The sequence below is a fragment of the Bidens hawaiensis genome, unplaced genomic scaffold (assembly GCF_021521415.1).
Source record: "Bidens hawaiensis isolate Kalapana, Puna unplaced genomic scaffold, B.hawaiensis_p1.1 tig00010348_1, whole genome shotgun sequence".
NCBI classification, from domain to species: domain Eukaryota; kingdom Viridiplantae; phylum Streptophyta; class Magnoliopsida; order Asterales; family Asteraceae; genus Bidens; species Bidens hawaiensis.
This window is the reverse complement of record NW_027491786.1, coordinates 1-144,179: the sequence shown is the minus strand read 5'-3', so window position 1 is coordinate 144,179 and position 144,179 is coordinate 1. Positions and strand designations below refer to the sequence as shown.

The window sequence follows — 144,179 nt, the reverse complement described above, 5'->3', positions numbered from 1 at the left end:
TCAAAAATCTGTTCTTGAGTCAGAGGTTCAGAAAAGGATGGACTAGTATCAACATGAGTCTCAGCAGGTTCCGACTCATGTTCTGGTTGTTGGCTTGTCGGTGTAGTTTCAGTAACACGCATACCGGGTCTTAGATCTTTCTTTCTTCGCTTTTGTGGAATAAGATCGATTGTTGGTTCTTCAGGAATCTCTTCTTCTTGTGTCGCAGTAACTGATTGAGGAGGTTTCAATGCAGTCGACTAGAGCTGATCTTTTAATTTCTCAAAATATTTTAATTGATCCGCAGTAGGTACAGTATCTTATTCTTTAATGTGTGTCAAAAGGGTGTTTCTTTCTACAGAACTCACAACTAAGCTTTATATTTAAATCGGAACTCCTAATGAATCCACACACAACCGGCAAGTGTACCGATCACAAGTAGTATAGAACTAAAAAGTCCGAGTATCGGACACAAGGACACGTGAAAACGCCTATGATCACTAAACCCTAGACAAGACCTTCCTAAGAATAATATTTTTTTAATTGATTTTTAATAAATTAAACTACATGAACTAAATTACTTTAACTAAATTAATTAACTTAACTTAACTTAACGAAACATTTAGCGACTGTGACTGATATTGGAGAAAACGTCTACCTTGGTAAGAATCAAATTGATGGTCTAACAATCTAATGGATTGAATGATCTCACAACACCGGTATCTAAAGATGACACAACTAAGGTTCGCTCAAGAAAGCTAGATCACCTCTCGGTCTAACTAACAAACCCTAACTTACACTTAATTGATTTTAAGAACAAACCCGGGAAACGAATGCTAAGGTGTTCTAATGCCGAGTCTCCTCTCGGATTCACCGACACATGACCCTAGTGGAAACGAATACTACCCAACCAAGGATAGAGGAACAATTTGGTTTAACTCAAACTAGACAAAATAATCAGTCACGAACCCAAACCCGACAAGAACCGAACCCGCTCTCGCGCAATCCTAATTCCAAAAAGTAAAAGCTATGAGACATGTTCATATAAATCTGATTACAAAAGGTTTGAATGATTAAAAACCAAAAAACGAACTCACAAACGTTAAAATAGTCAAAACTGACAACCGAAGGATAAAAGATAGAACTGTAAGCTTGTCCTCCTTGGTTTCTCCTCCAGAACAGGTGTGGTGGCTGGAAATATTATTTTCAATTCGTTCATAGGGTATTAGCCCTTTATATATATGTTTAAACACCTCATTTATAATATAAAATTGGTTAAAACAAGCCCACAAGGCCCACTAGAAGACAAAATAGATGGGGTAGCTGATTCCTGAACATTCTTGGCAGCCTTTGGGACATGTGGGATGTGGCATAGCGCGGGCATGGATGCCTCACATGGTGGCGCAGCGCGGGCAGGTCCTGGGGTGCTCGTTTCTTCGTTTTCTGACTCGTTTATCTTCAAACGCGCATACCAGCTTCATCCGAATTCCGTTTGAGCTGATTATTTCTTCATTAAACTCGTTTTTTCTCTCTCTTCAACATGGGACCTATCATATACACAAACATTTAATTTCATGCAAGAACAAGTTATATTCGTTAACGGTTTACGCATAAAACAACACAAAAACCGGATAAAACGCTATGTGTTTTGCAAGACATCAAATATCCCCACACTTGAACCTTTTTCGTCCCTGAAAAATATTTATTCAATTAAATCATAATCAAAAAACTGATCTTAAAAACATATAGATTATTTTAAAGTTCAGAGAAACGCAAAAACCGCAATTGCCGATATTGTTATCCATTTAAACCCATGCCTTGATCTTTACCGGGACAAATAAGATCCAACAATTTATATTACTCGGTGATTTACACAATTAAGACCCGCTTATTTTCAGCTTTTACCGGACCAGACCACCCCAACTTGACTTAAACCTCAAAATCAGCAGATTTAAAATTTTTGTTGCTCTCTTTTTTTCATGAACAGTTAAGACGATTAAGGGTATTGTTTATCCCCCTAAGCTTAAGCAACAATGTCTACCAAGCAGCCATTAGATACGATTAAGGTATAATTAATTAATTAGCTAGTGTTCCCCACAACATGGCATACCCCCGTTATCAAGCAATACCCCGAACCATCACCATAGGTGAACATGCATAATTTCATCTGTAGGGTTTACATGTAGCATGTCCCTTGTGGTCCGTTTCTTAATGGTAATGAATCGCTAGCAAGGGGACCCCACATGGCTAAAGCGTGGATGATCAAGTCAGTAGTGTATTTATATTTTAGTACGTAGTGCTCATGTTAATTGACTTATGTGGCTCGAAACTGCGGGTTTACTCTTTTTTAGCTTTATCTTAAATATTCACAATTCCACTTAGGAATTGTAAATAACCAGATGAATAGACTACGTACAGACCCATGGTATCCGGACCCGAAGCATCCCATCAATACAAGAATTAAGGTTATAAAATCATATGCCAATGAAGTGTATAACACGAAAACTAAGAACTTTAAGATTTATATCACTGGCTACATAGCATACTCTAACGTTAAACCTACCCAAGCATCATATGATAACGTATTCAACTTTAAAATTCATAATATTTTTAACATTCATATTTCATACCAAAAATTAAGGGTTGAGTATGGCCCGACTTTTCATTACTTATCTTCCACGGACAAAACGCTTTACCCACAAAAGATTTCCGTTTACCATTTTATCAAATAGCCCTTTCATTCTCAAGGCTGAGCCTACCGACACATCCCAAGTTAAGTGCGTTTTCTTTTATATTATTTCATATTATTATTAGTTTGAAAAATCAATTTCCGATTTTACTATCATCTTCCATTATTTGCAAAAATATTCATTAAATTTTTGGGACATTGTCTTTTAAGTTTTCAATCAAATTATTTTTTCAATTTTTTTTTCTTTTTGCCGAAAACATCAATTTCCCATCCCCACACTTAAATTTCACATTGTCCTCAATGTGAGACAAGGAAAAGACAAAACTACACATAAAAAAAATAAAGTGGAACAGACTCCCCTCGTATATGTGATCATGCAAGTGTGCGGTGAATCATGTTCCTCACCCTCCTATTCGAACGCAAGCTTAAAACTCCAATGCTCTCTATTAAGCTATCACTAACGAACGAAAGCGGCAATCCTTAAGCAAATTACATCCCCACACTTGTTTAAATCCAGCTCATCAACCATCATCAACAAACCAAGGAATAACCTATAAGTAAGAGAAGAAACAACCTAGAAACGGCATCAAAAAGTCCTAATGAATCCACACAAAACCGGCAAGTGTACCGATCACAAGTAGTATAGAACTAAGAAGTCTGAGTATCGAACACAAGGACACGTGAAAACGCCTATGATCACTAAACCCTAGACAAGACCTTCCTAAGACTAATATTTTTAAATTGATTTTTAATAATTAAACTACTTGATCTAAATTACTTTCACTAAATTGATTAACATAACTTAACGAAACACTTAAAGACTGTGACTGACAATGGAGAAAACGTCTACCTTGGTAAGAATCAAATTGATGGTCTAACAAGCTAATGGATTGAATGATCTCACGACACAGGTGTCTAAAGATGACACACCTAAGGTTCGCTCAAGAAAGCTAGATTACCTCTCGGTCTCACTAACTAACCCTAACTTATACTTGATTGATTTTAACAAAACCGTGAAAACAATGCTAAGGTGTTCTAATGCCAACTCTCCTCTTGGACTCACCGACACACGAACCTAATGGAAACGAATACTACGCAACCGAGGATAGAGGAACAATTTGGTTTAACTCAAACTAGACCAAATAATCACTCACGAACCCAAACCCGACAAGAACCAAACCTGCTCTCGCGCAAGCCTAATTCCAACAAGTAAAAGCTATGAGACGACTCTACTTCCTATCACCTCTCGGTCTCTAAGAAGGTGTTTACTCGCTGTGTCAATTAAAAATCTCAACAAAACCCTAAGGTTGTTCCTACCACAAACACACTCTAAACACAAAGTAAAGAATTGAACATGCAACTTTCAATCAAAACCAATTCAATTAATCGAAGCACAAGGTTATGAGATAAAACCAATAATATCACAGCCACTAAACACAACCTAATTCATCATTAAACGAAACTTTCGATAGCAATTCAAGTCATATTATTCAAACAATCCATTTAACTCATTAAAACCAAACAATAATCATCTAACCTAGGTAGAACAAAGAGGTTTAGCCAATCAACAACAAAAGGTTTGGATGATTAAAAACCAAAAAAATGAACTCACAAACGTTAAAATAGTCAAAAATCGACAACCGAAAGATAAAAGATAGAACCGTAAGCTTGTCCTCCTTGGTTTCTCCTTTAGATCAGGTATGGTGGCTGGAAATATTATTTTCAATTCGTTCATCGGGTATTAGCCTTTTTTATATATGTTTAAACACCTCCTTTATAATATAAAATAGGATAAAACAAGCCCACATGGCCCACTAGAAGACAAAATAGATGGGGTAGCTGATTCCTCATCATTCTTGGCAGCCTTTGCGACATGTGGGACGTCGCATAGCGTGGGCATGGATGCCTCACATGGTGGCATAGAACGGCCAGGTCCTGGGTGCTCGTTTCTTCGATAATAGACTCGTTTATCTTCAAACGCGCATATCGGCTTCATCCGAATCCATTTTGAGCTGATTCTTTCTTCATTAAACTCGTTTTTTCGCTCTCTTCAACATGAGACCTATCATATACACAAATATTTAATTTCATGAAAGAACAATTATTATGTGTTTTGCAAAAAAACACAAAAACCGGATAAAACGTAATGTGTTTTACAATTATCATCTGAATCCCTTTTGAGCTAATTCTTTCTTCATTAAACTCGGTTTACGCACAAAACAACACAAAAACCGGATAAACGTTATGTGTTTTGCAACACATCATTCTTGGTGCTCTATCTCCATGTGTTGTATTGGAGAACTTTCTGGCTCATCGTTATCGCAGATGGTTTCAAATGAAGCAGTGAACCTCCGAGCAAGTGTCACATGCTCATCGGCAATCGAGGCACTGGCAGGGGCAACTTCAGTCTCAGCAAACCTTCCAAACTTGACCAGTTCGATAAGGCCTTTGTATACAACTTTCGACCTTTTTCTTGGTTGCTTCATTAACCCAAAGGTGTTGGGACCCATGGCTTTCAAATCGAGCGTCTCTACAGATTTGACAAGATTAGGGTAGTGTGAGTGAAAGATCATCTGTAGATACATTAGGTACATCAAAAACATCTCTTTCTTCTTCCCCTTGAGATTGCTCATCATCTCATCGGAAATGAACTTATAGTAATTATATTTCCAGTCCATGATCAGAGCAACCACAGCCGACATCTGAATGTGGCTAATCTCGTCTAAGCCCCCTATATGTCCTAAAACACACATGAAGAATGTGTGAATCAGGAACCTACAGTATGGACGAAAACGTTTCTTGATAGCCGGAGGGTAAGATACTTCGTACCCCATTCTCAGTGCAACTTCAACAATGGCATCAGTTGAATACTCAGTTGGATAGTCGGGTTGGTCGTTGAATAAGAGAACTTCACGAATGATGGCCTCATAAATGACGACATACCTCTTTTAAATCTTGGAGTCAATTGTTACGACTCCCCCGACACCCCGTTGATTAATGGAGGCGTTGTTCCAGAACTCTGTCACTATCTTTTTTCAAATAACAGGAGTTTCTCGTATAGCGTGAGAAATCCTGCACGTGTTGAGCCCCACAATCATGGATTTGAATTCCTTGTGCACCAAGGGTGGATTATATAAGCATCCGACAATATTATGGGTATCCACAAACTTCAATGGTGCTTGATCAGCCATGACTACAAAAAGCTATTCAAGTTAATAAATCATTCCCTTAAATCAGCAATCACTCAATGTAATAAGGATGAATATATAATTTATGAAAGAACAGGGACCAAGAATGTTAATTTTTAAGAATTATAGGTCACCCAGTGTAAATTAATGTCAATTTAGATTTGTTTTCGGTCCAAATTTTAGTTTTTTATCAAAATGATGGGTTTTCGGTCAAGAGAAGAGTTCTTTGTCCAGATCCTGTTCTTGGTCACTCAAAATGAGTTCTCGGTCAACAAGTCAACCGAGAACCCTGGGAATTTCAAGTGAACACAGGATTCCTATGTTTGACCACAGGTTTTCAATCAAATGACCTGAGAAAACCCTTTGGGTTTTTCCTCGAAGTCCGGGTCATCTTCTCCGAAACAACAAGACCCATCATTGATGTATAAACCTGCAACTTCAAAGAACTCTCAATATATCAAAACACAACCCACAAACATTACAATCTTTATCCTAACAAAATTTATAACATGATTAAAAATCGGTTAGTTCCATTTAGAGAGCATCCACAGTGAACCGAAAGCAGAAGAACCCTTTTTCAAGCTTTTATTTACCTATTAACATAACATATTCTAGAAGCCTTATCCCATTGAAGCTAAACGCGCGTCCCGAAGCTCTCGGTTCGTGTACGGTTTCCTCGTCTGCTTTAATTATTAACTTGACCATAAAATATATAACGGGTTTCGTAATTTTATATCGCAAGTCACAAATATTGGCCTTACAATTACCCCTTGACTTATGATACCAAAAACTTTGTTAAATCGTGTCTCGCATCTTCACGAATCAAACCAATAAAGTCGATGCCTCTTCAATCACCCCCCAAAGGTATGATCCACCGGGGACAATGATCAAATGAACAAAGCTTGTTATTTCAGTACCGAAAATGTTGGGTTTGGCACCAGCACAATATTGTAGGCAAAACTTTGATAAATACAAGTACCAAAACCGTCCTGTCTCATACCAAAACAACAAATACTTGATAGCGAATTATTACCGACGGTACCTTGACACAATACCATGTCAAATATGTAAAGCCACCGAAGGTCCGAAACATAGACTTTGGTGACTTTCGTATACAAGAATTAAACCTCGTATCAACCGATTCACACTCTTTAAACATTTCGAACTAGTTAAATCAACATTGAATAGTAATAATAATAATAATATTAGCGTTACAGTATTCTTAGGGTTAACATAAAACCGTAGGGTAGTAGAAGGTGAAACAAATAAAGAAGAAGGCGTATCCAATTTGTTCAAAAGTTCTTCAACTTCTCTAACGTCTCGAAAATAGCATAGAAATAGCATGCTTTGAACATGGTTCAACAATGACGAAAACCCGAACGTATTTGACTTTCTTCGGTTGGTCAACCCCGAAATAAATAATTATTTCTCGGCTCAATAACGTCTTGCAATGATTTGAGTGTTTAACTTCGGGCCCAAACTCAACCAAGAAGTAAACTGCCCAAATAAAACAAAATAGCCCACTTGTATGGCCCACAATGGAAAACCTAGCAGCACAACCATCAATCTTTAAAAAGAGAGGCCTAGCCCAAACCCATTTCCATTTAACAATTTTATATTAGGGCACAAAACATTACAACCTTTGGGTGACAACAAAGGCCGTCACCCTCCATTCCGGTCGCCGGAAGAACGATTCCAGTGACCTGCCGCCCACATGTTTTTTAACTCTACCTCTGGCCATGACTCCATTCCAACATCATCCCCATCCGTCGCCATCTCCATCTTGAAAAAAACACCAGCCACCAAGAGATCCGGTAACCGTCGTCGCCGCCATCTCTGTCGTTCTATTTCCGGTCACCCTCCACTTCCAGTTTTACTTCGCCGTGAGCTAGTTCCAGTCCACGGCTACCATCATCGCGGTGGGGAAAAGGGGTGCTGCCAAAAAAACGGACTCCGGCTAGCTTCGCCGGAAAAACATCCCATCGCCACCGTCAACTTCTTTCTTTCTTTATTTCTTACGGCCAACAATCATCGTTTCTGCCATCTTCTTCTTTCGTTTTTTTTCACCACCGCCACTGCTCAACACAGCTGCCGGAAAAATGATTCACCGAAAAAAAAAGCCACAACCACTACCGCAATAACAAAGTTCCCGAAACGCCAGGATCGGGCACTTGTAGATCCCGAACATCTGGATCTAAAAGGGGAATGTTTCAAACACACTTATTTCCCACTTTATTTCTAACTTTGTTTCTAGATCTAGAAACTTTATTTTCAAACTTCAACTGATTTTAACGTCTCGGTTCGGGTAATAGCGAAAATAGAACCCGAATATCAAGGGCAAATGTGTGTTTTGAAGAATCATGCTCGTGTTCTTTACGTGTTTAATTGTTTTCTGTTGAATCATCTTTTGTTAATTTCCGCTTAACAACGAGATCATTGATATCACATTGAAAGATCCGTTCCAAGGACTTACAATCAAGCTGTTGTTCCTAGGTTTTGTGGATACAGCAACAAATGCGCGACTACGGTTTGAATTTTCTAACTACTCCTATATTTGTAGATAATACTACTGCTATTTCCATAACTAAAATCCGGTAAGTCACTCAAAAACAAAACATATTGACATATGGTATCTCTTCATCCGTGATTGTTGCGAGAAGAAGTTGATCACCGTAGACAAAATTCACAATGATGAACAAAAGGCTGATCTTTTTACTAAATGATAAAAGCAGATTTTTGTATTTGTTGGGGCTTAACAGTATAAAGACTATGAGCGGTGGGAAAGTGAGTGATACCGAGGTTATGGATTAACCTTTGAGTAACCGTTCACCAGGCCAAATTGTTTTTGTAAATTTTTCTTTCAGTGGTTTTTTATTTTAGGGGGAGAAATGGGTTTTGAAAAATACAAAAATATTGTGAATTCGGTATGTATAGAGAAAAACTAAAAACATTAAAATAAATCAAAAAAACATTTTTTTACACTCTTTCAATTAAAATTATGTCAGTTACTAAAATTTAAATGACATATAATTGTATATGATTGGTCGTGATATTTATTTTTAGATATTCGAGATAGCCATTTACCTGAAAAGACAAAAACATTTATAAAATTCTTAAAAGCCAAAAACATTTGAAAAATCATAGAAGCCAAAAACATTGAAAAATGTGAAAAATACCAAAACAATAGAAAGTTGCTCCTCAAAATTAGTTTTGAAGCATAAAAGGAAGATGATAGTACTTTGATTGTCTTGTTCCAAATTCGGTAAATTGAAGAATAAAAATCTATTGCTTAATATTCGGTGTGTGGGTAGGCTTTTGAACAAACAAGTAAGGGAATAAGTTATATAAACTTAAAATGCCATGTTGAAAGATGGGTTAGTATTCTAGAAAAAGTTTTGGGAATGAAGGCAGAAATGAAATAGCCTGTCATACTCAAGCCTTATATTTCAGTATATCACCAAAAATAATGTGTTTTAAGCGTCTAGTACACGGTCTACATTTCAACGGTGTATGGTTTTATGGCCTTAAATCCTGTATTGATAGGATGCATTAGGTTTTTGAATCCATGAGGTCTTTATGCAGTTTTCATCTGGGTATTGAAATATTACTTTAAAACATGCTCAAGTGAGCGAACCCTTGATAAGTCATTAAATTTGATCGCTATGTACGAAAGTACAAAATTCACTATTGACTTAATCAAAAATGTTAGTCATACAATTGTTCTTCCCTTGCGTGTGTCTTAATACCAATAAGAAACGGACCCAGGGGACTACAATGTATGTAAGCCTACAGATGAAATCGTGCATATTTATCCTTGGTAAGAGAAGCTTGGTGTGTTGCTTGATAACGGGGTTATGCCGTATTATGGAAAACTGTTGCTATGATAGCCAAAAGTTAAAAATTTTAAAATGTTTTGATATGCTGGTTCTAAGGTTTAAGTCAAGTTGGGGTGACATGGTAAAAATCAAAATAAGCCTAAATCAAGATTAGAAACTGATCATGTTCTGATATTATGTTCCTAATTGAACCTTAACCATATCACTAATTCCTCTGAATCTTTTGTTACAAAAGTTTAAGTGGACAACAATATCCATAATCGGCTTAACATCAGACATAATAAAACTGAAAACCATGAAGGAAGAACGGATTGATCAATATGATTCCTTGCTCAACTCACAAAAATATGTTTCTTTTTGTTGGTTATTCGTTCTTAGTTTGATATATTTTGTCTTGTTTTCATCTTTTAGTTACTAAACCAAAAAGAGTTTATATATCTGATTTATTTTTCGACTTTGGTGAAAGGTGATTCGGGTCTGAATATTCAAGAATCGGAATCGAGAGGTTGTTTCTGACAAAATTATTCAAAATCTGGGATTTAAATGGTTAACTGAATTGATCAAGGTCATTAATTTCGACTTGATTAAGTTCAAGATTATGTGAAATTGGTTGTTTAAAAGAAAGATTGTTTCAAAACTTCCAATGGATTCATCAAGGTCATTAATTTGGACTTGATTGGGATCGTATGTGTGAAATTTGTCAGATTTGAACTGTTTGAAAATTTCAAACATACAAGTAATTAACTTATACGACGTATAAGTCTATTTGAAATATACGGCGTATAAGACAAGAACTTATACGGACTTATATAGGTTCCTATATGTATAGGATGTTATACGCCAGAGCTTATAATTTTTCAAACATATCCGCTTGCTTAAGACATACACGCCGATTCATCTGTGTCTGTATATATCTATTTCTGTAGTTTGCGTATAACTGTTTCTTGATTCTTGTGGTCGATTTGCTCACTACAAGAAATCATCAAGGTATAAATCTGAGTTTGATTGTCAGATATGTGTTGGTTGTTTGGAGATGAACAGTACTAGTTACGATTTTATTATAATTGAACAAAGTTTTGATCTTTAGTCCTGGGGTTTTTATTCGTATAGGCTAATCAATGATATTCTAAACCTGTTGAATCTAAAATTCATGATTATCGTTGGTTAATTGTCTAGTTTGAGTCTGACCTATGATTGAACATATAAGGTTTTTGACCTTATACGGCGTATAAGTCATTATGACTTATACGGCGTATAAGCTTTATAACCTTATACGTTGATTTTTAGTCTTATACGGATAAGAGTCCTTATACGTTTATGTGGCCTATATGTTAAATTGTGTTATATGTGTGATGGTCTTATGCGCTGAATGAACTTGCACGTTGCTATGACTTATCCGTTACTAAGCTTACAGGCTTGTTCTTAGACATATACGAATAAGAGCAATTATACGTGTGGATTGTGTTATACGTTATGATACTTATACGTGCATACACTTAGTTTTTTTTTAAATTGTTATAAAACTTACTAACATGTTATCTGGTGTATTTATTTGTGTATGTGCAGATGGTAAAAGTAAAGGATTTTGACGCTAATCAAAACATTTGTGCTTTTCTAGACGGGTCTGATGAGAAGATGGAACCACTTTGAGTCATATTTCCATATTTTGAGAGGTCGAGAATCTTTAAAGCAATCACTGCGAATACTGTGATAATCAAGGAGTTGATTGCTGAATTCTAGAATAATGCAAAGCTTGAAGAAGAATGGATAAAGTCGGTGGTCAAAGACGAAGAGATTATCATTTCTGAGCAAGTCATAAGAGATGTTTTGGAATTATACTGATCCTACTTCGTTGGATGAACGAATGGTGAAGGGTTGTTTGTTGAAAATGGATTGTAAGTAGGTTCCCTTGTCGGATCGCACGAGATATATCGGTCTACTCAGGTGCGGAATCCCTGCGTAGATCGTTACGAGCGTAGAAAGCAAACCAAACAAACACACACGAATAAACCGAAACACGTTATATATTAATAACTGAACTCACGTGATATGAATCACTGATACAGACTCTCGTCCTCACGTTACAATGAACTCAAACCAGCTTAGATCAACTCGATTAACTACACGAACAACTTCAACACTAAGCCGTAACCTAGTATAAATACACGACAACTTCGCCTGATATGTTCAGGCGAAGTTGTCCATAACTTCGCTTGTTCAACAAGTTCGCCTAGGCGAACTTGTTAACAACTTCGCTTAAACAAAAACATAAATAACATTACAGACTCGATTACAGACACTAGACTATGAACTACTGACATTTATGCACCAACAATAATCAATCTTTAACATTTAGGGTTTATGATTAATATGCTTAATGATGCAATTAAATCAATAGAATAGGCTAGAGAAAGTGTTTAGTTACCTAGCTAACACCTTGAACCTCCAAATAAGCTTGCAAGATTATTGTATGTGTGTGTGTTGTGTTTCGGTCGATCAAAGAGAGGGGGGAGGGATGCCGTCGCAAGGGGAGAGGGAGAGAGGGAAAGGGTTAGGGTTTGTGTTAATAAGTTGTTTATATAATAATTAATTATTTCACATGTTACAACTTGCACCCTCAACTTCTATTTAGTTTAATTCTAGCACAAACTAATATTTTTCATCCATAATATGATGTTATACATGCAAGCACCAAATTACATATAAACATAACACATATTTATACCAAGTACTTGTTTATAATATTTATTGTTTGTTCACCAACGGTTTGAGTCGACTTGTGTGTGTTTCGGTGAAACTCCGAAAGACTACTTGTGTAATGATTTTCATATTTAATTGAAACTCTAATTACATGCAATGAGGATTGCGTTAACTGGAATGACATAGTTCGTGTGATCTTGAGTTCGAATTAACGGAGTTCGAGTTAACGGAGTTAACCTGAAATTGACGAGTGTCACAAAGTTTCCTTCTTGTTCGAACCCCCTGTCTAACATTAGTCGATACAATCACATCTTGTTGTAGATTTGTGACATTCTCTTCATCATTCATTTCACTTGAACTTGGAGTAGACGATTGAACCAAAGATTCAATCACGTCATCATGTGCTTCACTATCATCATCAAACGAAGGAGTAGCCGGAATAGCAACAGATTTTTGTTCGTAACCAGGGACTTCATGATGAGGTTCATCATTGAATAACGGGACTTCAGGTGATGTAGAATCTTCAAAATAACTAGCATCTAAGTTTCGTGGAAACAATAACGAAACAACTTCATATGATAGAACTTCTTTAGAAATATTGTAGCATTTCCACAAGTTATCGTAATCAAACATCCATGCATCACCAGGTTTTTGAGTCGGGATGTTATATCTTTGACAATCAATGTTGTACTTGCACGATTCGGTTTATGCTAGGAAGAAACCCACATCTCAAAGGACTAGCATATCCCACGAAGAATCTCTCGACTTATTTTGCACCAAACCTGCTATCAGGGTGTAGAACCGTACATTATGACCCAAACGGTTCAAGCCACTTCTGGATCTCCGTTTTGGTCTTTTTAGCTCGTTTTTCGCCCTTTTCGATCACGATCAACTTCCATTGCCTACGAAATATAAAAGTATTAGTAGTATACAAATCTCGACTAAAACCGAACAGAAACTATTAAAATATTAAGTAAATTATACACGGGAACACATAAATGTTTAGCATTATATCAGGATTCTTTTGAAGTAGAAAGTTGGTATTACCTACAAGTGATTATTTTCTTTATAGTTTTTTAATAAACAGATTATGGTAGTGATAATAATATTGTTGTAACAAAAATAATTATCAAAGGTAAAACAAAGTTGCATACATTTTCCTTTTACCTAATTACAGAGACTTCATAACCGTCTCATAAAACATGTCTTGTCTCAAAAAAAAATGTATTCTTTGCTCATTTTTTACGAACTTTTCCGAAGATAAAACACACGTTTGACACTATAATTATTAAAAGATTAATGTAAAAAAAAGGTTTTAAACTACATATTACCAACATACAAAGGCACACACATACTCAAGAGCACATCATAAAAACATATTACATATAGAGTAGAAACAACTGACCTTGAGTATAGTAACAAGACGCTCTCATATGAATGCTACTTCAAAGAAATAGCACGCAACTCAAGTTGCAAGAATAATTCTTCGTTTGTAATATGCGAAATTATATTATTTCTGTATTTATGTGCAAAACTGCAGATAACACCTTCGTTTAATTTAGATAGTTAAACTTACAAATAAGTATAACATGTAGTAATATTGAGTTGAAAGTGAAGTTTCAAATACCAACAATATTGTTATCTAAAAAATATAATATTAAATAAAACCATATAAATCCAAAAGTCAAACAAACAGATGTGAAAAAAAACATTACAAATTAAATAAGCATCTAAATTAAAGTAAGAATTGATCTGCAAATAAATTAGGAGATAAAACAATTTACAAATCCTTAAAATAAATTATATCCAATCTGCATAAAATAAATTATTTGACCACGAAGCCCAAAGTTTACTGGAATGCCCCACTGAAGTACTTAAGTAAATTAAAACCAATCAGCATGAAATTCAATTTTAAAAATAACTGTTTGATCATTAAAGTCAAACTCCACTAGAATACCCTACTGAGGTGTTTAGCCCAAAACATTAAAGATACCATATTCAATAATCTGATACTTTAACTTTGAAAGTAAACAATATCTAATTCACTTAAGCTTGAAGCCTCTGATTAAAATTAAACAAAAATTTGTAGATCACAACTTTGGAGTTTATCAGTAAAGCATCTAACATAAAATCAAGACTATTCTGGATGTGGTCAAGTATATAGAAACAAAGATTAATAGTTGTAAAACATAGTACTGGTAGCAATCATATCTTTTAACATCGATGAATAGCAGCGATGGCTTTCTTCTAGATCAATTAGAGTTCCATTGTAACAAACCGCTCCAATCATATACAAAATAATAATAATAATAATAATAATAAATGTACATGATTTAGAAGGGTGTGAAGTTTTAGCAACTTATCCGGTCATGATTTTGTTATCAGGGTCATAAACCTCAAATGATCTTCAATAACTAACAAAGGGATAGTGAAAAATAACCCTAATCAGAACACTAACGGAAATAACCTTTTGAAATTGAATACAATAATAATAATAATAATAATATACATTATAAAACCTTTAAAAATTAACGAAAAAACCTAATTAATAAAGAACTATGAATCTTTAATAGTTAACAAAGGTCGATCTTAAATATAGATAAAAAGCCAATCAATATTAATTATAAATATAGATTAGAGGCAATGATACAATTGATTAGGGGCAATGATACAACATACTTATTGAATTCGATTTGAAATTAGCATAATAAAAAAGTGATTCCTACAAAAAAAAAAGGATTCAAAATTAGTGTGCAATTAATGTGTTGTTGAAGCGATGAAATCGCACCATGGAATCGTTGATTGAAAGGTAAGGTTTTACAATTGTGAAGATAGATAAAGACTTTTAATCCACCATGACCTCTTCTCAGTCTTCTCCATGTTTCAATCCACACCAGCGATAAGGTGGGTGTGAGCAAGGTCTCGCAGGCAGAGGAAAGAGAAAAATGTTAAGATGAGTTGTTATGAACCGTGGGATATCCAGGTAACATTAGAATCCCCATACCTGTCAAAGTGGTTCAATTGCATAAAAAGACTTCATATACAAAGCAATCTGGTGTCTTAAGAGGGGCGGGGAGTGACCAGAGCGCGACACATAGGATATTAAAGGTTTCGTTCGTATTACGAGGTTATTTTATATTACTCGTTTCATATATATATATATATATATATATATATATATATATATATTTGATTTTAATTTTATGTATTATAAGGAAGTTATAATTATACACTTAGGATTTGATGATGAAAATTATTTCACAAATAAATTAGATGTTATAACCCAGTTTAAAAGTTATATGGGTTTGGTAAAACCTATAACCCGCTTCTTTTTTTTAATATATAATTGTTTCTTAATTATAAATCATATCTTTAAAAAAATATTAATTTTTAGTATATCCCTATTTTATAGGATTTTCATATCAAATATTTGCTGGATTAATTTTTAATTTAGTGAGATGTTATAACCCGTTTAAAGACTGTCTGGGTTTGGTAAGACCCATACCCGTAATTTGGGTCAAATGCATGAGAAGCCTCCATTTAAAAATCAAGCAATCTTGTGGCTTCCATAAAAGGTGTAGCGACCAAATCGTGACATGTAGGATTTTTGAGCTTTCGTTTATAAATACTATAGGTTATTACTACCTCAAAATTGGTGACTTTCTCACTCAACCTCGTGTTGACAACCTATATTATTTTGTACGCATATGCATGTTACCATCTGCCTTAAAGCTAAGATGAAGAATCATTTAGAGAAACCCTAAGTTACTTTAATAAAAAGACTAATGTGTTTGATTTTAGTATTTGAGATGTTTTGTTTATTTAGAATTGTTTTGTATTTTGTTTAAACATGGTGTACTTGATTGATATTTTGAATTAAATAAATTAGATATTGCTATATTTAAATTGTATGATAGTACCTTGTGAGTTGTGAGCAATCATTTCGCGCCCCAGTATTTTTGCCGTAGGTTGGGGTGTGACAGATTGGTATCAGAGCCGAAGATTATAACATAGGTAGTGAGAAATGTCCTAGTAACATGTTTAGGACCCTATACATGTCTACTTGACTGCCTTATGTGTTCAGATTTTAATTGTTTACATCATATTTCTTTATTTATTTACTTTATTACTTTAATCTTGTACACGCACACACAAGCTCCGAGGTTGTGCCTCATTCTAAAAAAAGATTTTCTTTAGTTAATTCGTAGATTGCTTTTATTATGGGAAATTCCTTAAGGATTCCCTTATTTTTGTTTTTACTCCTTAAAGCAAGGAAATATGACAAGTGCTTGGAAAAAAAGATTCCGAGAATCAAAGGTACGACGTTATTCCTTACCTGAAGGATAACCCGACCACAATTATCGATCTTATAGGCCAAAATGGAACAAATGTCATACAGCAAGAACTTTGTAAGGCCCCGATCCCGGTGCCCTACTTCGTACGTTGGATTTACTCACAAACACAGTTCTAAATATCAGAGTTGATTAAACTTTACGCGGAATATAAAACTTCAACCAGAATATATTACATAGCTTTCAAATCTTGTCATAACAAACATTCAAAGTAGTTTAAACCTAAAACATAGTCTTTAAAATAACATAACATTTCCTTGAGATGTCAGTATCCTCAATTCCATGCCATGTGTCCCCTATCAAGCGAGTTGTCTCATCCTACTCACCTGCGTGCGTACTAAAAGTCAGCTACGCTGAGTGAGTTCTAGTTAAACAGGTAACGTACAATACTTTCACATATTCATACATACGCATCCGAAGATACATATTATATAACCAGCTTACCTTTCTTTCATACATACACTATCATATACTTTCTTTCTTTCTTTCTTTTATTTTCTTTCATACTTTATATTAAACCCTACTTTACATTATTCTATTATGCCTCGAGAATTATAAGGTCTCGGTTCCCTTTCTACCTCGAGAATTATTTGGGCTCAGTTCCCTTTCTGCCTCGAGAATTATTAGGGCTCGGTTCCCTTTCTGTCTCAAGAATTATTAGGGCTCGGTTCCCTTTCTGCCTTTTGAATTATTAGGGCCCGGTTCCCTTTCTTCTATACAAACATACCACACATGTCTATGCATTCATAATCATAACTTGCATACATGCATTTATATATCATTCATACTTTATATACATATCATTCATATATTTAAACTATCACCTGACGGTACATTCAATATCCGAAGATCGTTCACGCACCGTCAAGCATTCATTCATACATAATCATATAAGGCATACACTTACTACTTAAGGTAAGTGTATTAACTAATCACATCGAGTATGCACACAGCCCCGAAAACATAACAAGTAATGTGGCTAGAAACTCACCTGAATGCGCTTACGTTCACCGTTTACGGTTATTCCTTTCTTTAGCTGTTCACAACTAACTGTAAAACAATTGCACGTATCAATTAACTATCTCTACCCATATCGCGTTTCTAGTTTAACTATAACCCTCAACGAACGGGGGTCCGGGGGCAGCGCCCCTTGCAGCGGGGTTCTAGGTGGGCAACCCCTAGCGGGGTCCAAGGGGCAGAGCCCTTGGCTGGGGTTAAGCTTGGGTCAGCTTGGAAAAATTTTATTTTCATTAACTGTTTTAACACATTTTCCATTAGGATTTTAAATTATTATTTTTATTCTCTAACTCATTCGCTATAACGAATTAAGCCTGATTCGTTAACTTAATTCGTTATCTTTCACGATCTGATTCGCTAGCTTGATTTGTTATTCTGGTTCTTCATCTTATCATAGCGAATGGTGAGTAACGAATCACTTAATTCGTTATCTTAACATGGTCTGGTTCGTTATCCTAGTTCGTTAGCCTAATTCGTTATCTTGACGTGACTTGATTCGTTATCTTGACATAATGAACTGGGTGAGCTAATTCGTTATCTTGATCCATTCATAATAACGAACTAGCATTTGTTCTTATCCAAACTTTGACTAAGGGGTCAAAGTCAAAATTGATAAGAACAGACGCAGTCAACCCTATTAGATCTACAATTAATCCCTCAAATCGTGACGAAACAGCATGATTTTGGTATCATTGAACTCGGATTCACCTCGCCTACAAACCCCAATCCATTAATCACCCAAGTATTGTGTTCTACACTATGCGATTTGAACATATATACATACGGCTCATTTACCCCCCGATTAATCTATCAAACTTTAACGGATTTTACTGGGAATCGTTTCGTTTGATTAGTTTTATCATACCTACAGATCTAGGGATTCTAAACAAGACGAACACGTGTTTCTCTATAAAACATACCTTTAACGAATCAATCTACGAACACGACCTAGTATTGATATTGGTTTGGTTTGTCACCACGTTCTAGCACCAACAAGCTCGGGTTTTCACCTTCAGATCTTGGCTCGGGAAATAGGATGGTGTTTGTGTGTGTTTTTTGATGGTGTAGGTTTATGGTGTAGAGATGGATAAAAAATGGAAAGGTTTAGGGTTTAAGGGGTATTTATACTCTCTTAAGCCCATGGACCTAAGGCCCATTCCATCTCTCATCCCATCTTTTAAAGTCCAAGCCCACCTTCTATTAGTTATTTATCTAAACCGATAAACGACACACTATAAAATAAACGAAATTTATTTTTTTAACTCTTTCAAAAGCAGGATGTTACAAACTTTAAGCAGTTCATGTAATCGGCTAAACGGTACATTCCTTAGTTACAAAACCGAATTCACGGTGATACGTGGCTAAAATCAGAAATTCCAAATATTGTATTTTATTATTTTAAAATTTTTAGTTGGGTGATAAATCCATGAAAAACCCATGGGCTCTCCAACTATCCATTTCCCAACCCATTTTGATTTATATGTTTATGTTGGAGCGTAATCATCCGTGGTGGTTCACGATATGCTCCAACTACACATATTTAAATTCGTTAGTTCGTTTTTTAGTTGGATAAGTTAAATTCCATGGAACGCTAATAGGCCAACCAACATAATTGCTTTGATAATTCGTTAATTAGTTGGGCCATTTAAAATGTCATGGAATGCTCATGGGAGGCCTAACTCACAAATTGATATTATGTTATTTAGTTGGGACAACAAAATGCCATGGAAAGCTCAACTCACAAATTTATGTATGCTAACAAGTTGGGATAATAAAATATCATGGAAGGCTCATGGAAAGCCCAACTCATCAAAGAGAATTCGTTTATTCATTTATTTATTTGATTTTATTTATTCACATTACTCCAATTAATCGAAATATTTAATTATCATGATCTGACACAACCCGCCAGTTACCGAGACACAATTATCATTTTGTTAAGTCCATTCTCATCTGTTTTATTTTGTTTTATTCTCAAACTATCAAACCCGTTTCAATTTTCACCCTCAACCTATAGTTTTTTACATTTTAGTACTTTATGTTTTAGTTAATCTCATATTACTTCTCGTGTTTCACAACTTATCTTCCATTTTATAAACTCTTATTGTTGAAATTCTATCGTTGAAATTTTATTATTAAAATTGAATTTTCCATCATTTAAGTTTAATTTTCCCTATTAAATTAAATATTTTATTTCTTAATCTAACTTTCGTTATTAAATTGAATTTTCATTCTTAGTTAAATTCCCACGGTGATTCGTGGATAATCTAATCACTCATTTCATTTATTGACATTTTCACGATTATTGTTGAAAACCTGCGGTGGTTCGTGGGTATCTCAAAGATCTATTTTCATTTTTATTAAAATTTCATTATGTGGTTAAAATTACACGATGGTTCGTGGATAGTTCAACTCCCTACTTCAATATTTGATACATCTTGAGAATTTTGAATGTTTCAATAATGACTTCGTTAGTTGTTGGAATAGAAATGGTGATTCATGCATTTCTAACTCAACGTTTTATTTTATTTTATTAGATTATTTCACAACCCACTTTCATTTTCATTAACAATTTAATATTCGTTATTTATTTAAACTTCATGATAAATTATGGATAATTTAATATACTTATTTCATATTGTTTGTAACGATTTTGTGGAGATAGAAAGATTCCTCGTAGTTCGTGGATACTCCAATGACCCACTTTATATTATATATAATTTTAAAGATTTATTTGGAATATGACTATCTTGGTGATACGAGGATATCCGCTTCCCCGATTTAATCTCTTAACAATTTGTCCGAATACGTAAATTTCTGCATTTCCATTAATTTTTCAATTACTGTTTACCATTTATTTTAATTTGGATTTATCTCATCGAAAATTTACAATTGCAATGCTACAATTTTATATCAATTTCTCTTTATATTTCATAAGTTCTTCATCTAATCAAACTCGGTTCATCAAAATTCTTGTTAACCTTGTTCAAATCTATACTCTTTGTCTTAAGAATTTCATTTATAGTGTTTGCAATATTTAAAGATTTTACATGTTGTTACTCATTTTAAGGTTTGTTGTTAGTTCAAACTATTAATTTAATCATTTACTTAATTCTTGTTGATATTTTTCGTACATTTATGAAAATCTTGTTTTTTTATTTTATGCTATTTGTAAAGTTAACGAAAGTTCGTTAGTTATCTTATATTCCAATACTCGTTTATCCCGCTCAATTCTATCTCAATGTCTAGGATTTCATTTCCTTTCAATTTTAAGATTTATACATTCTTATCAAAAGTTATTTAAAAAAAGATTATATTTCAATGTTTTCATTAATCAAACTTAAAAGTTAATCTTTTTTTATTTCAAATATTTCATACATTTATGATCTCCTAATTTTGTGTCTAAGACTAATTAAAACTTCTACTTTCTCACAACGTAATGTCCTTAAAATGTTTTTGTAACCCACACAATGAGACGTATTATGTGTATCATCCGACGATCTAAGTAATTATGGATGCATACATAATTATCCAAATCCTCGCATGGAAATCATAATACGTACAGTTTTGTGTCATAGTTTAGAACCGAAAGTAGTTTTGGGTAATGGTACAAATGTAAAGATGATAAGGACATGGTGGATACGCTGCTGGTACATCCTATATATAAGTGCTCTTATCGGATATCTATTTGAAGCGTTTTTCCGACTACTGACGTTCCATGTTATGTTAAAATTTAAATTTTATTTAAAAAGTATTTTCTTAAAATTAATATATTGTTTTTGTTTTAATTTTTGGAAATTTCGGGACGAAATTTCCAAAAGTATGAAAAACTGTAACATTTTCGGATTTTTCATATTTGTATTCGCATTCGTTTACCTGATTCATAAATGTACTTCGGATCTTTCGTATTATAAAAAAAGTGTATTTATTGGTATTTAACTTGATTTAACTTAATTTATGTTTTCTTAACTTTCAAACTCACAAAACAATGCTTAGATACATTTAAAATCGCTTAAAATGGCTAAAAATTGTGTTTACAGAATTACATAGACTAATTTTGCCAATTTTTTATATTTTCGACTAAATTAACGGAACTTCAGCTCCAAGATATATCAATTAATGTTTCAAAATATCCTAATTCGTTTTCTTGTTGTCTAATCTGAATTTGGTTAGTTATTATACCTAATTTTCTCATCAATAGCTTATTTCGTTTCCTAATCGAGTTGATTACTTCATAAATGCATTACAACACTCAATACTTACTCAAAACACATCTCTAAACCCTAATAACTACTGATTTCCAGTCATCCTCCCCATATCCCACGAAATTTTCATTCCCTTTCATCAATTTTTTTAAGATTTAATCGATTTCATTCAAGACTAGTTGACTTTGGTGTTCAAGACCTCGTTGACCACGAATTTCTCTTAGTTCCAATCCTCGTTTGGGTAAGTTTTCTTCTTCAATATTGTAGGTTTTTATCTTCTTTACAAAATCCCTCAAATCAATTTCTGAGATTGAGGGGATTTACTGTGTTAATGGACTCCGACCCGTTTAAGGGCAAAATAGTCAACAACATTGAATAATCGATTTCTAACACTTCTGGTCGGAACTAACTTTCGGACCAGAAGACCTTTATGTTTTTTTTTAGATTTAGAGTGTATAGACCAAAACCTGAATTCAAAATCGCAGTTCGGATTCTGGTTAGTACCATCTCGCTTATTTACTGAAAATATCATAACCGGAGTTCTATACATCCATTTGGTTTAATTCCAGTGGCTATGTTCAAGGTTTTGATGCTATTTTATTTTTTTATAAGTCACAGGTCTGTTTGGATTAGAACACCCATCGCTTTAACTTTGCCCGTTCATTCTATCTCTCGGTTTACTCGCTTAATCGTCAAGGTGAGAAGTCATTCCCCATATTTTAGTGATTGTAAAAGTTTTGGGGACATATGCAACCTAGTAGTATTTACATATTTTATTATATACGCTTTAGCAAACTGTGTACAATATGTGTTTATCAATTGAATGACTAATTGGTACTTGTTATTTGTTTTATTTAATCACATTCGGAGAGGTCCATCATAATCACATTATAGTATGATCATACGACTGTCAGAGTAGCCATATCCCGTGTTTGTGAGACATGGTAAACTGACACCCTTATTCACATTTATTTTGTCATATTAGCCATAGCTCGTGTTAGTGAAGCATGGTCAACTGGCACCCTTTATTTGTTTATGGTTTTATTGATTTATAACCACAATATCAGTTTTGGTCATTTATTTATATATTATTACTATCTCAAAATTGGTGACTTTCTCACTCAACCTCGTATTGACAACCTATATTATTTTGTACGCATATGCAGGTTACCATCTGGTTTAAAGTTAAGGTGAAGAATCATTTAGAGATACCCTAAGTTACTTTAATAAAAAAGACTAATGTGTTTGATTTTAGTATTTGAGATGTTTTGTTTATTTATAATTGTTTTGTATTTTGTTTAAATATGGTGTACTTGATTGATATTTTGAATTAATTAAATAAACTAGATATTGGATATTTAAATTGTATGATAGTACCTTGTGAGCTGTGAGCAATCAGTTCGCATCCCAAAATTTCCGGCGTAGGTTGGGTGTGACACGTGCTCCTTTTCATGCACCGAGTAAATCTATTGTAGGTCGTGCCAAGTGGGTCTTTTAAGAAAACGTGCACCGTGTTGTTGTATTACGCCTATATTAAAATTATTAAATAACAAATTTAAAATAAAAGCAATATAATTTTTTTTTTAAAATGTAATATATACCTTGGCAAAAATACTCCAAGGTGTCTCATGTCGTTTTCCCTCATTCTTAAGTACTCGTCGTTGATGTCGGTCGTGGTTACGTAGGCGAGCACGCCTAACGCTGACATACACTTCTTGATACTGATGAATCATAATAGTCCTCCTGGATCCCGTTTTTTCTTAACGTAATCATTCTCGCGCTCCAAATCTTGGACAATGCGTAAAAATAAACTTTTAGACATCTAAAAGCGGCGTCTAAAAGTCTTCGGGTTTCTTGTATATCGGCGAGTCATTGAAGTAATCTTTTATCAAATGATCGTTCGCGACCTCACAATCTCATTCAATATATTCTCTTCTCAAAACTGGGCAAGGAGGAGAATTAATAGATTGCATATACTTTGTCGCGAGCGTAACTGCACTCGTAACTGCCTCTTTCTTCACCTTGTCATCGGCTGTGTACTCATTATTTTGCAAATATCGGTTGATAAAATTAAATGAAAAAAAAAAGACAAGTTTCATTAACATGCCTTGGGATATAATGCTAGTCCTGGAGGAAGTTTTGATAGCATCCAATACTTTTACATCAACTCCATGGCCATACGGGTATGACATCATCCACATTCAGTAGATTTCTCTTACTGCAAAAATTATGTTACCACTTTGTAGTTTTCACCTATTTATAAACAAAACTGAAATTGGATTTTAATAATCCTAACTTAATGCAGTTGACGTATAATAATCCCAACTTAGAAAATAGTTGTCGCTGGTCCCAACTTTCAAACTATTTGTTTTCATTGGAGCTCCGTTAAAAAAAACTTAACGGCGTTAAGTTTTTTCCAAATTTCAAATTGATGTTTTAGGGCTTTTGATCGGAATGAGAATACGAGTCGATTGATTTAAAACTTAACTCGAAACGGTTCTCCAAACAGCTTGATTTTTGTTAATTAAAAGTTCAAACACCGGAATTGAAGCATCCTTTAGTCGTTTGGACCACTGTTTTAAGGTAAGTTTTACATCAATCGACTCGTATCCTCATTACGATCAAAAGCCCTAAAAAATCAGTTTGAAATTTGGAAAAAACTTACGTCGTTAAGATTTTTAACGGAGGTACAATGAAAACAAATTGTGCTAAAGTTGGGACCGGTGACAACTATTTTATAAGTTGGGATTATTATAAGCCAACTACAGTATTATTAAAATCCAATTTGCCTAAACAAAATGAGTCAATTCGGGTCATTATTTCCTAACGGGTCAAATGATTTAAGCTACAGTAGAAACTCTATAAAATAATACACTTGAGACCATCAAAATTTATTAATTAAAAGAGTTATTAATTAATCGATAAATTAATAATTATTAATTTATATATTAATTAATATTGTATTAATTTATGGCAGAATACTTAGTTTACAAACACCTTTCAAGCTTCCATTTAATTATTGTATACAATGCATGTATATCAAATGAACGGCCCAATTTGAAAGAAACCTTCAATCTCCCACCTTATTATGCTTCTTGTGTTCAATGTATCACTTTATGACATTAAAAATATTTTCTATATAAATACAATCACATTGAACAATTTCTTGTTGAGCTATGAGAAAACAACACCAGAAGTTCTTACCATGCTAAGGAAAATTAGAGACGAGATTCAAGGTGAAATTGATTTCAACAAAAAACAAAAGACAATTGAGTCATTTTTCAAGAAACATTCATAAATCATTCATGTAATATGCTATATATAAGGAATTATTAATTTATATTTTATATGGGGTCTAAAGAAATTATCAAAAATGTATTATCTTATAATTTTAGCGAATTATTAATTTAGCACCCTATCCCCGAGTAGGGACCGGCAAAAAATATTATCTTAGAGAGTTTATTAATAATCAAGTATTAATTTATCGAGTTTCTACTGTATAAATCAACCATAACAGATAAGATGTCAAACGGATCATAAGCCATGCAATTATCCAAACTGGAGCAATCAAAATTATACTGCTCTCTAGCTTACTGTTCGTTAATTAAAAAAAGTTATGATATGTACATTAATAAAACATCTAAGAGTTAAACAACCAAAACCATTTATTACCTTTTTTTCTCTTTGTTGGCTGTTCTATTAGGGGCGCGATAGAATCAAGTTGTCTAAAAGATGGTCTATTAGGTGATACAATTTTGTCATGTGTAGATCCATCATCCTGTTGATGTGGATCGATTAGAAGAAGTGTGCTCCATAAAGTTAACACCTAACTATGTTTCACTATAGGAGCATACGAATGTGAGGATATTAGAAGGCAAGTAACAATATATGATAGGTAAGATCTAAAGTCTGTATACGAAAAACTTATAATGATTATATTGTGATACCTTGAACCATTTTCATATTTGATCAATAGTTATCTTGTGAACAGGTTCCGGTTTCTGAAGCAAATGTGAATGAAATCTTATCACCGCAATTCTAAGAACTTTCATGTTCATAAAGTGTTCAGAAATTCTTAAAAAATCTCATCAAATTTTATTGACTTCGCATCTAAAGTAAATAAACTATTCTTCATGAGTAAATATGTTTATTTTTCTTAATTAAATAACCATCTTAATTGAAGAAACCCTCTGTAACATTACATTCAACATTCCTTGTTACACATACAAAAATGAAACTTGCAGTCTGTCATCAATTCAAGATAAATTATCTTATTAGTAAATTTTGGATTCAACTTCTATTATTAAACTATTTGTACAAGAATATAAATTATCTTATTAGTAAATTTTGTATTCTACTCATAAGTTTCGTTAGGATCACTTCCAATGACACTATATATTATTAAAACCTGCCTTTATTTGACACAAACAAGCATAAAATTTTAATATATGAAACATTCAGGATAACTTATTACCTGATGTTTATACCTGGTGGTGGTAAATGGGTTGGGTTGGGTTGAACGAGTCATGGGTCAAAATAAGTTTGGGTCAGAACGGGTCAATTAAAAAAATGGTTGTTTTGGTTTGGGTCGGGCCGATTTTAAGTTTTTTTTAACGAGAATAACGGCGGAAACATTTTAGTTTTTTTAGATTATTTGTTTTTTATTTATATTTTAAGTTATGATTTTTTTATTATTTTTTAAGAAGTTTTCTATTAAGATAAAAAACTCTCAAAAAAATATTTAAAAATAATAAAAAAAATTATAACTCAAAATATAAATCATAAACAAAAAAAGTAAGACCACTAAAATGTTTCCTACGTTGTCCTCGTTCTTTAATAAAATAAATAAATAAAAACTACCGAGAAGCGAGTTTTCATGAGCGAAATTACATGTCTACCGAGTGTTCTATGAAGTACGTGAGCGAAATTACATGTCTAACAAGGGTTTCTCTCTCTCTCTCTGGTTTTTTTTATAATATAAAAGAAATAATAACAGAAAAGAGGAATAATAGCACCTTATTGATCGATAGATATTCGGTTTTTAAATACCAAGACATTCAGTTTGTGATAATTTAAACACTCGTTATCAATATATTTCTTAATAGTAAATCCATCCTTGCTAACTCTTACAGGAATCGAAGTCTACATTCGTTCACTTAATTAGTGATTGAGCACAAACACGATAAATACATAATAAGGTCGCTAATGGTATACACTCTCTTTTTTTTCAGCCCCTTTCATTGTAACACTTACAATCGTCACAAACTACATAAAACAATTAAGCCGATCATTTTTTTACACCGAGCTATGTTTATAAAATACAAAACTTCCAAATAATGTATGTATGATATCATATAGAAATTACACAACTAATTTAAGTAATGCATTTACAAGTTTTTTTTTTTACTTTTTCAGTTTTAAAGACTTGATTTCAATATATCTAATAAAAACATTTATCTCATTTTACTCGTTAGAAAAATGTAGTGGAATTTCTTAAATCATTCATGGACATCAACACATACATCATACATGCATATGCATATTTGTATTTGGATGCCATCACATCATATAAAGTTTTGTTTGCTACCTCTTTGTGGTCCCATGTGTAGTGGACACAATATCAAGGTTTGCCATTCTAGAATTTGAACCATGTTGATATCCGAAAATGCAACGTCATAACCGGTTGTTTCTTTTCAATTCCATACCTTGGAACACCTATTTTATATTATGGTAACCTTGTTTTGGTCAAGAAAAGCTACAAACATATAGACATTCTTATCCACATTACTCAACCAAGTTACATATAGCTTTTAAATTTTAGTAAACTATGTGATCGATCGCTTGTTTCAACGTCGATTATAGTAATAGACGCCGACGATCATCGCTAAGGTCGCCGTCAGTTTTGTTTAATTTTGAAGGCTTTAGCTTAATCTGGGTTGCTCTCGTAACAGCAGCAATAACAACAACAATTAATTATTATATGAAGTCTTTAAATATCGACTAATGTTATTAGTTATTAATTCACTTTCTTGTGAATTTTGAATATAATAGGAAGCCGAACACAAATCAGCATGCAAGGTTATAAGTGCCCAACATAAAATGAGACAACATGCTTATGTTTAATGGGCTGTGTGCAAGGGTACGAAAAAGAGGAATAAAACATGGGACGAGAGATTGTTAGGAGGTTAATTTTGGACGGCAGCAAGGTCACACACCAGGAAAGAAAAAACCATATTCATTCACCCTTCCATCCATATTGATATTCATGGCCTACAAAACATCATGTGAAGACCAGATTATCACCATGAGCGGCTAGTCTCCTTCGAATCATACCCGGGATGTAGAGTATTGTACTTGTTTAGTTTTCTCATGTTTTAAGAACTAAATATTTACAATTATTGATTGTCGATCTATGAACATTGATGTTTAGTATTATTGCACTCAGTCGGTTTAGGTTTATTTCGATTAGATCGATTAGTTTGCCAGTTGATGTGATACGTGTTTATAGAGGTAGGGTAGCGAAAAACTCCAAATACCCATTAAAGAATATCTGCAGGTCATCCAGGATTCCCTCAGAAGTCACCCGCAGGACGTCCTCATCACCCGCATAACTCAGTTTAGAGGGAAGATAGCGAAAAGCTCTAAGGATCATGAAATAAGATCTGCGGGTCATCTAGGATTTCCGCAGAAGTCATCCGCGGAATGTCTCCATCACCCGCAGAAAGACATGCATCACAAAAGTATAAAACGAATGAGAATCCTCAAACGCGGAATGACAACATGCTGACATCAGCAAAGCAGTTGTAACTAACTTTCTTCTAGAAGGTTTATACAAATATTCTCTCATGAAGGGTACATGATACAACAGCCAATCAAAGAAGGATAGCCGGAAAGGTTGTTATAACCGTGCACATGGCCAGCTTTCCTATCCTATCAAATGCGGACATGTGTCCAGTTTGTTTCAAACAATATCTTCTAGAAGAGGACAGCTGTACCTATAATACTCCTCTAACCACCGGCTATAAATACCCACTTTATCATCATGAGGTATTCATTCACACTTTACATATTACATCAATCACTTAAGTACTTTCTCTCTTTAAGAACGATACTTATTCTCACGCCAGAGGGTGGTTACGGGAAGACCCCACTCTTGTCCTTCCCGTAGCGAGCTCATGTTGTTCTGTTTGGCAGGTTACCTTCATCGAAATAGTTGAGTCTGCACTCGTGTTAACGTATCTCATGTTGTGTAGTCCTACCTGGTGGAATCATCGGTCTAACCTAATCGGGTTTAGATCTGTGCTTCTTCATTGGCGCCATCCGTGTTTTTGGTAGAACTCTAAGTTTTTGGTCATTTTGTTAATATGAGTCAATCTCAACTATTTCCTATGGAAACTCCGGTGGTAGCAAGGCGTTCTGCTGGACCTGCTGCACTTGCTGGATCTACTCCTGGTTATTTGGGACGCGTGACAGCTGAAACTCACCGGATTTGTCAATTTCCAGATCTGGAAGACATATCTGGAAGTTCTCCTCCAGTGAGGCATCTTCGTCAAAATCTCAAATCTGGAAAAATTCAGACGCCTGAAGAATGGTTGCATTTACAGTAAGAGAAGATTGCGGCTGAGTATGAACACGTGCAAAGTGAAGAAACAGTTTGCGCGTGGACTTTAATGTATGAAGATGTTTTGTCAACAGTTTGTCGGAGTCAGATCCAGGAAAGTATCAGAACGGAAGTATACTCTGATGAGGAGGAAGAAGATAGAGGTCGTGACATAGGTCGTCCGTTAATGCGGGGTGCCTCTCGCAGAACCGAGTATGACCAGAGTCATGCTTCTAAAAATTGGAGGGATCCTACGTACCGTCGTAATGAGGCTGATTTTTTTAGCGCTGACAGTCAAATTTATGGTAGAATAGATACTAGACACCTGCGTGCGATGGTCAGGCATACTGAGTATTGTAGTGACGTGGGAGAGGATTCCACAAAACCCTATCGTCCCGCAGTGTTTGCGGAAAAGTCAAAGTTTATTACGCGGATTGCTACAGCTCCATTTCCAGTAAATGTCAAGATTCCCACCAATTTGGGTAAGTACAACGGTTTGACAAGTCCCAGTGATCATCTGCTCAATTTTACTGCAGTCGGTGGAGTCATTGGTTGGACACTACTGTAACACCCTGGCTAAAGCGGAATACGCTCGGGTGCGACGTACAGATTGCCCAAAACACATGTGACACTATTAAGCGACAATATTATCATTATTTCATTGATGATTCAAATAACAAGTACTTTTGCAAATAAGAAAATTACAAGGAAATAAACAAGTCAAACACTTTATTATTGATAATCCTATGTCTAGTGCTTCTCTTGTTTCATCCTCTAATAAGCATACATGTAACATATGTATAAAATAATATCAACTAAATTAATAGTTGGTGAGTTTCCACAGTTTTTATATAATACATAAAAATCATACAATTCCATGAAAACTCGTGAAAAGCAAATAAGGTCATTTCCAATTGAGATTGTGCACCAATGTACTCGGTTAATGAGGCCCTTTTCCACTCATAACAACAAGGTCTTGAGTGCAAAGGGGGGCGTATGATCATACGATATTGAAGTAATCCATGAGCAAGTAACAAGTAAGCACACAAGTCCATGTATGAATTGTAGTTTGTAAGCAAAATCATAAACAATTGGGTTTTTGTAGGATACATATGCTACCCCCAAAACAATAAAAGAGTAAAAGGGGGGGTGAGAAACTCACCTCTGAAATTGGATGGACAACTTGGAAACGAACGAGAGACGCGCTATATAAAACCGAACGATCGAATCTCACGAGCTAAGAAAATAAGAACACTAGAATTACTAATTAATTTAATGAAAAAATAACATGTCGGTTTTAAGGTTCATATATTTATTATTTTTGTATATACTTTTACCCTTTCGAAGTATATTAATATTTAAGTTTAACGGATTTTAACGGTTTATCATTATAATATTATTTATGAGTTTTATACAAAATTTATATATAATAATGTTACGTGATTTTAGCGTTACCGGTATATTTATTTGTTATAAACGTTTGTTGGTTTGAGAATTTGTAAGGTTACCACAATATTATATATATAAATATCTTACGAGTTTTAACGAACGGTTTGAGTTTTTAATGGTTGGGTTCTTGGTTGAAAAGGTTAACAACATTCTAAAACAATTGATAGTTAACTTAAAAATGATTTTATTTATTTTATATAATTTATAAATTTATATTTGATTTATTAAAACTATTAAATAATTTGTAATAAAAATATAAACTAGATCTGCAGTGACCCGGCTTCGAACCCGGGTCTCCACGACCACAACAGGCATACACAACCACTGGACCAGTTTAGTTTGGTTGTTAAAAGATGGAAATCATAACTTAAAAACACATTCCCATGTTCATCTTCTTCTTCACAAAAAAACCCTAGATTCAATTCTTCAAATCCGATCCATGGTTGTTAAATTAACGTTAGGGGTTTTATTAGTCGGGTTGAAACTAATCAAAACCATATAATAATCACCTTGGATGATGCCGGAAAGACGACGAACGGAGCTTGGCCGGAAACGGATATGGGTGAACGAATTAGAGGTTATAAATAGTTTGTTTGTGAGATATTATGTTCGAAAAAGATTTAGGAAATGATTATCGTCCTATTTATAGTGCCAATTGGATTAGTTCGTGTTTATTTCGAGTTATTGAGATTTAATAATAATTCCGACGAGTTTAGTGATAATAAGAGTTAATTTGGTTCGTAAATGATGAAATAAATTAGATAATAATGTTTAGCAGGTGTGGAGACGTCGTTTGGTTGGATTAACGGGTTGAAACGGAGCTCGAACAGTCGTGTTTATGTGTTGCCGGCGCCGGAATCCGGCGACCGGAACTCCGATCGGAAAAACGGTTGGGAGGGACGGGGATGGGTTCGGATAATTTATATTAATATTATTATTATATTAAATTTACATTTTTCCCCTGTACTTTATAAATATATAGAAACTAATTTTAAAATTTATTTATTCTTTAACCCCTTGAACTTCGTAAATATACCAAACTTGATCAAACTTTGTATACTTTAATATTTTTTATTCATTTATGTTTTATACTCGTATAGTTTTTAAACTTTGATTATTTTATACCTTTTTAAAGCTCGGACTTCCGTTAATTGAACAATACGAATAGGAAGTGAACGAAAACAAACTTTAATCATTGAAATTTATATAAATCGATAACTTTCAAATACGAATATACTGAAACGACAAAACGGGTCGGTTTAACAAATTCAAATAAAAATACGAATACGAAAATTGACAAATGTCACAGCATTCCTTACTTTTGAAAATTTCGTCCCGAAATTAGGTGGAAGAATCAGTAACAAAAAGATGCGGATACTTTGTTCGCATTTGATCTTCTCGTTCCCAAGTGAATTCAGATCCACGCTTGGATTCCCAACGAACCTTTACCAAAGGTATACAGCTTCGTTTAGTTTCCTTGTCTTTACGATCCATGATTTCCACCGGTTTCTCGACAAAATGCATTGTTTCATCGATACGCACTTCGTCGAGTGGTACATGGAGATTTCCCTCAGCAAGACATTTCTTCAGATTTGAAACATGAAACGTCGGATGAACGTTAGGAAGATCTTGAGGAAGTTCGAGTGTGTAAGCAACACTACCAACACGAGCAAGAATCTTGAAAGGTCCAACGAATCGAGGAGATAGTTTGCCTTTCTTGCCAAAACAAACAACACCTTTCCAAGGGGGTACCTTGAGAAGGACACGGTCACCAACATTAAACTAGAGAGGTCGCCGTCGGTTATCAGCGTAACTCTTTTGATGCCTACGAGCGGTTAAGAGGTTTTGTCGAATTTGAGCGGTTCGATCAGTAGTCTCTTGAACAAGTTCCAGACCGGTGATTTGGGTTTCACCAATTTCGTTCCAACAGATAGCTGATCGACATTTATGACCATAGAGTACTTGGAAAGGATCCATACTGATACTCGAATGAAAACTATTATTGTACGAGAACTCAATCAAGTGAAGATGAGAATCCCAGTTTCCACTGAAATCCATGACACATGACCTAAGCATGTCTTCGAGCGTTTGAATCGTGCTCTCGGATTGTCCATCGGTTTGAGGATGATAGGCGGTACTAAGATCCAATCGATTTCCCAACGCGTTTTGAAGCGATGACCAGAAGTGAGAAGTAAAACGGCTATCACGATCGAAAATGATACGCAAAGGTATACCATGACGTCAAACAAAACGCTGAACATAATCTGAGCAAGTTGATTAACCAAAAACTTTTAGTTGATCGGAATGAAATGCGCGGACTTAGTTAAACGGTCAATAATAACCCAAATATCGTCGTGACGGTTTCGAGTAGTTGGGAGCTTGAACACAAAATCCCTAGAGATATCTTCCCATTTCCACACAGAAATGTGTGGTTGAACGAGCAAACCAGATGGTCGTTGGTGCTCGGCCTTAACTTTAGCACAAGTAAGGCATTTTCCCACATATAACGCGATGTCTTTCTTCATACCAGGCTACCAAAATATGGTCCGTAGATCAAAATTCACCTTTTCCGCACCGGGATGAATGGAATATCGAGACTTATGAGCTTCGTCCATGATGAATGTGCGAAGATCGTCACGATTAGGAACCCACAAACGATTGAGGTAATACAAAAAACCATCGCGCTTAGTTTCAAGTTTATTTGTCAACACCGCATGACATTTCATCATACATATTACCCTCGATGACATAGACATGTTGGGCTTCAAAGATACGAAGTTGGAGATCGGTATGAATGGTCAAACAATGAAACAGAATTGATTTCACATGGGTCTTTCTACTTAGGGCGTCGGCTACAACATTCGCTTTCCCAGGATGATAACGAATTTCGCAGTCGTAGTCGCTAAGTAGTTCGACCCATCGTCGTTGCCGCATGTTTAGATATTTTTGGTCGAAAATATGTTGAAGACTCTTGTGGTCGGTGAATACCACGCACTTATTGCCATAGAGATACTGTCTCCAAATTTTCAACGCGAATACAACGACACTGAGTTCGAGATCGTGCGTTGTATAATTCTTTTCATTAACCTTAAGTTGTCGTGAAGCGTAAGCGATAACTTTACCTCATTGCATAAGGACACAACCGAGACCTTGATTGGAAGCATCTCAATAGACATCAAAATCCTCATTTCCCTCGAGGAGTGCAAGGATCGGTGCATCGCAAAGCATGCTCTTAAGAATATGAAAGGCTTCATCTTGCTTTGGCCCCCATACATAAGATTTATCCTTATGAGTTAGAGAGGTTAGCGGCAAAGCGATCTTGGAAAAATTAAGAATGAAGCGACGATAATAACCCGCAAGACCAAGAAATGAACGAACTTCGGTAGGAGTGGTTGGAGTTTTCCAATTCTTAACGGCTTCGATTTTAGCTGGGTCAACGTGGATGCCCTTTTCGTTTACTATATGCCCCAAGAATGGAATTTCCTTTAACCAGAATTTGCACTTTGAGAACTTAGCATAGAGTTGTTCCTTCCTTAAGAGATCAAGGATGGAATGAAGACGTTTCTCGTGCTCGGCTTTGGACTTGGAATAAATTAGAATGTCGTCAATAAAAATAATTATGAATTTATCTAAGTAAGGTTTGCATATGCGGTTCATGAGATCCATAAACACCGCGGGTGAATTGGTTAGCCCAAAAGGCATAACCATAAATTTGTAATGTCCATAATTAGTCCGAAAATCGGTTTTGGGTATGTCATCTTCATGCACGCGTAGTTGATGATTACCCGAACGAAGATTAATCTTTGGGAAGCATGAAGCTCCTTGGAGTTGATCAAAAAGATCGTCAATACGAGGCAAGGATAACGATTCTTGATTGTGAGTTTGTTGAGCTCACGGTAATCAATGCACATACGGAAGGATCCATCTTTCTTCTTGACGAAAAGAACAGGTGCACCCCAAGGAGGTGAACTAGATAAACCCTTTATCCAAAAGTTCTTGGAGCTGATTAGACAATTCTTGCATCTCGGAGGGTGCAAGACGATAAGGAGCCCTTGCAATCGGGGTTGCACCAGGCATGAGATCGATTCAAAATTCCACATCACGAATAGGAGGAAGACCAGAAACATCATCGGGAAACACCTCAGGATACTCGCGAACAACAGGAATGTCCTTAATTTTTCGTTCTTTCTTTTCCACCACATGGGATACGAATGCAACATACTTCTTGCGTAAGTATGTTTGGGCTTGAAACCAAGTGATAAAATTTAGGGTCGAGGAAGAAGGCTTTTCACCAGACACACAGAGAATTTGACCATCGGCAAGCGGAATACGAATGAACTTCTCGAAGCAAACAATTTCAGCACGTTGAACAGATAGCCAGTCCATGCCTACTATGATGTCAAAACTTCCCAATTGCATAGGAATGAGGTCGATTGAGAAATTATGGCCATTTAGATTTAACTTGAAATTTCGAATAACCGAGTCAATTGATATAGATTTACCATTAGCTACCTCAACAGAATACGAGTTTTTAAGCTTAGATCGGGTTTTAGCAAGTAAAGGCTCAAATTCAAAAGACACAAAGCTCATATCGGCACCAGTATCAAATAAAATGGTTGCAAAGTGGTCCTTTACGAGGAACGTACCGTTCACCACATCATCGCTTTGCTGAGCTTGATTGGCATTAATCATGAAAGCACGCCCACGATTTTCTTGAGGAGCTTGAGCAGCTGGAACGGCTAGACCAACTTGTGGTGCAGGAGCTTGGATAGCTTGATGCGGCTGCACTTGAGCTTGGTTAGCCAACAACAGTGGAACTTGCGGTTGATAAGCTTGCTGGGTTTGATAAGTTTTCACTTGGTATAGCGGAGCTGGTGCAAGATGAGGTGAGTTTACAGATGCGAGTCGTGGACACGAATTGTGAAAGTGATTAGGATCACCACAATGGTAGCAAGCTCGCACTTGGTTCAATGGTTGGGCATAAGACACAGGACGGGGGGTTGGTTGAGCCAATCTTGGAGGAGCAATGACAGATGTTTCTCGGCAAGTGGCACTAAGGTGTCCAAAACAGTTGCAACGAGTGCATTAACGACAAACGGAAAAGGCGGGATGGTGTCGTTGGCAGGCGTTGCACAATGGATGGGGTCCATTGTATGGCTTTCGAAGAGGTGGTGCAAGGTTGGGTTGGGGTTGGGGTGTGGTTTTTTGGGTTAACGCATAGTTCTTGCGCTTCTTGCTATGGTGGTGTGAGGAGTAAGCAGGCTTGGATGACTCGGGTTTCAATTCTTTGGACTCGGTAGAGGGTTTATCAGTTGGTTTCTTCGATCCCTTCAATGTCAAAGTCCTGGCTTTAACATGATTATCAGTTAAAGTTGAAGCAAGGTTAATCGCGTCACCAAATTCTTTGGCAGCACTACTCAACACACTATCTTGGATTTGCCTCGGTAGTCCCCGAATGTACTTATCGATGGCACGCGAGGTCGGTGTAACACGGTGAGGTACCAGCAAACTGAGTTGATTGAAACGAGAAGTGTAAGCTGCATGCTCACCACTCTCTTGTTTGAGGTTCCAAAACTCAGCTTCCAAGTTCATAAGCTCACCTGGAGGACATAACTGCTTGGTCATCAGTTCTTTCAATTTGTTCCATGGCATAGACATGGCGGCTTCGGCACTACGGGTTGTCTTTTCCTTCACCCACCAGGTAAGCGCCCCTTTTTCAAAGACAATTGTAGCAAAACATGTTCGCTTATCATCGGGACACTCAATGTGGAGGAATTTGCTTTCCATTTGTTCGTACCACTGAAGTAGGGCAGTGGCACCTTCAGTCCCATCAAACTCTGGGGGTTTGGTGCTGGTGAAAGTCTTATACGAACAGTGAGATGGTTTAGGCTCGCTTGAAGTAGAGGCGTTATTAGCAGAAAGATTCTGGTGAATTTGGGTCATCATATCAGGAATGACCGCGGCTAGTTGTTTGGTGATTTGAGTAGTTAACTTGCGACTAGAGGATCCGGAAGAACGGCACTTGTTGAAACGGAGAGACATTCTGCAAACAATGGTGACGAAAATCATGACTCGGAATAGGGTGTGGTATAAAAATCCTTGTTAATGTTTGCTTTAGATAGAATAAATAAATAAACATAAATAAATAAATAAAATCATAACAATGGTAATAAATCTTGTGTGGAACTTTAGAGTTTTCATGAACCACCATGGACTCTTATTTTCCAAACATCAAAGAAACTCGAAATCAAATCGAACCGAAAGCTGGGTATTCGTGTACAGACTTCCAGTTAAAACACATTGTAAATCATAGAGGAGTGCAACCATATTCTTTTCACAAAGAGAACACGGTCGCGTTTGAAAACTTAAAGTTGTGATTCATATGACGTTGAAAGTGGTATGCTTTGGCTTAATAGAGTTCATGCTCTTTCCTAACTCTCCAGGTAAGCAACCGGGTTCCGCGTCTGATTGGGATTTATACGCATTGCTTATCCTTAGGTTTCAAAAACCTTGGTGTCAAGAGTTTCGGAAAACAGGCACGTCCCCCTTACAGTTACTACATACCCGCCATAAAGAACCATCTTTAAGAAGAATAAATATCGGAACACCACATTGAAAATCAATAATTGAAAATGTTAGAAAAATCTTTGTTTTTAGGCATGAGCCTTGGACTTGTGTGTGCTTGTGTAATTGAAGTAATTGAATCATCAGTATAATAGTAACAACTAAGTGCTTTAAACAATCACATAAGGCCCACATAATTTCTAATTATGCAACCTAAGCAATTAAGAAAATAAACTATAACTAACTAGAACACTACATCTAATGTCATATCTTATAGTCACGGCTTTGATACCAATCTGTAACACCCCGGCTAAAGCGGAATACGCCCGGATGCGACGTACAGATTGCCCAAAACACATGTGACACTATTAAGCGACAATATTATTATTATTTCATTGATGATTCAAATAACAAGTACTTTTGCAAATAAGAAAATTACAAGGAAATAAACAAGTCAAACACTTTATTATTGATAATACTATGTCTAGTGTCTTCTATTGTTTCATCCTCTAATAAGCATACCTGTAACATAAGTATAAAATAATGTCAACTAACTTAATAGTTAGTGAGTTCCCACAGTTTTTATATAATACATAAAAATCATACAATTCCATGAAAACTCGTGAAAAGCAAATAAGGTCATTTCCAATTGGGATTGTGCACCAATGTACTTGGTTAATGAGGCCCTTTTCCACTCATAACAACAAGGTCTTGAGTGCAAAGGGGGGCGTATGATCATACTATATTGAAGTAATACATGAGCAAGTAACAAGTAAGCACACAAGTCCATGTATGAATTGTAGTTTGTAAGCAAAATCATAAACAATTGGGTTTTTATAGGATACATATGCTACCCCCAAAACAATAAAAGAGTAAAGGGGGGACGGGTGAGAAACTCACCTCTGAAATTGGATGGAGAACTTGGAAACGAACGAGGGGCGCGTTATATAAAACCGAACGATCGAATCTCACGAGCTAAGAAAATAAGAACACTAGAATTACTAATTAAGTTAATGAAAAAATAACATGTCGGCTTTAAGGTTCATATATTTATTATTTTTGTATATACTTTTACCCTTTCGAAGTATATTAATATTTAAGTTTAACGGATTTTAACGGTTTATCATTATAATATTATTTATGAGTTTTATACTAAATTTATATATAATAATGTAACGGGATTTTAGCGTTACCGGTATATTTATTTGTTATAAACGTTTGTTGGTTTGAGAATTTGTAAGGTTACCACAATATTATATATATAAATATCTTACGAGTTTTAACGAACGGTTTGAGTTTTTAATGGTTGGGTTCTTGGTTGAAAAGGTTAACAACATTCTAAAACAATTGATAGTTAACTTAAAAATGATTTTATTTATTTTATATAATTTATAAATTTATATTTGATTTATTAAAACTATTAAATAATTAGTAATAAAAATATAAACTAGATCTGCAGTGACCCGGCTTCGAACCCGGGTCTCCACGACCACAACAGGCATACACAACCACTGGACCAGTTTAGTTTGGTTGTTAAAAGATGGAAATCATAACTTAAAAACACATTCCCATGTTCATCTTCTTCTTCACAAAAAAACCTTAGATTCAATTCTTCAAATCCGATCCATGGTTGTTAAATTAACGTTAGGGGTTTTATTAGTCGGGTTGAAACTAATCAAAACCATATAATAATCACCTTGGATGATGCCGGAAAGACGACGAACGGAGCTTGGCCGGAAACGGATATGGGTGAACGAATTAGAGGTTATAAGCAGTTTGTTTGTGAGATATTATGTTCGAAAAAGATTTAGGAAATGATTATCGTCCTATTTGTAGTGCCAATTGGATTAGTTCGTGTTTAATTCGAGTTATTGAGATTTAATAATAATTCCGACGGGTTTAGTGATAATTAGAGTTAATTTGGTTCGTAAAAGATGAAATAAATTAGATAATAATGTTTAGGAGGTGTGGAGACGTCGTTTGGGTGGATTAACGGGTTGAAACGGAGCTCGAACAGTCGTGTTTATGTGTTGCCGACGCCGGAATCCGGCGGCCGGAACTCTGATCGGAAAAACAGTGGGGAGGGACGGGGCTGGGTTGGGATAATTTATATTAATATTATTATTATATTAAATTTACATTTTCCCCCTGTACTTTATAAATATATAGAAACTGATTTTAAAATTTATTTATTCTTTAACCCCTTGAACTTCGTAAATATACCAAACTTGATCAAACTTTGTATACTTTAATATTTTTGATTCATTTACGTTTTATACTCGTATAGTTTTTAAACTTTGATTATTTTATACGTTTTTAAAGCTCGAAGATCCGTTAATTGAACAATACGAATAGGAAGTGAACGAAAACAAACTTTGATCATTGAAATTTATATAAATCGATAACTTTCAAATACGAATATACTGAAACGACAAACCGGGCCGGTTTAACAAATACAAATACGAATACGAAAATTGACAAATGTCACAACTGCCTTATTGGTGTCACATGTTTTCCATCACCTTGACTGGAGTTGCCCGTGAGTGGTTTGAGAAGTTGCCCGATGGCCGGATTCAGAATTGGAATAATCTGGTGGCTAAGTTTTCACAACATTTTAGTCAACAGAAGAAGCACATGCGGGATCCTGCAGAGATTTTGGATGTTATTAGGCGAGGCAATGAAACTGTGGAAGATTTCATTACTCGCTTCAATGATGAAAGTTTGAATATCGGTGGAATTAGTGAAGATATGTTGTGGGGTGCCTTCCGTAAAAATGTGAGAAGCAGTGCTTTGATATGCTGTTTGACTGGTAGAGATGGGATGCCCAAAACTTGGGACAAGATTATGTCAGCCGCAAAAGTGATTGCGGCAACAGAAAGGGTTTTGGGACTTGAGAGTCCTAAGAAAACAATGAAGGTGGAATTCAAGAATGCACGGTCCAATAGGCCGGCAAGAGGATCAATTTGGTGTCAAATCCAGCCTACCATGGAAGAATCAAAATAGTTGGATGCAAGATCGTTGATTGGGAATAAGAACAAAAAACGCAATTGGAGGCAGGGTAATAACAAGTGGACTCCATTGACGAAAACTCCAACGTAGATTTTGACTACAGAGAATGTGGATTTCAAAAAGCCACAACCAAATGTGCGAAGAGCGTATTTAAATCCAAATAAAAAGTGTTTTTTCCATAATGATATAGGACATCACACTGATGACTATGTAAGCCTGAGGAATGAAATTGAGCAAGCAATTAAATCAGGCAAGCTTGAACATTTGTTAAAGAATTTTAAACTAGTAATATATATATATATGTGTGTAAAAGCTCTCTGGTTACTTCTTACATTCTCTCAGACCACCAGATTTCATTATTTGTAAATGGAGATTTTCTCATGCAGTTTACCCTAATCCACGGGTATGAATCTAACCAAACCCTGATAGTCCTTAAACGGGTTACAACATCTCATTAAATTATAAATCATCTCACCAAATATTTGATATGGAAATCTTATAAAATAGGGATATACTAAAAATTAATATCTTATTTAAAAAAAGATATCTACTATAATATATATAAACAAAGCATTTAAAAGATCTCTGGTTGCTCCCTACATTTTTCTCAAGCCACCAGATTGTATTATTTGTAAATCGGGTTATAAATGTCCATGGGTCTTATCAAACCCAAGTAGCTTTTAAATCGGGTTATAACATCTCATTTATTTGTGAAACCATTTCATCATCAAATACTAAGTATATTATTAACTTACGTATAATAAATAAAATTAAAAAATAAATAAATATTATAAACGATGGGACCGGCGGGAAGACACCACGGAACACACTGACGCAGAAACTAGAAACATGAAGTTTTCAGTTAACGCCTGGTGCAAAAGCGGGCGAGCAAGAACCGGGTTGCTGCAATTGAATAATAATAATAATATTCATATACAAACTCCGGCGCTTTTAATCACAACTCGCAAAGGCCTTCCGTCTTTCATTTCCCCTGACCACATGTCCTTCCTTCCGTCTCCGGATTCTCGTCTTCTTCAGTTTAGCCCTATGCATTTGTAAGCAATTCATATCTTTTCGATTTTCTCTTTAGGGTGAAGAAATTAGGGGTGTTTATCAGATATTGGATACTTAGATGTAATCAATCTGGTGAATGATGAAACTTTCAATTGTTGTATCTTTAAGCATGGAGGGTCCTAATTCAAAGACAATATCAGACATTGGAGGCCTGCATCGCCTTCTCGGTTTACACAGCTACGGTCTTCTGGCTGTGCCTCGGGATTCTATTCTATCGCTTCCAGGATGCTCTAGTACTAACAAGAATGGAGCCTCCTTTGAGACCCCGTGTGGCCGTTTCTTGGTAATTCTCTTTCCGTTTAACTTCGACAAATTTAAACGATGGAACGGGGTATTCTTGTTCGTGTTTGTTCATTAATTGTATAAGAAAGCGTTTCACGAACGCAAACGGACATATCAAACTGAAATAGGTGCACGTATTTAAACGAATAATTGCGCAAACACCAAATAAAAGTAAACGTGAACATCAATCTGTTGGACCCGAAAAAATTAATTAAAGTAGATTAGATTCTATTGGATGATATTTTAATTTCATTAAACTAGACTAACTAGTAATGGCCTAAAAGATTTAAGTGACCATACAAACGAACGCAAATAAACAAATGTTAATAAACGAGCGAGACATTTGTTCATGTTTGCTTGTTTAACTAAATGAACAAAAAGTTTTATCATTTTCGTTCTTTTAACGAACATAAACAAAGTTTCCGCTGAACAGCTCAAGAATGTTTGATTCATTAACAAACCTGTTTGTTGTTAATACCTATAATAAGTGGTATTGTTACAGGTCAAGCCTTTGGATTACATGAAGATGATATCTTCAATGAAACCGGACTTGTTTGTAAGTTTAGCTGATGAAGTACCTGCTTTCGTTACAACAAAGAGGAATAAAGCTTCGGTTGACCGAACTATTAGATGGCTTGATGACTGCATTTCACTAAAACCGGTAATTGATTATGATTTTCCAATATTTGGATATTATAATTTATTAATTTAATTGTTTGTAATATCTTTTGTAATGTAGAAAGACGGGGCTCTTTTTGGATCCATTGTTGGAGGATGCAGTGTTGAAGAACGACAACGTTGTTCTCAAGAGGTAGCAAAAAGAAATGTTTCGGGTATGTTGTCTTCTTTATCGCTTTCATAATTTAATATGTTGCGTCTAAAAGTTACCGCAGATTTTGACCGAATTGGTTTTTTTAGCTAAAAGTAAATTTTTATAAATAGTTTACTTTATTAATTTTTATTTATAATTCACTAGTAAAATATCAAGGTAAGTTAGTTTGGTATAGATTTTTAATTAAGTTACTAGTTTAATTAACTATTATATAAAGACGAATAATTTTGGTATATTTTTTTATTAAGTAACTAATTTAATTAACTTATAAGTATCTTTTAAAGATAAGTTATGTTAGTGCATATAGTTTTGTGTTAAGATTTTGAAACATACAGAGAAAAAAAACTTATGAAGTACCGGATATATCATACATACCAATTACCCGTAAATGGATATTTGGTAATACATGCTACTTGTTTATAATCGAATTCATAGTTTGCATAATCAAAAACCGAATAAGAATTGGTTATTCTGTTAATTAGTTAACTGGTTACTCAGTTTTGGTTTCAAACTGAACCAAATAACCTAATTCCTATTCGGATTCAGTCTGGTTTAGGTTTCGGTTTAAAATTGAATAATGAACACCACTACAGTTGAATAAAAAAGGTTGTGAAATACTGAACACCCCGAATTTAGTTTGAAGACCTAAATGTGATTGGTAAATAAAAACATCCAAATAGTGAAATGAATCCCTAAGGTATCAAAAAAATCTGTAACTTATACTGTTATAAATATTAATAATCTGTAATTAGTAAAAAGAGTGATTTGCTATAAAACCCCTTAAGCTATGTATACCATCCGCTTTCTGGTTATTATTTTTCAAAAGTGAGTTATTATTGACCAACTTGTATTTATGTTTAACTGTAAAATTACACAAATAGTTGAGGTTGTGGGATGATGTGGCATTCCAGGTTATTACATTGGTGGGTTTGGATTTGGAGATAGCATTGATGAGCGGTCTATATTTCTGCATGCTGTCACGGTACTATAATATGTTGTTATTATTGAAAGCCAGTAATCATGCACATTTGATGTACTTATATTATATGTGCATCTTTAGTAAAAAATGATTTGTTTTTTTCAGGACTCGTTACCGAAAGAAAAACCTCGCCAAGTTTGTGGCCTAGGACTTCCAGGTATTTCTTTAACCACGAGCGAAGTTAATAGTTTTATAAATTTTTAATGTGAAAATATATTGGTTTTTAGTCTATTTATAAGTTAAGTGAACTGTTTGTTTACTGAATAATCTTTCATGAATGAAGAGGAAGTATTACAGGGGATTGCTGCAGGAATTGATCTCTTTGACTCCACGTAAGTAGGTTTTGTTGACTAGTTTGACCTTTTTGTCTTTTTTTCTGTTTTTTGTCAACTGAAAGTTATTGTTATGACAGGTATATTTACCATCTTACCCTTGAGGGCTTTGCTCTTATCTTCCCACTTAATGGGAATTTTAAACAAGACCCTCGGTTATGTGACATGGCTAGTGATTACACGAAGATTAATCTTAAAGCAACTGCCTATAGGTAATGATGGCTACATACTCATATATATGTGTGTATGTGTATGATGATTGCTATATACTTATGCAGGAAAGATGCATCACGAATTGTTGATGGATGCACATGCTACACATGCCAGAACCATACAAAAGCTTACATCAATCATCTCCTCAATGTCCATGAAATGCTTGCTCAGATTCTGCTTGAAATGTAATTCTTTTTTTAAAAAAAAACACTAACCCTTAAATTATATTACCGTCACCTCCAAATATTATGGCAAAACAAGTTTGGTAACCAGCCATTAGGGTATTTTAATGAGCCGTCCCGGCTTGGTTCGTGTATTTTAATGAGCTGAAAAGTGGAGCTCGAGCTCGAGCTCAACTCGTAAAAAGCTTCAGCCAGCTCGTGGCTTGTCAATTGTCATGCTGGCTCATTAATTTAGTTTTTATTTGTTGTAGGTTTTTTTAATTATTTTTACACATATTGATGTATTAAAAATAATTATTTTGTAGCATACGCATAATCCAAAATTTATAAACTAGAATTTATAATACTATACATATATTAATTTTGTTTTTTTCCAGCTTTTTTTTAAAGATCGAGCTAATTAACAAGCGAGCCACAAGCCGAACCGACCCTTGCTTTGGTTCGGTTCGGCTTTGCTTGTTTACAAATCGAGCCGGCTCACATTGTTTCGTTTATAAACGAGCTTTTTCTAAGCGAGTTTTTCTTGTGCTTTTTTCAAGCGGGCCATGGGTTTTTTGAATAGCCCTACCGGTAAAGTGCGTAATGCTTGTTTACGGGTCAAAACGTGCTGGACCGGCACTTGTAGTTATAGTCTATTTTTGTTATATTTTGTAAATAATTAGCGTGTTGAGTGAAAGTTTAGCAACTTTTGACCCGTTTCCATATAAATGGGTTGCAATTGCCACCTGTGCCAGTATGCCTAAACTTGTTTTGTTATTGCAGACATAACACACACCACTATTTGTCATTCTTTCGGTTGATAAGAGAAGCAATTACAGAAGGGAAATTCGAGGACTTTAGGCAGAAGTTTATTCAGAACAGGCGTGAGCATCTTTTGGCAGCTTCACCGAGTGATATTGAATTAGAAAGTTTAGTGAGGTAGGTTTATTTATTTTGTCCTACAATTTTGAGAATCCTTGAACTTGATATTATATGTGGTTCAGCCAAAGAGACGAACCTAAACCTGAATACACTGCAGTTAAACTCGAATTGATGTTGCTTATTATTGGTTAAGTCTCTATAGTCAAAACAAGAATGACTTGTATAGGATTAAATGCTTGTTTGAGTTTGAGTAGTGTATGAATCGTTTTTATGATAGCTTTTGAGCTTAAGCTTGAATGTTTATATCATCAAACATTGTTGATGTTCCTTTAGTTATTTGATAACTTGAGATTGATCAAGATTAATTAGGTTGCTCATTAGCTCGAGCTTGTATAAGCCGGCTTGTTTATGATTTTAAAAGTGTTTGTTAGATTTTGAGGCTCATTAAACTAGGGTTATTCATCGGTTCGGGGTTTCTTGGTTTGATACTTTTTTTGGTCAATATTCTAGGAGTAAACTACACCTGTTCGCTCCCTTTTATCCGAAAGAGAGATAATAGCGATATAATATTTGCGAAGAGCACTTAACAATATTCCGCAGTAGAGGCGCACAATATCGAGTTTTTTAAGACCCGGAACCGGTTTTTTTAACACCGGGTGCAAAATGGGACCGGTTTCGGTCAGGAACCGGGACCGGGTTTTACGTAAAAACCGGGTACACCGGGTTTTTTTTGAAATTTAAACAATATAGCCGTTAGGAACCGGTTCCAGCGGCTATATAGCCGTTTTTGACCGTTGGAACCGGTTTTTTAACTATAAACAACTTACCCACATACTATAAATAGCAAGGTGTTGTGTATAATTTGTTAAACCACTTTCAAAACTCTAAAACACACTCTAAATCACAATTAAGCTTTAACCGACAAATGGCAAGTAATGACGACGTTGTTATGGTGATCGAAACAACACGACGCCTCGATGTTTGGTTTCATTACGATTTGTGTGTCATGACCGATTCACAAGAGATGGCCCGGTGCAAGTACTGTTCGAAGTTTCTGAAAGCGGGGTCGAACTCCACCTTACGCAAGCATACCAATAAATATTGTCGTGAGAAAAAAAATCTGGATGCCAAGAAAGCGGAAGCGGGAGAGTCGTCCGGCTCTACAACTCAAGCGCCTATCGCCGGTAACAACGCTTAATCGTTGTAGAACGCCGGATAAAAACGAAGGACGTTGTTTTTTAGTTTAAGTTGTTATGTTTAGTATTGCCATGTTTTAATAATGTTTGTAATATGTGTTGTTTATATAATAAAATGTTCGGCGTCGTTATTGTAATCAATTGAAAAAGTAACAAAAAAATAAAACATGACTAATAAGAAATAAAACATTACTAGTAAAAAACAAAGCAAAGCTAGTTAATAAACAAAACAAAACTTATATATTACTTGAAATTTGATCGTGTTACAAATTATTTTACTAAAACAAATAAAACATTACAAGTCTTCTTATTCTTCACTCTTCACCCTCGTCTTCTTCACCACCCGAATTCTTGGAAGAAAGCCCGTCCTCCACCTCCTCATCATGAATAGGACGCTCTATTGGTATTTCATCTTCAAAGTTCGCCTTGTGTTGTACACGATCCACCGCATCCAAATGATCCTTTAGGCAAATGCAAATCTCTAGAGACTCAGAGTTAATTTTGTTCTTCGCATTGATAATACCCTCCCACTAAGAGAAAAAACCTATTCGGAAGCAACCGTTGAGGCTTGTACGACAAGCAAATCACGAGCCATGGCGGATAAAATAGGAAATTCGATTTGTTTTCCTTTCCACCAAGCCAACAAATCAATATGGCGAATTTCGTCGACCTTTCCATCCTCAACATAGTTTGCTCCACTATATCGTCAAAGTGTTTAAACGGCAAACCTCGTTGAATAACGAACTTTGCCATTCTATCTTGAACTTGGTTTGTGTTGTAACGAAATAGTGTACCATCTTTACCCAAGTCCACTTGGTCGATTGCGCGAACGCCTTGCAAAATGGCTTCTCAATATGCTTTCTTAAAGTCGAGTTTGAATCGTGCTTTAAGAAAGTTCCACAAAGTTTGCATCGAGCCTTTTGATCACCATCGACAGTGAAAACCAAATCTCAATTCTTCCATACTTCTTTGTTGTGGTTATGTTCGAGGACCCCAACAACTTGTGGGTCATCAATAGCACGAACCGGGTCAATAAAAACGTTCTTGTTAGCCTTGTTGTTAGTATTTTTGGTGGGTGCCATAATATTTTTGAGTCGGTTGGTCGGGTTTGTAAAATGAGAAGTATTTTAGATTGTTTTTGAGTTTGGTGGTTATGACAAACTGAAATTTTTATTACTTTTTCAGACACTCATCACGACTTGACTCAAATTTTCGGGACGAAAATTCTTTAACATGGGAATGATGTGACAATCGTCAATTTCAGGTTAACTCCGTTAACTCAACTCCGTCAATTCAAACTTAAGATCATTGAATCTATAACGCACACTTCATTACATTTAAACTAGGGTTTAAATGACGCTTAACACTTACTACATGTGTAGTCTTTCGGGATTTGCACCGAAACGCAAACGAGTTAACGCAAACGATTGGTGAATAAACGAAAAACGTCAAAACAGTAATTATGTGATAATTATGTGTTAGACTTATGTGTTATGTGATAACATGGTTATAAACGTTAACTCAAGATGTAAACAAGTTAGTTTAAGCTAGGAAAAGTAATACTTAGAAGTGGAGGGGCCAGAGTGTAACATAGATTGTTATAAATACATCATTAACAATTAACCCTAACTTATTTACTTTCCCCACAAGAATTCCGATCGGCCTCTCCTTCCTTGTGAACCCTTGGCTGCCGTCACCTATACACACACATACAACCATCAATTCAAGCTTTTGATTGAAGAATTAGGTGCTAGGAAGGTATAATCGATTATCCTATGCATCCTTTATACTTGATTTTGATGTTTGTTGGGTTAACTACAAACCCTAGCTGCCGATTTTCTTATGGTGTTGTGTTAATATGATTGTTGTTGATTTGTTAATGATATGATAACTAGAATTGATATTGTTACATACTAATTACTTGTGTCTTTGATTTTAGTTCAAACAAAAACCCTAATCATGTATGTAATGTTTGATGTGCATGGATGGTGGTTATGGAGTCTAGAGTGTTATATGAATGCATGATAGTTCATAGATTGTTAATATGTTGAGTTTGGATGCAAACAGTTTCTGGACAGAATGTGTTATTGATGTTTAAGTGACTGTAACGAAGTGTAAATGTGAAAATTGGTTGAGATTATTGATACTACAGTAAACTAGGTTGAGTCTAGTTTCTAAAGAATATAAACTTGTAATTTTTGGACAAGTAGAAGTTAACTTTTATGATTTTACAAAAACGTTGTGCAAAGCTGAGCTGTTAGACCTGCTGTTAGGTTGTTTTGTAAATATTATATCTCATGAACTACGAGACCAATTGGGTTGGTTCCACTTCTGGAAGTTTACTTATTGAGTTAGGAACCTAACCCAAGTGGTCTTGCATTTATTGTATTTTTCGTTTAACGGGAATTGCAAATAACATTCTGTTGCGCATGAGTTTGACTGTTATGAGTTTGCTGTAACGATTTGATGATTGTGAGAAAACTATGTGGAATTAAAATATAATAAAATATTTTCTGGAAACCTAAGACATATATGCTTCTGTGATGATTTTTGGTAAATTAATTGAGATGCTATGATCGATGGAATAGTACAATCTTTCAAGTAGAATTTCTGTCTCGGTGAAACTAGCTGCTGAGTTTTGTGAAAACGCATGAAACATGATACTTGCTATATAATTGTTATGTTTTGACCAAATTGCCTTTATGGGGAATAATGGCTAGTTAATTGTCATGATTTGACCAAAATGCCCTTACAGGGAGAAATTGCTAGTGATGTACTTTATGAATACATGACACGTATATGATTGCTTACACATGTAATGTATCACAAATACACTTGTTAAAGTCACACACGATTCACAAACGAAACACGAAACATGTTATGTGCATAGGTATTATGTGCCGGGTCTAGAGACTCGATAATATTCCGACACTTAGAAAAATCTCTTTGTTGTTTTAGAACGCTAGAGAGAGTTTTTCTGTGACGCGCATCTTGGTGATTTAATTTGGGAATTTCTTCGCAAACAGTGAGTTTCACCTTCCCCTTTTAAACTCTTTAAACGCTTTTCTCTTGGGGGAGATAACATACTCCGAACGCATTTTAGATTTTGTTTATATAGATTATATATCACTTGTAAAGACTAAGTGGCAAACGCGTAAACTAAAGTCCTTCATAACATCGAACCGGTTAATATTTGGATAATAGCGAGTCACTGTTGAGTAGTACTACTGGGTTTGACAAACCCCACCCAACGCTAAACTCGACTGGATGTCGAGCGGGTGTAATCTTGGCTAAACACATACCATGGTCTGGACGACCTGGTGGCAAGGCAAATTGATAAACCGTCAGCTTCGGTGTCGAACACTTAGTGATACTTGTTTTATAGGCTAGCTACCTATAGATATATAATTGACATAACACTATCTGGTAACGCAAAACGCTGTAACGCAAAACGCTGTAACGCAAAACGCTGAACGCAAACGCTAAACATTTATTTTTATATAAACTTGTGAACTCACCAACCTTGTGTTGACACTTTTAGTATGTTATTCTCAGGTAGCCGAGGCGGGCGCGCGGTTTAAGAACATGCATTGCTTGAAACACTTTTAATTGTGCATACTTATTTTAAGCTGTTATCACTGGGTTTTAAGTCGTCCTGCGTGACGCAACATTGGTTTCTATGGTTTTACGTTTCCGCATTTGATTACTCGTAAACGTTTTCATGGTTTTGAAACTTTGTTTTATGGTTTGATTATAACTAATGATTCCGATCCTGTTAGTTCACACCCTCTGACGGTAAAACTCCGTTAGTGGATTTTGAGGGTATGACAGTGGTGAAATAAGGGGTGGAAAAACAATTTATATAAAGGTTTTGGACAATAAAAACCGGTTCCAACGGCTATATTACCGTTAGAACCGGTTACAACGGCTATAATACTCTCAAAAACCGGTTCCAACGGCTATATTACCGTTGGAACCGGTTCCAACGGCTACTTTCTGACCTGCTGTAAAATATCCGGCAGAACCGATTATTCCGGGTAGGAACCGGTTCCAAAATGGAACCGGGTACGAACCGATTAGAGATACAATATGTGGAACCGGGTACGGATTTCGGATATATAAATACCCAAACCAGGTATTAGGTCCACCGGATACGAACTGGAACCGGTTCCGGGTCGGGTACACCGGTTCGGGTCCGAAACCGGTTTTTTGTGCACGTCTATCCGCAGTTTGTAATATATCATTTCTCAGTTAGTTTGAAGTCCACATATCAGTTCAAACAAACCATAAAAGTTGAATATTTTAACTGACTTCCCACGAATGGCGATACTAAAGAAACACTAGACCTAATCCCCTAAGAGCTTAGATCCAATGAGTCCATAGGGTACGGGTCAAATACTACTAATAACGATACAAGTCCAATCTCCCAAAGTCCAGTGACAGAAACCTGCAAAACAACCACCGTGAGCTCGTTACGGGAAGGACAAGGAGGGGGGTCTTCCCGTAACCACCCTCCGGCGTGAGAATAAGTACAATTCCGGTTGAGATAAAGTACTTAAGTATTTAGAGTAGATAATGGAGAGTGAATGTATTACCTCATGGAGATTGTGGAGTATTTATAGCCGAATGATGTGGGAATATAGTTGGCCTAGCTGTCCCTTTCTAGAAGATGCCATTGTAACCGCCTAGACACGTGTCCACCTGTAATAGGTTGAGCTATACGACCCATGTGCATGGTTGTAACAACTTGGACACGTGTCTGTATATGATAGGACGAGATAAACTTGACCATATGCATGGTTGTAACAACATGACCAGCTGTCCTTCTATTGGCTGAGGGGTCACGTGCTTTCGAAGAAAGGATCTTGGTAGATCTTCTAGAATGAAGTTGGGTAATCACAGTTGTCCTATGACGTTTCCTTCTGGCCATCCTTGCGGGTGGGAACAGTACCCTGCAAATGACTTCTGAGGGTGTCTAGATCCTCCTTTGTCTTGAGTTATGCGGGTGATTTATATGTTTCACGGGTGGCATATGAGGGGGTCCCCTCTGACTCGCGGGTGATACTTAAGGATATTTGGGTTTTTTTGGTACTATCTCTATAAAGTATATTGCATAATTGATTGTATGTATTCATATTCTTTTGAAATTTTTAAAAGGTTATAATTATAAATATACCTCCTCCCACATTGGTGAGGATGACCTTTACCATTCACACGAATACAACAATGCGTTGTTATTGTGCTTCGAAATGGAAAGACTGAGACATGAACCTTAAGGCATCGTAGATGAAAATTGCACCCTTAATTGATAATTCCTTGGCTACCATGTAACTATTAACTAACTTTCTGAATAAAGGCATTTGGGTTTTAATTGAGCTTGGCTTCTTAACATTAGTGATAACAATCACGTCATCCAGGCGAGTTTGTTGAACAAACTGGCCATCCGAACAAGTTTATAAACATTTCGTCATGACGAGTTTGATGCACAAACAAATTGTCCCAACGAAATTTGTGTTTGGGGAACAAACAAATCGTCTCTTAAGTTATTGGTAGCATGTAACGTCTACTTATTAGTCTTACAAACACGTCGTCCGACCCATAAACACCACCCACCCGATAACATGCACACTCGAGCCACGTGAGTCTGACGTCAGGTCGCTGTAACCCATTTCACCCCAAATAAACGGTTTATCATTTGGCATATTCTCTCTCTCTCTCTCTCTCTCTCTCTCTCTCATCTTCACATACGCATTGATTACCACTGAATTAAACTCCTCATCCACTTCATCTATTATTATTATTATTATTATTATTATTATGCTGCTTTCCGCAAATTCAACCTCAACCTAACTAAACTACGTCTCCGATTTCATTTTCATTTAAAAAAAAAGTGATTAATCGTGATGGATCTGTGTGCCGTACAGATCAAACCTGCAACACCATGCTCTTACGTGGTATCATCCAAGACTAATAATAATAATAATAATAATAATAACTTCTTGTCTAATTCTTCCTCATGCTCATGGAAGAGATCCAGAAATAGGGCTTCGTGTGATATTATTAGGTATCCATCGCTTGTGGTGAGAGCTATGGGGAAGAGCAACTCGCATAATTCCTCCTCTTCTACAGGTAACATTTCTGCTTCTCTTAGGTAATTTGGGGTTTTTTTTTTAACTAATTTTGATTTTGTTTTGAAATTAGTAGTAGTTGATTTTGCATGAATGCAGCTGTTTTCTTATTAATTTTGGTTTCTGATTGTTGTTAATTTATTGCCAATTCAATTTGGAATTACTGTAATACCTAATCTAAAATATTTTGAGTTAGGTTTTCAAGTTTTTGCTAATATTGACTATGTTTCATGCTTATCCATATCAAAATTGCTTTGAATTATCCAATTGTTATTATTATTATTTTCTTTGGCTAAACATAATCTACTAATTATTTTGTTTGATTAATAGGGACAAAGTTGTTTTTTTAATTTATATTAGATCCTATGTTTTCTTTCAATGACAATGTGAAACAAGACAAAGATGAATGATTAAAAAATTTAATGATCAATATTTTAGAATGGTGATACCAATGCTACCTAACTTAACTTCTAGAATGCTGGAAATGTCTATTGCATGAGCCTATTCATTGTATATTTGTATTTGTGTTGATGATGTAAATGAGTAAAAAGTACTGACATTTAATCTGTCCCTTTTCATAAAAGTGTTTTAGATTAATGTATTGAACTCAAATAGCTCTTAAATACGTCTTAAAAATTGTGGTAACTTAGTATATCATGTCAAGTTAGAATAGTGGGCCCAGTTTTACAAATTGAAAATTTGGTGTTATGCATAATAAGCATGATATGCACACAATTACATGATGTCTACTAATAATGTTATTAGTATATGATGTATGTACTATACTTTTGTGTCTATTATCGATTCTTCCTTAGAAATCTTTAGGCTTTTGCACTTTCTTCGGGTTTTCACTTCTGGTTATAAATCTGATATTTACATGTTTGTATGTACACACGTCTGCCTACATATGTAGATCTACATTTACAGCATTTTACACATACGTATAGTCATATATTCATACACATAGATATGCTTACACAGTTTGACCAGGCACAGTTAAAGCCTTAAGCCCTTAAAGGAAGTTTGTAATGGTTAGTGAAATAATAATTGATGGCATGTAAGACATCGTGGATCAATATGAAGTGTTATCAATAGTTTTGTAGTGCCTAATAATCGTCTTAAGAATTGTTGTTCTCTTGAAAATTTACCAAATAGGTTTTTATTTATTTTGGGACAGAAAAAAGATGAATTATTATTATTTCCATATCATTCTTTCAATTGTATGATTTTTGACAGCATAAATGAATGATAAGCCTTTATCGTTGTATATATCACGATCTTGTTAATCTTCATTTATCTCAATTTCTCAAAGCTTGTACTTCTCATATTACCATGTTCATAAATAGAAGGATTCATGGCGCATGAATAGAAAATGACCAATATACCCTTATAGGAAACGGTGATCAAGAAGGAGAGGGCCTCAAAGGAAACAATTCTAGTGATACGGGTTCCCGAAAGTCTCAACATAAAGCCACTGATTGGAGAGAATTTAGGGCAATGTTGTATCTTAATCAACAGGTTATATTTCTTAATTGCCTTATGTTTTCTCTATGTAAAGCGTCACGGGTCAAAAGGGGTTGGGCGGGGTTGACTCAAAACACTAAAATGCTAATTTTTTTGTTATTGACGACAATAATTATATGATTTAAAAGAATTGGGCTTGTAAACAAACCGAACTGAATATTCAGCGAATCATTCGTGAACCATTTGGCGGGAGGTTTGTTTATATAACAAACGTACGAACATAAACCCATGACTCTTTTTTTTTTATTCATGTTCATGTACTTTCGGTCATTTAAATCCGTTTATGTTCATTTTTGTACACCCATTTTGTTTTTTACTTTGTTTGTTTGGAGTTATTTCGTCCACATTTGTTAATATATTTATTTAGGCTTGTAAACGAACATGAACAGAGCTTGTCCATGTACATTAACCGAACAAACGATCGAAAACGAACAATTAAGTGAACAGTGTTTTCTTGCTGGCTTGGGTAATGGGTCAAAAGGGGTCGACAGGGTTGACCCGAAACTTAAAGTATATGATTTAAAAAGTTTGCATGTAAATGAATCCGACGTTCAGTGAGCCATTCGCGAGCTGGAAGTTTGTTTAACTTAATTTATTTAATAAATGAACGGACATGAACGCATGACACGCCCGTTCATTTTTGTTCATGAACGTATGTTCATGTAAATCGGTCTATGTTCATATTCTTAAGTCTTAACGAATGAGCATGAAGAAGAAAACTTCGCTCATTTACTTGTTCGTGTAGACGTGTATGATTATTTATTCGGTTAAAGTCAACCCTTTTGTTTGGATTTGGATTTGGATTATACGAAACAGAAACACAACCCAGATCAACTCGTTCACAAGTAAACGGGCCAAAATCGCTACTTACTTTTTACCAACAGGAATACAACTAACTTCTCAGGTCAACTATGCAGTCAATGCTTAACAAACAAGACGAAGCGGTCAACACAGAGTCAAAACGTCTCGGGTCAAAATGGGCCCACCCACTTACCGCCCTCGAAACAGGCTGTGTCCTCGTTGCAACGGAAAAGCTTGACGGGGTTCAAACATTTGAAAGATCAGTCGTCTTCTTATTGGGCTCGGGTACTCGACACCCGCAAGAAGGCCCGTTTGGAGTAATAATAAACCGACCACTTCACCAAAGGATCAAACACATGAAACCTGTTAACCTCCATTTAGGGACCACGTTTTCCGAGTGCTCGTTGCACTTGGGAGGGCCCCTCGAGGCGAGCATATTTTTGTTGAAAACCAATGGCAAAAACAACCATGTTGTTGATTTTGAAGAAGTCGTTCCCAGTTTATGTTTTGGGTCACGAAACAGGTTAGATGAAGCTTCAGGTTTAGTGAAAACCGGGGTTTTGAAACCACAGGATTTTAGGTTTTTTGTCGGGTATGCCGGGTGGCAGCTTGATCAGCTTAGAGAAGAGATTGAAGCTGGGTTATGGCTCGTGGCAGCATGTAGTTCAAATTTGGTGTTTGGTGGGGCCCAAAACGAGGGTTTGTGGGAGGAGATTTTGGAGCTTATGGGTGGGAGTTACTCGGAGCTGAGCCGCAAGCCGAAGCAAGATTTATAATTATTGTTTTGAAGTGATTTGGGTTGATATGATATTGAAGTACTTGAGGTTTTATGATAAATTGGTCTCAAGTTGTACAGAATGGACAAAGTAGAGTATTGTTGTTTTACATATAAATGAACCATAAGCTACTGTTTCAAATGTCAAACATCATAATTTGACTTTCAGTTGAATCGGGCCATACCAATCTACTTTTGATCTTGTCTGCGTGCGTTTTGAACTGCTCCTTGAATGTCTTTCGTGTGCTTTTGTAAAATGTTTTTTCGTTCGCAAGACTATGCTTGCAGTAAGCGAATATCGTAGCAAGTGGAGGGGGCGATATCAACTTATTTACCTTTGAACGGGTTTGAGTTCTGTGTTGTTTTATCTCTTGGTAAAATGATTTTCTTTTGATGGGACAGATCAAAATGGGTTGAACTGGTAACACAGTTTGAAAGTCTGCCATATCTATTTCTAATTCATACAAACTCCAAAATATGTATGTTCAAGTATATAGGTTATCATTGTAATAATATTGTTTAGTTCATAACCAACACATCAACTACCTATAAAATTGACAAAAGTATGCGGGTCAACCAAGCCTGGATTAGCCTGTTTGTGACCAATATGACAAGTGACTCTGTCAAATCGTTACTCGCCCTGTCCAACCCGACATCTTGTCAGCTCTGATATGAAGCTTACCATGGTGTCTTTGCTGTGTACATTATCGAACTTACTGGAATTATGTGCTTGATGCATGTTGGTCGACTGGCCGTTGGTCATTTTAGTGCAAGATCGACGGGTAAAAGTGTCATCCTTAAATTTGTACCAACTGTGTCGTCTTTAAGGTTCCTAGTCAACGCTCCTGCGGCACTTCGAGTGATGAGAGTTCAACCAAGTCTTACCTATTTCGTTCTCTTATTGATCTCACATTCAACCAGTACCCAAATGCATAAATTTGTCCTTGTGAATAAACATGAATTTGAAAAAAATCTAAAAAAACCAAAGTCTAATTTTTGGTCCATTTAATTACGAGGATCTGGGCCTTTTAAATACTTTAGTGGGCTGTTGTGGATAACAAAAATGTTTATTTAAAGTTACAGGAGGTTCTCATAGTCGTAAGGGTATTTTTTTTACCTGTAAACTAAATTTGTAATGAGCCCTAATAATTTCACAAATGTTTATTGATAAAAGCTTAGATTTGAATTTTAAAATAAAGAAGCAAATATTTTCTCTTATAGTATGGAAATGGAACACATAAATTTTTCATAAAGAGATGAAAGCCCGCCCAAAAAAGGAAAATGCAATCTATTTATCAACATACAAAGAAATTACCATCTTATAAGTAATTAAAATATCTTGCAAATAACTAGGATCAAATGGGCATCTTTTAAACCTTAGAAAGAAGTCCTAGACTTTGAAAACGGGCTTCCAAAAGCGAGCAATACTAGACTCGATGTTCATTAATACAATAACCAAAATGATGTGAACTTGCCGTCTATGGTTGGCAAAGGGGGAGTGGCGGGGCTGCATCTCTCTCTCTCTCTCTCTCTCTCTCTCTCTCTCTCTCTCTCTCACACACACACACACGCACACACACACACTCACTCACACAGACACACATACACAATAATGGGGCAACAAAGGGGCCACAAACCACAGTGGGACGTTATAGAGAGGGGCTTCGAAGCCCCGTTTCCTACATGGCAGTGACGTTACATTGGCGTGGCACTGTGGAGGAGCAACGTTTCCCCTTCCACAGAGGATAGCCTAAACATTTGTATATAAGATAAATCTCTCCAAATTCCTTCGTATTTAACATCAATTTGAAAAGGAGAGATATAGAATAAGTTCAACAGAAAAAAGAAGAGTTGCGCTTCCACTTAATCATCTTATTCATTCTTGTGTTATTATGAGATAGCACTAGCATTGCTTAATGATTAGGAAGAGGTTCATCATTCGTGTTTGGTGATTTGTGAATGAGGTGATCACTGCCTCTGTGGGATAAGTGAGATGTGGAAGGAGACCACTACCTTGAATTAGTGAAACATTTATACATGACGATCATTAACTTTGAATTGGTGAAACATGTAAATAAAGGCCTTTCCCTTAGTTAAATTAGACTGCCTTTTTTTAAACCAGTTTCAATGACAACCTATAAACATTAACATCATCTCATTTCTAAACATCAATAACTTAGAAATGACAGTAGTAAAAGTGTGAAACTGTAAGAGCATCATCAATAAAGAAGTTCTTAAGGTGTGTTTTGTGTGTCACATGGCATATGGCCCACCAAAAATAGTTTATCTCTCATCTTTCCTCTCCCCCACCCACAAACTTATTCTTAAAGATTGTTTCACAATAATCTATCCACACATTTTCTCCTCCACGTCATCATCACTCTTCCACATCACCTTCTTTTTCTACTAAAAGCATCCAAGAATCTCCTATTAGAGATGGTCTAAGAGGCCGTGCTATATGCATCCCATTTTAATAATCTAGAAATCACATTTTATAAGTATATATATCTTGGGGGACAGTGCCGGTGTCATCATGCACGTCATACCTACCTTCAAGACACGTGTCGGTCGGATACATCCATGATGATAAACTCGATTGCCACCTACACCCCCACAACCATAACATAACATAAGGTGCTCTTTTCTTCAATATCCAATATACTCAACTCTCTGTGTACGTAATATATCTGTTGTAGTGTGCATTAGTTATGGTGATGAATTACATTGTAGGGCCAATATTCTATATTAGTTTTAGGATTATGTATGTCTTTATATTCGCTAAAAGTCGGTGTAATATGTACCTCAGTACGTTTATTTTGTAAGGACAAAATGTAATTGTTGGAGAAATGGGGACCCTATATAAAGGATCACTTAACCCATTTCTCCAAAAACCCAACCATTGTGAATAAACACTTGCATCTTTCATTTTTCTCCAAGTAACCAAAAACTCTCTCAACTCCTTTTCTTTCTTCCAAGTTTCGGCTCTCTCTTCCACACATACAAGATCAAAGATCTCGGCCCAACTAGTTGTTTCCGCCAACTAGTTGTGAGGTTGATCCAAGAACAACTAGTATTAAGTTTGTTTTGTTGTTTGATCCGGTTTCGGGACGGATCAAACAACATATTTGATATTTGAAAATATCAAATATTGTAGGTCCCAAAACGACCACCGAACGGTTTTGCTCTCGATAAACGTTTCGAGACGGGTGCGGTAAATCAAACGATCGAACAAAAATATAAAGATAATAAGTATAGTGAACGACTCCGTAATCGGTTAAAAGATTTATATAATAAACTAAGAACCGACCCACCCAAGGTGAGCTCCCCTTGGGTGGTGATTTACATCATGAAAAAACACACACTAAAATGAAATACATAAGGCATATATATAGCCAAATACAAACATTCTAGAAGCCTAATCCCGTTGAAGCTAAATGCGGGTTCCCAAAGCTCTCGTTTCGTGTTCGGTTTTCTCGTCGGCTTTAATTATTTTCTTCATCATATAATTAACGGTTTTCGTAATTTGATATCGCAAACCACACTTTTTGGCCTTACAATCACCCCCTTGGCTTGTGATATCAAAACATCGTCGAACCGTGTCTCGCATCTTCACGAATCAACCCGATAAAGCCGAAGCCTCTTCAATCACCCCTAAAGGTAGATCCACCTAATACATTCATGAAGGATTTATCGCTTCTTTATCCATCTCGGATCTTCAAGCAGTATAGGTTCAGAAGAACTATCTGGGATAACGATCAAATGAACAAAGCTTGTTATTTCTTCTTTAAGTCCAAATTCGTATCCAATTTGTTCAAAGTTTCTCAACTTCTCGAACGCCTCGAAAATAACATAGAAATAACATGCTTTGAACACGGTCCAACAACGACGAAAACCCGAACGTATTTGACTTTCTTCAGTTTGATCAACACCGAAAAATTTCTTGGTTTGGATCAGGCCCGAAATAAAACAAAACCGCTTCACAATCAAGCCCAATCAACCAGCCCATAAAATAAAAGAGTAGCCTTGTCTAGTGGTGAATATAACTTGGCCCAAAACTAGTTGGTCCAAGCCCACAAGCCCAAATCTTCATATATCATATTAGGGCACAAGAAACATAAACATTTTTAATATTGCACAGCCTCTATTCCATCCAGCCGCCACCCATCCTCCGGCGCCAGAAAACAGATTCCGGCGACCGGTTGCCGGAAAACCTCTTTGGAGCCGCCGCCGGCCACATCATCATCACCAATGCCTTAACCATTTCGGTGGCTTCATCAACACGCCTCTTACCGCAACCTTCAACCACCATTCATGGTCAACTTCGCCGGCGCTGCTACCGCCGGAAATACGTTTTTCCGACAACCATTTCCGGCCACCTCATCCTTTAACCACCACTGACTAAACACCATCCATCCGTTGCCATCTCCATCTTCAAATCCAACCATCACCAAACAACTCCTATCATCAGCGGACCCATCGCGGTCGGAAAAAATAAGGGCCACCGGAAAAACGAGGCGCCGAAAAAGACGGCTTACGGCCACCGACATCTTTCTTTCTTTGTTTCTTTGCCGGAAAAATGATGTTTTTTTTATATATAACTTGACACCCGGACAACCACCATCTACCACCGCTAGTAGTTACCGGAAAGACCCGTAGGGTCGCCGGATTTTCGGCGTATGGCGGAACGGTTCCCGAAACGCCCGGGTCGGGCACTTGTAGATCTCGAACGTCCAGATCTACAAGGAGAATGCTTCAAACACGCTTCTTTCCCACTTTATTTTCAAGATCTTCAAACTTTATTTTCAAAACTTCAACGGGTCTTTAATGTCTCGGTTCGGGTAATAGCGGAAATAGAACCCGAATATCAAGAGCAAAATTGAATCATAAGATTCAACCCGCTATGATACCAATTGTAGGTCCCAAAACCGGATCAAACAACAAAACAAACTAAATACTAGTTGTTCTTGGATCAACCTCACAACTAGTTGGCGGAAACAACTAGTTGGACCGAGATCTCGGATCTTGTATGTGTGTAAGAGAAAACCGAAACTTGGAAGGAAGAAAGGTTGAGAGAGTTTCTAAGTTACTTGGATGAATGAAAGATGCAAGTGTTTATTCACAAGGTTGGGTTTTTGGAGAAATGGGTTAAGTGATCCTTTATATAGGGTCCCCATTTCTCCAACAATTACATTTTGTCCTTACAAAATAAACGTACTAAGGTACGTATTACACCAACTTTTTGCGAATATTGTAGGTCCCGAAATCGGATCAAACAACAAAACAAACTAAATACTAGCTGTTCTTGGATCAACCTCACAACTAGTTGGCGGAAACAACTAGTTGGACCGAGATCTCGGATCTTGTATGTGTGTAAGAGAAAACCGAAACTTGGAAGGAAGAAAGGTTGAGAGAATTTCTAAGTTACTTGGATGAATGAAAGATGCAAGTGTTTATTCACAAGGTTGGGTTTTTGGAGAAATGGGTTAAGTGATCCTTTATATAGGGTCCCCATTTCTCCAACAATTACATTTTGTCCTTACAAAATAAACGTACTGAGGTATGTATTACACCGACTTTTAGCGAATATAAAGACATACACAATCCTAAAACTAATATAGAATATTGGCCCTACAATCTCCCTCTAGGACTGAGTATGTCCAGGAATCTTCATCAAGTTCCTTGCTTCGTCTTTATTTCTTCAAATCTAGTACTTTTCTTGATCCAAGAGCTTGAACGAAATTGGATCTTGAACAGTTCTTTATTTTCCGATCTTGAAGACTTGAACTTCAATCTTATTTCCCGAGAAGAATCGACAACGAAAAATTTTAGAAACATCATATGCGGGAGGCTCGACATCTAATTTTCTTTTGTTGACTTTCTTGTGCCGACTTGTTTCTTTACTTTGTCCTTCGACTGATCATTAGACACGATCAGATCCTTTTTAGTTTCAACCCCAACTGTCACGTTCTCGTTTCCTTTTAATCGCTTCAGCATTGGCAACTTCAGTCTCTGCAGCCCAGGACACTTGATCTTGATCTACCTGTCCATGTACAGCTGCACAAAACTTAGAGCAAATAAGATTCGTTCACAGACCCTCTTGAGGGTCAAAGAAGAATTTTCTTTTTCAAAATATGCCCCCCTCAACTTGTAAATGATTTATATAAGTCTCAGGTTTCCAACGAACTTTGCATGAACAACCTTGACAACAAACACATGATTTTAGATAAAACAAAAATTTAACAAACTATGTACAAACATAATAAAATCTTAAAATCTTTTTGGCATTTTCATATATTATAATATTTCGAATATATATACATGATACTTTGAAGTTGAAACATAAAAGAAAACATGAAAAATGAAAAAGATAGGATAATTTTCTAATGAGTTTAATATTTTTGTGAGAAAGATCACAACATGGAATCACATTGTCTATAATGTCCTAAATCACACTTCTATTTGGATATTATTATGCCAAGAACCCAAAGTCGATTGTAGATATGTTAGTCCACTTTAAACTTAACAAGTATTTTGATTTCACTGTGATACGTTAAGGTATAATTAGGCACAATACTTGTGCGGTCCCTTGTTAATCCAACATGTTACATACTCCATCATACCTCGGGCATAGTTTGTGTTCATCAGTATCACCCCGAATTGACTCCGACCCCCTAATGATTGATCAAAACATTTTGAGCTTCATAGAATGTTTGCAAACTTTTCTTTCAAACAATATGTAAAGGTTGAACCATGGACTTACTAGCCTTGTTGGCTTATGCCTTTATATAAAGTGTTTAGGACTTACTTGTTTGCCCCACGTTACGTAGTTCTAATATACCCCTTTTTGTTTGATAAAATTATCAACATTCTTGTTGTTGATTTTGAATACTTTTTGAGTATTTTGCAGTTTTTCTGCTTTTTCAATAATATTTGATATTTTCAATATTTGAAGCTAAAGCAAGAAATAATTTTTCATTGTGACCAATCACTAACGGGCTCGTGTATGACTGACTATTAGGATTTTTGCATTCATTAATATGACTTATTTGGAGTCGGCAACCGCTTCATGAGAGTGTAACCACTAGCATAGGCAGATATTTAAGTTTATATCACTATGATACTTACTCATTTGTTAAGACTATCTACACATCAATCAATGATCTTGTTGGCTTTTGATCTACTCTTTTCATGTGTTAGGATCACCTAAGACAATTTTCTATCATTTTCCAAAGGTCGGATCGATTACTCAAAATTTGCTGATATTTTAATATTATATTATCCGACTCTCTCTTAGAAAGAGCTCCCTCTAAACGAGAGATGATACTAATTCTTTTTCTTATTTTCTTAAATAAGATAATAATATAAAAATATTTTTGGAAAGTCAAGTGGCCTAATTTTTGTTTTTCTTAAAGCAAAAAGTGAAAATCTTTTTGAGTTAAACTTAACTCATTTTCTCCCTCTAAAATTGTGACATGTTTGAAAAATATTTACAATTTTATATACAAAAAGATAGATAGGTTATTTTAATCAAAATTGATCAATGGCTTTAGTGAAAAGGTCAACAAAGCTGTTGTCAGATGGACTATCCTAAACATGCATTATCACATCATATATCAAAGTTGAAGAGATTCAAACCTAAGCCCACTGACTGATGCTGGATCCATCACTTGAGAAACGCTCGACATGTTGTGGTTTATCCATTTGAACAAGGTTGGCATTGTTGAAGCACAAAGTATGAAACATTTCCCTTTCCTTGTAGTTCTCCTATGTCACTTATGAAAGACTCGAATCCGCCAACGAATGGTTTAGCATCAAATAGCAAGAGTTCGTCTTCCATCATATGTCGGGTGCAACCACTATCTAAGTATCGAATACCCTCCCTGATTGACCCTACATGCACTAAGCGTTTAAATGGACATGGGTTCCCGAGACTTAGTTGTCTCGGGAAAGTCAACCATAAATCAACAAAACTTGATTTTATTTCTTGAAAACAATTTATTTCTTGGCGACTCATCGCTTGAAGAGCAGTCCTTAGGAATCCAAGCACAAGCTTGTTCCTTGGTTTTGAAGATTTTGGACTTTTGTTTTCTAAATTTTAAAACTGTTTTTGGTGAATCCTTAGACTTTTCAGTCTTAGGATCCTTTTTAATTTTATCCTTTTTAGTTCTCCAAAAAGGTTTTCTCTTGGGTTTTACTTTATTGACTTTGGATCTCACATCCACTTCACTGGCTTCACTATCAGCTTGACCAGTCCTTGAATCTGGGCTACTAAAGGCACCTTTTGGGGACTGACTAAGCCGCCTTTGAATATCAAGCTGTTGCTTGAACCAGTGCTTGCAATGTCTTGCAAGGTGAGAAGAATGACCACAAACAAAACAACATTTTCTCCAAGGAGCACTATAGAACTCGTCAGAACTATAAAAAGGTCGTTGTGGTGGGAAAGGTGATCCGTGGAAAGGAACATGATTATAAAACACATTTGATGATTGACCTCGATCAACAAAAACATTAGTGTAATATGGATCAACAAAATTTTGTTGATAATGACTATAATAGTTTTTATCAAAACAGTTGTATGACTGAGGACTTTGTGATTGATTAGTTGTTTGAGAAAATGATCTTTTATTTGGTGGCACGTATTTACTTGAAGTACTCATTTGATTATCATTTTCAAACACTTTTCTTTTACATGAATTATCCTCAGTCTCACAACTTGATGATGAACAACTAGTTATGTTCACCTCAACATGCCTTTCCACCGACCCACTTTTGTAACGATTCCGGCAAATTCAGGTATACCCTAGTCGGAATATACTATTTACGTGTTATTCAATACTGAATATATGAATTATAATGTGTTTATACGAGTATATAAGATTCACAGTACGAATTATACTCGAATATACAGCTAGTCGTATTGAAATTACGATTAATCGATGAACGGTTATTGAAACCCGAACGAATCGGGGATTACATTATAGACGAAATATATAATGTTTAGTGATGTGTACGAAGTATTAAAGCTTCGGGATAAGTGAATTATAGCACAGAAAAAGGATTTCGATTTATTAGTACGTCGGTACGATAAACGAAACCTTTAACATCAAACCAAGCAAGAGACGATCGATCAAGCCGAAAAAGATGCACAATTACCGACAATATGATGTGTTAAGTCAATAAATGCCATGGTTTAAGTTTTTAAGGTTTTTAAATCGGTTTTATATAAATTTAAATTTTAAGCCGAAAAACGACCGTTTTGGCCTCGTTTTGAGCGGAATTAAACGTTTAACCGAAAAACGAACTGAACCAGATTATCCACAACATTATCCGGATTACACAATCCGAATGTGTGGCAAAGATTGAAGATGTGGGCCCCACCCCACACCTTACATGGACCGATCGGTCCATAGTCACACACACACACACTTCATTTTCTTTTTTCTAACATCCTAACTCCACAATTCTCTCAACACTCCTCAACATTCATCCAACCTCCTTTGATTTATACCAAGAAACCGAGGTAAAGATCGGATTATAGTCGTGTTCATCGTCTTTTCTCGAGTCATTTACAAGAAAATGAGGTTTCAAGTGAAAAATGGGTGAAAACCCGAGATGAAACCGATTCTTGCATGATCAAGTGATGTATACAAGTTATACAAGGGATCTTGGTCCAAGAAAGGAGTTAAAAGAGTCAAAAACGAATTTTTACGGTTAAAATCTTTGTTTTGATGTCTTAACCGAAACCATGAAAGAAATGGCTTGATTGTGGGTATAACTTGCTTGGTGTGGTGTTGTTGTGCTTGTAGGTGTTGTATCTAGTTGCTAGCAAAGGCTAGAAAGCAAGATCTTTGCGATCTAAAGCTAGAAACACAAGGTAGTTCGGTTTTTCGTATGATTTGTAAGATTTGGACAGATTGTGGTAGACTTAGAGTTGAGTCATGAAATTTCACAGAGATGATCTACACATGAAAATATGAGATCTGCGAAATTTTGGTAATTTTTGGATAAAGGATGAATATTTGGTGAATTTAATGCTCGGTTTTGGCTAAAAATGGTGAAAAATAGCTAATCATCATGAAAAATTCTGGAAAAATTCAGATAAGCTTTTTATAACATATAAAAGTCACACACAAAATTTTAGGTCCATTGGAGAAGTCTAAGTTTGCTTTTCGGTAAAACGAGATCTAGGGTTTCTAGCTCGGTTTTGGTAAAAATAGAATGAAAAATGAGTTTTTGGTTCTGTAAAAGTTACTGGGAACTATGTGGATGGCAGGAGTCATCCCAGAAAAATTTGGGATTTTTCTAAGGTCGTTTGGTATTTTCGACATATTTGGTGTTTAAATGACGTTTAAAAATAGATAAATAAATGTTAAATATAAAAATTAATTCTGGAAATATTTTTATAAAATTCCTTACTGTCAAAAACTGATTGGTGCAAAATTTCTAGATCCGAGACTAAACGGATAATTATTTGTGCTAAACAGAACATAAAAACAAACTTTTAAAGCTTAAAACGCGTAAACCGGCAAAGTTCGCCTAAGCGAGCTGACTGGTGTATAAAAACCATAAAAATGGACTATTTTCATGAAACTGAGTAAATCAAGTAAAAATAAATCATTTGAAAGTAATTCGGGTGATTTGGGTAATTTTACCCGATTTAGTCGTTTCCGGTATATTAAAGACGGAAACGGGCCCCGCGGCCAAACGGGGTGTCTAAACCGAGCTCTAATTTCACCACTTTAATTAAAATATCAATAACAACTATTGTCGGGTCGTATGTCGCCAAACTCATTTTTGAAAACATAAAGACGAATAACCGTGCTAGGTACGCAAAACGAGAAAACAAACTAATGGTAGTTTTGACTAAAGAACTCTAAGTGATATCACAATCTAAGTCCTGAGAAGTGTATCGGGGTTAACATTGTCCCCGGATCGTGTACGGTACTGGGTTAACAGTGTCCCCGGACGTACCGGTTAACACGAATTTAAGTTATATTAATAGAAATTGTGTAGTAACGACTTAGGGATCGTATTACAGATCCGGACAGGTAGCCGTGCCAGTATTACATCTCTGCTCACCAAAAAGGTGAGTTTTCACGAGCCCCTTTTTATTGAACTGTTTTAAATATTTTCCCGGGGCGGAAAGCATGTTTTTATCAAAGTGTTTAAGTACATGCCGATCGCATGGAAATGAATGTATTTATATAATGTTTATTGTACGGGAATCGTACGGTAATGTATTAAGATGGTAATTGTCTGAGTTGCTAATATTGTAAGGCCCGAAACAGTGTTCTGGGTTAACAGTGTCCCCAGAGGTTATTAAATGTATTTCTGGGTTAACAGTGTCCCCAGAGGCTATTAAATGTATTTCTGGGTTAACAGTGTCCCCAGAGGTTATTAAATGTATTTCTGGGTTAACAGTATCCCCAGAGGTTATTAAATGTGTTTCTGGGTTAACAGTGTCCCCAGAGGTTATTAAATGTGTTTCTGGGTTAACAGAGTTTTCACTTGTAGGCTCAGCATAATTACATCATTAATTTATGATTATTAAAATGATTTGTCATGATTTACTTAAATTAGTGAAACTCACCAACTATTCGTAGTTGACCCGTTTTCTTTACATGCTTTCTAGGTACACCCAAATTGGAATGAGTGATACGTGCTTGATGATGTGTGCTATTTTGTGGAAGCTTAAGGGTCTATATTTTGTTTTAAACATGTTAACGTACTATTGGTAAAACTTATGTGATAACGCCTAGTCGGTAACGAAACTCGGAACAATGTAATACGTTTAAATTATTGTAGTGGTGTTTTCTTTATAAGCAATGCTGTTGATATCAGATGTGTCTGTTGCATCCCGTGTATGTTTCCGCTGCGGTTACGGGGTGTTACAGAACTTGGTATCAGAGCCATTGGTTATAAAGAATTAGGATGTCTTTAAAAGATACCTAAAATATAACCAGTAGCTCAAGTATTATAGGATCTGAATATCAACTAATAATTTATTGTGACGAGGTCTGGATGAACTTGGATGGACAAGTGAGTTATTATGGTCCAGAACATAATAACAGACTTGTCCGCACGAGGGAATTCAGGGGAAGTCACGGGGGACTTTAATAGGTAAAATTGGCAACATATGTGCAAATATATGATAATATTGTGTGTGGTCAAGTTGTATAAGTAAGTGTATATTAATTTGATTACGATTTACACTATGGAAAGAACTATATATTTGTTAACTTGTGTGCAGGTTAGAATGTCAAGAACACCTAGTGTATCGATGGAGGAGGACCCGGAGGAAGTCAGCTCCGGGAACTCTGGGAGCCTTCCCGTATCATCCAGCTCTGAGCCTAGCGAGGCTAGTGTTAGGAGCTCTAGCCAGTCCTCCCCTGCCAGGATTGCTAGATCTCCTACCCCACCCGCACCACAGGCCGTCCCTATCCCTCCCGGATTTGGATCGCGCCTCACGGCGCGGATCAGTGTTCCGCAGGTCCCACCTACCTCGCCCCCACCCAGACCTGCTACCCGCAGGGGCGAGTCCTCTCGCTCCCAGCCCGAGCCTGTGACTCCACCTGTGTGGGGTCTCCCTAGGCAGGAGAGGGACGCGGCGGCGTGGCTACGAGTGCTCACCGAACAGATGAATGAGCACTCCGCCGCCTTGACGGTGGGGGTACAGAGGCGGATGTACCTAGGGGACTGCATACTGGACCACCAGTATGCGATTTCGCAGCTGAAGAGGGAGTGCTCATACTCCCAGTGGATGATCGGCCGGATGGAGACGCGGATCCAGGTTATACTGGCTGTGATGGTGGTGTTGGTGGCGGTGTTGGTGGGTTTGGTATACCACCGTGTTTAGTTGTGTTAGGACGGGAGTAGACAGGGGCCGCTTTTTGATACTCTATGTAAGCAGTTAGTGGTGATGCTAACATAGAGTGAATCTTGGGTAGTTATAATACAACCACTGGCCCTTAGGGGGGTCTCTTTTGGGGTATATCGTTATAGATACTTTTGGGTATCATTCAAGCACTGACCCATTGTGGGTTATGTCGAGATGATGCCGGCATAGGCCCTATGTAGGAAAACTTAACTTATGTAATGATGACAGGAAAAGTATGTGAACTGGCATGGTTGTAATATGTACTAATGTTTATTAATGAATGGAATGTTTGTTGTGTTTTATGATTGGAACTTGTATTAATTATATATATTTTCTTGATGTTGTGTAGAATGGCACCAAAACGTTCAGCCCAATTGTCGGAAGTGGACGTGAGCCGTTTGATTGCTCAACAGTTAGAGGCGGCGATACCGGATATAGTATCGCGCATCGCCGCCAGTATTAACAATTCGACCAATCCAGCCCCTCCGAGCAATCAAACTACCACCAATAATGACGGGGAACAAAATGTTAATCCTCCACAGAATGATAACACGATTCCGAGTAATGACGCACCGCCTAGGGTGGTCGTTACAGACAGTAATGGCCCTATACCTACGGTAGAAACGAACCGTACTGAACCGATTCGTGCATCCAGGGGATGTTCGATCAAAGACTTTATGTTGTGCAAACCTCTAGAGTTTAGCGGGTCTGAAGGACCAAATGGGTTGGTTAAGTGGATGGAGAAAATAGAATCCGTTGTGAATATCAGCAACTGCCCCGAGGATTGTGTTGTTAAGTATGCTACCTGCACATTCACGGACCATGCCTTGACATGGTGGAACACGATAGTGCAGACCCGGGGTCAGGCGGCGACAAACCGCATGACCTGGACAGAGCTCAAGGCTCTTGTACTGGAACATTTCTGCCCGAAAAACGAATTGCAAAAATTAGAAAATGAATTGTGGAACCTGGAGATGCAGGGGGCAGACCATTTGGGTTATACGAACCGGTTTAATGAGTTGTCGCGATTGGTACCATGGTTGGTCACCCCAGAATCGAAGAGGGTTGAGCGTTATATTTGGGGGCTAACTCCAGTTGTAAGGAGTATAGTCAATTCTGGGGGACACCAGACGTATGAGGGTGCGGTGACGCAAGCTGGTATCGTCACGTATGATTTCGTAAGGAGCGGGTCACTGAAGGTGGCGGGAGAATCCGCTGGGGGAAAGCGGGGTACACATGACCATAGGATCCAGGAAAAGCAGCAAGGTAAACGTGCTAGGCCCACTGCCCAGAACTACGCCATGACTAGTTCAGGCGGAAGGCAAGAACCGCAGAGGGGAACGTTTCCTAAGTGTGGGAAATGCGGTTACCACCATGGTGGCATGTGCAAAGAAGTGGTGTGCCACCGGTGCGGCAGGATTGGGCACTACGCACCGAGTTGTAGGACAAACCTGAACAACTTGAACCGGCAACCGCAACCTATCCGTGCGCAGCCATTTAGGACCCAATCAGCCCGACAACAAAACCCACAAGGAAATCAAGTGATGACCACCAGTCGTGCTTGCTTTGAATGCGGTGGCACAGATCACTTCAAGAGAAACTGTCCGAAGCTGAACCAGGGAGGAAATGGGCGGCAACCCACGGGTCAGGCATCGTCGTCCAATCCGGCGCGAGGCCGAGCATTTGTGATGGGGGCGAACGAAGCACGCCAGGACCCCAGTGTAGTGACAGGTACATTCCTCGTCTCTGATCATTACGCTTCTGTATTATTTGATACAGGCGCCGATAGGAGTTTTGTTTCCGTTAAATTCCTGTCGATAGCAAACCTTCCAATTGGTGAGACCATAGAACCTTATACCGTAGAAGTCGCTAACGGTAAAACCATGATAGTTAATCGAATAGTTCGGAATTGCCCTTTTATTCTGAACGATCAATCCCTTCCGATTGACTTGTTACCGGTAGAATTGGGTAGTTTTGACGTGATAGTGGGAATGGATTGGTTAGCACGCAACAAAGTAGAAATAAACTGTGAAAAGAAGATCGTCAAGATCCGGGTGTCGGATGACGAAGAGATACTAGTGCAAGGAGAAAAGTCAGGCACCATGATACCATTTATATCCCACCTCAAGGTGTTAAAATACATACGCCAAGGATGCGTGGCGTATCTAGCAATCTTGACGGCCACTGATTCTGAGGAGAAACGGGTGGATGATATTCCAGTGGTACGCGAATTTCCACAAGTCTTCCCAGAAGAACTTCCTGGATTACCGCCAACCCGACAAGTCGAATTCAGAATCGATCTATTACCTCAAGCTGGCCCTATTGCTAAGGCACCCTACCGACTTGCACCATCAGAGATGCAAGAATTATCCAACCAATTGCAAGAATTGTTGGATAAAGGATTTATACGTCCTAGTTATTCCCCGTGGGGTGCACCGGTACTATTCGTGAAAAAGAAGGACGGAAGCCTTAGAATGTGCATTGATTACAGGGAGCTGAACAAGTTGACAATCAAAAATAGGAATCCTCTCCCCCGAATTGATGACTTGTTCGACCAACTGCGAGGTGCGAGCTATTTCTCAAAAATTGATCTTAGATCGGGATACCATCAGGTTAGAATTCAGGAGGAGGATATCCCAAAAACCGCATTCCGGACTCGCTACGGCCATTACGAGTTCTTAGTTATGCCTTTCGGGCTAACAAATGCGCCAGCAGTGTTCATGGATCTCATGAATCGAGTCTGTAAACCCTACCTCGATAAATTCGTCATCGTGTTTATTGACGATATTTTGATATACTCAAAGAGTAAAGAAGAGCACGAACAACACTTAAGATTAATCTTAGACCTTCTAAATCAGGAGAAGTTGCATGCAAAATTCTCCAAGTGTAACTTCTGGTTACAAGAAGTGCAATTCCTTGGTCACGTTATAAACCATCAAGGAATACACGTTGATCCAAGTAAGGTTGAAGCAGTTAAGAATTGGCAAGCGCCTAAATCGCCAAAGGAAATCCGCCAATTCTTAGGCTTAGCTGGATATTATCGTCGATTTATAGAGAACTTTTCCAGCATCGCCCAACCTTTAACCCTTCTGACCCAAAAAGATCGAAAGTATGAATGGGGTGAAGAGCAGGAAACGGCGTTTCAAACGCTAAAACAAAGATTGTGCCAAGCGCCGATCTTAAGTCTCCCCGACGGAGATGATGGTTTTGTCGTGTATTGTGACGCATCCCGGAGAGGGTTAGAATGCGTGTTGATGCAAAATAATAAGGTCATAGCCTATGCTTCTCGACAGTTAAAAATACACGAGAAAAATTACACTACTCATGACTTAGAACTGGGAGCAGTTATCTTCGCACTTAAAATCTGGAGACATTATCTCTATGGTACAAAGTGCACCATCTTCACCGATCATAAAAGTTTGCAACACATATTCGATCAGAAAGAACTGAATATGAGACAACGAAGATGGGTCGAGTTGTTAAGCGACTATGACTGTGACATCCGTTATCACCCCGGCAAGGCTAACGTCGTAGCCGATGCCCTGAGTAGGAAGGATCGGGTTAAGCCATTGCGAGTGCGAGCACTGGAAATGATAGTCCAGTCAAACCTTTCGGACCAGGTTCGAGTCGCTCAACGCGAGGCGTTGAAAGAGGAACAATTGGTAAAAGAGGGACTTTATGGTAACGAGAAGAATTTCGAACAGCGCGTGGACGAAATTCTCTATTTCAAAAATCGGATTTGGATCCCGACCCTCCATGACCTTCGTGAATTAATCATGGACGAAGCGCATAAATCTAAATATTCCATACATCCGGGATCGGATAAGATGTACAAGGATGTGAAGGAGTTCTACTGGTGGCCGGGTATGAAAAAGGATATAGCCACATACGTCGGCAAGTGTACGACGTGTGCGAGGGTTAAGGCGGAGCACCAGAAACCTTCGGGAATGTTACAACAACCGGAAATTCCTGAATGGAAGTGGAAGCAGATCACGATGGATTTTGTGACACATCTCCCCAAGTCGTCCCGAGGACATGATGCAATTTGGGTAGTCGTGGATCGATTAACCAAATCGGCACATTTTATTTCGATTAGAAATAATTATAACATCGAGAGACTTGCGCAGATTTATATAAATGAAATTGTGTCTCGTCATGGGATACCCATCTCAATCATCTCCGACCGAGATAGCCATTTCACCTCCAATCTTTGGCAAGCTATACAAGAAGCGCTGGGAACGCGTATTAATCTAAGCACAGCTTACCACCCTCAGACCGATGGTCAGTCAGAGAGAACTATTCAAACCCTGGAGGATTTGCTTCGTGCATGTGTACTGGATTTTAAGGGAAATTGGGATCAACATCTCCCACTCGTTGAATTTTCCTATAATAACAGTTACCATAGCAGTATAAAGGCAGCACCTTACGAAGCATTGTATGGACGGAAGTGCCGATCACCACTCTGCTGGACTGAAGTGGGCGACACACAGGTTATTAGATCAGATCTGGTCCAGGAAACGCCCAGCAAAATCCTCGAAATTAAGAACAATCTAAAGGCCGCACGGGATCGGCAGAAGAGTTATGCCGATACCCGTAGAAAACCGTTATCATTTGAGAAAGGTGATAAAGTGTATTTGAAAGTATCACCTTGGAAAGGAGTAGTCAGATTTGGAAAGGCGGGGAAGTTGGCCCCTAGATACATTGGACCGTTCGACATTATTGCAAAAATCGGTCCTGTAGCATACCGATTAGAACTGCCTGATGAACTGAGTGCAGTTCACAACGTGTTTCACGTGTCGAACTTGAAAAGGTGTCTGTCGGATGAGACATCGGTGTTACCACTAGAGGGTGTCCAATTAAACGATAAGCTTAATTTTGTAGAGGAGCCCATAGAAATAGTAGACGGGAAAATCAAACAACTTAGACACAATAAGATCTCGTTGGTCAAAGTTAGATGGAACTCGCTACGAGGCCCAGAATATACATGGGAACGAAAGGACGAATTTCGGAAGAAATATCCTCACCTATTTCCGCAAAAGGAAGTAGTTGATGCGTAAAATTTCGAGGACGAAATTTTTGTAACGGGGGGAGAATGTAAAGATTCCGGCAAATTCAGGTATACCCTAGCCGGAATATACTATTTACGTGTTATTCAGTACTGAATATATGAATTATAATGTGTTTATACGAGTATATAAGATTCACAGTACGAATTATACTCGAATATACAGCTAGTCGTATTGAAATTACGATTAATCGATGAACGGTTATTGAAACCCGAACGAATCGGGGATTACATTATAGACGAAATATATAATGTTTAGTGATGTGTACGAAGTATTAAAGCTTCGGGATAAGTGAATTATAGCACAGAAAAAGGATTTCGATTTATTAGTACGTCGGTACGATAAACGAAACCTTTAACATCAAACCAAGCAAGAGACGATCGATCAAGCCGAAAAAGATGCACAATTACCGACAATATGATGTGTTAAGTCAATAAATGCCATGGTTTAAGTTTTTAAGGTTTTTAAATCGGTTTTATATAAATTTAAATTTTAAGCCGAAAAACGACCGTTTTGGCCTCGTTTTGAGCGGAATTAAACGTTTAACCGAAAAACGAACTGAACCAGATTATCCACAACATTATCCGGATTACACAATCCGAATGTGTGGCAAAGATTGAAGATGTGGGCCCCACCCCACACCTTACATGGACCGATCGGTCCATAGTCACACACACACACACTTCATTTTCTTTTTTCTAACATCCTAACTCCACAATTCTCTCAACACTCCTCAACATTCATCCAACCTCCTTTGATTTATACCAAGAAACCGAGGTAAAGATCGGATTATAGTCGTGTTCATCGTCTTTTCTCGAGTCATTTACAAGAAAATGAGGTTTCAAGTGAAAAATGGGTGAAAACCCGAGATGAAACCGATTCTTGCATGATCAAGTGATGTATACAAGTTATACAAGGGATCTTGGTCCAAGAAAGGAGTTAAAAGAGTCAAAAACGAATTTTTACGGTTAAAATCTTTGTTTTGATGTCTTAACCGAAACCATGAAAGAAATGGCTTGATTGTGGGTATAACTTGCTTGGTGTGGTGTTGTTGTGCTTGTAGGTGTTGTATCTAGTTGCTAGCAAAGGCTAGAAAGCAAGATCTTTGCGATCTAAAGCTAGAAACACAAGGTAGTTCGGTTTTTCGTATGATTTGTAAGATTTGGACAGATTGTGGTAGACTTAGAGTTGAGTCATGAAATTTCACAGAGATGATCTACACATGAAAATATGAGATCTGCGAAATTTTGGTAATTTTTGGATAAAGGATGAATATTTGGTGAATTTAATGCTCGGTTTTGGCTAAAAATGGTGAAAAATAGCTAATCATCATGAAAAATTCTGGAAAAATTCAGATAAGCTTTTTATAACATATAAAAGTCACACACAAAATTTTAGGTCCATTGGAGAAGTCTAAGTTTGCTTTTCGGTAAAACGAGATCTAGGGTTTCTAGCTCGGTTTTGGTAAAAATAGAATGAAAAATGAGTTTTTGGTTCTGTAAAAGTTACTGGGAACTATGTGGATGGCAGGAGTCATCCCAGAAAAATTTGGGATTTTTCTAAGGTCGTTTGGTATTTTCGACATATTTGGTGTTTAAATGACGTTTAAAAATAGATAAATAAATGTTAAATATAAAAATTAATTCTGGAAATATTTTTATAAAATTCCTTACTGTCAAAAACTGATTGGTGCAAAATTTCTAGATCCGAGACTAAATGGATAATTATTTGTGCTAAACAGAACATAAAAACAAACTTTTAAAGCTTAAAACGCGTAAACCGGCAAAGTTCGCCTAAGCGAGCTGACTGGTGTATAAAAACCCTAAAAATGGACTATTTTCATGAAACTGAGTAATCAAGTAAAAATAAATCATCCGAAAGTAATTCGGGTGATTTGGGTAATTTTACCCGATTTAGTCGTTTCCGGTATATTAAAGACGGAAACGGGCCCCGCGGCCAAACGGGGTGTCTAAACCGAGCTCTAATTTCACCACTTTAATTAAAATATCAATAACAACTATTGTCGGGTCGTATGTGGCCAAACTCATTTTTGAAAACATAAAGACGAATAACCGTGCTAGGCAATCAAAACGAGAAAACAAACTAATGGTAGTTTTGACTAAAGAACTCTAAGTGATATCACAATCTAAGTCCTGAGAAGTGTATCGGGGTTAACATTGTCCCCGGATCGTGTACGGTACTGGGTTAACAGTGTCCCCGGACGTAACGGTTAACACGAATTTAAGTTATATTAATAGAAATTGTGTAGTAACGACTTAGGGATCGTATTACAGATCCGGACAGGTAGCCGTGCCAGTATTACATCTCTGCTCACCAAAAAGGTGAGTTTTCACGAGCCCCTTTTTATTGAACTGTTTTAAATATTTTCCCGGGGCGGAAAGCATGTTTTTATCAAAGTGTTTAAGTACATGCCGATCGCATGGAAATGAATGTATTTATATAATGTTTATTGTACGGGAATCGTACGTTAATGTATTAAGATGGTAATTGTCTGAGTTGCTAATATTGTAAGGCCCGAAACAGTGTTCTGGGTTAACAGTGTCCCCAGAGGTTATTAAATGTATTTCTGGGTTAACAGTGTCCCCAGAGGTTATTAAATGTATTTCTGGGTTAACAGTGTCCCCAGAGGTTATTAAATGTGTTTCTGGGTTAACAGTGTCCCCAGAGGTTATTAAATGTGTTTCTGGGTTAATAGAGTTTTCACTTGTAGGCTCAGCATAATTACATCATTAATTTATGATTATTAAAATGATTTGTCATGATTTACTTAAATTAGTGAAACTCACCAACTATTCGTAGTTGACCCGTTTTCTTTACATGCTTTCTAGGTACACCCAAATTAGAATGAGTGATACGTGCTTGATGATGTGTGCTATTTTGTGGAAGCTTAAGGGTCTATATTTTGTTTTAAACATGTTAACGTACTATTGGTAAAACTTATGTGATAACGCCTAGTCGGTAACGAAACTCGGAACAATGTAATACGTTTAAATTATTGTAGTGGTGTTTTCTTTATAAGCAATGCTGTTGATATCAGATGTGTCTGTTGCATCCCGTGTACGTTTCTGCTGCGGTTACGGGGTGTTACAACTTTCTTCTACACCAACTGCTAAAGAAGATGGACTACTAGTAGGACTAACTGAAGGAACAGCTGAATCAACAGTCTTGGGAGCAGCATGAACAAATGTCTTTGAAATTGGCACATGACCAATACCATAGACCATTTCTTCCTCTGGTGGTGAGTTAAAATCAAAGTGAGGAAGGCTAGTATAGTTATCATTAAAAGGCGGTGGTACAGCAGAACTATCATAGCCTATACCAGTCTTTAATCTTAACTCCATCTGTGACCCAATTAATTTATTCAGCTTTTCGGAAGCTAACTCAAAGTTTTCTATGGCAATCTTCTTTTCGGTTAACTCAATTTCTAATTTAAAAATTTTAGCGTTTAGTTCAACTACTTGATTTTCATGACGCTTTGCTAAATTTCTAGCAATTGAAACTTGTTCCCTAAGATCGGCCATATCATTACCATGAGTGTTAATTCTGATAGCGTAAATCTTTGCAGCCTTTTTAAGATCATCATTCTGAACTCTAATGCTCTCAATTTGATCTAGAATTTTAGCATTATGGTTTCTATAATGAAGAACTTTATCAATACATTCTTGATAGCAGAGTTTGTGTACCTCGGGAATGAGAGAGGCAGGTGTAGGAATCCCATAAGTGGAGCTTGACGAGGTGTTTGCTTGATTACTTCCACATGCAGCACACTCGTGGATGATAGGACTTGCTTGACTGCTCACACCCGCATCACTTGTCTCATCTTTATTTTCTTTGCACAAAAACTTGATGGTAGAAGTCAACTCTGAGAGTGTTAAGGTATCCAGGTTCGTTATTCTCCTGATGGTAAACACACTGATGTTCCATGTGTAAGGCAGTGAATTCAACAACTTCATGTTGATCTCAGACAACTTATTTGTGATACCGGCACTTCTCATTTCAGTGACGAGTGACTCAAATTTGTTAATGATGGAAGCAACCGATTCTCCTTTAATATGGTTAAACATGTTAAATTCCTCTTTTAATATGTTCTTTCGGTTCTCCCTCATATCCAGATTCCCTTCAAGCTTAGAATTGCAAGACATTTTTTTTAATGAAAAGTAAGTAAAAAAAATTAAAAAGTTTTTTTTTTTGTAAACGGGTCAAAGTTAACGGTCAATGGGTCAAAGTCAAAGGTCAACAGGTCAAAGCCAACAGTCAATGGGTCAACCCTTTTCTCTAAGATCAAACACTCTTGAAACAAAAACTGCTCAAATAGCTAAGTCCAAAGTATTCAAATAGTAATTGTAGTCAAATGGACAATTGTATTCAAATGTATAAGTGTATTCAAATAACAATTGTATTCAATTGAAAATTTGTATTCAAATGAACAATTGTATTCAAATAACAAAATGTATTTGAATCACAAAAGTGTATTCAAATAACAATTGTATTCGAATAAATAATTGTATTCAAATGATGAAGGATTTGAATACTATTTACTTGTATTCAAATGGACAATTGTATTCAAATAACAATTGTATTCAAATAACAATTGTATTCAAATGAAAAATTGTATTCAAATAACAATTGTATTCAATGAACAATTGTATTCAAATAACAATTGTATTCAAATAACAATTATATTCAAATGAACAATTGTATTCAAATGATGAAGGATTTGAATACAATTTCTTATGAACAATTGTATTCAAATAACAATTGTATTCAAATGATGAAGGATTTGAATACAATTTACTTAGAACTCGAAGGCTTGGATTTGAATACAATTTTCTTAGAACAATTGTATTTAAATAATGAAGGATTTGAATACAATTTACTTAGAACAATTGTATTCAAATGATGAAGGATTTGAATACAATTTACTTAGAATTCGGAAGCTTGGATTTGAAAACAATTTTCTTAGAACAATTGTATTCAAATGACGAAGGATTTGAATACAATTTACTTTGAACACGAAAGCTTGGATTTGAATACAATTTTCTTAGAACAATTGTATTCAAATAACAATTGTATTCAAGTGACAAAAGTATTTGAATTCCTCTTTTAGAATGTCACCAACTCACTTTCCTATCACCTTTCTCAAACCAACCCAAATACATTCATAACACTACAAACACAAATATTTTGAGATTCACACACCAAAACCAATAACTTTTCAACCAAACTTTATCATCTTCAACATGAACACACTTATTTTCTTAGAAACTTTGAAAAATTTATTAACCCGAAACCCACTTATTTCCTTTGAAAAATCCGTCTTTTCACACACAAGACCAAAATCCAAGGTTGTGACCCAAGATCTACAACTAGTAGAGCCCGAAAGCTCTGATACCAATTGCAGGTCCCGAAATCGGATCAAACAACAAAACAAACTAAATACTAGTTGTTCTTGGATCAACCTCACAACTAGTTGGCGGAAACAACTAGTTGGACCGAGATCTCGGATCTTGTATGTGTGTAAGAGAAAACCGAAACTTGGAAGGAAGAAAGGTTGAGAGAGTTTCTAAGTTACTTGGATGAATGAAAGATGCAAGTGTTTATTCACAAAGTTGGGTTTTTGGATAAATGGGTTAAGTGATCCTTTATATAGGGTCCCTATTTCTCCAACAATTACATTTTGTCCTTACAAAATAAACGTACTGAGGTACGTATTACACCGACTTTTTGCGAATATAAAGACATACGCAATCCTAACACTAATATAGAATATTGGCCCTACATACATGCTTGATCGGGCTGTACCGCATGCAAGTCTGGTGATGCTAGCCTTTGCATGGTCGGCGCTTACGTTCATCAAAACATGTGAGAGGATTTACTATCACTTCTTCTTCGCTGAATATTACATGGATGACAAAGTCGTCATTATCACCGGCTCCTCTTCTGGAATCGGAGAGGTACGTACGTGTGTTAATGTGTTATTGTTAAGTAGTATTCAATTCATTTAACTTTGCATAGAGGGCTTTTGATTAGCCTAGTTGTTTACAGGATTTGTGATTTTTGTTAGTGCACGGTTTTGTGTCTAGAGTCTTTGTATTTATCGTTAACGTTATTTTTTATTAATTAATGTAATAATTAATGTTTATTATTATCTAGTTCGCTAAGTTAAAGGCTAGTTCGCTAGGGGATGTTAGCGAACTAGCCAAGTAATGTATTCCCTCCTGATTCGTTAGGGGATGTTAACGAATCAGGGGGTGTTTCGCTATGATAATGTATGTAACGAATGAGTGGCTGGTTCGCTAGGGGATGTTAGCGAACCAGATCACCTTCTATATATAGTGAACTACTGTTCACTTTTAATATAAGTTTTGAAAAAGTTTTTGAGATGTTTTTGAGCTAATTAACGAACTGCTGTTCAATCTCTCTCTCAAGCTTCACCTAATGTTATACAAATGTTACTGATAATATATTGATAATATATATACATATATACAACACTGAATCGATGTTAATTATGAGCTCGATTTACACTTGATTTGGTGTTTCAGTTGTTATTGTTATTAAGTTTTTCTGTTTTATAGTTTTTGAATCAATTTGTGTTTGAATTGGTTAAATTATGGACGGATTGGATTGAGTTTGTGTTGTTTAAGGTATTGGATAGATGTGGATTAGAGGAATTGAGGTTTGATTTGGATTTGAGTGGTTTGTTATTGATTTTGGTTTAAGTCCGAAACAGGGTTGTGTTTTGGTCAAAATTGGTTTGGTTATTGAGGTTAATCGGTTACGAGATAATGTGTATTGGATTCGGAATTTGATTACGAGAAGATTGATAGGTTTATTGTACGATTTGGTTGAGTAACGAGGTTGTATTACAAATTTGTTATTGTTGGGTTTCTGGGTTTGATCTTCAAAATTTCTGGAAAAATTGTTTGAAGATTTGAAGATTTGAATATGAACGTAATTCGCTATCATTTGTATGGTGATTCGCTATATGTTTATCTGTGATTCATTATCAATTTTGTTACTTCGCTACCTAGTTCGTTAATCAATTCGTGTGAGTTATTAGTTCGTGTTATCTAGTTCGTTAACTAGATTAACTGATTCGTGTGACACGCGTCGACGTTGGAATTGTGTCATAACAACCTTTGCCACGTGACATAAGGTGTCAGAGTTTGTTACAAACGGTTGTAACAACCTGATTCGTTATAGTGTGATTCGCTAATCCACTGTAGCTGATTCGCTAAGCATTCCTTAGTGATTCGCTAAGTTTATTTTGGTCAATTCGTTTGGTCAATTCGTTAAGTTAACTTGGTCAATTCATTAAGTTGATTCGTTAAGTTGATTTGTGATTCGCTAAACTAATCCTTTGTGATTCGTTTGGTCAATTCGTTAAGTTGACTTGGTCAATTCATTTGGTCAATTCGTTAAGTTGACTTGTGATTCGCTAAACCTTCATCTCATTCGTTATCAGTTTCGCCATTTGGTTGATTCGTTAACCTTATTTGTGATTCGTTAACTCTCAATCTTAACCTTGTTAAGAGTTGATTCGTTAAACACTGTTCACAGTTCGCTATAACTGTTCACAGTTCGCTATAACTCTTCTCAGTCGCTATAATAGTTCACAATTCGTTACCCAGTTCCTTAAACCTAGTTCTTTAAACTTGTTTAATTTTCAAAGATGGCTGGTATGTATGCATTAGCGTCTCAAAACATGTTGATGCAACAGATGTTGCAACTTGATACCGAGATAGGTTCGCATTCTAAATGTCCAAGATTGATGAAGTTCAATGACTTTGCCAAGTGGGAACCTCGGTTTCGTGCACATTTGGGATCTGTTCATCCTGATTGCTCTTACTGTCTTGATGAATTTTATGTGGCACCAATGATTGGTGATGATACTGTTGGATATACTCCTAAAGCTGTTTCTCAATATTCACAAGAAGAGAAGAAAGCTTTAGAAATCGAGATAAAAGCCTATTCTACTTTGACTATGGCATTACCAGAAAATATCTTTCATCAAGTTGGTAGTATCAAGAGATGTGCGTCTTTATTTCAACATCTGCGTATGAGAAGCATGGGAAACACAGCTGAGAGTAAGAAAGTGATGCTCAAGTTTCAGTTTCGAAACTTTAATTTATTGAAGGGAGAAACGGTTGAAGAGATGACTACTAGATTTAGTCATTTAATTGCTGAAATGGACAAGATGAAAATGGAAATTTTTGAAAGAGATAAAATTGACACTATTAAAAGTGTGCTTCCAAGTTCTTATTCAACATTTCTAATGGTCTTGAAAGAAAATGACTATTTCTTGAATAAAGACTTGACGGCACTTGAATTTCTACAAAAGGTTGAAGCTAGAGAATACGATCTTAAGTGTCAAAAATCCTCCAAAGAAAATCAAGATCTAGCTTTCTATGGTGGAAGTATGCCTCTAGTTCAACGATCTCTCCAATCACTGCTTTTCTTACTCATGCTGCAAGTGAAAAAGAATCAACTATGTTTAATGATCCAAAAGTTTGTTTCTACTCTGCTGGTAATTCGGGTAATTCTGGAAGTTCAACTAATACAAATCCATTTGCTACACCATCTAGTGTTAATATGAAGGAAGCTGAGCAAAACTTTGCTTTTCTGACAGCTTTTATGTCTTCATATGAAAACTTAGTGAGTAGTAAGATTGCCACAAGTGATTTAACAGATGAGGACTATGATCAGATAGATCCAGATGATCTAGAAATCATGGATTTAAAATGGAACATGGCTATGATCGTTCGTAAAGTTAAAAGATTCATGCAGAGAACTGGAAAAGATCTTCCAGCTTTAAACAAGAAGTTGGGTTTTGAAAAATTAAAAGTAAAGTGTTATAATTGTCAAGAATTTGGGCATTTCGCAAAGGAATGTGACAAACCAAGAAAAGAATACACTGGTTCTCGTGGTCAAAATCAAAATGCTTCTACACCACGAGGAAGTGATGCTGAAAAGAAATCATCTTCTTCTACAACACAAGCAATGTTAGTAGATGGAACTGATTGGTCACAACGGTTAATATGTAATGATGTTCAAGCAAATTAGGCTATGTTTGGATTACACAATGATTGTCAAGATGCAACTGCTAGTGAGATGTCTTCCTATAGTGATTCTGGATCTGATTCTGATGACTCTTGCGACAAGTCTTCCAAATCAATATTCGCTTGCATGGCCAAGATCAATGAGGTTAGTAACTCTATTTCTGCTACTTCATTTGTTAAAGCATCATGTGTTGACTGTGAATCTAACAAATCTAAGTTAGAAGCATTGAAAAATCAAAATGATAGTCTAATAAGAGAAATTGCTTCTCTTAAGGATACTTATCGACAATCTCTTGAATCTCAAAGGAGGTCTCGAGAAAAGATTGAAGCATTGTCGACAAGTAATCACGATCTCAAGGCTGAGTTATCTGTGAAGATGACAATTAATGAACAAAAATTTCAAGAGATTTTGAAACATCGTTCAAAGATAACTGAGCTTGAGAATGAGGTTCTTGAGTTGAAGAACAAGTTGGGTAAATTTCGAAACTCTTCGTTTTTGTTAAATGAAATCATTGAGGTATCTGGAAAACAAAAAGATTCCAAGAAGGGTATTGGTTTTGTTGAAATTCCACCACCTTTCCATAATGATTATAAAATTAATCCTTTTGCAAGAAAAGAAGAGGATTTGATTCAAAAAGATTCTGTGATTTCTGAAAAACCTAATTTGGTTAAACATGAAATTGTTAAACCCCAAGTTGCTCCTCAAAAACCACATGTGGAAAGTAAAAAGGTCTTTGTTGAAAATGTTGACAAAGTGATTATTGAGGATGTGTTTGAACCTGAGATAATACACAAGAATAAGAACATTCCTAGTTCTAATCATATTCTTTGCGAACCTCAAGAGTTTGAGGAAGCTGTGTATGGTTCATTCAAATCTCAAGTGAACAAGGAAGAAACTGTGAAAACCAAACCAGTGAAGGCAAAGAAGTCAGTTAAACCAAAGATTTCTGACGAGGACTTAATACGTTTCATTAATCCTCTGAGTTCTAAGTCTTCATCGGCTAGAGTTTTTAAGTTAAAAGGAATAGACACGATGTTCACAGAAAAAGATATTCCAATAAGTATCATCAAACCTGAACTTATTGAGAGTGTTTTTGTCAATGAAACTTCAAAAATTCAAGAACTTGAACGTGTGTATGCTCAAACAAAAACATCAGTTCAATCTGACCCATTGACGAAGGCAAAACAATTTTTAAAACAAGCTAAGAAAATTAACTTTGTGAAGTCAACTGGGACAGATACACTAAAAAGTTTTTCGAACAGTTCTAATTTAGATTTTTATTTAAAGAAGAAATCTGAATTATCTGATGAGTTTGCTAAGAGCATGACTAAAAATGTGAGTCATCATCAAACTTCTGGGTCATTCATTCCAAATACCTCGCCACAAACAAGAAAAGAAATTAATCAATCTTGAGAAAGTACATACTGACTTTCAGAAAGCCGATCTGTTTACTAAAGCTTTTGATAAAACACGTTTTAAATTTTTGCTTGATTTAAACGGATTGAAGACTCTCGCTGATATCCTTAAACAAGGATGACTATCTTTATTTTCTGTCATAGTTTTCTTTTAAAATTTATTTTGGTTTTAGGGGGTGAAATCTAGAAAATACAAAAAGAGAAAAATCTGAAAAAAAAAAATTTCAAAATTCAAAAATATTGTGATTTCTGTTCTTTAATGGTTTTTCTTTTAAATATTTAGAAAAACCAAAAACATTTTAAAATTTTGAAAAACCAAAAAGAATGTGATTTATGTTTTGTACAGAAAAATCCAAAAATCCAAAAAGATTGTGAAGTTTATTTTGTTTATAAGAAAACTGAAAAAGACAAAAATATTTTGTTTTTTAAAGTTTGTATAGAGAAAAACCAAAAAGATTTTTGCAGGCGTTTTTAGATTATTTTCTCGCTAAAATCATGTCGGTTATTTAAGTTTGTGAAACATGCTTGCATGTCTTGGTCCTATTATTCACTTGTGAATTGATGGTTAGCCATTTATTTATAAACTTAAGTTAATTAGGGCGATTAAATTTATCTTTTCTTTATTTTATGCTCCTCAAAATTTTGAGTTTTTGAAGCAAAAAGAGAACATGATAGTACATTGATTATCTTGACCCCAAATCCAGCAAAAAGTAAGCTTAAAAGACTGTATGCCTAATTGCATTGGTGCATTGGTAGGTCTTAAAACAACCCAGTAGAGTAAAGTATGTGATATAAACATAAAGGTAAGCCAAATTGAAAGGGGTGTTAGTCTCTAGCAAAAGTCTTGGTGAGGATGGCAAAAATGTAATAACCAGTCATACTCAAGCCTTATATTTGTTGATCAACCAAAAATAAAATAAAGCAAATAACAAGCGTTAGGATTCTGGACACTGTGAGTCTTTATGCGGCTTAACCGTCTGGGTATTCATAAGCATGAATATTTCACTTGCTTTCTAGAGCAAACCCAAAGTCATTAAACTTGATCACCGCTGTACTTCGTACAATTTAAATTACTGACTTGATCAAAATCCGCTGTTAGTCATACAATTGTTCCTCCCTTGCGTGCGTCTTAATACCAATAAGAAACGGACCCCAGGGGATACAATGTATGTAAGCCGACAGATGGACTCGTGCATACTCACTCACAGTTAAGGAAACTTGATGCATTGCTCAAAAGTTCAAAATTGGTATAAAAAATTTTGATCAACAATATAATGGTTTAAGTCAAGTTAGGGTGATTTAGCAAAAATCAAATTAAGCTTGAACCGAGATTAGGGGCTGATAGTTTCTGATATTCTGTGCTTTAATTGAACAAATTAATCATATCACAAAAATACTTGAATGTGTGTTATTAGATTTATGTGGATAACAATACCAATGACCAACTTATCGCCAGTCATAATATCGCTGAAATATAAAACTGTGATAGAAGGGCAATTTGGTTAATATGATTCTCTGCTAAAACTCGACAAAAATACAAAAATATATGTCGTTTGATAAATCATTGAAAAATACAAAAAGATTGTCTATTTTTATGATTCGGTTTGTTTTTTTTGTAAATACATTCTTTATTCTTTATTCTTTACAAAATCCCAAAAAGATTTTTTTTCTTCTTTCTTTCTTTACAAAATAATTTTTTAAGTTATGTTTCGGAAAACTGAAACGTTTTTAAGGTATTTGGTAGTCGGGATAAAAAGATTCTCGATAACCTAATTTATTTATTTTATTTAATTATTTAATTCATTTAATCATTTAATTTAAAAGAAAATATTAAATAAAAGATTTTTTTTAGAATTTAATTCGTTATTTATGGATAACGAACTAGGTGATTCTTTAGCGAACTAGCTTCTGGTTCGCTAACCTAATTCGCTTCCGCACTCTGTAACGAATCATCCCTTCGTTATGCATATTTAACGAATCATGACACGAATCATGTCTTGATTCGCTACTTTTAATTTAACGAATCAAGTAGTGATTCGCTAACCTAAGGTAAGGACTGAATTAGCGAATGGGCTAATTCGCTAACTTTATTCAAACGAAGTGCCCACTTCGTGCCAACTGTACCTCGGGTTGCGTGCAAGGTTATATAAGACAAGAAAACGAACAGTTCTTCACTGTTCGCCTTCTTCATTCACCTTAAAGTAACCTTATTCAAAATTCATCATCATCATCATCATCATCATACTCAGTATATCCCACCAATAGTAAAGCTATGGTAGGGTTTGAGGAGGGTAAGATGTAGGCAGCCTTACCTCTACCCCATAGGGATAGAGAGGTTGCTTCCGGTGAGACCCCCGGCTCGATAGTAGTTTTGCATCAAGCCTTGGACATAAGGCACATAGCACTCAATCATCGGGACACCGACTGATCGGTGCATGTACCCTTATCTTTCAGCTATCAACGCCACTACATGATGCCTGATTAACCGTCCGTCACTTTTAACGTTATTTTCACGAGATTAGTAAAATAACGTCAAAATTAGTGCAATTTCACTTTTGCCCACCCGAGGGTTCACACATATATACATCATATGTGCGCACCACAAGCAGGGCTAAACCTTATTCAAAATTGTCTATGAAATTTCAACCTTCACGTTTTGATATTTCTAAGATATCTTTGAATTTCTAAGGTATAGCCGATCATGGAGATCTAATTTTCGTCAAAAATGGCTAAGATTTGATAGTTAAATTATGAACTTTTAAGGGTTTAAGGGTTTCCGAAGTTTTGAAATCCATTTGTGTATAATTTATGTTAATAACTATATGATTTTGATGTCATTGTGATCGGAATCATATTCTGATACCCTTGGTGGGCTTCAATCATGATTTGATTGTTGTTTGCCGGGTTAATTATAGTTTCCTGTTATCGGTGTTTACAGTGGGTTCGTCTAACCTATGTACTTAGAGATTTTGAGTCTTAATCTCATTCATCTTCGATTACGAACGTAATTCCGAGTACAACGAGATCATTATTTTGATGATTCGACGATGGTTATGGCCTAATTGTATCTGGGTTTATAAAGTTGACTATTGTTGTTCATCTTAATTTTGACCTTGACCAAGGTGGTCAAAGAACAAGTCTTAATTATGACCATTCGTTAGTCTTAGCGAATTGGGACTGTTTCGTGTTCAATTCGTTAAGATCTTACACGAACTAGCTAAGCGAATAAGATGTTACACGAATCAGATATGGATTCGCTTAAAATATAATGAACTAGAGTTTAGTTCGTCAAAATTAAATAGTAATTCGCTATGTTCAGTTCGTTAAAGTATTTACTTGATAGCGAATCGCCTGATTCGTTATCTTATTGTAACGAATCCGTGTGATTCCCAACGAATGACATTTATTAAATAAATTAATTTCAATATTCATTTAATTTAATTAAAGAATTTAAATCGTCTAATACGCGTAATTAGATTAATTACACATATCTTTTAATTATATATTTTGATGTCTCTTCTCATATTCGATTTTATTATACAGTAAAACATGGCTGATCAAGAACAACAAAATCAACCACCACCAGAACAACCTCCACAAGGACAACCACCACAACAAGATCAACAAGCTGAAGTGATCTTATTGCGTTTGATAAAAAGCACAACATTTGTGCTTATGTTGATCAAGATGTGACTGATTTGGAAACGTTTGGAGCTATGTTGACTTTCTTACGACGTTCAAAGATACACTATGCATTCACTGCTAAACCTAAAGTGTATCTTAGTATAATCAGGCAATTTTGGAACACGGCGGAATATGTTGAGGCAGATAAATTGGTTCGAGTTACAATCAATCAGATTCCAATTACGATTGATGTTGAGGTCATTCGTCGGTTACTTCAATTTGACGATAATGATGATATCCCGAGTGAATTTGACAGGACATTGGTTAGAGGTTTATTCACACGCTTGAACTATGGTGGTGATATTCGTAAATCTATGATGAACAAGAACGGGTTGTGTCCACCATACAAGTATCTGTTGCATGTTCTACTTCATTGTATGAGTGGACATCGCGGTGGGTTTGATGAGTGTCGCCTAAGTTTGCAATCGGCGTTTGTTGCCCTAATCCTGAACAAGCCCTTCAACTACTCAGAACTCGTCTTTGATCATTTGAAAGAACAGGTTCAGCAAACTCTGCAGTCAAAGAAGTTCTTGATGTATCCTCGCTTTTTACAGCTAATTATTCAGGATTTGATTCCGAATTTGGTGATTGATCGAACGTTGGTGAACGATGTTCTTGACATGGAACATATGAAAGCTGAAACGGTGCATCGTATGTTAATTTATAGAAAGGAAAAGCCACAGGACAAACGGATGATTGGTCATATAATCAATCCGGATTATGTATGTCCTCCTAATGAGCGCTGGATCCACGATGATTCGGATTCCGAGCGTGAAGGGGGAGAAAGTGGGAACAATGATGGTGGAGATGATGATGGGAATGATGGTGCTGGTGGAGCTGGTGAAACAGCTCTTAAAGAACAACAAGATGCAGTCGATTCTGCATTAGCTTACACCATTAAAGCTCAACTAGAAAGAAAACGAAAAGGGAAAGCGGTGGCGACTAGTACTCTGATGCTTACTTTGCCACCATCGAAAAAGAGACGTGTTTCTAAAGGAGCTGGGGTGGTTATTGGAGTACCACCACCACCTCAATCAACTCCTCAAAGCTCGGCGGTGCCGCTAACTACTAGCACTCCGATGCTTACTTTGATGACGACATTAGTGTCACACGAGAGGCTCGGTCTTATTCCTCAAATGGCGTTAACCGAGATACCGAGACCTCCTGCTGCATTGTCTACAGTATCTCCTACTACATCAATGAGACCTCCTCCTCCGCCAACAACTACTCCTCCTCCACCTCCGCCTAGTGATGTCTCATTCATGAGAATCACTTGGCCTCAAGGACCTGTTCAACCGGTACACCCATCTGTATACAACTTGCCACCAGGTCGTCAAACTGAAATGCTGTTGAATCTTCTCCACCTCTATGAAAATCAAATGGAAGCTGACCGTCAGAACCAGGAAAAGCTTATGGAGAATCAACGACGGATGATGGGGTACATTTCTTTCTGTCAAAAGGAAACTAAAGCCCTCCGTGAGATTGTTACGTCTCAGGGGGTGAAATTGAAAGAGCAGGAGGAAATTATCCTACAACGGACATGTAAAGATGATGCCCTGAAGTGACTCAAGAACGATGATGAGGATCCTGACGAGTCGGGTGCTGGGGGTGAGCCGAAACAAGCTCACGGTTCATCTACTGGTGCTGGTGTTAGTGGCGGTGATGATTCGAGCAAAAAAATTATTATTTATCAAGATCCTACATCTGCCAAGCCAATTGAAATGATTGCAGCTAACACAGTGATATTTGTAGATGGATCTGGGGTAGTTAAGAGTGTGGTGAATAGAGACGAGATATAGGTTGGTGAGTTTGTAGAAAGATCTTTGACACGGGAGCAGATTTCAATACTGCTTGGGCTGAATGACGATCAATTAAATGTGTTAGAGGCTGAGCCCGATGTTGAGGTTGTGAATGAAGAAGATTTGGATGAGGATCCGTTGTTTATGAATACGGATTTTATTTATGAGGATGAAGAGATTGAGATGGAGGATGTGACTGCTGATGAGTACCTGGACTTGTATCAACACACGAACGTTGATCAAGGTGCTCCGGTATTTCAAGAAGAGGTGTTTAAAGAGACTGAGGATGAATTGGAAAAGGTTGTGCAGCGAACAGTACCCTCACTCAAAGAAGTGACTGATGAGGACGTAGAAAGATGGTTCAAACGTCATAAAGTGGGTAAAATTATCAGTGCTTATCGTTATGTAGATCAAGAAAGAAAAGATACTGCTGCTGCTTGGGTTAAGACTAATCAGGTGACTACCTTCAAGACCGTTTCTAAGGTACATGGTGATATTGTCTCCTGGCTCTATGATTCTGACCTTAAAGTATGTATAGTCAAGTGGGAAAAGGGTGTCCAGTATTACGAGAGGATAATGGATGTTCTTACATTGCCGCGGTGGGATATTCGTACCCTTGCGAGACGTCCATTTATCAATCGTGGGGGTTACCGAACAGCTGAGTGGTTTCACCAACACTTACTGTTCGAGGTCAATCATGGCTTCAAATTCTTCAAGCCCCAGGTTCCAAGACGTAAGCGCATTGACGAGATTGATCCAAGGACCGGCTGGAAGAAACTTGTCTTGAAAGTGAAGCCGCCAAAGACGATGAAAAAGGTTCCTGTGAAGACAATTCCTCAAGATATTTATCTGTCTTTCAACCGTTGGTACTATGACAATCGTACTGGCGAGGCCGTTATTGTTCGTGGTCGAGGACTGCAGACCGAGCTCATTAAGATAATCGACCCGATGTGGTTGGTTAATTTATCAGAGACAGACAATGATGTGCTACACAGGAAGCAGATTTTGATCGAGCGCCAAGAACCAAGAAGATTACGACCTGGCTATGCAATTCCAACGAGTCGTTCGTGTGTGTCATGAACATGGAATTCATAGTTGCAGGACTGGCAGTCCAAGCGCTTCAAATAAGTTAAAGACAAAGAGCTCAAGACGAGGGGGTGTCTGTTAGTGCACGGTTTTGCGTCTAGAGTCTTTGTATTTATCGTTAACGTTATTGTTTATTAATTAATGTAATAATTAATGTTTATTATTATCTGTTTCACCAACATTTTTTTCTTTAAAACTTCAAAGAAAAGATAGAAAAAAATTTATAACTATACAATTATGTCCTCATAATAACATGGAAAAGAGAATTGAGATAGGGTAAATTAGTGATATTATAAAGTTTTCCTTCACAATTCAGTCATATTTGAAGTTTTAAAGAAAAAAATGTCTAACTTTTCTTTCCATACTCTTTCTTTTCTTAAAAAAAAAACTCAAGAATGAAAAAAGAAAAATTTTCTTTACTTTTCTTTTCCATACCTTTAAATAAAAAACTCAAAAATGCAGTGTAAGAGTAAACTAGTATTAGGAAACCAGGCTCTCTCTTAGAATTGTTCATTTTTGGGAGGAAGTCGAAAATGATTTTGGGTCTGAAGTAATAAGTTTTTTTTATGAGGTTAAACCATTAAATTTTTAAATGTACTTGCTTTACTTTATTATGATTTAGATTGTGTAGAACTTTTTATATAAAAACTACAATTTAAAAACCCGCGCTTCGCGACGGGACCGTTAAATCGAACGAAAAATATAAGTAAAAATGCTAAGGCATAAACCCGCTGCAAGTCGATGTGAAGTCAATATCTATCAAGTTATGAAATCGAAAATAAACAAAAAAATAAACCCGTCAGTGCCAAAATACAGCAAATTATCATATGTGGGACTAAAATGAGCGGGATGTTACAGCTGCGAACCAACACAAATTTGGTTCGTATCAACGGTACCAACTCAAATTCATAAACATAAATTAGTAACCTAAACAAATATTTTAAAGGCGAGCTAGATATCAAACGTTGAAACGCGGCTATAAACCATGCGAGATGAGATATTTTTAAATCATGAAAAAAGTTCCGGTCATTGTAAAATATGTAGCTAAGTTTAAGAAAATCGTTTAACCAACAAATAAAATATGTAAGCCTGCACTTGCCCATGTTTAGCGTTTGAAAATATAATTTGTTAAATATTTTATGGTTGGCAAAAAAATCAGAATAAAAGAAATAAAAACTATTATTTTTATTTATAGATTTATAATTAGTGAATTAGTGGTTCTAATAATTATAAAATATTAAAAAAATGAATAGTAAAATGAATAGTGACTTTGTGAGGAAAGATAAATCCCCTTTTTAATATATACTAGTAACAGTGTCCGCGCGTTGCTAGAAATAAAACGAGAATTTGGTTGGTTATGGTGCAATATTGGGTATGTAACTTTTTAAGATCTTTAGTTTGAAAAACTGAAGTTCTAAATGTTTGGTTACGATTAAAACTATATATAAGATATGGGTTTAAATGGTGGTGGGCACCTTTTAAAACTAATCTTAGGGTACTGACAAAACACTTTTTTATCAAACTTATAATACATATTTATTGTAATTAAACAAAATATGAAATACAATGTTACTAAACTATGTTGCCACTTAATTTGGCTTGCTCCATGTATTATATTCTATGAAATATTATTTGAAAAGAAAGAATACATATATACGTTGGCCATCTTGGTTTTTGATTAAAGTAAACTACACATGGTGTGTAAACATTTTAAAGAAAATAACTAAATCATGAAAAGTCACGGTCTTATAGTTCTACTCTTTAAGTCTTTAATTGATTGTATAGTTGTACGTATGAGTACCTTTTTGGGCAGCTAATTAATGTAACTGAAGGTAAGAACTGAATATATCACCGCCGGAAAAATGGAATAGAAGGTGAACATTTGAATAGGTTGCCAGCGGGGAAAGCTCACAAATATAGGGTAAGCCCGCTCTTCACGGCATGTGCAGGAACTAATACCAAAATAATAAACATAATGAACTATAATCAGTTTAACTTTATGGCTTGAAAAGCTCGTGTCACTGTGGCTTTGCATGCCGTCCCTGATGTATTACGAATAAACACTAATTTTTATTATGTATTTCAAAAACAAGGTGACCACCCTTTGAACAAATTTTGTACACAACTAATGATAACAAATGTAAACAAATCAAAACTTGAGTCTTTGGATAACTTGAAAATATAATTAAATAAAAAAGGAAACTGCCTTCTTCCATAAAAATATCTCAATCTCATAGTTGACATTAATTTGCTTCCAAACCACAAATAGTTGATTTAGAAATTGAAGAAACGTGGATCGACTCACTGGTAGACGATCTACTTTCCTCGGGTGTGATTATGCTATTTCACCGATGGTTTCTCTTGGATCTGATGGGTCTGGGTTCTTCCACCTACAAAATGAACAGCACCGTAAACTTACCCCTCAGAAAGGGACAGAGGGGTCCTCTTTGGGGTAACCCTCCGGTGTGAGAATAAGTATTTGTGGGAGAAGATAATAATATGTGAGAGTAAGGAATTTGGAGTGTATTGCTTAATAGCTGAATACTCTGTAAATGTATGTAATTGGATGTGACTGTATGTTATGTTGTCCCCTCCTTGTGGAGTTGATGTGATATTTATAGTGCTAGGGTTTCCCATGATTGGGCTCAGACCCAATTAGGGCTTCGTTGGCCTCTTCCAGTTGCTTTGCGCCACGTGTCCTTTTGGACACCTGGTGCTTTTTCATTGGTTATAACCACGTGGTAGCACATGGGTTTTGCTGAGTTGTCCACCTTTCATTGGCAGCTGTCAACATCAGCATATTATTATTCCTTAAAAAGATACCTTCTGGAAGGTTGTCTGACGTGCACAATCAAGGTTGCCCTAATCCTGATTTGGATAAGGACGAGGTTGATTATGTGCATGTGTGATACGCGCCTATCCTGAGGATGCGCGAGGTCTTCTCTTTATTCTCACGCGCAGATGTTTCATGCGCAAATGTGATATGCACGAGCATGTGATATGCGCCACGCGCATATGTGATATGCGTGAGCATATGTGATGCGTGAGCATATGTGATGCCTGAGCATCTGTGGTGCCTGAGCATGTGATGCCTGAGCATGTGATGCATGAGCATATGTGATATGCGTGAGCATATGTGATGCGTGAGCATCTGTGGTGCCTGAGCATGTGATGCCTGAGCATGTGATGCATGAGCATATGTGATATGCGTGAGCATATGTGATATGCTCCATGCGCGTAGGTTTTGGCTTTGTGCCTTCATAAAGTCTTGATTTCAAGCGTCTTGTCTATATCTTGTGGGTTGACCCGCCTCGCTCGGTGTTGAGGCGGGTACATACCTCTTCAAGCCCCCCCAGTCTAATGTGTGTCTTGTCTCGCGCGAGCGAGGCAAGATAGATATTAGACTTAACAGTTTGCTTTTTTAGTAATGGTTTGTCTTTTTCTTCTTATTACTCATCGTTGCGCGAAATTCTATCCTTTTTGTTGCAAACGAATCGTCCCTGCACGTGGTTGGTTGTTGCTGACATGCGTCAGTGATGGAGACGTGTCAGACCTTTCGTGTGCTCGAGGTGCTACAGTTGCCTTTCGTGTCCCCTCACATGCTGTCAGCGACACGTGTCGCGCTCGCGTTGGTCCGTTCCTGCGAGTGGTGGCGCGTGAACTCTGGCAGCAGCTGTAAAGTTTCTTTTCGTGTCCCCTCACACAGTGTCAGGGACACGTGTCGCGCTCGCGTTGGCTTACACCTGCGAGTGGGGGCGCGTGAAGTCCAATCAGCACCAATTTTTCTCTCTCCTGGGCCTATAAAAGCCAGCCCTTAGAGTTTTATTTCTTCATCTTCTTTGCTGTTTTATTCTCTGCTTTCCTTTCTTTCCTTCTATTCCGATTACGTGTCTTCTGCTTCCAGATTTCTGTTCTTCAGAAGCATCGTTTGTCTGTTTTCACCGTTGTATGTCTGATAGCTCAGACAACACAATCTCCCCCATCCATTGCCGTGTTAAATCGTTAGTAATGTCTACATTGAAGAAGACCGGCAAGGGGAAGAAGGCTGCTGAGGCCTCATCGGAGGAGGTAGGCAGGACCAAGGCCGTGAAGAGGTGGAATGAAATCCCCTGCAAGCTGAGGCAGGCCGATCTTGACAGCCTTATCGCCTCTCAGGGTTTTCTCCCTTTGTTTGGCTGCATGTTGCCTGGGGCCGGGCAAACGGCGGCGGACCCGCCTGCCGGCTATATATCCCTGTACTGTCATTTTTTCACCCACTGCAACCTTCGTCTCCCGATGACAAGGTTTGTAGGTGCGGTGCTTAGGTTCTATGGGATTCATATATCCCAAGTCCATCCGTTTGGACTTGTGCGCATGACTCATTTTGAGTTCATGTGCAAATCTCAGCGCGAGGAGCCCACCCCTCGGCGCTTTCAGTTTTTTTACAAGCCCAAGATCCAAGACTCTTGGTTCTCTTTTATTCCTCGCAGTCAGAAGGTGAAGTGCTCCACTGTTTCATTCAAGAGCCTTCATGACTGGTCTGAGAGGTTTTTTTACATCAGGGCTGGTGTGATCCCCATCCGCATGACCATGCGCGCGATTTCTTCTGCGCCTGCGGATGTGGGTGTCTTCAAGAACCCAACTGGCGCCTGGGTTAAAAAGTTGACCGCTGAACCATCCCCCGCCAAGAAAATTTGTGAGGAGGCGCTGGTGGGGGTGGGTATGAGCAGGAGGTGGGCTGACAGCACGACTGAGCCCGTGATCCAAGTTGACGGCTTGTGTAAGTTGATCTCATTGCATTACTTCTGCGCGAATACTTATCTTTTTGCTGATATCATTTGATTTGTTTTGTGCAGTCAGCAAGGAGTATGTCCACGCCGCCTATGATGAGCATATGGAGGGTGGCTCCGTCGCGCTGGGCGCTGGGGAGGTTGGCTTCCCCGATCGCTTTGATGACATGTTCATCCCTGTTGATCTGGGATTTGTCTTTGACAGCGATGCGCCTGGTAAGCCTTTGTACTTATGCATTTTTCTTTATAATACCAAATTTGGCTAACATTTCTGTTGCACGTATTGTAGATGCGCTTGAAAACTACGAGCTGGAGCTCGCGGAAGAGGAGGTGGAGGAGGAGACGCCCCAACTAAAGCGTAAAGCTAAGGGGAAAACTGGCGCAGGGGCCAGTAAGAAACAAAAGAAAGATGTTGCCCCTGTTGCTCAGGATCCTCCTACTCAGGCGGGGGGATTTGAGAAAACCCAGGAGTTTCCCTCCAAGTTTCCCTTGTCTTCCCTGCCTCAAAAAGTGGGCAGGCCTCCTGTCCACACGAGGTATGGTGCGACTTCCTCCTCCCTTCGCGCGATGGAAAAGGGAAGTGGCGTTGCGCCTTCGACAGGTATACCTTTTTTTATCTTTTATGGTTCTATGAGCGCGATTCTGATAGAATTACTAATGAATCTTTGCTCACTCAAATGTTTGTAGAGCCGGCGACAGCGCAACAAGATGCCGAGGCTGCGCCGGAGGTCGCTTCGAAGTCCCCTGTTTTACCCTCGAAAAAGGGTAGAATGGACTTCATGGCGATGTTTGCCTCGCGAACGGAGTTGTGCCAAGGTACGTATTGTGCTTGTATTTTCTGACTTTTTTCTTTTAGACCAAGTCATGAACCATTTCTTTTTGTTGATTTTTTCATAGGAGTCGTAGCTGGCGTACAAGCTGCTGGCGGCACTCCTGGCGCCGGTGCCAGCGCCGTTGGCTCTGCTCCTGCTCCTGCAGGCGATGAATCTCCCCTCATCGGGATTACTAAGGAGCAGGAGGCCGTTTTACGCGCCGATCTGGCGGCGTCGAGACCTCCCTCACCTCCTCCTGCGCACAGCCCTCCTCGCGAGCATGATTTTGGTTCTAGGTCGCAGGAGAAACGGCCTGTTTCAGAGGAGGATGAGGAGTTTGAAGTTGAAGACTCCGACGGCGGCCGCGCCAGCCCTGCAGCGCCACGAGATTTTCCGGCGCAACCTTCTGGTGGGGCTGGCGCTGACTTTTCTGCTTCATCCCCGCAGTTACAGGTTCGTTTTTGCTCCTCTGCGCGGACTTTCATATTAGTTTTTTTTTTTTTGATGACTTAGATCATTACTTTGTGTTTGCAGGAAGCCGATCACATCTACCGCCCGAGATGGAACATTACTGAGGACAGCTCATTTCAGTCCATGGGTGTGTGTGAGGACTTCTGGGCTCATTCTGTGCCTCCAGCTGAAAGGAGGTTTCAGGAGGCCCGCGCTCGCGATGACTTGCTTAAAGATCATCTGTTCGCTGGGTCGGCTTTCTTTGCTGCCTCCCAAGAGCTTCGCTATGATTACGTAAAAGTACGTGATGCTCTTGCGGAAGCCAAGCAAGAGGCTAAAGTATCTGCTTGGCATCTTTCTGATGCTCGAGAGAGAGCTGAGAAGCTCCAAGCAGAGCTCAGTGAGAACAGGGCAAGTGCCAACACCGCGTTCGTTAAGCGTGGGCATGAGCTCCAGGCTGCGCGGGATAAGCTTCAGGCAGCCGAGGCGGACGCGGCCAAGTACGCGCGTAGAGTGCGCGACTTGGAGCTGGACGCGGAGGCGCGTGACCAAGCTCTTGTCCAGTCTATAACTGACAAATCATCGCTGGAGAGTGAGGTTGCCCGCCTGAAGAAGGAGCTGGCGGCCGCGCAGGCCGATAAAGATGAAGCCTTGGCGACGGCAGCGTCTAGCCAGGAAGCACTTGATGCTGCGCGGGCGGAGAAGGAAGAAACCTTGGCGGCAGCAGCGTCCGACAAAGAGGAGCTGAAACAGAGTAAGGAAACTGTTGAGTTGTTAAACTCTCAGATTCCTGCCCTCGAGACGTCTGTTGCTTCCCTCGCGCAGGATCGCCAATGGCTAATCTCACAGGGCATGACTCGTTGCGCTTACGCGATGAAATACTCAGACGAGTTTCAGGCCCTTGTGATGGATTGCAACGCTGCCGCGCGCTTGGTTGGTCGAGCTGAAGGGTTTACGGATGGCTATGAATATGGCATGTTGAAGAAGAACCCATCCGAGTACCCTTATCAGAGCGACTCTGCCTGCGCGGACATGGCCGCGATGGGGGAGAAGTATTTGAATACTCCCATTCCCATCCTTGCACAGGTATTTTAACCTTAATGAGATAACCTTGACTTATTTTCCAAGTCCTTTTATACTCATATTTTTCCTTATAATTTGCAGATATCCGCGCTTGCTGACCAGCCCGATCTCGGCGCGCTAAAGAAATTACTTGACGAGTGCGAGGGGGCTGGTGGCGGCGATGATGGCGCGGGGAATGCTGGCGTTGCTAGCGGCTCTGGCGTGGCCAAAGGATCCGCTCCTGACACTGTCGTGATAGAAGACTCCATTCAGGACGAAGAACTTGACTATGGTCAGTTTGGAGATGACGAGGAGCGGGCTGCGCCAGATGCTGAGGGCGGTGATGAGGATTATGAAGAGGCTGACGTCGACGTGGAGACTTGAGAAGCCCTTCATGTTTTTTGTATTTTTATTTGTAGTTTGTATCTTTTCATCTTGTATACTTGTAAATTTCAATGCTTTGGAATGAAATTTTGTTTTTCCCTTCTTCGCATCTTGCGCATTTCCCATTCATCTCTTTATATTGCATGTTTGCTTGTTGAATATAAGATATGCTTGCACGTTGAAATAAGAACAAGGTTGTAAGGAAATTATTATACTTAATCCTTGTCATATTGTAAGTGATTTTGCCATATCTTGATTATGTTGACACGTGCCTAGGCGTTTTCATTATTCCTCTTTTGCGCGACGTTATCGCGCATTTATTGTATGGAATTATGAGTTTTTTAGCCTTTACGTATCAATATGTGTTGCTCAGATACCCATTACAATTGCATGCGCGACCTCGACCTGAGACCTTAACAACTATGTTTTGGCATTTGTTTTGCCTTAGTTGTGTTTAGGTATTTTTATGGTCAGGCTGCGCAGTATGTAGGATGGATGTTGTGAGTGATTTGAGCTAAGGCTCACATATTTGGGCTAAGGCCCTGACGTTTTAGAGTTAAGACTCGTTAACGCGTTTGAGCTTGAAGCTCGCGCATGTATGTTTTACTTCGTTTTATTTCGTTTTGATGTCAATACAATGTTGTCATATTGCTCAAAATTAATAAAGGGAAGTGTGAAACATGTATGCAAAAGGTAATAGAATTGGGCTAAGGCCCTGACGTTTTAGAGTTAAGACTCGTTAACGCGTTTGAGCTTGAAGCTCGCGCATGTATGTTTTACTTCGTTTTATTTCGTTTTGATGTCAATACAATGTTGTCATATTGCTCAAAATTAATAAAGGGAAGTGTGAAACATGTATGCAAAAGGTAATAGTATCCACATTAAGAGAAGATAGCGCGTATCATTATTCATAATGGCTTAAAAAGCCTTGATTACAAACTTGACATTTTTTACATGAAACATTTTCTAAGCTGTGCCGCGTTCCATGCGCGCGGGATCTTCTTTCCATTCAAATCTTTTAAAGCGTATGCGCCTTTTCCCAATTCTTCCGAGACTTGATAAGGTCCCTCCCAATTGGGGGACATTTTTCCCGGGGGTATCGCGCGGCTAGCTTCATTGTTTCGAAGGACAAAATCATTTTTCTTGAAGTGGCATTCTTTCACACGCTGGTTGTAAAATATTTTTCCAGTTTTTTCTTGTATTTGGCTTCACTGATGATAGCCGCCTCTCTGCGCCCTTCAAGTAAGTTGAGATCCAACCTTCTTTCGCGCTCGTTATCAATCTTGCTCATCATGAGCACTCTATGGGATGGGCATCCAATTTCTGCTGGAATCATTGCCTCCGTTCCATAGGTTAGGCTAAACGGGGATTCGCCATTGCTGGTTTTGCTTAATGTCCTGTGTGCCCACAGGACATTAGGTAGCTCTTCGACCCAAGAATGGGATTCTCCCTCCAACCTTTTCTTCAGCCCATTTAACAAGCTTTGATTCGCGCGCTCCACTTGGCCATTCCCCTGAGGATGGTATACCGAAGTGAAGATTTGGTTGATGCGCAATTCCTTGAGCCAGTTTGATATCTTCCTGTCAGTGAATTGTTTGCCATTATCGCTCACAATTTCCATGGGCAAGCCAAAACGGCATATGATGTGGCTCCAAATAAACTGCTTCATCGCTTCGGCTGTGATTTTTGCTAGTGGCTTGGCTTCAACCCATTTTGTAAAATAGTCTACTGCCACTACCAAAAATTTTACTCGCCCTTGCGCTTGCGGTAGTGGACCCACAATATCGATTGCCCATTTGTGGAAAGGCCATGCGGAGGTCACCGAAATCAAGTTGTTCTTTGGCCGCATGGTGTTTGGCGCGTAGCTCTGACATGCTTTGCATTTTTGGATCTCTTTTAAAGCGTCCAAGTACATGCCTGGCCAATAGTAACCTGCGCTCATTGCCTTGGTAACCACCATGCGCGGGCCAGCATGTATTCCACAGATTCCCTCGTGTATCTCTCTGATCACATAGCTTGCTTCCTCAGCATCTAGGCATTTCATGAGCGGTCCCAGATAAGAGCGTCGATATAATGTACCATCAAGCAGTTCATAGTTCTGCGACTTGTGTCTTATCTTCCTCGCCTGTGCGCGATCGTCTGGTACTTTTCCCTCCTTCAAGAATTCCATTACTGGAGTTATCCATGATGAAGGGGTTGTATGAGTTACAAGGACAGACTTCGCTCCCACCGACGGGTTGCTCAATACTTCCACCCTGACATCTTTGCCAAAGTGATCGAAGCTGGTTGATGCCATCTTGCTCAGCGCGTCAGCAGACTTGTTTTCGCTGCGCGGGATATGAATGATTCTGAAGCAGTCGAATTGCTCGATGAGCTTTTTCGCCTGCTCTAGATACAGAGGCATGGTGTTCTCCTTGGCATCATAAAGGCCATTGACCTGTGCTGCTACCAAGTATGAATCAACATGGGCCTCTAGCTTTTTAACTCCGAATTTCTGCGCAATGCGCAGGCCAGCCAGCAAGGCTTCATACTCAGCTTCATTGTTGGTGCTCTTGAAGTCCAACCTGATGGCGTAAGTATATTCATGATTCTCTGGATCCACCAGCTTGAGGCCTGCGCCAGACCCTTCGTTGTTTGAAGCTCCGTCAGTGAACAAACTCCAAACATTTTCTTCATCATTGGCTCGCGGAGGGTCTACCTCGCGCTGAGCCTCTTCAATTTTTCCTTCGGGGACTTCTGCAATGAAATCAGCCAAGTGTAGGTTCCTGGACGGATCGTACACGGGATGTCTCTAACAACGCAGGTGCGGAATCCCTGCGTAGGTAGATACGAGTGTAGAGTATATAGAGATCGAACACACAAGCAATAAACCAACCACGTTATATTGATAACAAACACGTGACCCGAGGTCACCGTTACAGACTATGACACGTAACTCGGTTACTGAAAACTGAAACGAAAACCCTAAACGAACAACCTTAAACTGTTTCGTCTGAAACAGTATATAAACACGACAACTTCGCCACAGGCGAAGTTGTCAATAACTTCGCTGATTCAACAAGTTCGCCATAGCGAACTTGTTGACAACTTCGCGCATTACAAAACAAACATAAACAAAACATAATTACATTACAGACTCGATTACAAATGCTAGACTATGAACTACTGACATACATGTACCAACAGACTCCCCCTTGGCAGTAGCTTCATATCTTGATCTTCAAATCTTGAGTCTTGTAATCTTTACCTCTACGCGTGCGCCCCTTCTCTCACACATACCGACACTACCCTTTGATATTTCCTAGCTTGATCCTTCCAAGCAGGAATGTAGAAGATCTTCTTCTCGTTGAGCACTTTCAAATCATCCTTCGATAGATTAACAAGATGCATCGGGTCGTACACCCGAAGTACTTCTTGTTCATCCTCATCTTCCATTACCGCCTCAGCTGTCTCACAATCCACGTACCACCATTTTAAATCTTTTAGGACGTTCTTGGGCATAACTTTCATCGGTACTTCTTTCAAATGACGGACTGGTTTATACTTCATTACCATCCAAGGTTTGCCGTCAGCCCTCATTCCACGATCTTTGTCTTCTATCAACTTTCCTTTTTGAGGCTTTAGGAGTTCAAACTTTTTGTCTTTAATGGCTTCTTTCCAGACGATCTTCCCAATGATTCTTGCCATATCATCATTACTTCTATTGATCAGCAACAATCTCGCTAAATCTCTCACCTCACATTCTGGTAAGGAATTCAGAGATCTCAACAATCTCTTAAAGTACTGAATGCCGTCGTACCGTTTGATCACAAATAGTTTCAGCTCTTTGTCGTACAACCAGCATATGATTCCTTTCTTTGACTCTGCATAGCCCTTTATATTATAAGTCTTTCTGAACATCGTTGGCACTGCAGGCTTCTTGGTTTTAACAAACCACTGAGCACAGCCTTCTTTCCAGTTCGGCTGCTCCTCCCATACTGTATCTTCTATCACACTCTCATCCCCCAATTCTGATCTCTCAACAGCTGGAATCTCATGTTCCACTGACTCATCTACAATCTCACCTTCTTCTAACACATCTTCCACATTAATCTGTTCTCCAATCCTCTCAATCTCATCCATAGGCAACACGTCATCATCATCCATCAACTCATTCGTCCTCCTCCTCATCCAACTCCTTCAACGCATCAATAACGTCTTCAACATCAGCGTCGTCATCCACAACTACAACATCATCACCATCTGCATTTGTAGACTCCCCCTCAGTTGTGGAAGCTCCAAGAGCCTGAGAGGTTCTTGGCAGCTCATCACCTGCACCTGAAGGTGCATTGGGATCATCGTCATGATCTTCTCGTCTTTTCGTTCTCAACTCATCGCCCCTACACGTCTTCTCCCCCTGAGATGCCAAGTAATCCTTGAAGGCATCTATTATTCGTCCATGTTCTACCAGGAGGGCAGCTTGTAGTCGATTGGATTCCACTAGGCGGTCAATAGTCTTTGACTGTTCAGCAACAATCCGCTCTAGCGAAAGAATCCTCTCGGTATCTGAAGTAGGCAATGGAGTTGGTGGAACATCAGCAGAAGTGACCGCAGGTGGTACACTTGGTAACCCTGCAGTAGAGGTGATTGTCGACTCCACAAACCGTGCAACTACCACCGGTGGATTAAGCGGTTGAGGTGGTAGGGACACAATTGTTGGTGCCGACGTCTCGATCGCTGAAACCTGTGCAGTAGTAGGAATAAGAGACATACCAGATAGGGCAGGTGGAGCAAAACGTACTAGTCTTGAAGATTCTCCAGCTCCCGAACCTATCCCTCTCTGTTCTCTTCTTGAGCGTCTTAGCACAATCTGTACTGCCTCCTCTTCATCTACTTCATCCTCATCCTCCCCCACAGTTCTCGGCCTCTTTCCCGTAGTCCGTTCACGAGACACCATAAGTCTTCTTGCCTCAGCAAACGTCTCGTCTAGATCAGAGTCAGCTACCGAAGTAGCTGCTCTGGTAACATCCATAAACTGAGGACCCGAGACATCCATATCAAACAAACCATGTCCACTAAAAGCAGCATCTAGATCAACGTTTTCAGCAGTGGACACAGCCTGAGATATAGTAGCTGGCACAGCAGCAGAAGATACAACAGGCGCAGCTGATACAGCATGAGGTGCTGCCGCCTGATGTGGTTGCGGATCCCTGAACTCGTCCCCTCCTGCAGGAACATACTCCGGGTTAATGAGATACCCGAAAAGTGGAGTATGCCTGGGACGCCGCTCAGGGTTGCTTCGAGTGCTCGACGTTCTGCACTGAGCAAAGATACGTTTTGTTACACACTCAACGTATCTGATAGGGCGTCTTTGCGGTACAGACGGAGCGACATGATTGATAATCATTTGTAGGAACCGAGGATACATAATAAAACGCTCGCGCGCCGTCGCCCGTCTCTGACGATCAATCTCGTAAAAGATTAGCTGACTAAACGAATATCTGCGGTTGTAAGTCAGCGCAATCATAGCCGATTGCATCGTCGCACCCATCCCATCTGTTCCTGCCTTTCTGCCGGACATGCATACTATCAACACATGCATCAAAAAGCGCCATTGATCCAGCAGAAAGCCTTTCCTCCTCTGCGAGTCCCCCAGCGGACCCGAATAACCCATCCTTAAGTAAGCTCCGTCACGGAAAGGAGCTACGAATTCCGTTGGGTCGTCTCTCGTTTCATTACCGAACTGCAGAGCCAACCGTATGTCTTCCGAGGAAAACTGTATGTCTTGACCATTGACAGTTGCTCGCATCACTGGAGGCTCAGGTCTGCAATCATAATACACCGTCTGCCAGAAATCTTGAATGTTGGGCAGAGATATGGGTAGTGTATTAGTGATCGCGTGAAAAACTCGTGATCGTTGGAGAAATGTGATAATCTCCCTATAGTCTTCAACGCCTCGTGCGTCTGGATCCAAAGTGATGTATTGGTTATGGGCTGGGAAGAATTGTCGTTGCTCATCACCATCATCACCTCCAGTACCTCCAACAGCAGCCATATCTGCACAAAACAAATCAAGTTAGAGACCATAAAACCATCTCACAAGTTCGCTGTGTACCATATGCGAAGTTGTGATGTACAGGCGAATTTATAGTTGAGGCGAAGTTGGGAACAACTTCGCTTCATCTGTAAGTTCGTCTATAAACTTATAAAAAATTTGAAATCGGCGAAGTTATGTTCAAGGCGAAGTTATGGATAACTTCGCCATAGGCGAAATTAAGCTTCAAGCGAAGTTGTGGATAACTTCGCTGAAGGCGAACTTAAGCCACTGGCGAAGTTGAGAATAACTTCGCGTAAACCTTAACTTCGCCTGAATCTGAAACGGCGACTGTTCAGATTCAAACAAGTGTTATCCGACGTTTCGGACCGATTTAACGATCTAACAATGAAGTCCAACATATTTCAATGGTGTTAGGACGAAAAGGTCGTCCATGAACACGTAACGTGAGGTCGGAAAACTTGGTTTCTAAGGTTCGACGACCCGAGGTCTCGAACCGGGTAGAACCATAACGAGAAAGATATTGACCATACATACCGACAATGAGTACTAGAAACTGAAATCAAGGATCGAAATCGAAGATAACGAGATCGCGGATAATCTGTTTTTGATATTATCTTCGCCGGAAAGTTTCAATATATGTTACTGTTCCCGTTAGAAAGTCCTTATATAGGGCTGAGTTGGTTCAGGCGAAGTTACGCATAACTTCGCCAAGGCGAAGTTAAGCACAACTTCGCCGAATTCAACAACTTCGCCCGTAATTTTCAAAATCAGCCCTTTAAGTTTGAATAATCCTGAATTTAACCTTAGAAATTACCAAAAAGAGTTAAACAAATATGATCAAGACCCAGTAACCAACAATAAAATAATATAACTACAAAAACTAAAAAAAATCTTAGAAAAATTTTAACGAAATAAGGGATCAAATTTCAGTCTAGTCAGGGACCACTACGTTTTAGAAAAGATCCTAACAGGAATCATACTAACGATGTGACTGTCACTTAGATCCGTGTTTGGCTGTATTATGACATAGAGACACAGGTTGTAAGCATGTAAATAACGTAAATGGTTTTCATCGTTTCTGTGATACGGATTAAGGTTCAGTTAAGCTCAAAAATTTAAGTTGGCAACATCTCAGAGATAATGATGTCTTCTATCTATTCTCAAAGCGTATTTGGCTATACCCAAGTCACCCCGAATTGACTTCGACCCATAGTGTCTGATTAACTTGTATATACTCGTTGACTGCTTCCCGTTCTTTTCTTACTCCAGACATGAGAAGTCTTGATTGTTACTATGTCTCATAAGTACTAAAGATATACACACATTTTTTTTTTTTTTTTTTTTTTTTTTTTTTTTAAGCAATCATTCTTATTGACTTCGGAGTATTAAGCTACTGCAAGTCCCGAATCTGGATCACTGCAGTGTCTTGAAATGCTTTCTTCACGGGAATCAGATTACTCAGGGGCTCGTGTATGACTGGGTAGTCGCTTTTCTGCCTATCATTCGGAAAGATATGTATGAAGACATACAAAACTCTTAAGGAGTTTCCACGTAAATTCGAGTAGTTTAAGTTAGTATCACATACACTTTTACGCACCATAAAAATTACCACGACATACAATGACTGTTCTAAAGCCTTTTAAGCCAATAACTTCACTAGTTAAGCACACACGATTAGTATATATATCATTTTCCAAGGTTGGATCAATTTTCTGTTAAACACAGCATAGAACTTCATACGAAGTAACAGACTTGAAAATTAATTTCATTTCCCTTTAAAAAAAAACTTTAAATTCAATCGCCCCAATCACGTCAAAGTCGTCAAGTAAACGGCTATCCTGAAGATCCAATGGATCAACTGGACCGACCACATACAAGTATGTGTCCTTCTTACTAAGTATGACCGACTAATTTTCAGCAACTGAAAGAACACACGTCATAGTTGCCCCGGTCACTTTCAGTCTTCCGGTTAATGGCTATCCTCATTCTCTAAGTTGAAACGAGGACCAAAACATATCCTAGGATATGTCCATCAAACTGAGGTAACCGACTAATTTTAACCAAAAATGACCCATGTTTTTTTTTTTTTTTTTTTTTTTTTTTTTTTTTTTTTTTAAACCAAAGACATGGTTACTCGGGATTGATCATCCCGTTTAGCTCAATTAGGTTTTGAAATCTGGATTTATCAAACGCTTTTGTAAACAAGTCAGCAAAATTTTCAAGTGTATCAACTTTTTCGATCTTGATCAGTTTCTTCTCAGCACAATCCCGTATGAAGTGATGACGAATGTCAATATGCTTAGTTTTACTGTGCTTCACGGGATTGTTAATTACTGAGATGGCGGCAGTGTTATCAATTAAAATAGGAGTAAGTAAGAAATTCAGACCATAGTCGCGCAATTGTTGCTGAATCCACAAAACCTGAGAGCAGCAGTTGGATGCTGCCATGTATTCAGCTTCGCATGTTGAAATTGCAACTGATGTCTGTTTCTTGCACTGCCAGGAAACTAATCTTCCTCCAAGAAACTGACAGCCTCCTGTTGTTGACTTCCGACTCTGATTACAGCCTCCATAATCAGAATCTGTATACGCCACTAGTTCAACGTCTCCCCCTTTTGGGTACCACAACCCTAGTTTCGGCTTGCCCTTAAGATACCGCAAAATCCTCTTCACACCTTTCATGTGAGATTCCTTTGGGTTTGCCTGAAAACGAGCACAAAGACAAACAGAAAACATTATATCGGGCCTAGAAGCAGTTAAATACATTAATGAACCTATTATCGCCCGATACAGAGTAGGGTCCACATCTGCGTCACCATCTGATTCAGCGCCCAACTTGTGATTGACGCAGATTGGGGTGTCATATGGAGAACTGTCCTCCATCTTGAATCTCTTCAGCACATCATGAACATACTTTGTTTGATGAATGAACATCCCATCCTTCTTCTGATCAACCTGTAATCCTAGAAAGAAGGTTAGTTCACCCATAGCACTCATCTCGAATCGTTTCTTCATGACAGCCTCAAAATCCTGACACATGGATACTCTTGATGCAGCAAAAATGATATCATCCACGTAGACTTGAACCAGTAAGAAGTCACATCCTTCTCTCTTCACAAACAGCGTACTGTCAATCAATCCCCTTTCAAAACCATTTTCCAGCAAGTAGTCCGATAACGTTGAATACCAGGCACGAGGTGCCTGATGTAACCCATATAACGCCTTGCTCAACCTGTATACGTGATCCGGAAAGTCTGGGTCAGGAAAACCCGGAGGTTGCTCAACAAACACAACCTCATCAACTTTCCCGTTAAGAAATGCGCTCTTCACATCCAACTGAAACACCTTCATCTTTTTAGATGCAGCAAACGCCAAAAACAATCTAATCGCTTCTAACCGGGCAACAGGAGCGAACACCTCATTGTAATCAATACCCTCTTGCTGATTAAAACCTTTAACAACCAGCCTCGCCTTATTTCTCACGATAATCCCCTTATCATCTCTCTTGCACTTGAACACCCATTTCGTGCCTATAGCATGCACATTCTTTGGTTTTTCAACCAAGGTCCAAACTTCCATTTTCTTGAACTGAGCCAACTCTTCTTGCATGGCTTCGACCCACGAGCTGTCCTTTAAAGCCATTTGATAATTCTTTGGTTCAATTTGGCTTATAAAGCAGGAGTACAAACATTCATTCATTATACCTGTTTCTTTTATACTTGAATAAACACAGGTGTGCTCATTCAGGCTACTTCTGGTTTGTACACTCGAGGACACATCACCTATAACGTTCTCCAATGGGTGATCTTTGTGAATTCTCGTGGTCGGAACAGCACTGACATGTAAATTGTCTTCCAAGTTCGAAGAGATCTCATCTATGGTTGTTTCTGGCTGAGAGTGAAAAGGATTAATAAATTCATCTTCAGTTGAGGCCGCAGGGGTATCGATCGTGTTTGATGTGGAAGGTTGAGATTTCTCAAAAATCTTATGTTGCAATATATTCTCTTCCTCATCAAGTATCATCTTCGTCACAGCTCTTTCGTCTTCTTCAGAAATTTCCAAATTAGGTACGTTAAACGACTTAAAAAGTTTAACATAGTCAAACAGCTCAGCAGGTCCATTGCTTGGTTTTGGCGGTTGGTAACTAGTAATGTCGGTGTTACAAACCACCTCCACCTTGCAAGTCGACGTATTGAAGACCCGTCTGTTGGGAGTCCCAACAACATAACCGACAAGGATTCCCTCATCAGCTACTTCACCAAATTTCGAATTAGTCTTCAAAATCGAACAAGGAGACCCAAATGGTTCAAGACCGCACAAGTTGGGCTTCCTTCCGTGCATAAGCTCGTAACAAGTTTTTCCAAGTCTCTTAACGGTTAACACCCGATTCAGAACATAGCAGGCTGTAGCAACTGCTTCAGCCCAGAACATCACAGGAAGCTTTGAGTCTGCCAGCATAGTTCTGGCTCCTTCAATCAACGTTCGGTTCTTCCTTTCAGCTACTCCGTTCTGTTGTGGAGTATACGGAGCGCTGTATTGATGTTCAATTCCCTTCTGAAGACAGAAAATTTCCATCTCAAAGTTCTTGAACTCTGTCCCATTGTCGCTTCTGATGAATTTAACTGATTTACTCATGACGTTCTCGACTTTTGTAATTAGATTCTTCACCATCTGAGTCGTCTCGTCTTTCGTTTTCAGAAAATATACCCACGAGTATCGCGAGTAGTCATCAGTGATCACCAAGCAGTAAGAGGTACCTCCTAGACTTTGTACATTCACGGGACCGAAGAGATCCATATGAAGTAGTTCTAGAGTACCGGCAATTGAGTTAATCTTCTTGGTGAGATGGGATTTCTTGTGTTGCTTTCCCTTCTTGCATGCTATACATTTGTCTTCAAAGTTAAAACTTTTTAAGGGAACGCCCATCACAAGCCCATTCTTGACAATGAAGTTCATCTTCCGAAGATGAATATGTCCCATTCTCCTGTGCCATAATTCTGATTCTGATTCGCTTGCCTTTGTCATTAAACAGGATTCTCCGGTGGCCATTTCAGTAGACCTCATATCCATCACGTATGTATTCGTTTCACGTGGAGCTTTCATTACTATCCATTCTTCTGGTATATGAAAACCAGGCTTCAATACAATCGCTTCATTCTTAGTGAAATGGACAGTGTATTCTTTATCACAGATCTGCGACACACTCAGCAGATTGTGCTTTAATTCCTCCACAAAATTTACGTTTTCAAGTGTCATTCTCCCATTCGACACAGTTCCTCTACCGGTAATCCTTCCTCCGCTTTCACCAGCAAAACTAACTCTAGCTCCCTGAACAGGTTTTAAGTCTTGCAACAAGTGTTTGTTGCCTGTCATGTGCCTGGAACAGCCGCTATCTACAATCCAAAGATTGTTTGCAGCCCTGTTCAACTGTTCCTGCACAATAAAACAAAGAGTTAGAATCTTGGGACCCAAGACCAATTGGTCTTGGATCGATACGTCCCGTACCCTGGCTTTCTTAAGTTAGCATCAGGATAATTTCTGTAAGTCCTGTTAGGGAACCTCCCTGCAGATTGTGTGTAATGCCTTCCAAACCTTTGAGAATTGAAGGTGCTATATCTTGAGGTTTGGTTGTAAAACTGAGGTTGGTTTTTATGAAAACTTGAATTCGTTACATTTTGGCATTTTTTAAAGTTTTCATTTTTAGCAGTAACAAAATGACGCTTATACTCAGTTTTATTTGGCTTTACACCTCTTAATTTCGGCTCCAGAGGGCAATCTGCAACTAAATGCCCTAATTTGTTACATCTAAAGCAACACCGACTCTCCAATTTCTTGTCAAATGTTGGTTTGGATGTAGAGGTAGTGTTACCAGCCGTTCGTCTCACATAAGGTGGGACGTACGGATTGAGTGGAGAACTCTTTTTTGAAACTTTATTTTTATCTCCATCGGTGGGTAACCCTACCTTCTCTTTTGTCTGATCAGATTCGGACAACTTATCCGAATCCGATGAGACTGGACTCAAAACAGAATTATTCACATTAGAAACTTTCGAGCTTGTTTCTCCACAGCTAACACTTGGTTTTGTAATCTTGATTGGAGTTGTCTGAGGAACTTCGAAATCGACAGATTTCTGAACACTCGGATTATAAGTATAGTTGTGGTTAAAGGGTGGTGGAACTTCATTATATCCGATTCCTCCCCTCTTTGCAGAGGTACCTGGATCACTCACGAGGTGATCAAGGATGGCTGAGGAATTCCTGAACTGCTCAAGTTTGCGGTTCAGTTCCACCACCTTTACCTGGTGGTCAGCAATCTGTTTATCCCGATCAGCAATCACTTTAGTTTTTTCCTCCAAAACTTCATAACTAAGATCAATTATTTCAATTTTCTCAGCAAGTTTAATTTTTAAGCTTTGAACGTCTTTTTCACATGCTTTTATTTTAATTTTATAACTTGTTTCTCTTGCTTTCGTAAAATGGTGATCTTCTTTAATAGTTTTAAAGTCAGCATCTAAATGGACATACTGATCAGTTATTGTTTTAAGTTGCTCAGACAAATTCTCACAACTAGTACAAATAGTTTTAGGACTTACCTCGGAGCGATTATCTTTGTCATTTGCCATGAAAGCGGTTTCTCCTTCATTTGCTTTCTCAATTTCTTCAACCTTCTCACATTCTTCAGCTTCAGACTCAGCCATGTTTGCTTGCTCACCAGAACCACTTGAGCGTTGATTCCAGTTGTACTCTCCTGCCTCTCTGGTTAACATGGCATTTATCTCTCTGTTAACTCCTGAGTGTTGTGTAGGTCGACCTTGTCCTCGTTCAACCCTCTCATTTCTGCATTCCTTGGCAAAGTGCCCGTACTGTTGACAATTATAGCACCTTACTTTGGACTTGTCGAACCCGGGCCGACCACCAACAAACTTTCTCCCCGTCTTATTCATGAAACGCTTGACTCTCCTCACTATCATGGCCATTTGCCATTGCAAATCCATCTCCTCCAGATCATCAGCATCGATCTGGTCATAATCCTCATCCAGAACAGCAGGGTCCACAATCTTCCCCTGGATGTAGTTTTCATATGAAGCAATAAATGATGCATAGACTGCAAACTGCTCTTCAGCAGATTTTACACTCATAGGCATCTTGGAATAACTATTGCTAGATGCATTTGCAGAAAAACTACTTGTGGATGCTTGAGGCTTTGAAGTACTAGATCCTCCAGCAACGAAACATACATCACCATTCGTGTTTACAGAAACTTTTCCTTCATGAGACGAGTCAGAGCCTGACTCCCCTTTCGAGTAAAAGGCAGCAGATTCAGGCCTTGAACTTGAGCCTGAGTTAACCTTAGCACCATACATACCAGGGTCTTGTATCTGATCTGTTGGTGTTTCCTTTCGAACCATATTAAGCTCATAAGTTCTGAGCTTGTTTACTGCCGTTTCAAGATCACAATTTGGAAAGTCTCTGTCTTCCCTCATAAGGACGGTGTACATTTCCCACTTCGGTGGGAGAGCATCGAGAAGCTTTTCAACGATCTCTTCTTCTCGGTAAGCAATTGAATAATTGCTGAGCTCTGTCATTAGATGATAGTATCTGGTGATAATATCATCCAGTGATTCGTTCTTCAAAAATTTGAAGACGGAGAACTGGGTTTTTAAGAGTTTGATCTTTGATGCACGTATACCCACATTCCCCTCGAATCTATTTTCAAGAGCATCCCAAAGCTCTCTCGCAGAAGTGTACTTTCGGAACGTATGGAGAACCTCTTGAGGAAGTGCCATTGTTATCGCAGCATGGGCCTTGCTTTCGGCCTCGTACATTTTCTTCTCTTCGTCCTCCATTTTGCTGTACTTCTTAACCACATCGCGACCTTCGTATTGCGCAGTTGGAGGGATATATCCATCCTGGATGCACACCCACATTTTGGCATCCTGGTATTTGATGTATTGGATGAATCTGTCCTTCCATGCCACGAAGTCAGTTCCCTTCATCAGCCTCGGGGCCTTAGTGGCAGACCCCGCTTCTACTTCCATCTTGACCAAGTCGGAGATATTGATCGACGACATCCTTGCAAAAACCTGAAAAACCTGGAAAAACAAAAAAAATATTAAAACAGCTCAGTTGGCGAAGTTAAGAATAACTTCGCTTGAAGGTTAACTTCGCTGAAAGAGAACTTCGCTGAGATCTTAAATTCGCTTGATTTGGGCGAAGTTAAGAATAACTTCGCTTAGCTCTGGCGAACTTATGAGTTGAGCGAACTTGGGTTTGAAGCGAAGTTGCGGATAACTTCGCTAAGGCGAACTTATGAAGTGAGCGAAGTTGTAGTTAACTTCGCTAATCCTTATATCTTCGCCAAAAACCCTAATTCCAGCGACGGCAACTTCGCCTGAAGAATGGTAACTTCGCCCGATGAACGGTAACTTCGCCCGTTGAACAGGGAAGTTTGTTCAGATCTGTTTTCGTCAATCCAGCAGCTCCCGATCAATGCAAAGGCTTGAAAATGACTGTCAAGCACTAGCAAAACTCAATCCCAACAAAAACACGTCCCGCGAATAGGTCAAACGAGACGTTTTCTACACCCGCGTGAAATCCCGAACCTCACAATCGAGCCGATTGGCTCTGATACCAATTGTAGGTTCCTGGACGGATCGTACACGGGATGTCTCTAACAACGCAGGTGCGGAATCCCTGCGTAGGTAGATACGAGTGTAGAGTATATAGAGATCGAACACACAAGCAATAAACCAACCACGTTATATTGATAACAAACACGTGACCCGAGGTCACCGTTACAGACTATGACACGTAACTCGGTTACTGAAAACTGAAACGAAAACCCTAAACGAACAACCTTAAACTGTTTCGTCTGAAACAGTATATAAACACGACAACTTCGCCACAGGCGAAGTTGTCAATAACTTCGCTGATTCAACAAGTTCGCCATAGCGAACTTGTTGACAACTTCGCGCATTACAAAACAAACATAAACAAAACATAATTACATTACAGACTCGATTACAAATGCTAGACTATGAACTACTGACATACATGTACCAACACCAAGACTTGTCCCTTTATTGCTGGACGGGGCTTATAGGCGATCGTGTGCTCACCTAATTCCAGCGCCCACTTTGTCAGCCTTCCCGAGAGCGCGGGGCGCCGCAAGACTTGCTGGATGTTGTAACCAGTCAGAACTTCAATGGGATGACCATTGAAATATCTATGAAGCTTGCGCGACGCGTGTGTTAGTGACAAAACTAACTTTTCCATGATGGAGTAGCGCGTCTCAGGATCTGTCAGCACCCGACTCACATAGTATATTGGCGTTTGGATTCCCTTGCGATCCACCAACAATACTGCGCCGATGGCGCGCTCTCCTGCCGATAGGTACAATGTCAAGATTTCACCAGGCAGTGGAGCTGTAAGCGCAGGCAGATTTATCAAACACTCTTTTATCTCACTGAAAGCTTGCTCGGCCTCAGGAGTCCATTTGAATTGGCTTTTCTTTAAGCAATTCCTCAATGTGTTGACAAATGGGGTAGATTTGTTTGCATGGTTCGCTAGGAACCTGTTGATTGAAACCAATCTACCATTCAGCTTCTGGACTTCTTTCATGGTGGATGGCGAGGGCATGTCAAGGATGGCCTCCACCTTCTTAGGGTTCACCTTGAAACCATCCTTGGTGACCATTACACCTAGAAATTTTCCCTCTTGTACGCCGAAAGTGCATTTGCTCGGATTGAGCTTCATGTTAACTTCCTTTAGGCGCCCAAGGGTTTCTTCGATGTCTTTGAGCATTTGTTTCTCCTCCCTGCTTTTGATCACCAAATCATCTACATAGACTTCTAGGTTTCTTCCAATCTGCTCGCTGAAAACAGCATCCATAAGTCTTTGGTAGGTGGCTCCCGCATTCTTCAAACCAAAGGGCATTTTTGTGTAACAAAAAACACCCTTGTCGTTTCTGAAGGCGGTCTTTTCCTCGTCTTGTGGTGCCATTTGAATCTGGTGATAGCCCTTGTAGGCATCCAGGAAACATTTGAGCTTGAATGGCGCCACGGAGTCCACCTTTGCGTCGATGTTTGGTAGGGGGTAACAATCTTTTGGGCACGCTTTGTTGAGGTCCTTGAAGTCAATGCACATCCTCCACGACCCGTTACTTTTCTTTACCATCACAGGATTGGCTACCCATGTCTGATATCGTATCGGGCGGATGATGTTTGCGCGCAATAGATCCTCAACCTGTTCATTCATGGCCCTCGCCTTCTCATCCCCCATGACTCTCTTCTTTTGAGCAATTGGCTCTACAGACTTGAAGGTGTTGAGAGAATGTTGCGCCAGGTCTAGCGGAACCCCAGTCATATCAGAGTGTTGCCACGCGAAGACCGACATATATGCTGTGAGCAATCTTTTCATTCTCAACCTCGTGTCGTCTGATATCGTAGCGCCAATTGTGATTGTCTGCTCCGGGAATTTTGGGTTGAGAATCCATTCCTCTGGCGCGTTGTCTGCCATTGGAAGTTTCATCCTCCCTTCCCGCGGAGTACTTGTCACTGCGCACAAATGATCTCGGTATACAAAAGTTACACCTGTTGGTGTTGGGAACCCCAATGCGCCGTGCGCTGGCGACGGTATGGCGTTGAATTGGGCAATCGTTTCCCTACCCAAGATCATATTATGGCATGAAGTGGTGGGCAAGACCAAGAAGTTGACAACTTCGGCTCGCTTGTGTTTTTCATCCCCCATGGTTAGTTCAAATTGTATTTGACCTAGGGGATGAATGATTTCATTCGAGACACCAGAGATCGGTGCATTCACAATCTCAAGCCTTGCTTGGTCTGCCGGATCCAGTTTCCTGAAACATTGCTCATACATGATGTCTGATTCGCTGCCAGTGTCCACCAGGACTTTTGACACTTCATAATGAGCAATGTGTGTAGTGATGACAAGAGGACTGCTGATGGAAGGGCCTCCCCTGATTCTTGGGAAGATGACTTGTTGCTCGCGCCAATCTCCTTGGATTTGCGCGCTTCTCTTTCTTGATATTTGCCCTTGCCTTCCTCCCTCGGCTACACAGATTCTTTTGTACTTTTTGCTGGCTGAGGCTCCTGATTGTTCATTTTCTTGTCTTGAGTTTTTCACCAGGTGAGCCAGCTTGTCTGATTTCACGTCCTTTTCAATTGCATCCTTCAAGTGGTGGCATGCATCAGTGTTGTGCCCTGTGGACTTGTGAAATTCACAGTACTTGCCACTGTCTGATGGTCCCTTGTAGTGTAGTGGCTTGGGGCTTTTGAATTGGACATTCTCAGTGCTTAACACCTGTGAAGGCGTTTTAGTGAGGGGAGTCCATATTCTTGGCAGAGGTCTGTTAGGATCTCTGCCGCCTTCCCTCTTGTCACCCTCCCCGCGATTACGAACGTCTTTTTGGGGCTGGGGTGAGCTTGGTTGCGCCTGCTTTTCTGCGGAAGAAAAACTGGTTGGTTGCAACCTGGACCATACAGAGTTCTGTTTGCCCCTTTTTTCGTTGCTGCGCGGTGACTCAGCTTGATGCGCTCTTTCTCTTGCCCTATCTTGGGCAATTTGTTTTTCATTTCTCGCGAAGACTCGCGATGCTTCCATTAGTTTGGCCCAAGTGGTTGGCATGCCATCTCTGCTTATGAGAGCTCGGCGGAGTTGATCACTGCGCGCGCCTTGAATAAAGGCCACGCGCAAGAGTTGCTCAGTGATACCTCCGATTGCCAGAGACTCCTGATTGAAACGAGTTATGTAGTCTTCAATCGTTTCATCATTCCTGCGCACGCAGTGCATGATGTCATCAGGGTCGCGCGTGTGTCTGCGCTGCTGTACGAAGTGGGCTTGGAACTTTTCCAATAGTTCCTCGAACCCATCAATCTGCCCGGTCGGCAAGCTCTCGAACCATACACGCGCCGCGCCCGTGAGGCAGCGAGCAAACATGTGACACCATGTTGGCATCGTCCAGCTTTCTAGGTTTCCTGTGTTGTAAAACCCTTGTAAGAAATCGTCTGGATCTGTTGTGCCGTCATATTTGCCCAAACCACTTGGCATCTTGGTTTTGTGCTGAATGGGGGCCTTCGCGATGCGCTCGGTGAACTTTGAATGTTTCACCAAGATGGCTGGCCTGTATGGTGTGGTTACGTCCACTTGCCCTCTTACTGGTGGGCTGTATGGCGCGTGCAGATCCAGATCGGCTCTGGCTCCAGGCGCCATGTTCACGTGCGCGCGGAGCTGTGAGCCTCCTGCATGAGTATCTCGCGTCTTCCTCATGCTGTGCACTTCTTCATCACTAAACTCAGTGTGTGCAGTGTGAACGGAATGACCATCTTCCGGCGCGCGCGCCCTTTTTGTCTCATGAACGTTTTGCTTGTCAAACGCTAGCCTTTGTGTTAAGTCGGCTGTCTTTTTGTGTTTGACCATCTCATTGTACTTGTCCATTAGACGTCGTTGCTCGTTTATGAGCCATTCTTTGGGGTCATTAGTTTCATCTTCTGGACCCATTGGTCCTTTTTGTTTCGCGCCGGCAAGATTTTGTAACGTAAGATCGTCTGGAGGAGTTTCAGTCTGGCCATGAGGAGTTGTGATGAAAGGACGGTTACTGGTGGCGCGCGTAGAATCACGCGGCGCCCTCAGAAACTGTTGTCCCTCATTAACATCCTCACGTTCAATATCCTCCAGAACTTGATCAACGTTACGAACGCCAGAAACCATGGTGAAAATTGGTTTTTTATAGAGATCTGATGAGATCTTGTTGCCGTTGTAACAGTGGATGGCGCCAATGAAGAAACGTGGATCGACTCACTGGTAGACGATCTACTTTCCTCGGGTGTGATTATGCTATTTCACCGATGGTTTCTCTTGGATCTGATGGGTCTGGGTTCTTCTACCTAAAAATGAACAGCACCGTAAACTTACCCCTCAGAAAGGGACAGAGGGGTCCTCTTTGGGGTAACCCTCCGGTGTGAGAATAAGTATTTGTGGGAGAAGATAATAATATGTGAGAGTAAGGAATTTGGAGTGTATTGCTTAATAGCTGAATACTCTGTAAATGTATGTAATTGGATGTGACTGTATGTTATGTTGTCCCCTCCTTGTGGAGTTGATGTGATATTTATAGTGCTAGGGTTTCCCATGATTGGGCTCAGACCCAATTAGGGCTTCGTTGGCCTCTTCCAGTTGCTTTGCGCCACGTGTCCTTTTGGACACCTGGTGCTTTTTCGTTGGTTATAACCACGTGGTAGCACATGGGTTTTGCTGAGTTGTCCACCTTTCATTGGCAGCTGTCAACATCAGCATATTATTATTCCTTAAAAAGATACCTTCTGGAAGGTTGTCTGACGTGCACAATCAAGGTTGCCCTAATCCTGATTTGGATAAGGACGAGGTTGATTATGTGCATGTGTGATACGCGCCTATCCTGAGGATGCGTGAGGTCTTCTCTTTATTCTCACGCGCAGATGTTTCATGCGCAAATGTGATATGCACGAGCATGTGATATGCACCACGCGCGGATGCGCCACGCGCATATGTGATATGCGTGAGCATATGTGATGCCTGAGCATCTGTGGTGCCTGAGCATGTGATGCCTGAGCATGTGATGCATGAGCATATGTGATATGCGTGAACATATGTGATGCGTGAGCATCTGTGGTGCCTGAGCATGTGATGCCTGAGCATGTGATGCATGAGCATATGTGATATGCGTGAGCATATGTGATATGCGCCATGCGCGTAGGTTTTGGCTTTGTGCCTTCATAAAGTCTTGATTTCAAGCGTCTTGTCTATATCTTGTGGGTTGACCCGCCTCGCTCGGTGTTGAGGCGGGTACATACCTCTTCAGAAATGAACGAGGGTTAATTATGAGAGAGCCTTAGGCAAATAAGTAGCTTGACTCGATTACACTCATATTCATGAATCTGAAATAACAAACCTGCTGACTATATTGATAATTTGATATGTTGCTATGAATACCATTCTTAATAACCCAAACAAATAAAAAATATTAAATAAACTCTATAAACAATCCCCTGGCTCGGATGTATCTGACTTCAATAACATAAAAATTATTGAAAACAAGAATATTAAACATACACCTCATTTAATTATGTTATTTTACACAACTCTGCTGACCTATGTAGCTCAAAACATATTCAGGTAGACCAGACAAGACCTAAACCCTAAACTCAGGAAAAAGTTTCAGCCGTTTGATTAATAGTGATCTTCTGGTGCTTGAAGTACCTTTGATCTTCTTCATTTATAATTACCGCTTCAAATAATACTTCACACTGAATTTGTGTTGATATTATGATGTGTTGGTGACAGTTTGTATGGGCTCAAGAACAGCCAGCCTGATTGGTCAGATTCACCTACAACACAGTTGCACTAATGTTACAACAAATTGTTTAGACTTTAACGTCAAGACGGGTTGAATAATGATCAAAAACAGTAAAAAGTAATTTATTGTTTCTTTAAAGAGTTAATAACTTGCGTGCTAATTTCCTAATACAATTGCAAATGTTATAAAATAGTACAGTTGCAAATGTCATAAAATACCTCTAACATAAGCACCATCCATTAACTCAAACTTGGCTAGGCCGCTATGGTTTCGGTCTCAACATGTGTGTTGGCCTAGAACCAGTGGATTCCTGTCACACCCGGCCCTGAACGGCGGAAACAGCCGGGCGCGCGCGAGTGGGGATTGATAATTAAGCACGGGTCATTGCAAACATTCAAAGTAAAATTTCCATTGCACATGAAATGTTTTGTACAAATACATTACATTGTTTAAAAATTACAGATAAAAACATCCAAGTATGAAAATCATTGAAGATTTACGCGCCATATCCCCTTACGTGGCGGGAACAACCGCGCGCGTCGAAGGGATAGAACCAAAATCTTCCAAAAAGCTAACTTTAGATGTTCTGCATGAGGTGCTCTATGTGTGACTCCATGCGCTATCTAGTTGTCTCCTGAAAGACACGTAAAACATTTGAATCAGTATAAACTGAGTGAGTTCACAAGTTTTAGTAACTTGATAAATCTTATTGCATCATAATCTTGATACAACCGTACTGAGACATATATCTGATAAAACCATAAAACACATGCTTTGTGAATCCGTATTGAAACATAGCTCTAATAACATATTCCTGATAAAACCGTTCCGCGGGTTACGCGCGAACATTTCTGAAAAACGTGCTCGTCTATGCAAAGTGGCGCTGCCACTACGAGCGAATTAATAATACCGTCCCGCGGGTTACGCGCGGACGTTGTGCCGGAAAAACAAGGCGCTCGTCCATGCAAAGAGGTGCGACCCCTACGAGCGGGCTCAATCCCATAGTACTGCCCCATGACCATACTAGGCACTCGTCCATGCAAAGAGGTGCGACCCCTACGAGTGGGTTGATCAAACCAGCAGTCCCTATCCTTAGAGTTCCAATGGTAAAGTGATCACTTACTCGTATCTTGCGCACTCATATCGAAAACCAAGATAAACATAGATAACCGTTTGTATTGCTCGTAAATATACCATGATAAAACATAATTTAAACACGTGTCCCTCGCCCCGAAAACAGCTTTAAAAATAGTGAAAATGGGGGCTGTGAGACTCACCTGTGGTTCTTGTTAAGAGACTAATCGAGATTCTGGTTTCTTGGTGTTAGGCTCGAAATTGAAAGTCTAGTACAGGAACGGAAATGAAACGGATGCTGATTTGCAAGTCTTGGTGTTTGGGTGATAATTTAGGTTACATATTTATAGGCAAACTCAAGGGAACACAATCCCTTGCTTTAGGGGATCGTAATCTTTTCATATCTAGGTGTAATGATGATAAAGTATGGGATTTATTATTATTTATTTAGGGATGGGGGTGATGATCCTAGGGAGTGGTTAAGAAAAGATTCTGATTGATTTTGACAGGACATGCAGAACTGTGGTTGGTGGGAGTAGGTACGGCTGACAGCTGACTTTTCGTATTACAGTATACTTTTCCTAGTACTGTTGTCAGTGTGCAGTCAAAAGGTAAAAATCTCTGAAACACGCTACTGGTCCCTTCTGGGCGGGGGAAATCCCCTTACATTTGAGAGACTTAAGTGTTTTGTGCGTGTAGCTTTGTACGTATAGCCTTCTGCGTGTAGGCTGTTTCTTTGCTGCGGGTAGGTGCGTAACCTTCTCGCAGTCAGGGATGTTGAGTTTCATTCGTAGATTCTCAATGAGGTCTTGGTATTTCAACATAGTGATCAGTTATGTTGAAGTCAATTCCATCCTGGAGCTTCAGACAAACTAGCTCTCAATGTTCCCGCCATGCGGGGAGGTTAGCCCCCTTTCCGCACGCGCATAAATGATTTGGGATGCACCCGCCTTAGCATCAGGCGGGGCGTCCACCCATATGACAAAAAGTTAAGTTACATAAAAACATAAAGCCAAAACATCCGCGCATGACGCATATAACACATGCCCATGCTGGTTCTAACATGGCGCGCTCGCGCAGGGCGCACATAACATAATTACCTAATAATTAGGTTGATTACTTGGTTTAAGGGATTGGGAAATTACCGGGTGTCACAATTCCCGTCGCTTAATCTCAAGATCCATATTCTTTAACCTGATTCTAACAAGAAGAAAATATATCTTCTCAATGATCACATCTTTCAAATGATACATGTGTATATTATAATTTAGTTATACGGGCTTCTTTATGTGTTTTGAAAAGGAAGAACGCAAATGTTTTAAGTTTGATAGCTTTTTTGGCTTACTTGCTTTGTTATCCTCGAAGTCAATATGAATGCAGTCTTCTATTCCAACTTCCATCTGGCAGGTTTATATGTGAGAGAATGAATACTTTAGTATGCATGATGGGCTATATATATGACTATAAAATGTTAGAGCAATATATGTGATTTAGAAAACTATATTATTACAAAACAATAGTGTAAATTTCTGCATAAAGAAATTTAAGATGTTCAATATATTTTTAAAATACACTTCTGGTGACTTTCGGCCTATACGATACTTTCGATTCGTTTGACCCATTAAAAATTTAACATAACACAGATCAACCCACACATAAGTAGTGTAATAAATATGAATATGAAAACTAATTACATATAGAATAAAATATTCTGAATAAAGCAACATAAGATAATGTATCTATTAAATGTATGCTTTGGGTGACTTTTGGCATGTAGAACCTATCTGACCGGTTCTACCTCTTCAGATTAAACATAACCAAATCGACTATTCAACCCATTCATGGTGATTACTAAATTGCCACCTCTAGAGTAGACAAAGAATACCTTTACAGAAAAGACTATGGCAGATTACTAACCTTGATGCTGTTATTGATTAATAGAGGTGAGCTATAGTCACAAATCTGCATAAAGAAAACACATAATAATATACTTCAATCAATAGAATATTATTCATAATGTAGCAATGAATAATATAGTGGGATGGGGTGGTGGGGGTGAGGATAGGGATTCTCACCACGAAATATTGGTATTGTGTTATGCTGCCATCATAGCCCCCGACTGATTGTTACCTTTAGAACATACCTGAGAGCGAATATTGCCGAAAAGTTAACGTATATGTAAAAAAAGACATTAACCAACCACATAAAAAAAAATTTGTTCGATCATATAAAAATATATTGTACAATACATCAAAACAGTTACCTGAGTCCATAGTTATTAAAACATTGCGCCCGTGCGCCTACCGCCTAGGAGAGGCATGTTCGCCTTGTGTAGTTCGAACAATTAGCTTCTCATACAACTAACAGTCAGTTTATAAGTGGCAAGCATACAATTAACGATCAGTTTTGTACAATTATGTATTGTAAGTTACTAACTCTATCTATTTATAACTAACAAAATGTGTTTTGGACATTACATCATCAACTATATCAGCGTTCAATGATGCAGTATCATCAACAACAACATGTGTGCACTTTGAGCTCCTTTATTGATCATAGAGGCACCTGCACACCATTTTGTAGTATTGCTCATCAAATATACTTTTTTATTTAGGAGGTTTCATATCAAACAAAATACCCGAAAACACCCCCTCCACCGCCTACAGTTGTAATCGAGCCGAGCCAGGTTGGGATCAGGCTCATTTACAAACCGAGCCGAGCCAGCTCGTCTCTTGTTGAGCCACCTCGTTTATTTAAAAAATAAAAACTTCTATATTTTTACACATATTGATGCGCGCACACACGTATAAAAAGAAAAAAAGATTATTTTTAATGTACGCATAATGCATAATTGTAAAACTACTAATCTTGTTATTCTTGTATATTAAATTTTTTTATACTTTTGGGTTATACTTTATATACATTGAAATTTGGGGTTTGACTCAAACGGGCCAAAAGCGAACCAACGAGCCTAACGAGCTAATCTTAGTTCTGGTTCGGGTCGTTTAAAATTTGGGCTTTACCTTAAATGAGCCGAGAGCCAGCCAACAATCCAGCTAAACGAGGCAACAAGCCAAGCTTACCTTGGCTCAGACTCAGCTCGTTATATAAAATCAACAATTTATGCAAAGAAAAGAGGGTGCACCTTGCAAAGATTATGGGATTGTTGTTCTTAGACATGATACCTGTGACTTATATTCTATCAACAGAACATTAGTATGAACCTCCATTTCGTCGAACATGTTGCAGGCAATAACATGTAACAGTATTTCATGTTGAAATTGGTTTGGTTTTGATGGATCGGAGATTGAAGAAAGCTCATTCCCTGATAATCAGTGAATATTAAACCTCGGAATGATGATCGATTAAGTTGTTCGATCGAAATTGCTGCAGTTGTTGAAGGTGTCGAAGCATGAAATGAATCTGACCTGATCCATGACAATGTTTCCACGGATTTTCGAGATGAACGAACCACGTCTTGATCTTCTTCTCCGGTTGCTTAAGACCTGCAATGGTTTTTCGGGGATGTGGAGGTGACTGCTAAGAAATCTAAAAGATCTCTTGTTTACAGACACAAAAAAGTGGTGGTGGCTCTTATTGAGCATGACCCTTAATAAGGAGGTGGAGACCTCCTTATATAGAGAGCCTCATGGCCACCATCATGGTACCCTAATGGGCCTAGCCCAGTTAGGGTTACCTCCACAAAACCCCCTCAGCCCAATAACATTGTATTAGTCCATATAATAAAATAAGCCAAACATAATAAATTTAGGGTCGTAAAACCGGGTTTAATACCATACCCCTACAAGCCCCCCAAGTCCAGCATTGCTCCTGGGCGCGCAAGCGTCTAGGTGGAGCGCTGGACTTTATGAGGTGTGTTAGGCCATGAGGCGGTTTTTTCCCTTTTCTTCGGCCTTGTCTTTATTGTCTTTGAGTTTTGGGAGGTTTTCCTCATGATGGTGACATGTTGCGGTCCCTATGATAATGATGGCGCCCTGTCATAAATAAGATATAGCACGCATCATAGTGGCGCGAGGCCTGATAAAAGATGGAGCGCGCATCTCGATAATAATGTAACATAACTTGCGCGCGAGGCAGCTTACGAGTTATGAGAATAATAGAGCCTGCGCGCGAGACGACTTACGGATCTATGAGAATAATAAAGCCTGCGCGTAAGGCGACTTACGAGCTATAAGAATAATAAAAACTGCGCGCGAGGCGACTTACGAGTTATAAGAATAATAAAGCCTGCGCGAGTTGCGGCTTACGAGCTATAATAATAATGAAGCTTGCGCGCGAGGCGACTTATGAGCTGTAAGAAAAATAAACCTGCGCGCGTGGCGACTTACGAGCTATAATAATAATGAAGCTTGCGCGCGAGGCGACTTATGAGCTGTAAGAATAATAAAGCTTGCGCGTGAGGCGACTTACGAGCTGTAAGAATAATGAAGCTTGCGCGTGAGGCGACTTATAAGCTATAATAATAATGAAGCCTGCGCGCGTGGCGACTTACGAGCTATAATAATAATGAAGCTTGCGCGCGAGGCGACTTATGAGCTGTAAGAATAATAAAGCCTGCGCGAGTTGCGGCTTACGAGCTATAATAATAATGAAGCTTGCGCGAGGCGACTTATGAGCTGTAAGAAAAATAAAGCCTGCGCGCGTGGCGACTTACGAGCTATAATAATAATGAAGCTTGCGCGCGAGGCGAATTATGAGCTGTAAGAATAATAAAGCTTGCGCGTGAGGCGACCTACGAGTTGTAAGAATAATGAAGCTTGCGCGTGAGGCGACTTATGAGCTATAAGAATAATGAAGCTTGCGCGTGAGTCGACTTATGAGCTATAATAATAATAAAGCTTGCGCGTGAGGCGACTTACGAGCTGTAAGAATAATGAAGCTTGCGCGAGTTGCGGCTTACGAGCTATAATAATAATGAAGCTGGCGTGTGGCCATATGGGATACTATTAGGCTCCCGCCCTAAGATTCGGATGTCTTCTATTGCGATAACGTAGTGGTGGTATACCACGACAATCCCCTAATTCATTGCTGCTAAATGAGGTTGTCCTTATCCTGATTTAGGATTAGACTACTCATTTGTTATGTCGTTTGCGCATAGGCTCTGGCTTTGTGCTATGCGCCACGCGCAGATGTTGCATGCGCGTGCGCGTAGACTTTATGTCCCGCGCCAAGCGCATATGTTGCATGCGCGTGCGTGTAGACTATGTCCCGCGCCACGCGCAGATGTTGCATGCGCGTGCGCGTAGACTATGTCCCGCGCCACGCGCAGATGTTGCATGCGCGTGCGCGTAGACTTTGTGTCATGCGCCATGCGCAGATGTTGCGTGCGCGTGCGCGTAGACTGTGATGTGAGAGCATGTGATGCGTAAGCATATGTAATATGCGTGAGTATATGTGATGCGTGAGCATATGTGGTGCATGAGCATGTGATATGCGACTGCGCTCAAGCATCATGGTGGTGTGCATGTTGAACGGAGCGGAGCCGCGTTCGGTCTTGTATTCGGCGCGAAGCCGTATGGGTTTATGAGGATTCCCAACCTTTAAGTTTGGCGCTTGGCCTGATGGTTTTATGAGGATTCCCAACCTTTAAGTATGGCGCGTAGCCATATGGGATATTAGGAGGATTCCCAACCTTTAAGTATGGCGCGTAGCCATATGGGATATTACGAGGATTCCCAACCTTTAAGTTTGGCGCGTAGCCATATGGGATATTATGAGGATTCCCAGCCTTTAAGTTTGGCGCGCAGCCATATGGGATATTATGAGGATTCCCAACCTTTAAGTTTGGCGCGTAGCCATATGGGATATTATGAGGATTCCCAACCTTTAAGTTTGGCGCGTAGCCATATGGGATATTATGAGGATTCCCAACCTTTAAGTTTGGCGTGTAGCCATATGGGATATTATGAGGATTCCCAACCTTTAAGTTTGGCGCGTAGCCATATGGGATATTATGAGGATTCCCAACCTTTAAGTTTGGCGCGTAGCCATATGGGATATTATGAGGATTCCCAACCTTTAAGTTTGGCGCGTAGCCATATGGGATATTATGAGGATTCCCAACCTTTAAGTTTGGCGCGAGGCCTGATGCGCGCATGGACGGCGATGGAGTGGTGACTCGCGAGTGCGCGTGCATGGCGGAGGTCTCTTGCGCAAAACCCACATGGTGGTTTCCGCGGCGGCACATGCACGGCTGCGGAGTGAGAATCCGCGGGCGCGCGTGCATGGCGGCGGAGTATGGTAATTTTTGGATCTGCAATTTAAGAGTTAGATCTGCAATTTTAAACCTAAAATCCAGGTCTGTAATCTAGATCTAGATCTGTAAATCAGCTCTAGATAGATCTGAAGCTCGTAGCGGATTTAAAACCATCACAGATCCGGAGACTTGATCATTCGAATCAGGCCGTTTCTTTTTGCACAGATCTGGAAGCCTCCTTTAGATCTATGGATCTTTTTGAGCTTTAATAGAACAAGCCTTGAAGCCTTTTTCTGTAAACTTCCAGATCTGGGTTTTTCCTGGGAGAGATCTGACAACCGAGAGGGAGATCGAAGGGTAGTTCGTTGCCGTCCCACGGATGGCGCCAATGTCGAAGCATGAAATGAATCTGACCTGATCCATGACGATGTTTCCACGGATTTTCGAGATGAACGAACCACGTCTTGATCTTCTTCTCCGGTTGCTTAAGACCTGCAATGGTTTTTCGGGGATGTGGAGGTGACTGCTAAGAAATCTAAAAGATCTCTTGTTTACAGACACAAAAAAGTGGTGGTGGCTCTTATTGAGCATGACCCTTAATAAGGAGGTGGAGACCTCCTTATATAGAGAGCCTCATGGCCACCATCATGGTACCCTAATGGGCCTAGCCCAGTTAGGGTTACCTCCACAAAACCCCCTCAGCCCAATAACATTGTATTAGTCCATATAATAAAATAAGCCAAACATAATAAATTTAGGGTCGTAAAACCGGGTTTAATACCATACCCCACAGAAGGGCAATTGAAATGAACGTCACATAGATGAAACTGGATGAGTGAACCCTAATATTAGTGCAAAATTGATACAACAATAATCACATAATTGAATCAAATACCTGAATTTGCGAATGCTAAACCCTAACTTTGAATCCGAATGATGAAGATTAAGCTTGGAATCGAAACAAAAACCCTAAAACGAAGTCAATTATAGAGGGGGGGGGCTGGGAGCGGATGGGGCAATTGCTTCATTTCGATTATCATCAGGATTCAGGAGGTAAGTGACCTAATCATTGAAGATGAAACTGACACAATTAATTTAAGGAAGCAGAATGGTTACCGGAGCAATGAAACCACCACCAGAGCATTTACTTTACCGGTGTCTTCCTATTTAATTTTAACGACGTCTTGAAATAGCAAAATTACTATTATGTCAATCTAAAATGGTTCATAGTTAATACAGTCACACCCCGACTTAGGGCCTATACGTGTGACCACAAGTTGGTACCTGTTTTGTAAATATATCAGAGTTGCGGGTTTGTTTTAGAGGAAGTCTTTAGTAAAATATTATTATATTGAAAACTCATTAAAAACTCGGGTTTAATTACCCGTTTGATATTTCAAATACATTTCTTGGAAAACATAACTCTTTTATAATATTTCCAAATAAAATATCTGAGCCATCAGATAGCATTTAATGACTATAACTTCAATCTTCTATTCCTTCTCGTTTGTCTGTTCTAACCTTTCTTGTTTTCCTGTAACATGGGTGGGAAAATACGTCAGCACAAAGCTGGTGAATAACGCTGACTCTAAAATATCTTTTCAATACCTTTGTGAAACCAACAATAATACCTTTGTGACTACTCATTAGGCACCCAACTACATTGGGATCAAATTACCCTAAGTACCATGTATAATTAATTACATACACAATATCATTTTTCTGAACAGTCCCGTAGACCTTCAGAGGCATGTTGATGATATGCATGGCCTCAGGGAAATGCCGAGTCACCATGTATGTTTGGATCCAGACACATGTATACTCTTAATCAGAGTGTCCGTTAGTACACAAAGTTTTTAAGGATTCGTAAATCCTATGCAAACATTCAGACTCATTATAAAAGGTTTGGGGCGTATTCACCTTGTCTGTCTATAATCAGTTTCTGACACTGATTCCTGTTTTCTGATTTCTGTTTCTTGTTTTGTTACCTCGGACCTATAGTACGAGAATAACATTTTTTTATAAATAACTAGATCATCGATCTAGCTTTAGACCTTTAGTCTATTTCGTATAGCTTTAACCTTGATAAAATCATTTGTTTATATAAAACATTTGGACCTTTAGTCCCCTTCTTTATTTACCATTTATATGCAACGTTTCTTTTTCAGGAAGAAACGTCTATACTGAGTTTCTTCTTCAAGAAGAAACATTAATTTCATAATTATAACCTCTTGTGTTATATTTCTTAGTCATAAAGAAATACTATTTTTGACTATAACTTTTGCTTAAGAAAAGTTATATAATACTTAATTGTAATCAAGGTTCGGCTATATCTCCGACTATAGTCTAAGCCATTTATAGTAATATAATAATAACATAGGCAGAACCCCTTACCTCGCACGGGTATTCGGAGTTAAATATTCCTAAGTTTATACGGGCAACACTTCTACTCTATATGCACGTTTATCGAGGCGTTCTTGATCAACCTTCTTTGACACGCAATCGAGGCAATGTGTAGGTGTCGCCGGGTCATGCACGTACTTCGAGGCGAAATATAGGGTTATCTTTGGGTGGCACGCACTTCAAGGAACACGTCGAGTATTTGTATGGATTACGAGGTGATGATTGTCGGATTGGTGGCACGCAAACCAATGTAGAGAGAGTAATTCTAGAGAGAGAGTAAATGTGAGGTGTGTGGGGAATGAGCTCGTGGCCTTCACCGCGATGGGCTCCTCTTTCAACTGCGTCGCGTAGCGCGACGCCGCCATTTCTGCATGAATGCCACGTGGCATGCCCTGCTGCCACGTGTCACCTGAGTGTGACACGTGTCCCTGAGTCATTACAGTCCATCACAGTCCATCACAGTATTTCAATGGATCCCTGGATAATATTTTTCACTTTTAGTCCATCGTCTTTGATAGCTTGTCATTTCTAGGTCTAAATCTCGTTGTCCAAAAATACTAAGGCGGCTCTTAAGCGGCTCACGGCGATGTGAGCGTGCGAAGTGCGCCATCATAGCGCCACATTGCGCCCAACGTCCTCGTCCGAGCGCGTGCGCGTGCGCGTGCGCGGAGGGTGCGTAGGACTACTTGGTGCATGATATTCATAAAAGAATATTACTATGGAAAATCTCTTCCTTATAAAGAGCTTCCATTTCTTTACCACTTTCCATGTGGGATGGAGTTTCCTTCATGTTAGAAGACTTAACTTAGGAATTATTTTTATTTCCTTATTTTTCTTATATTTTCTTATTTAATAATTTCCCATGACTTGTCTTTGAAATTATTTTTGATCCCTCAACTTTCCTAAGTTGTCAAGTTTGGATCGAAATATTAAGGATGTTACATATAAATATAGATATATATATATATATATATATATATATATATATATATATATATATATATTAATAGGCTTAAACATCTATAAGTGAGTATAGAAACCACAACTTTTTGATTAAGAGTCACTCTTTGTTATTAGACTAAGCTAGTGGTTTGAGTTTAAATATCAAAATTTTATTTTTTTTCATAAAAATACATATAACTTGTTTTAAAAAAATCGGGCTTAGCGAGAATGTTGGGCCAGGGTCTGCGACCACCCGACCCTCCTTAAAAGCCATCCCTTCTATGATATATACTTATATATAATATCCTTAGGCTATGTGTAGTGAGGGTTGAAAGGGGCCCATCACTTGCCATGCCACCCTTTAACGTCCCCAACACCACTACATTAGCGTTAAAATGAAAAATTCATCAAGGGTTTAACATGCTGAGGGGTGTAGTGGGGTTCATCCTCAATCAACTAATCACAAAGTTTCTATTTTTATTTTAATTTTATTTTCTTCATTAACTTAATTGCTAGTTAAAACGACTACATCAAAAAAGGTTGTTGGTTCTGCATATGTAACACGTGACAATGACGTGACTCTAAGTCGACCTTTACACTTTAACCTAAAAGAATAATTTTGATGGCCATGGAGGTGCTTTAGTATGTTATGGATATATATGTATAATTGATTGAAAATATGCGAGTTTCCTATATATTTTGTTGTTCTATCAATCATATTTTTAAATTCTTTTTTGTATGTGATCTATCAATATCCATATTATATGCAAGTAACCCGATTTGACATTGTCAGCAAATCGCATATGAATATGCTAAGAAGAGAGCAAATCTTGTATTAGTTGCACGGAGAGAACAACGATTGCACGAGATTGAATGCTAGATTACTAGGTGCATTGGATATGTTAATAATGGCTGCGGATGTTGTCAGAGCTGAAGATTGTAAGAGATTCATCAATGAGACTATCAATGTTTTTGGCCGAGGTAATTTAATCTTCCATTATTCTCATACATTGACATGCAAAAACTATATTCAGTTTCCCATACATTGACATGCAAAAACTATATTCAGTTTACATCAACAAAATCATGGAACTTAGTATACAATTATCATGATTTTAGATTGCAATTGGTTTATGATGTTTGGGTGATCATATTCTAAACCAATTTTATGTAGCAGATCGCATATAAATTTAATGTAACCGATTACCACACTCAAATAATTATCATAAGTTATCTATATTAGGTTTAAGTATAGAGTACTTCCCATAAATACAAAAATCCCCCTCGTCCAAGGAAAATAATAAAAGTTACTTATTTGCCTTTGAATATGTTCATTTCACATACCCTCTACTTTCTTTCTTTACAAAAGTGTCTTTTTTGGTCATTTAAGTTACCAACTTACCATACTCTGTCGAACAAATATGAAATCTAACATTTGCAACTTTGAAAAGCATAACCAATTCTAACTAGCACTAACAAAAGAACCCAAACCCGTTGGAAACTCAAAACTCAAAACTCAAAACACTTACAACAGGGTAATAGGACTTGTATCCGGACACGGAATTAATTTGTAAAAAAATTCAACGGACATGCGAACTATATGGTATTAGGTGATACTCATTCGACTAACCCAAACTTGTTTACCCACATCAAAACTTGATGTATCAATATAATATAATCTTAAAAATTATTGAAAATGATGATGTTTACCCACATCAAAACTTATGTATCAATATAATATGTATTCTTAAAAATTATTGAAAATGATGCGTCGAAGCAGTTAGAAATTGAAATCAATAAATGGAATGAAACAAATTTAGTTGAGTATATGATATTTGAAGTTGTTTGAGCTAGATTGTATTTCGAGTAATGGACTTTGTAATGGGTAATTTTAACCACATAATTGGGCATGGAACTGAGAATGTCATCTCTAATCTAAACACTAGTCAGGTATTCGCACGATGCATCATCCCTAATCTAAACACTAGTTAGGTACTCACATGATGTAGCATGTAACAACACTTAAAGGCTCTAAGTGAGAGTTTGATTCAAACTTCATACCCCGCTGACTCTAGTCAGCTCGAAATTAAAATTGGAATCTTAAATTCGAGTTTGACTTGATTAAATAAATATCGAGCTGGCTCATTTATCTAATGGTAAGAGAGTTATTCAACGCATGTTGTTGTGTACATGAAATAAATTGAATGGATTAGGAAAAATTTAGAAAAAAAATACCTTAATTTAAGAAAGTTACTTTGTTTGACAATTTTGAACGGAACATCGATGAGGATGTCTAGTTTATTATGAAGCTGGTAGTTTGTCTGAGGCAAGGAATCAGGCTCCTGCGGCTTATATGTTTGATCCGTCGGCTTATATGTTTGGCAATTTCGAACGAACCATCCATGAGGAGACTAATATAAAGTATACGAAAAAAAACTCTAATTTGAACAATTCCTATGGAAGCGTGATAACATTTTTATACATAATAAGATAAGAAAAACACTGCATTTTAATCGTTATAATATGTGTGTTATATAATTGTTTGTGCCAATTTGAAAAGACGTGTTGAGTCAGAAACTAAATAAAATGCAGTTATTTTGAAGATGTGTGATGCTTCCATGGCGGTTATCAAATAAGAAACTGATATGTTAGTTCTTTTAATCAATAAATGAAAGAATTTAATTAACAAAATGATGCCATGTTAAACCGATTAAATGATAAATTTATTCTAAATGATTATACATTTCTGGAACTCATATATTGTTTTAACATTTATGATTTCATGATTTTTGATTTCGTCATAATCAACTCAACCAATGGAACAGTAAAATGACCGGTTAGATTATCTTTATAATACATTGATTATGATTTTTTCTAATTCCTTTTAATTATTTATGAGGAAAAAAATGTGGAAAAATAAATAAAATCCTTTTAATATCATACGTTTCATTTATTCAAAAGATATATGCTTTAAAGTGGAATGAGGTTTCATAAGTTGATTATATAACAAATAATAGATGTGATGTTTAGGTTTCACATGTTGATTATATAACAAATAATAGATGTGATGTTTAGGTTTCACATGTTGATTATATAACAAATAATAGACGTGATGTTAAACATATAGAAAGGAATGTGATTTTGATTTATCACGTTTTAATTATGTTTAGTAAATCTAAATATGTGAAAACACGAAATATCTCATTTGACATCAGTCCTGATTATAAGATTTTAGATGAAAAAATTACAAATTTTGCCATTTAGCATTAGTCAAATTATGAAATGGGTTCTTTACCAAAATTAGTTTCACTATTTATCCTTTATTTGCAACTTTGCCTCGCTTTTAGTCCTTTACCCTAGCGTCCATCCAAAAACTCCAAAAACTCAGTTAAGTCTAGCATGTGATGGGCGGAATTGTAATTTTCACCCCTTAATCCATTTGCTCTTAAGAATTCCCTAATCAAATCAATCTGTTGTTGAACAATTCCCAACAATCAAAGTCAGTTCATAATCCAACCCTATTCATCAAATCCGTTGATCAAATAGATTGTTCGAACATTTGATTTACTATAAGTATCTTGCAAATATTAAAACCCTTTTCTCCATCGCGCGTTTGACATTCAATATCCAACACGAACCATGATTCGACCGTCAATCGATTTTGCAATCTCCCCAATATCTGTTGCGTCTCCGTCATGGCAGCTCCTGCTGAGGCACCGGTGGCGGCGGAGCGGAGACGTTTGAAACTTTGCTCTCCAGGAGGCCAAATAGCTAATTGAAGAAGTTAAAAGGAAGACGTATCGAGATTAATTTGATGAGGAAGGCTTTAAAAAAGAGTGACGAGGGGTTCGAGTTCAGTCCTGGGTTGGCTTCGGTTTCACACCAACAATCGATTTAATCCTGCGATTTATGGCTCGTTGGAGAAGAATGTCATGGTGGCTCGCCTGAGAAGAAGGAATTGTGGATGCAATGGATGGGTTAGGTTAGGTTAGGTTAGGTAATATATAAATGTAATGCATAACAATGTGTGTTATAAATTTGTTAATTTATTTTGTTTTTAAATTCATATGTTTTTTTATTAAGGGTTGAAAATTACAATTCTAGCCATCACATGTTTCGCACATGCTAGATTTAACTGAGTTTTTGAATGGTCGTTAGGGTAAAGGATTAAAGCGAGGCAAAGTTGCAAATAAAGGATAAGGAATGAAACTAATTTTGGTAAAAGACCCATTTCATAATTTGACTAATTCAAAAGGACAAAATTTGTAAATTTTTCGATTTAGATTTATGTTTTAATATATAATTTTTAGTTTTTTTAGCCTCAAAAGGGGGAAACCAGTTCACTAATTATTCTAGGGGTGTAATTTAAAGTTTGTAATTATCACCCATATGATAATAATGCTTAATTGAGTTGTATATTATTACACAGTAGACTTGTACATTATATCAATATAAGTTGGAATTGAATAAAATCTACATCGAAACGTTGCAAACAATATGCACATTGCAGTGGTAAGTTAGTTTTTTTATGCTATAATATATTAGAAAAACAGAAAGAATAAGAATTTTAAATAAAGTTTTCAAATTGAGGGTAAAAGATGAGGGAACAATCACGTAAAAGAATCTTTAAAATTTACAAAAGGTACTATAATTTAAGGGTTTTTTGTAACTATTTAAATAAATTAATATGAAGATACGTAATATTTGATGTCACAATGACTTTTTTGCCCATCTTGAAGTTTGTAACATTTGCTTTATGAGTTGTATAACTCTTACAATTACATTCTTAATTTTGTCTGTCACTTCTGCTTTATATATAGTATAAATAATCACTTTTAATACCGATATCAAACACACTCTAAAAGATATTTCAAGCTCAGCATATGATAGTCGAATCAACTTTAACAAAAGAATATCTTAACTTAGCTTAGTTATTATTAATTATTTGATTCACTAGGATTATTATTCATATCACAGAATCACTTCTAATACAACAAAACATACCCTAAAAGATATTTCAAGCTCAACATATTATAGTCGAACCAACTTTGAGAAAAGGATATCTAAACGCCCCTAAAGCTCAACCTATAAGAGACTAATAAACGATTTTTCAACTTTGAATGTGATACCAACCTTATATAGTGAAAATTTTAACTTTGATTAAAAGTTTTTGTGATTAGGTTTTTAAATGATCCAAGACTTTATAGAAATGAAAGAGATACGATGTTTGCCATGTGGTTCTAAGACCATCCGTACTCGGGCGTTTTAGGGGCGGGTTTTGGCCCAAAACGCCGGGGAACACCCCCCCCCCCCCCCCCCCGGGGTTTTGGGGTATTTTTTTGGAGCGTCTTGTGTATAACGAGAAAAATGGGCTCAAAAGTAAAAAATATATCCGTTAAATTCATTATAGATCTTCAGTATAGATTAAAAATAGATAGAGAACAAAACCTTAATTGCAAAATACCATACACCAGAGATGGATCTAGGGTTTTCGGAGCATTGTGGAGGCGGCAGTAAGAAGAAGAAGAGAGACTCCAATAAGAAGAGATATAGGGTTTGTTGTTTTATAAATTGTTGAGTGTGTTTGTTTAGTTCCTATGGTACTATTTATTTACGTAGTTTGAACCTTGTTTTTAATAGTATTTGCATTGAAGTCCTTGCAACTTGTTTTTAATATATAGAAAAAATTTGGAACAAAATGTATTTACGATAATAAGATGCCATATGCCAAAGTTGATATAAGAATGAATTTTAAAACTTCCACATCAGTTTAATGTATTTTTTTTAATTTTAATGTAGTTTTTTAAATTATATATATATTATTTAAATGAATTATTATTTAAAAAAACAAAAACAATTAATGATGACTGGGCGCCACGTGGCGCATAACGCCCGGGAGTGGAGAGCTATGACTACACTCTGTTTTTGTAAAAAACTATAACTTTGACTGGGCGCCACGTGGCGCATAATGCCTGGGGTGGAGAGTTATGACTACTCATGGTTTAAAACTTTTAAATTTTCAAATCACTTTTGTTTTATTTTATTTTTTTTTTACTTTTGCAGTGGATCATCTAGTAAACACAACAAGTTTAGGGCATACCTTCTATTTTGATGAAGCAAATGATGCACTGGTTTCCCTTATGTTGATGGTATGGTTTAAACTCAAAAAAGCTTTAGTGAGATTTTAACAAATGGCTCCGTCTATTGACACACCCCACTTTTCTATTTACACACCCCTCATATGGGTCATATTGATCAATATGACCCATATCAGCCCATCTAACAGACAAAAAGCTGACCATGTCAGTTTTGGTCTGGTTGTTATTCCAATATGTAACTTAATGGTCAATATGAACCATATGAACCTTAGTGTGAATTTTTTGTCTGATTAAGTTGGTTATAAGATGATATGTACCAATATGGATCATATGGGTAGTATGGACCATATGAACTGTGCATATCAGTGTGAATTTTTTGTGTGTGATTAAGTTGGTTATAAAATGATATGTACCAATATGTATCATATGGATAGATATGAAAACTAATTACAACTGATATTTGACTAGAAAAATTAAAATTTGCATAAATATATAATCAGTTTGTACATACATAACAAAATTACAACTGATATTTGAAATTTAAGATAGTCAACAACCTAAGCTATGGCTGTAGATCCTGAGCGGGCGGCGAATCCTGGGCGGGTGGCGAATCCTAAGCTATGTATGTATGTATGTATGTGTGTGTGTGTGTTTGTGTATTTATAAAAACTTACGTTCATAACCAGCTGCCTTGAGTTCTTCAGTGAGGTTGTCAACGTTATACTCGTATATCTCCGACGTCGGAGACTCACACAATCTAGCAAACGAACGAGTAAATTTAACCCACTCCTTTTCAGGAAAGCGCTTTTTGCTGTTCCTAAAAATGTTTTGTTCAATGTGGAACCTGCAAAGATACTTGTATGCGTTTGGGAAAACTTTATCACACACGTTCATGAGTGCTAGCTCCCTGTCTGTTATAATGACACGCGGCTCCATACACTCTTCCAACATCCACTTGATCATCTCCAAGACCCATATGTAGTTTTCTTCCTTTTCATTCGAAACAATGCATGAGCGATAGCAAACGACTGGTTTGTCGATGCCCATACCCACAACTTGAATAAATGGAAGCTTATACATGTTGGTTTTGTAGGTGGCGTCAATCATCAACACATGCGGAAATGCACGCCACGTCTTATAGGATAATTCATGAACAAAGAAAACCTCCTCAACAACGTTTGTGGAGGGATTTCTCCCGTGTGTAATAAGTGTATTTTTTCATAAAAAGCAGGTGTTCGAGTTGCTGCATGGGAGATTCGCCGACTCTCTTTTCGGCATTCATCTTCTGAATAACATTGTGTATCTTCTTTTGGAATGCACTTGCTCTTGGGGTTCTGTTTTGTTATGGTTTTCCAAATGTTACGTGTTGGGATGTTTTGTGCTGCCAGCTGCTCTACCAGTTTGTATTCATTCGAAGAAAGCCTTCTAGCATACGCGTAACCCTCTAGATTTTCAGAAGGACTGTGGTTATGTTCCTCGTTCAACACGTCTAACCTCCAAACCTTATGCTTTGTGTCGTACCACCCTTTAAGTGAGAAGGGGCAAACCTATTTTTTTGCTGCCAAGTTTTTCTCGTTGTGGCTTTACTTTTGTACTCGCCGCTAAGACTGCATTGAAGCCATACACTCGCGCCATTTTCTCCTTTTTTCTTCGATCTTTTAGTGACAATGACGTAGCCATTATCGGTTCCCCTATTATTTACCTAATCCTTTATCTTCAAGGGAGTTAAATTCCTAAGAAAAAGACACTTTTAGACTTAGATTTATTGAAATGGACGTAACTGAGTAGTTCTCATACCTGGTCAGTTTCGAACGAAACTATCGAGTAAGGGTCTTCCTCATCATCCACGTAACTCCTTCTTGATTTGTTCGTCTGCATATGCCTTGTCCGAATGGTTTTTCTGTACGTACGAGGGTTCACTACCGTAGCCGTAATCCCCGTAGTTTTGTTGTCCGTATGAAAGTTCACCAACCGTATTCGTTTCTTGAACAATCGTGTTGTGCATACGAAGGTTCACCCCCGTATCTATAGCTCGTGTAATCATGTTGTCCGTACGAAGATTCACCGTGATGGAGAAGCTCCTGACACATGTTTGTGGTTAAAGGGTGAGCATAAAAGATAAAACCAATTGTAAATTAAGAAATAAATATTTTGCCTGGCAACACGGGTCTCTTGTCTTGTGAACGAAAACCAGTGACGACCTCCTCCTCGTTTTAGGGCTGGCTGCAACGGTTTCTCGTAGGAATTAGGAATGTCTGACTGATCATTAAAATTTTCGCCGAAAAAATAGTTCCCGTCCCACCACGACATTGTGACAATTTTGACAATGAGTGTTATTACATGTGAAAGAGAATGAATGTTATGTTTCTCACAAGAGTCGAAGGTGATGGAAGGTGTTATGGTGATATATAATTACCTAATATGCTCCATATTGGGCAATATTGAGCATATAGACAGAAAAGACAGACTTGACTTGTGGTATGCATGTGATTTTAAGTAGGTAGGAAGATTCATGTTTAGGAGACCCGTATACTCGTGATTATAAGTTTGTAGGAGTGAATATGCTTTTGTCAGACTGATATGCACCATATTGACCACTATGAAGCATATTGATTTTGAGTAGGTAGGAAGAAGATTCATGTTTTGGAGACCCGTATACTCGATTATAAGTTGATAGGAGGTAGATATGCTTTTGTCTTCATAGAGGAAACATGGTAAGCCTGATATGCACCATATTGACCAATATGGAGGCATATTGTGAGAGATTAGACTTGTGTGACCCATTCACTTTGCATATGATTCCGTGTATGTACAATCATGTATGACATAAAACACTTTTGTGTCTGATTTGAGGCCATTTATGCTTCATATTGGGCAATGTGGAACATATTGGGGGTGTCTAAATAGATGTGGGGGGGGGGGTGTGCCAATAGCACGATCCTAACAAATAGAAGAAGTTTTTAGTTGAAGAGTTTCATCCAACGCTTTTTGTTAAATTTCAGGATATTAATTTTTAGGGAAACATGTATCCTACTTATGCGGCTCTTCCTTATCTAAGACAAGCTTGCGGTCGAATTGTAGTTAATGCTGCAGTTGAGAACTGGTTACCTCTCCATAAGATGAGCTTATATTCAGTGAGTACCTTTGAGTCCACATAACACGATATGTGTCATATTGGAAGGTTTGGTAAGGTTAAAACAGAGTTATAGGTTTAACAAGTCAAAAGATGTGGTTTTTAAATTGACCATAGGACACAAGACTATTTTTTGTTAAAAAATTTGGATTCTAATAAAGTAGGTCTTAGGGTGTGAAAGTATGATTACAAAAATCATTTTCATTCTCCGGCCATTACTTTGTACAATTCAACTCTTTTAACTATATGAAAGAATGATCATGTTGATGTTTTTTTTTCTTTTTTCAAATGTAACACTAAATCTGAATTTGTGATGTTTTATGCATTAAAAATACGATTTTTGACCAACCTGACCTCACCTTTCAAGGCATATATTTATTTACGCATTTTACACGTTAAAAATGAATCATAACCTAAATCTAGGGAAAATTATGCAAATAGTAATGTTTAGCGTATCAAATAGACAAGGAAGTTTAGTCTTCACCAAAGTAGCTATAGAGGTAGGGTACCAAAAAGACCCAAATACCCTTAAGTGACACCCGCGGGTTAACCAGAAATCCCTCATAAGGGCACCCGCGGGACACCCCAAGTCATCCGCATAACCATGGGCGGAAGAAACACCCTCACAAGGCATGCGGAAGCATCCTGGCACCCTCAAAAGTTGTCCGCAGGATGGAAAGCCTGTCCACGTAAACAGCTACGAGGTAATGCTCCGGGTCAGCTGTTAGTGTGTGATAACACTCTAGAAGATTTACCAAGATGCTCTCTTAAGTAGTATGGGATGTATCAGCCAATTGTGAAAGGACACCTGTCCAGGTCGTTATAACCGTGCACATGGCCAGGGTTATTCATCGCCCTACTCATAAGGAGACATGTGTCCAGGTTGTTTATACATGCACATGCAACGTACGAGCTAGACCAGTAATATGAGGACACGTGTCCAGGCGGTTAGAAGAGCATCTTCCAAAGGGACAAGCTGACCCCAATCATCTTCCCCTACTCTTCGGCTATAAATACCCTCTCAATCATCATGAGGTATTCATTCACTCCCACTGTGCCTTTCTCAATTTAACTTAAGTACTTTATCTTCTTTGTCAGAACGGTACTTATTCTCACGCCGGAGGGTGGTTACGGGAATTCCCCCCACCTTGTCCTTCCCCGTAACGAGCTCACGGTGTTCTGTTCTGCAGGATTCACGTCACTCGGACTTTGGGAATTGTATTCATATCGTATCGGCTAATAACCGTATCCTACCTTTGTAGACTCATTGGATCTAGGACCCATTAGTGGGGAGTAGATCCGTGTTTCTTCAGTAGCCGACCTTCACTTTTGGTTGTGTTCAAGGCTTAGCTCATGCTTTTGGATTAAGCACTTGTGTAGGGTGCCGGCTAGGCCCATGGTACTTTGGTGAATGTTAAATCTTCATGCAAGAAAGACGGTGAATGTAAGAACTACCTCCAATGGAGGAGCGCTAGTGCAACCACATCAAAACAACTTTTTTATTTATTTGTTTATTTATCTTTCTTGTTTCTTCCTTAATAGCATATATTGAATATTTTCTTTTTCATCCTAATGTTGGTTTGACTAGGCACGCTCTAGTGAACTTCTACGAAACATTGAGGTTAGAATTGGAAGGTGACGTCGGTATCACTATTGCTACACACGGTTGGATTGGTGCGGAGTTGACCTGTGGGAAATTCATGCTAGAAGAAGGTGTAGAAATGCAATGGAAGGAAGAAAGAGAAGTAAGTTTTGTCAAGATAGCCCTATTTTAATTACCAAAATGCTAATAATCTTGTGTTTCATGAATCTAGGAAGTAAAGATGTCCCTTTTACTTTTTAGTAATTTACTATTAGGCTACTTTAATCGTTCATAGTAAATTTACAGGATAGCTAAAATGAAAACATGTTAGGTGCACTTTTATTCATAAAACCTCTCAAAAAATATAGAATCACATAATTTGTGAAACCATATTCAATACACGTAATTATACTGTTATGTTATATGACCAACTAATTTTAGCACCTTTCGAAATGGTTCATATACCACCTCTTGAAACAGGTTATGTTCTATTTCAATTGAGTTGGATAAAAAATAAATACAGAAAAAAATATAGGTCGAAACTCCCAGAAAATGTAGGTTTTCTTAAATCATATAACACATAAATTATCCACAAATAGTGACAAAAAGATGCTTATTTTATCCCTGTACGAAATTACCTTTTCTTGACTCGTTACCTAACCTTGGATAGATACCTTACATTGTGTTGGTTTTCAAGTGATCCAAAAATGAAGCTTCGGTGGTTCAGCTGAGGAATTTGCAAAGTTGATTGTGTCTGCAGCTGTGCGAGGAGACTCACACACGTGAAGTTCCCGAGGAGGTACGATGTGTTTCTTCTTTACAGGGTGTTTGCACCGGAGATATTGACATGGACCTTCAATTTGTTTTTATCATTCCAAGGTAAGAGGACAACTTCTTTCATTGGTACCAAGAAAACCTATTTTTGAATTACAATCCACACCACTCATCAGGGGCCAACAGAATGTCCAGTACACCTCGTCAACTTGAATTCAACTTGTTGAATGAACAGTGGAAGTAGTTTCTATGTACATCCATGCAGGGCCGTCTTTGAGGCATGGCAGGGTAGTCGACGGCCACAGGCCCGACATTTCGCTAGGCCCGAAATTATTATTTTTTTAAAAATATATGTATTTTTATCAAAAACATGTGTATAATCAATGTATCAACACAATTACATAACCACTAGCTTGGTCTAATGGTAAAGGGGTATGACATCTAACCGAAAAGTTGTGGGTTCTAGTCTTATTTGAGACAATTTTAAGCTTATTTTTATACAAAAGTTTTTTACACAACTTAAAATCATAATCAAATAAGCCAATTTATAATTAAATTGTTTAAACCCAACAAAAAGTTTCTTTTACTTGAGGCTGAAAAAAAGTTCGCCTTTGGCCCAAAATTTTTTTTCGTCTTTTCAGAGCCGGCCATCCATGTTTCAATTCGTGATCATGTTAAAATTTTTAAGATGGTTTAAATTATTTAAGATTTGAGTTATGTGTATTGCTTTGGTCAACTTTTTCAGCATATTACAACCTCTAAAGTCGATTCGTAATAAATGTTCACTCTTTTCAAATCTAAACATGAGCATACGTTGCTAAACAATTTTCATTTAGCATGCAAGAGTTATTTTTAACTGTATCTAGATTAAAACTTATAAAGTTGTATGACAACATTCATAAATTAATGATAAAATCAAGAGTTTTTCAGCATACAAGACATATCATCTATAATTCTTGCAAACTAGTTTCAATTGCTCTGTAATTCTTGCAAACTAGTTTCAATTGCTTAATAACATTATTTCATCAAGAGGAATATGAACGTGCCATTATCTCAACATAAAAATATCATATATTAATTCAAACCATCAAACATTCTCACACTTGAACCTTGCTTATCCTCAAGCAAGGTAACCATAAATATAATTGAACCTTGTAAAGAACTGATGACTAAATACCAAACAATTAATGGCTCAAACATAATTTTTTCTCCTTTATGAAGTTTAGACAACTACTGCTTCCGAACAACTGACCTGGTACAATGCTGACATAAAAGGACTAAAGACATAACAATTGTTCTACAAACTATCGAAGATCCAAACAACTGAAGACAAACAACTGATGGAGCAAACATCAGTTGTTTAACAAAGATTAGTAGTTAGCATAAGATTCTCTTTGGACAGTTGTTTGTAATAAGTTCATCTGTAGTTTGTAATCGTTTTTGTTAGGTTGCAACCATCACCTTTAGCTTATCAGTAGTTTTACACTTGTATAAAATAAAGAAGTGCGTCTCTTCTTCATTAACACTTTTCACTTCATGTTGAAACACGTTACGAGCCAAGATCTAGCCGCTAACATCGATACATCACCACGTTAACACGAGACGATAATTTAAACAAATACTTTATACAATACGTTAAGGATGAAATACATTATAGATGAATAACTTAAGTCTAGACAGAATCCGGCATGGTAACGACACATGGATAGTTTTCGGATCCCAGTAAATTATAAATTGGAACTGCCTATATATAGGCCATCAGCTCTCATTTGTTAAGTTAGTGTGACATTCGTGACAAAAAGAGGTATACCTTATTTAATACGTAGCGAGTAAACGATAAATCGGTTAATTCGTAGTGCTTAAACGAGTAACCGACTGATTCTGATTATGGCCCGTATATATACTGAGGGGTCATATACGAGTTATATATATATTATAGAGGCTAACATATTGATATTTAGGCCCCAATACGTTTAAAACATTTAAACGAAAAAGGTTTCGTTTATTGATACGCTATGAGTTTTAAACGCAATCGTTAACATCAAAACGAGCATTTTAGCATCCGTTAAACCGAAAAAGATTTATAAAACACTTATATGACATGTTCTAAGAAATTCGTGAAAATATTGTGGATTTTTACAACGAGTCAGTACGTTTTTTCTTATTTACAAAAATATGCTGAAAAAACACTCGTTTCTCCCGCGCTGTTTTTCGCACTCGAACTAGTTTTCTTGAGAAAAACCAAATCCGAATTAAATTTTGGACCGATATTTACACATGGCACCGGAAACCGAGGCATTAATGGGCCAAAAGGAGGCCCAATGGGCCCCTTTATGGGCCGACCACAAAAAATGGGGTGGGACCCCTTGTATAAGGCTTGTTATACAAGCTTGTTACTTGATATTTTCACACTAACTTCAACCTAGATAAGAAATCACAGCTGAGTTCTTCATTATCCAGCCAAAACCCTAAAGGTAATCTTCAAATGTTCATCCATTTCATGCTTGATTAACAAAGTTTAAGCATGAAAAATTAAGTCTTGTTTAGTTTTAAACATGTTTAACCATTCAAAAATCATAAAAATCAAGTAAAATTATGTTTTGATGTTAAACATCTTTACAAACCAGGTACATATACTTTTTTGGTCAAAAACGCGGATTAGAACATGAATACAACGTTTTTCCGGGTTTGAAAGTTCGGTTTGAACCTAAAACCGAAACCCTAATTATCAAGGCTGTTACATGGATGATTTATGCTTTGTTTGATGTTATATGATATGTAGATACACTGAGTTTGCAACCCGAGACCCGGAAAGTCGTTTAAGCTAGCAAAACTCATCGAAAACCGACAAGGTAAACATGTAACACTCGTTTAGGGGCTGTTTAGTATTAGGCTGTGATTTTCTTGTTGTTAGCTTGTGAAAATTTTCAGGGACATTAGGGATCATTTAAATGAGTCCCTGTTCAAATTTGGTAATTTTTTGATAAACGGAGAATATTTAGCGAATTTATTACCGTTTATTGGCGTTTATTCGGCAAAAATAGGTAAACTTCATGAAAAATTATGAAATTTGGTTTGGAACCCATAAATGATATATTATAATCACTGGTAAAGTTTTAGAACATTTGGAGATGTCTAGGTATTATTTGTGCAATTGTGTTTTAACCGAGTTTTAATAGCCGAAAAAAACGCGCAAAAACGCATTTTGACCAAAGAGTTAGATTCTGGAGATTTTGCAGGGGATATGTACTGATATTGAGACCACTTGGAAAAATTATCGGATTTTTCGGATGTCGTTTGGTATAAACGGG

The 144,179-nt window shown here is 38.0% G+C and overlaps 2 protein-coding genes and 1 pseudogene across 3 annotated transcripts; all 3 read left to right on the top strand.

Moving 5' to 3' along the window:
• The first annotated feature begins 41,421 nt into the window (after window positions 1-41,421).
• Window positions 41,422-45,576, top strand: LOC143534897 (uncharacterized). The gene is made up of 10 exons (XM_077029268.1): window positions 41,422-41,643; window positions 41,771-41,945; window positions 42,447-42,605; window positions 42,684-42,777; window positions 43,688-43,758; window positions 43,861-43,912; window positions 44,039-44,087; window positions 44,168-44,299; window positions 44,366-44,485; window positions 45,245-45,576. The coding sequence occupies exons 1-10, from the start codon at window positions 41,438-41,440 to the stop codon at window positions 45,402-45,404; spliced, it is 1,218 nt and encodes a 405-aa protein (XP_076885383.1). The 5' UTR covers window positions 41,422-41,437; the 3' UTR covers window positions 45,405-45,576.
• Window positions 45,577-52,485: 6,909 nt separating this feature from the next.
• On the top strand, window positions 52,486-55,969 carry LOC143534902 (uncharacterized). The gene is made up of 3 exons (XM_077029273.1): window positions 52,486-52,668; window positions 54,061-54,185; window positions 55,109-55,969. Exons 1-3 carry the CDS (start codon window positions 52,629-52,631, stop codon window positions 55,766-55,768), a joined length of 825 nt encoding a protein of 274 aa, XP_076885388.1. The 5' UTR covers window positions 52,486-52,628; the 3' UTR covers window positions 55,769-55,969.
• Window positions 55,970-77,124: 21,155 nt separating this feature from the next.
• Window positions 77,125-141,020, top strand: LOC143534900 (11-beta-hydroxysteroid dehydrogenase B-like; annotated as a pseudogene). The gene is made up of 7 exons (XR_013135624.1): window positions 77,125-77,161; window positions 79,525-79,685; window positions 130,075-130,262; window positions 135,345-135,430; window positions 138,382-138,527; window positions 140,101-140,261; window positions 140,792-141,020. The product of XR_013135624.1 is annotated as an 11-beta-hydroxysteroid dehydrogenase B-like (transcript).
• Window positions 141,021-144,179: the final 3,159 nt, after the last annotated feature.

Bases quoted from the DNA above. Each gene is read 5' to 3' on its own strand.
- LOC143534897 (XM_077029268.1), top strand. From the start codon at position 41,438: ATGAAGTTTTCAGTTAACGCCTGGTGCAAAAGCGGGCGAGCAAGAACC. The intron at 43,913-44,038 runs GTATTTCTTTAA...TCATGAATGAAG, and splicing joins TTGTGGCCTAGGACTTCCAG to AGGAAGTATTACAGGGGATT. The intron at 44,300-44,365 runs GTAATGATGGCT...ATACTTATGCAG, and splicing joins CTTAAAGCAACTGCCTATAG to GAAAGATGCATCACGAATTG.
- LOC143534902 (XM_077029273.1), top strand. From the start codon at position 52,629: ATGGGGAAGAGCAACTCGCATAATTCCTCCTCTTCTACAG. The intron at 52,669-54,060 runs GTAACATTTCTG...ATACCCTTATAG, and splicing joins TAATTCCTCCTCTTCTACAG to GAAACGGTGATCAAGAAGGA. The intron at 54,186-55,108 runs GTTATATTTCTT...TCAACTATGCAG, and splicing joins TGTTGTATCTTAATCAACAG to TCAATGCTTAACAAACAAGA.